Raw genomic sequence first — 144,179 nt, 5'->3', positions numbered from 1 at the left:
TGATATTTTCTTGGGGATAAAAATCAAAGGATTCATCTTTAAGTCTCTGATGGATGCCTAAGGTTCCCAGTTCCAGTGTTATGCGATACACTGATCTTTTATCTCCTTTTCTCTTGAATAGTTTGTGACAGAAGAGAGTGTTATACTCAACTCTAGGAACTGCTCCACAGTGACATTTATATTAGAGAGAATGTTCTTATTCTCAATTTTAAAGGTATTCTCTGAAAGCCTGGAGAAATTAGAGGTACCAGAAAATATGTGGATATGAGTTGCAGCAAAGAAATGTAAGGTTGAGCATCTGCCGTATCTATGCTCCAACATATATAAAAATTATTTTCTTAGGCAAAGTGTTCAGTCTAGGAAATTACCACCACTTGTGACTGCTTCATGGAACCATCATAAAAGGAAAATTAAGTAACGGTTCTGTATAGTGATATGTTTTACTCTGTGGCTTTAGAAGCAATTGCAAAGACTTGCTTAAAAAATTGTTTGAAGTGTTTCACCTTAACAATTCAAATTAGTCTATATAATGAAGTTTTTATATAGTAATGAAACAACTGATACTTTAGTCATTACAAGAAAAGTTTCATCTTACAGTTAAAGTGAAACATAAACAAGAAATTTGGCAGACGCTTGATATGAAATTTTACTTTTCCAAACTTTTCAGTTAGTTTTGAAGTTCTTTGCTGATGTCTTTCTCCAATTAGAACACTTTGAAAAGAGTGGAAATTTAGCAAATTGCATTGAAATTATTTCTCGAGAATTGCATCTGAAGCATCTTCCCACAGATTTGAAGTGGAGAGTAATGTCTAAATAAGTAGTCTAGACTGTTTTTAAAAGTATTAAGTATCCTCTGTAGTCCTTGGAAATTATTTTTAATTATAAGAATTACGGTTATTTGTTAATAATATTTTCTACAGCTGCAATCTCATGTGATTGATACATTACTGAATGATTCCTTTTTTGTCAACATCTTTTTTTTTTTTTTTTTTTTTTTAAAAAGACAAACTTCAAACTAAACTAACAGAAACAAAAGATTATTCATATTTATTCACTTTTGAAGCAATTTAGATTCAGGAAATGGTTTCAGGACATACACTGAATTGAGAATTCAGAGCTTCACTGACAAGTAAAGGTACTAATTTCATTTAAATGAGTTATTTGTTGATACACTGAAATAATATTAATGGCATACTTGTTCAGATATGACATACTATATGAACTGGAATATATTTTTTTCTGTTATGACTGAACTATTATTTAAAAATTTTTATCACATCACTTGATTAAAGAATTAGTAGTCTTTATAATTTTATTTACTGTGAGCGATGTCAAAGATGGTTTGATTTTGTTTCTTTTTTTTTTTTTTTTCATTATTTGTAGGAAAAATAAACTTGAAGAAGAAAGACAAAGAACAAAATGTGTTTAAAGCGGAGCTAATGCTCCATCTCCAAAAGCTGTGTCTTTCTTTAATAACCAAGTATAATGGTATATCTGCATAGAATAAATCACACGGTAGCTCACTTCTGGACAGTAATCTTTCCTGACAGTACAGCATTAATACTTTCAGATAAATAATGGAAGACTTATTTTTAACTTACAAAAGCAAATAGTGTGTTACCCTTTCAAAAGTAACTTTTCCTCATGCAGAAAAAGGAAACAGACAAATTATTCTTCTTCCATGTAAGTATTAAACACCATACCCACACTTTGCATTTTTCCATTTTTTGTTTTAAGACAATGACCTTTCCAAGCTCCTTTTCAGTGAACACAAGTACACTTGCTCAAATCTGGTTGCCAAAGTACCTTCATACTCACTGTTTTTCTTCCTACTGCTCCTCAATGAGTACCAAAGCTTTGTTGATTAAATAATAACTTTTGCATCTATTCAGAAGGTAACATCACAGTATGGCCTAAATCTTAATTGCAGTTCTTGGAAAAAAATAAAAAAAATAAAAAAAAAAAAAAAAAAAAGATGTGATGTATGTATAAAACAAGAAGCGGTTTCTAAGTATTAACTCTTCAATGTACCATAAGTATCCTTTCAATATCCCAGTGGAGTTAGGCTCTCTTTCCATTGTGTTAAAAATTTTAGTACAATTGTTCGCAGTTTTCAGAGAAAATGGAAAACACTCAAAAATTCACTGGTTTGAAGAATCTTATTGTTTCATTTCAAATGGTTGCTCTACTCTTTAAAATGAATTTCCTTTTTTTTTTTTTTTTAAACCATTGCATTTAAAGTAGCTGTGAATATAAATCACAGTATTGGGATAGTATAGGAATTAATCGAGACTAAAGAAGCCCAGAAATTTATTTTCTCATGAATGGTTAATAAATTACTCTTACTTTCATTATTATGTTTGTGCTCAAGATGTATTTTCTGGAGCAAAGCACAGACTCTAGATATTTTGAAGTTAGCTTTGTTTTCTTTAGATTATTTACTTTGTATTCTTAGTAATACTTCAAACAATATGAACAAGATATATTCTGCCTCTTTGTTAATGAATATGTATTTTTTTAATGAGACGAAAAACTAAAAAGCAGTGTGATAAACCACGGATTAGTGGGTTTATCTAAGCTTCACAAGAACAATCTCTTAAAAATACATTTATCTTTAAGAGTCTGCCTATGTTCTGATCCCCTGCTTACACATGATTTTGGAAATAAATCAGTGTGTTTGTCCTAGGTGATAGTTGATATTTTCGTCCACTCATAATTCTTGTTTTGATGACTGGGTTATTCCTTGATCTGTGGAAAATTTTGGAACCTTGGCTAATAGTGAACAACTGCTTGCAGGTAATAAGATGCAACTGTCATTTATGAGATGTTCATTCTTACTGAATTATTATTTAACTTCAGTAAATGTAGATGATGGAGACACACACCATTTTGTCAAATCATCAGTCCTTTATAGAAAAAGGAAACAGGGGACCCTAAAATAATTGAAAACAGTGGCAATGATCTGAGAAGAAACAAATTAATTTACTAAATAAGGTATTGGATTGCAAGATAACACACTATAATACAATATAATTAGAAATGGAGCTAATATTAGAATTGAAGCTAATAAATCAAATATAATGGGAGAGTATCTGAAAACTGTAGACCTTACAGTAATACTGAAGGTGGAACAGGCAGTAGTGAGGAGAAGAGAAGAAGAGCAACAAAGAGACCTTGCCAGGAGTTCTATCTCCTTTCTGACCACAAAACCCCCTGGGGAATGTAGTTTTTCTTCTCTTCTGGGCAGATACCTGGAACTGGAACATTAACACTTTAACTTCCAGTGCACTACATGATCATAGAATCATAGAATTACCCAGGTTGGAAAAGACCTCAAAGATCACCAAGTCCAACCACAGCCTAACCATAGTACCCTAACTCGAACAACCCTCTGCTAAATCATATCTCTGAGCACCACATGCAAACGGCTCTTAAACACATCCAGGGATGGTGACTTGACCACTTCCCTGGGGAGCCTATTCCAGTGCTTAACTACCCTTTCTGTAAAGAAGTGTTATGATGTGGAATGCCAGGAACCAAAAATCATAAAACCAGAACAGTCATTTAAATGGGAAGATAATGCAACGTTAAATCTTACATGAGTCACTACTTTGAAAAAGTGAAAACTGAGAATTTATGGACTGAGATGATCTGTAAATGCTTTTCAACAGACAGAGGTCATGAGAAGTAGCTCTCAGTTTGGTTGTGGCAGTGGCCTTTCAGACTTACTCTACTCTCAGACATCCAAGAAGGACCACTAAAAAATGTTTTTAGCTATTCAAATGCACCTGTTATTCATATAAACTCTGTCAATGATTTATGGGCCATTTCTGTCCAGTTCTTAGGTTAATGGGGTGAGGGGACTCACCAACAAATGCCCTGGGAAATGGGGAGGGGGAAAAGGGGAAAGAGCAGGGAGATGGGAGATAGAGAGGCCTAAAAACAAAACAGCAGCAAACTTCTGAGGAGGAAAGTTAATTTACTAAATATGATAGTGGAATGCAGGATAACACAATATAATACAATATAATTGGACTTGAAGCTAATAAATTAAATAAAATGAGAGAGTGTGTATAAAAGCTGGAGGCCTTGCTCTAATGCTGAATTTGAGACAGCTAGGGAGCGTACTCACTGCAGAGATGTGTAGGAAGGGAAGAAAGGGAGTCTCATGATCTGCAAACAGTTTTATCTTTCCCACTGAACAGAAATTGGAAACAGAACAGTGAGAAGTCCTATGGGATATGTAGTTCTTCTCTTCTGAGACAGGTATACCCAAAACTATCAATGATCCATGGAATTGGAGCATTAGCTCTATAACTCCCAATGCTCGACTTGATGTTATTCCATAATCTGGAAAACTGATAACAAAAATCATAAATCCATGACAAACTTAATTCAGTTCCAAATGAATTAATGCTTTTGTTGTTAGTACATATTGCTACATATGTCAGGACTTGTAATTATAACTCAAAAAGATGAGAACGTTAGCTCCAAATTCAATTCAAACAGCAAATAGAATATTATTGGGACCATGCTTTACTTATTTCATACATTACAGACCACATGAAAAGATACAAAGATACCTTAGGAAGATTTTAAATAAAAGATTTTAATAAAAAGATCTATTTATTTATTTATTTATTGGCAATAATATTATTTATTTATTTATTTATTTTGTTGTTGTTGTTGTTTTTTTTACTTTCCAAGACCATCTATATTCATTTTTCATTAATCACTCATCAGCTATACGGACAATGTAGGACAGACAAACTGATATGCAAACCCATTTTAGTACAAATGACTGTCATTAATATCACCATCTAGAAATGCACTGTGTGATTTCCTTAACAGAAAAACAGGAAAAACAGAACATTTATCCATTCACTGAGCAGAACCGTCCACATGTGACTGAAAGCACACCGTATATGACTAATAGCAAATAACTTAAGCTCAGAAACCATCTCTGAAAAGTATTCATCTTCAGTTTTTAGAGAATTGCCATGAATAATGGATATAATCAAAAACAATCAACCCTGGCTTAAATGGGTTCTATATGATTTGCTAACCAAAGGTAGGGAGCTAAGTTGATAACAAATAGATCAATCACCTCAGAACAGCTCAACTAGTCAAGATATTATCCCTTCTCTCACAAGAGAAAAATCTGTCAAGATTGTCTTCCAGCCCCTTGGCTCTCGACTACAATACTATACTGACTGCTTAAGTAGCATGCATTTCTTTAAGGGAATGGACTCAGCCTACTGAATAGAAAATGTGAAAATGTGAGTTTACAGTCTGCATAAACAGCGTCTTAGTTCATTGACTGAAGTTCAGTTATGTCATTTCTGTTACAATTCCCATTGTACATGTTGATTTTAAATTTGGTAAGAGCATCTACTACAATGCTCCTAGCTATTTTTCAGCTGAATGCCTCAGAAATTTAAATAATTTGTGTTTTAAACAATCCTTGTCTTCCTACTGTTTATAGTTATAGCTTGTAATATAAATATGGCTGCAGTTGGATATGAAATTAGGAAATGTAGATTATTTTTTCTGGATTTATTTCTGTTCTCCTGATATTATTTACTTTTGAAATTTAAAGTTCTGAAATTCAGGTTGTAGAACTTTCAGAAAATTTCCATTTTTCTAGTACAAATGTCTTATTTCTTTGCTTGTATTTGGTAATGATATGTTATCTACACCTTATTTCTTAACTGTTTAATCCCTCTTCTGTTTAGCTGGTTGCAACTCCAGATGTACATGACAAAACTGGCGGCTGTTTAGATACAGATCTGTATTTCATGTATACTAGTGATTGCATAAGGTAGCATTAGAGAACACTAGAATAATGTAATAGTATTCAAAATTGGTCATTTATTTTTCCATGTGTTAATGTATTTTCAAGATATGGACTGAAAATATTTCCATACAAAAAGGCCCTTCAGGTAATAAAATAACAAGTTAACAGTTAGAATAAATCATAATCAATGTGTTGGGACAAGAATTGCAAAATAAATATTAGGTTAGTCAGTCAAGAATAAACCACAGATATTGTCAAGTAATACCTCCTATTGTTCAGCCAGGGATAGACCACAATGCTGGAAAGACAGCCCAATGACATTTATGTGTTTATGTGTTTATGCACTTGTTAATCTGAAAAAAGTTGTTTTTCCACAATGGATAACAGTAGAATTATAAGACAATACTCCATGAATCCATGAAAGTTTAACTTATAAATTAGGTTCCAGTGGTTTAAGAACACTGTGGAAAAATTTTGTGTATATAGTTTCAGGCTGTGGCAAATGAAAAGAAGGTTCCATTTCATATTTTATTTTTGCTGCATTATGCAGTATAATCATGGTTATTTTTTCTTTGATGAGATGTTGTCTGAGTGGTATGGAGTGCCTTAAATCAACATGAGACTATGAACATCACTTTGTGAACAATTTTACATTTGAAAGCATTTCTTTGGAACTGTTTACCTTTGAAAGGTAGTGCTCAGGATTGTTCATTGGCAGAGGACTGGGCCTCTAAGCAAATAACTCCAGCTTGATACACTTGGAGATGATACCATTGTACTATGTGAAGACGGGATACAACCTGGCTGTCTCCTTGGTTCCTCTTATTTACTGACTTAAATTTGTCAGGCCTGGAAAACAAGAACAAAGCGGTGTCTGCTGAGACCCCAAAGCCAGAAGCTGTTACTCCAAAAAGAACGGACTTGACCACTTTGGACTATAAGTAACAGTTTGTACTGTTGTAGAGAACAGTAAGCTGAACAACACAACCTCCTACAACCCATTGCTACTAAGATCAGTATCTGAAACTAAGGCATTGCTAGATCTACAAGAGATGAACTGTTTTTCTTTGCTGTCTCCCCATTTTTTACCTTTTATTTTATTCTTTAACTGTTAGTAGTAACTGCTGCCTAAAACTGTTTTACCTGTAACAGTTATTTTTCGTAATTAGCCAATTAGCCAATTTTATCTCCAAGTACTTATTGTCAGGTGTTAAGAAAGCTCTCAATAAATTAGTGTGTATCATTCCTCTGAATCTTGGATGACTCCATCATGGTAATGAACCCTTGCTGACTGGGGGAGATGCGACTCAGGAGACAGAAAAAGATTCACCTCCCTCAAAACCCACAGAGTGGGATGAGATAGATAAGAGACATGAATAATTTTGTTGAAGTGTGTAAGCAAATAATACTAGATTGAAAAATGTGCTTTCTTGAACTTTATTTAATCTCTGCTATTAAAGAAAGAAAGCTCCATATCTGTTTTTTGTTGTTGTTGTTGTTTTTGTTTGTTTGTTTATTTATTTATTTATTGTTAGGATCATGGACTTATAGAGTGGCTTGAATTGGAAGGAACCACATTGAGATAGATCATATAAACCCCTGACAAATACCTCTCTGACTCCAGGTGTTTTCACTGTTAATGCGGTTAGTTACATGGAGCAGTTATCTTCAATTAGTTACAGCCCAAGGGAAATAAAGTTCAATATGAAGGAACTTCAAAGATCTATAGCTGTAAGAGTGTGATCCATTAATCTAAAAAATGTCTAAGTAGTACACAAGCAAGGATTATGTAAATTAGTGTTGTTGACATAAATGTTTAATATTACCAGTGCACTGCCAGAATGCCTTTACCATTTGATTAGTGTTTGTAATAAGCAAAGAGAATTTTTTTATGTGAAATACATAAACTGGGCAATAATGTCAAGGAGCAGTGCATTACAGGTGGAACAAATTACTGAGCTATTGAATAGATAGTCCATTAAGTCACTAAATGAATTTATAGCATTCTGCTAAGGTCAGTGAAAAGAATCAATACATATAGAAACAAACTAATTAGCAAAACTGATGTAGGTGTCAATGAAATCAGTGAGTATGTAATATATTATAGCTGCAAAGCACTATTGTCTTGCATTATTTTAAAAGACTTCATTCAAGAATGACCACCAGATGGGGAGGAAGACGTTGAGCCTTCATCCAACAACCACCAGAGGAGGCTACATCACATGCACCAGGAAGAGGGACATTATGTAAATGATTTCTCAGAAAAGGACAGAATATGCAAATGAGTCATTGGAAATTTGCTGATTATTTATGAGCTTGGCTTTTAAAAATTGTCATGGTTTTGTAATTTTGTAATTTTGCTATCAGTATTCCACATCATAACATCATATAAAGCATGGATACTTCTATTGAATGTGCAGTCCACAGAAGAAGACTACATATCCCAGAGAACAACACGGGTAGTGATGTCACGGGACCAGGACGCTATATAATCTTGTTCCCAGGCTGGAGGGCCCTCCTTCTTCTCTCGAACTTCTCGGAGAGTGGGAAGCGTTCCAGCCGTGTCGCCTAGAGTTCACAGTAGGCCTCTCGGTTTTCGGGGACTCTCTCTCGTTTCTTTAGATTTATTAGCCTCAATTATATTATATTGTGTTATCTTGTATTTCGATATCATATTTAGTAAAATAAGTTTTTCCTCCTTAGATTGCTGCTGTTTTTATCCCATTCCCCTTTTCCCCCTCTTTTCCAGGCCCTGGGAGGGGGAGGCCCTATGGGTGGCTTCCCCTGTCACGGGCATAGGTAAATCTAAGTAACCCGTGACAAAAATGTAATGCTTCTGTTTGCGGGTGTGCAAAGTAGGAGGAACAATCCTCTTTGCACTTGGTGTCATGCACAACACTGGAATAAACATACCTGATCTAGGTCTCTTGGGCTATAGAGTTTGATTTCTGCAAATCAGCTCCTGCTAACCTTTGATTCTGTGAAAAGAGTCTATTCACCAGTGCCTGTTATTACAAGCTTCCTAAAATCCTGATTTTCTCTTTTAAAAATTTTTCTTATGAATCAATCATCACTGAAAAAGAAGTTGACAACTCTAAGTGCAATCAAATGTAAACACATTTAGAAATTTATGATCCATTCACAACAATCACACTTACTAATCTGTTGGTAGTTTGTGAGGATGAGAAAGACAAGATATTACATATTAATACCATGTATTACTCCCTAGACTCGGATGGAACTACTTGGGTGACAGAATTTTCTAGGGTTTACTGATTAACAGCCTCTTTTGAAGTTAGTAAATAAGGAAAACTAATACTGAAATAAGAATTTAGAATTTAGATTGGAATAGGGAAAAAAAAAAAAACAAAAAACAAAAAACAAGACGTTGTCCAGAAGAAGTAAGTAGAAGTATTTTACATTGAGGTCCTACAGTTCTAAGCATTTATTATAACACGTGATTTTGAATGCTCTGTGATATGTTGGCTATTTCTTCAGAAATTATTTACATCATCTCCTTCTGTTTGTCCCCTTATAGGATACACTTAAAAATCCAGTACATAGCAAGTTCTCCTGTAATGTCAAAGAAATTCACTGCTCTAACAGCATGTCCCTTTCACCATCAGTTGAATGTGCAGAATGCTCGTCATATAATGTAATGAGCCTTGCTACCGCTGAGTCCCATGGAATTTTCTTCTGTCAGCTGTTGATTAAAGCTATTCTGACCGAGTGGAAAATAATAATAATATTAATAATAATAAATAATAATAATAACAATAATAATAATAATAATAATAATAATAATAATAATAATAATAATAATAATAATAATAATAATAATATAACAAGTTGGGTTTTACATTTTATAAAAACTGTATGGAATACTTTCACAATTGTCAGTGATCCTTAATAGAACAGATGGAATTCTCTAGTTCAAGCAGAAGCTGAAAAGAAGTTGCTAAGGTGTATAATTTGTCATTCTTTTCATACCCAGCACAGTAAACTAGAAAAAAATATGAAAAAGGAGGATACTGAGAGGCTCTGACTGTGTTGATGAGGTATTCCTTATATAAAATATGTTATGCTGCTAATTTGATGACTTGGAAACATGAGCAAATAATTGCATTGGGAGTTTTAAATTTCAAGCATTACAATATTAAAGAGGTGGCATGCTGAGACAAAAAATTTTAGGAAAAAAACAATCTAGGAAATCTCCATCTAAATTGCAATCAAATACACTCAAAGGACTAATACCCACAATCATCCAAAGACTAGCTACCTGATTACAGTCACTGGTACAGACCTTAGTAAATGGCTGAAATTGCCTTAACATTAAGGTAAGAATATAATAAAACAAATTATGTCAAACTTAGAAACTTCTGAAAATTCAAATCTCTAAACATTATCCATCACTGAATATAGACCCAGCTTATTGAGGACACTTTTGTCTGTCTTGTTAGATATCTATGAGTGCTGCTCTGTTTTATTACATTGGCCCCTGAAATCACAGGTGGATGATGATGGCATGACAGAAAAGGTTGAAACTTCCCAACCATAATCCATTACATTTATTGCTGAATGACAGCTGGAGATGTGACAAAATGACATCTGACATGGAAGTGTGTATGAAGCAAAAGTGTGAAGCTGAATTCCTCTCTGCAGAAAAAAGTTGCACCGATTGACATTCATCAATACTTGCTGTACATCTGTGGACATCAAATAGTGAATCTGAGCACAGTGAGGTAGTAGGCGATGAGTTTAATTTTTAAATTAAACTCATAAAGCTTTGCTTTATCACAGAATTAAGACACATAGCCTAGAATCCTTAAATGTAAAATAAAATATGTTCAAAAATACCAAATATTTTAAATAAATAAATAAGTAAATCAGACTGTTGATTTTGAGCAGATCCAGGCATAACCTTGTTGCAGATCCAGATCCAGCCCCAGATTCTTTCTTCCTTCCTTCCTTCCTTCCTTCCTTCCTTCCTTCCTTCCTTCCTTCCTTCCTTCCTTCCTTCCTTCCTTCCTTCCTTCCTTCCTTCCTTCCTTCCTTCCTTCCTTCCTTCCTTCCTTCCTTCCTTCCTTCCTTCCTTCCTTCCTTCCTTCCTTCCTTCCTTCCTTCCTTCCTTCCTTCCTTCCTTCCTTCCTTCCTTCCTTCCTTCCTTCCTTCCTTCCTTCCTTCCTTCCTTCCTTCCTTCCTTCCTTCCTTCCTTCCTTCCTCCCTCCTTCCCTCCTTCCCTCCTTCCCTCCTTCCCTCCTTCCCTCCTTCCCTCCCTCTCTCCCTCCCTTCCCTTCCCTTCCCTTCCCTTCCCTTCCCTTCCCTTCCCTTCCCTTCCCTTCCCTTCCCTTCCCTTCCCTTCCCTTCCCTTCCCTTCCCTTCCCTTCCCTTCCCTTCCCTTCCCTTCCCTTCCCTTCCCTTCCCTTCCCTTCCCTTCCCTTCCCTTCCCTTCCCTTCCCTCCCTCGTGTATTGCTGTTTTTCAGCATATCCCCTTTCCGTGGTTCATAGCATAGCAAATAATAGGTCTTGTACCATTAACAGTTAAGAATTGCTAAGTAGAAAGGAGAGTTATTGACAATCAGCTAAGGCCCAGAACCCCTGCTGTAAATTCACAGAAAATACTCTTTGTGTGAGAAAGCAACAAGTAGAAGTTTTCACCTCAGTGCTGCAATTACCTTTCTCCAAGGAGAAAGATACAGTGTCCACGCATCATTGAACATAGATTCAGTGCATTTCTATTACAAGGAACAAGAACTTCATTATTTCTACTGCTATAAATGGATGAGACAAAAAAGCTGAAGTTTTGGAATGAACCCTTTGGTCATTACAAAATAAGAATCTATGTCACTATATCTGCCAATCAGTGTCAATAGACCGTTAAATATAATTGCCTTGTTATTTTTTGTGTTGACATTTATTATTTCTCTCTTGATAAAATAGACTCCTTTCCTCTAGACTAGAGACTGATTGTCCTCCTAGAGTTTACATCAATGCAACATTAGGGCAAATGATAAATATTTCCAGTTTTCTTTACAATAAATATGCTACTAGATGACTCCCTTGAATAAATTTCTTCACACAAACACCTTGAAACTGTGTGTGCATGAAATATTTACCCCTTGAAAACTATATCAGATCTTTAAACAGAATGTTTGGTCTGGTTTTACAATACATTTGTTCAAAAAATGTCTGTATAACACCCACTGAAACATTGATATGATACATCTTTACAGAGAGATGCTTTACAAAACTGCAAAGATGATTTTATTTACTGCAGCCTCATGTCTTCTAAACTGATAACATGAACATACATTAGATGTAGATGAAACAATAAATTTGTTGCTTTCCTTTTTATTTTTCAGTGAATTTGCCTATGTTAATGGAATATCTCATAGTGGACTATTTATGATAGAAATACTTTTCATCCAGAAATGAACTTTAGAAATGAATAAATAAATAAATATTTTTTCTCTGTTTAACATCTTTAAGAAACTCCAACTTTCTAAGAAAAGACTGACAGAACAAAAGGTTGAGATCACTTTCTCAGGCAGAAAACGAGACCAAAGCTTATATATAACAGCAACCATTTGCAAGTGACTCATGAAGGTACCTCCATCCTATTATCTGTCACTTCCAGGACAGCTGTTTGCAGTGTCTGAATGTGTTGGCAGCAAATATCTTTACATTTTCATCTGTAGCTTCCCCTTCAAATTTCTTACCTCTTGCAGGTCAGTCCAGCAAACTCCATCACATCAGACAGTCCATTTATTGTACTAGGGCTGAACGCAACTATGGAAGGGTTCTTATGAACTTTTCCTGTTTCTTTTCTATTGGTATGTATCATCAAACAGCACTGATAAACCTGGTGAAAGACACTGAGCAAGGGATGAATTGGTGATAATTAACAATGCCAGGTGCACACAACAGAAGAAGGAGAAGAAAATGCTTCTGGGAAGAGTGAAGAGGCAGAGCCCTTGAGCTTTTATACAAAAGAAGAATTTATGCTTTCATAATATGCCTGGGATTCTATCTCCATACTACCTGAAGTGTGGGGCCACTCTACTGTTATGCATAAATCTTGGTCTTAATTTCATACAGTAGAAAACTCATGGTAGGTGTTTGGGTTGAATTTTTATCATAGCTTTACTGATACCAGTAGAATGGTAGCAGTTTGTGGAACATGTACTCTGTCTTTCATTTGAACATCTTATGTTTTGAAAGTCCTGGTATATAACCGGTAAGTGCCTTTTCTATGACACTAGTTGTCATATGCTCAGAATTTTGAACTCTTATATCTTTCCTATGTTATTTCTCCACCTCCGTCATCTCATGCAAGAGCAATCCAAGGACAAGGGGCAAGAAAATTACAGTATCTAGTAATTCTTTTCCCCATCAACTCTTATAGAATTTTCATCTCGTCACCTCCAAAAGTGAAGAGCATTAAAACATTGTGGAGACATTCATTCTTATAGCAACATGAAATGAAAAAATATTGAACTTTTGCACTGTATATTATATATTTTACACTGTTATAAATTTCCAGAGTGACAAAATATTTTACTTCTTTTTTTTTTTTTTCCTCCCAAATGTGGTGATTTCACCTACAGACTAGTCAGAAAAGAATTCTCAAGCTTATTATAGATTTTGCTGTTTCAGATAATGAAAGGAAATACTGCAATGATTTGGAGATAAGGATATCACATGGGACAGTATCAAATGTTTTGCACAAGTCAACATAGATGACCAAGTCATCTAGGGCCAGTTCAGTCATTTTAAGCAGAGGCTTTCTCTTTATATTTTTCTGTTTAGGTTTGGAAAGAGAAGAGAAGAGAAGAGAAGAGAAGAGAAGAGAAGAGAAGAGAAGAGAAGAGAAGAGAAGAGAAGAGAAGAGAAGAGAAGAGAAGAGAAGAGAAGAGAAGAGAAGAGAAGAGAAGAGAAGAGAAGAGAAGAGAAGAGAAGAGAAGAGAAGAGAAGAGAAGAGAAGAGAAGAGAAGAGAAGAGAAGAGAAGAGAAGAGAAGAGAAGAAAGGAAAAAGAAAAGAAAAGAAAAGAAAAGAAAAGAAAAGAAAAGAAAAGAAAAGAAAAGAAAAGAAAAGAAAAGAAAAGAAAAGAAAAGAAAAGAAAAGAAAAGAAAAGAAAAGAAAAGAAAAGAAAAGAAAAGAAAAGAAAAGAAAAGAAAAGAAAAGAAAAGAAAAGAAAAGAAAAGAAAAGAAAAGAAAAGAAAAGAAAAGGACTTCTGCCTGCATTTAGTTTTTAAAAGAGAACAAAGAATGTGCTTTGTTAGAGAATGTTGACAGCACCTGAATGTAAGGGTGATGAGTGCATCCCACAATGCTGCTAGAGAGGTGTCAGACAAAGAACTTGGTCTGGGGTCTTCCACAACCCAGAGGAACAACAAAATGTCTACTACTGTCAAGTGATTTAGTTCAGTATTTCCTGGGATGAGCAAACTCCCAGATATGTGATATATTAGACATCATGAGGCCCATAAAAGTGAAATTCAACAAAGTTACACTTGATAGACTTCCTAAGCCTAATTAGACTGATTTATTTGCTGTAGAAATGTGTTTTATAGTATAACAGGGACAATAAACTTAAATTCTGGTTCTGAATGAAAATAGAAACATCGGCACAACAAGGAATTAAACTTAAATCCCTCAGAGAGAAAGATTGCTTGCAGAAGCCATTTGTATGTTGTTTATAAACATTAAAATGTTTACTATTTCATATTTTGTGTTGACAAACTGGTCTGTCAGACATGATCAGTGAGGTGACAAAAACTAATCTTCTTTTATTCCATTGGATACCCTCCCTCAAGCAAGAGTAGCTGAGACAAAAGTTTTCTAATGAGAACTGGGTAGCATTTTCCATCTTGACAGTTATTTTACTCCTTTCTTCTGCAAAGCTGCTTATGATCCCTTCCACCCCTCAACTTTCCATTTTTATTCATATTTCCAGCAACTCAGTTGTTCTTTGAACCAAATCAATTAGCATATAAAGGATAACCTTTTCATTCAAGAGAATTTTAAAAATTAGTGATGCTGGGCTCCCTGGAAACAAGCCTGCTTTTACAGCTTCTTTGCCTCAGAGCTCTTGTAGAGAGCATGTTGTTCTGCTGACGCTTCTGTATCAAGATGAGCTGTTTGTTCTGCACCTTCTTGGGCAAGTGTAATAGCTTGAGTGCAAAGGATACTTCTTTTGTCCTATTAATTTTAATGAGGAGTTCATTAAAAACAAGAGATCAATTGTCTCTGCTAAGGCCACCTAATGTTTTGTTATAGTAATACGTGATTTTCTTCTGCTGTCTGAAACAAGAAGCAGCTGTGAAGCCAGACATAAATTAAACCCAGTTTTTAGCTTTTTCCCCTACTTATTCTGGTTCCTGCTTTGGTTTTCCAAGTTTCATAATGTCTCAATTGGAAAGATATGATAATATATTTTTTAGGCCAAAATAGCCATAAACTGAACTGATTAAAAAATGTAGTCTACTTAGAAGTTTATTATTAGCATTTATTACTAATTCTAATTATTAATTCTGGCATTAATATTATTAATAATGTGCATTGCATCAATTCAGTTCAAATTTCATTTGAAATGTAACTAATTTTCAAACAGATTTAAATGCGTTTGACAAGTCTAGATTTCATTCCCACTTAAAGTGAGCAAATTTAATAAAGTGAACTATGCAGACAAAGAATGCATTAAATGCCTTTGCCTTGTCTATGTCTCTGTTTGTAAGGAGATCACTCTCATCAAGGAACAGATGAATGTTGTCTCTGGTCCTCTATTTGTTGTTAATGTATTTTAACAAAACCTATTCTATTGTTCTGCACAGTACTCACTACTTACTGGAACAAATTTTCTCTATGCAAAGGTGAGTAGCATAACCATAGTCCACTCATGTTGCCTGATCTTGCTTTCAGTGACCATGCACCCCTGGACTTCTGCCCTGCCTGTTGATCTTGATCAAATCATATCATTAAATTGAAAGCTATAAAGTAGAAAATAACAGTTTTAAAATTAAAATGACAGTGTAAAGCAACAGGTTTAATAGGTTTCTAAGTTGTGCAAAAATTTGGCTTACTCTAGTGATGTACATAATTAAATTCATATTTATTATCACTAAATTCTTATTTTCTACCTCAAGTTCTGATAATCCTACTAGTATAAACGCACTGTCCTGGTCTTAGATTCAAAGCTCCTGTTTTAGCTTTATACTTACACATTTTCTCTCATTTCTTATCTAAAACATGCCCTAATTTATCAGTCTTACGTATCCAGAATGTGGTCTTCCTTCATACTACTGAAGTACTACTACTAAACCTTGAGTAGTTCATGCCTTGCCTACTCTTGCTCTCTCTCTCCTTTCAGTATGACCATGGTTTTTCATATTTTGGTTACTCATACTGTCTTTATATCATTTAACAGTCCTTCCTACTACCTTAAATTTCAGTTACTTGTTCTTACTATATATTTTAACTACAAGCAGTAATAATGGTTGTAGTCTGTCTATAATCCTTTGCTAAGTAAATGGACTATTTTGAATAAGAGCTTTCTAAGCATTATTGCATAAGATTTTAGAGAATACTTGTTTGTATACAATAGCATTCTTGAAATACCATATATTTTTTCTTTGCACAGATTCCTCTCATCCTATCTGTAAAACTAATTTAATGCAGATAAATGTGTTCCTTAAAGCAAAATATTGGAATAGCTCAATCGCTTTTAAAATAGTTCAAGAGATTTATTTGTAAGCAATCATGTCTGGACAGTTCATTTCTTATAATGTGGGATTATTCCACTGTTTGTTCAAATGCTGAAGAAAGACTACTTTTCTGATATATTATGGAGTATATAGTTTTATTTTAGGTCGTGTAAATTGTAAAAGTGGGGTTACTGAACTTTATTGAATTTGTATTTATTACATCTTTTGCAGTGGTAGATTCGTAACACTCAGTGGATGTGTTGCTAAAAAGCTATCATAAATTCTGTTTTTTCTAGTTGACTAGGATGATTGTATCTGATAAGCTCCACAGAAATAACATTTTAAATTATAAATTCAGTATAATATTTCTATATCTCTGTTAGACATTGAACAAAAAATTTCTGGGCAGGTCAACCCAATGATAAGGGACTTGTAAATGTGCAGTTCGCATGTTAACTTCCTGTTGTGTGCTAAGAGCCCATGGAAATTATCAGTTGTTCTGATACTAAATTCTATGTATACTGAGGGCCTCTGTAAGATCCCACCTACACAATAAATTGTTTCCTGCTTTCTAGAATATTATATTTTTATAATATTCTCACAAAGTTATATCTGCAGCTCTGTTTTTTTTTGATTATGGATCTTCAAGATCATTTTGAAGGTCTACTCATTCTATTTACACTACAAGCATTTTAAGAGCTCAAGAAGTTTACTTATTGCCTCTAATTCATCAAAAATATCAGATATATTAAAACACTCAGTGATTAAAAAAAGAATTTTCAACTTATAGTTTGAATTCTTCAATATGCTGAAGTGACAGAGCTAGCATTCACACTGCTTTGCAACAAATGTATTCCTTTTTGTTTTCATTTTTGAAACCTGAAATGATGAAATGAAGTAGTACTATTGAAAGTAAGCATATATCTGTGATAGCTTTCAGGCATCTTGCTTTTCTGCAAAATTTGCTATTCTTTAATAAGCCCAAGATGGCTCACCAAATGAATATCCTCATTTTTTGGAAAGAATAGAACTAAGTCCAAAAGAAACAAGCTATTTGGACAAGGACTTCACAACATTTTCATAAGACATCACCACTGAAGTCTTCACTTCTTTCCTGCAAGTGAACTGAGAGGCTTAGCAGAACAAGCACCAAAACTAGCATTTTTTCCTATCCCCCTTCTTCCTTTGTTTATTTCTATTTTATTCCAGCTCTTCTGCCCAGAGATTTCTCTGGCTCCCCTCTCTACTCGCTCATCATGGCACTCCAGGGTAACAGTACACACTAACCATATGCCCATAGACAGGTGCTTTGTGCATTCCTAGGATGCTAACGTTATTAATATTAAGAACAATGGTGCTATGCATCTTTTTGTTGTTGTAAGTTTGGGCTTTTTTTTCTGGAGAGATGTCAGATCTGTCTCAATGATATAACGTTAAGTAGAACAGCAAGTGTAAAACTGTTATTCTGAGTGAAAGTATGGAACATGCAGCATTGCCTGAGACAGCTATTAATGTTCTGTTTACTGGCTCCTGGGAAAAGCAGCATCTCCATTCTTTCTTAAGACAGCTGAATAGTGAACATCTGAAAAATTAACGAGGAAAGACCAGGAAAAGCCTGCAGATGAACACAGAGTGAGAAATGTAATACATTTTATGAAAATTAAATCAACTGGGAGAGAACAAACATAAAAGGAAAAACAAAGGGGACAAAGGAAGACACAATAAACATCAAGAAGTCAGATGTGTTACTACTCATAGATGTATGATATCCAACTGAGCAAGAGTAATACAGTATGGAATTACGTCTATACTTTCCATTCAGAGTGGTTCTCTGAATAAGTACGTACTTTCAACTGTACACTGTGACTAATATGTTCAATGCTTTGTATCTTTTCTTAGCTTCTGCAGCTTCTTTTCCTATTTTTAGTATCTTGAGGTTAATAGCTATTGCTTCCCTTAGCTTTTCTTTTACTGAGGTACTTCACTGTGGGATAGACTTTCCATTAGAAAGAGCTACAAAGCTTCTGTCTTCAGCATGATGGACCACAGAACCACAGAACTCTAGGGGTTAGAAGACCTCTGGAGATCGTCCAGCCCAACTCCCCTGCAAAAAAAGCAGGTTTCCTACAGCACAATGCACAGGAAAGTGTCCAGGCAGGTCTTGCAATACATTCCAGCAATTGTATGTAATCTGTGTCATTTCAGTGCTGACAGCATCAGGCTCCTTTGCTTGGTGTTGCTTGTGACTCTTCGCCGTTTTAATTTTACTTTGTCAGCTTTCATCTTCATGAGCTGATGATCTTAAGTGTTAAAGCTGTAGGTTTGAAAGAGTAATAATTTGTTTCAACAACTTGTGAAGAATTAATATTTTGTATCTGCGATTTTTCTTCACAGGGCAGACAGTGAAGTAAACATCTCAATTCCACCAGAGAATAATGTGGAGGAACATTTTTCCTGGAACACTGTCAGGATCATTCTGGTAAAGTGTCATAATCAATAACGTGTTAATTAATACACAGCAACTAAAGTGAGATTATTTAGTTTATATCTCCATAGACAAGAATTTCCTACTCAACTTACATCCATATATGCAACATCACTTTGTACATCTGCACTTGCACCACACAAATATACACAGGTAGTTCCAAAAGTAATGCTTCCTATTTCTACAACAGATACAAAAAGCACAACAATAGTGCTTGATAGAGTAAATTCTTAGCTACAAAACAGTATTTTGCAACATGGTCATCAGTTTTAGCTGTGCACTTTTGCCAGCAATGAACAAGACCCTACATGCTGTGCTCATAAAAATTGGCACTAGAAGGGGTGAGCCACTGTTTTACACCTGCTGTGTCAGCATCATTGCTAGGTAAAATGTTGCCCATGCAGTCCATCTTACATCAGCCTAAACAAGTGGAAGGTCAGAACATATTCAATCTGGACAGTGCTGGGGGAGCAGTAGGGCTGTTCAGTAATGTTCTCCATGCTTTTCAAACCATTACAGGGCCTTATGTTTACCGTGCTGCAAGTAGAAGGTTGTACTATCCATACATTTCTGTTCCTTACACTTATGCTCATCCCAGCAATTGAAATTAGCTGTTTCTTTTCTATGGCTAAAAGTTCAGCTGAAGCTGAAGTCTAAGTAAGACTTGGGTGTACTAAACTGGTAGTAGATTGTAGCTAGGCAGACAGAAAAATAGGACATAAACATTAGAATAAATATATACAATAAATAAATATATATATTAATAGATGTGTTACATTAAAATTTATTATTTTTCATTTGGACTCATATAGCAATGACTTTGCAGTAACTATATGCATTCAGAAGATAGCAGTAAAACATAATTAAATATTCATATTAATACAGCAATTAATCTATTAAATACTTACTTACATTTAAATTTATCTTGCCCATCTTCTAAATAACAATGAAAAACTCAAAAACTGAACAGAGCACTAAGCAGCAAAAATAAAAGCAGATTTAAGACCCACTATGTAAATAAAAAAAAGTGAAATAAAAGTAATCTTGATTACAGTGAATAGTGGAGCAGATTAATAGTTTAGACTACTTCAGACACTTGGACTATGACAGCAATTAGTCAAGGAATTAGCTATTAAATATCTACTTATTCATTTGAGTTTATTTTACGGAATTAATCAGCAGAAATACTTTTTATATTTAAAGAAAGAGGTCTGTCAGCACCAGTTTTGTGTAACAATTCAAAGGCTTGACCAAGTTAAGAATCCTTTGACTCATGACTCAACTGTCAGCATGCTTTGATTTTTAAGAGACATGTTTTCAGCTGGACCTTTGAAGTATATAGCAGGAACTATGAGAAAGCCCAGTGGAAAGTGTTTGGACACTAACAAGTGAAGCCAAATCAACTTTGTGCAAAAGTTTGTGCTTAAACTTCACTTTTTTCTTTTTTTTTTTTTTTTCTTTTCTCCTCTGTTCTTCCTTTTCTCCAGTGATGGACAAAACAAACACATTCTGTAGGAAAATAAAAGGTTATGAAATCATTAATTTTTATTGTTCTAAAAGAAGATCGTTACCACCACAGTTGCTCTCCAAAAAGAGAGGGTGCTGTGAGTGTCACAGTGCTTACTGTCTTTCTGTGACAGCGCAGCATTTCAGGAGCAGCAACATCATTATCATTGCCCACATTTTTTGTCACTGCTTTATTAGACTGAGAAGTTAGGTGCTGCATTTCCACCAGTGTAGGTAGTGTATTATGTAAGTAGGCTTTGAAATTGCAGTTTCATTTTCAGCAGAAAAAACAGTGACAAATGATCTTTCTGTCATACATACTTCATAGCTGAAAATAAAAAGGAGGATTTTAAAGAAATGTTAATCTAAGCAACAGAAGATGGTGCCTAAAACTAAAGTGCAACCAAGATATGTGAAGTTAAACTAAATCTTATGCTAACCTAATGCTTTGCCTGGTTTGTCTTCTAGCTAACTAATTGCACAGCAGTACTCTAGCTGGGGTACTCGAGCAGAAGCAGACTCTGAAGTATTTTGTATGTGTTGGAAATTGGTACACTGAGAGATCTCAAAAATCTCTGAGATTAGGATATGCTAAAACAAAGTCTTCAACTTCATTCCCTAACCTGTTAGTTACATAAGCACCTAACTGCTGTTTGGCTCCCTGCTGCAAATATACTTTCAAGAACAGTTCAGTGTAAATTCCCTACATAACTTTTATTGCAATACTTTATGTAGCCATAAAACTTAAGACACCGAACAGTACTTATGAACATGATAAGGATTATTTCAATTATTTTCCCTCAACATATAAAACTCTAATTCAACTTTATCTGATAAATTTTCATGATGCACAAAACCCATTGCAGAAAGGTGCGGTAAACATGATACTTTATTTCATGACACTAGTATTTAACAATCTGAGTGAGCAATTCAAAGCCAAAGTCTTTTAAAATGTCAATCTGATAAAAATGGCATACTAAATATAAACAAAAGACTTTTAATCGGAATACTTTGTATTCAAATATCCTAAATACTTGTGTACCAGGATTCTGATTCTAAGACACAGTAATGAGGTCTGACATAAGTAGACAGCTACACTGTAATGAGGAATAATTGGATGTAATATGCACTCATTGCGAACTGCATTTGCACAGAAGGAAATGTGTTTTGCATTCAACAGACTACTAGACAGTGAAAAGTTTGTAATCTGTGAAATGACATGCAGAGCCTCAAGACAACATAAACAACATCAAAAAACTTTGAAATACTCATTAGAAAGAAAGAACTTAAGTTGACAAGAATAAAAATAGTTACTACATTAAACCAGTACATAATACATCTTCTATATGATTTATGACTTCAGCTCTTTTGAGAATATGATCAAAGAAATAAAGGTGGATTATACTCTGAAATAAATTTCACATATATCTTTTAATCTGACAGAAAAAGTGTAAAATTTAGTCAATACTGCAAAGATGTGAATGTCCTTTTTTCCTACACTGGAATAAAATAACAAGAGGTCTCAAGGTCATTTATGGTTTACATCTCTTTTACTGCCTGTTCTATACTGTGTTCAGAAAAAGCTTTTCTGGCTCAAACCCTATTCAGTCATGTCACTGAGGGTGAGATTCATCAGGCCACATCGAGACATCTCTTTGTATAGGTGACTAGTGATTTAAAACTTTATAATCAAAAGGGAGACTGATGTGGCTAGGGTGCAATTCATTTCATTTTGGAGTATCTACTTGATACTGGTTAAAGTAGGTCATATGAATCATGTCCTACAGAATCTATGTCTTTCTATCTTTCTACTAATTGTAAAATGATCATAGAGACAGGAGGCCACAGGTAGGTATCCCTGCAGTAGATAGCTAAATACATGTTAAGTGAAAGGGATGCAAACGTCTACCTGTAGGAAAAAGTGATTATAGTAGATTGCTATTTATTACTTTTTGAAGGGTGATCGTATTTTCAGTGAAGTTTGTCCAGTCTTGACAGCTACTAGAAGCCTTTTGTTGCATTAAGACATATTAAAAATACTCAGAGGCACATGATAGTGGTATAAACATATATAATTTGCTGACAAAAGTACTGTAGAAACAAATAAAGCAACATTACAACAGTATGACCATCTTTGAGTACAAATAACTAATTTATCCTTAGTGTTGACAAATCTGAACAAGGAGCCTCGCTCAGCAGGGCTCATGGCTGTGGAGTGCTGGAGACTGGACCTACCATGGCCTAGCTGGGGCGGGAACTCATGGCCCAGGTACTGAACTGGGGTCCTGGGCCATGGGGGATGACCCAAAGGGTGCTGGACAGGGGCAATCCGGATGGGGGATTCTGTGAGGGCCAACATATCACAGTGATACTTCACATTCACTTTATTAATCTACTGTACTAACCTTTTGTCTAAACACAATTTTTTATTTCTTGTGACTGACGAATCTGTATTGCAGCATGCTAAAAGTTTTTTTCCTATAATTATCTCAAATTAAATTTAATTGACTTTAATAACCTTAATGAAAACAACTCATCATCTTTCATACTTGTCCTGGTTTCACCTGGGACAGAGATGATTTTTTCTTCATAGTGCATGGTAAGATGCCATACTTTACTTTTAGGGGAAAAACGTGTTGATAACACACTGGTGTTCTATTTGTTGCTGAACTGTGCTACACAGAGTCAAGAATGCTTTAGTTTTTTTCAGTTTCTTGTACTGTGCTGTCAACAAAGGGGACTGAGAAGACACAAACTCCTGGGAAGCGAAAGTACCAGGACAAATAATCTAACCTGGCCAAAGGGATATTCTACACCATATGACTGCATGCAAAAAAAAAAGCCTTGAAAATGGTGGGGAATTGGCTAGAGGAACAGCTGCTGCTCAGGAACTAGCTGGGCTTCAGTTGTTGGCTGGCATGCAATTACTTGTTCATTATTTGTTTTATAAATATATATATATTATATTCATAGCTATTATTCTTTTTGCATCTTCTGTTGGCTGTCTAAGTTATCAATTTTCATGTCAATCTCTGAATTCTATTTCCCCCTTCAGAAAATTCCTGAAAAATTAATCATTTTTTCATATATTCTCTATTACACTTAAATAAATGGTAAGAACTGTATTCTAACTATAAATTTAGAATACAACAATCAGGAGGCGTAGTGGAGAGACATAATTGAAAAGTAAAAGTGACCACTAGAAAAACAGCTGGTTAGCAAGTGTAGTTAAATCAACCTCACTGACACTGCTAATTATTTTTATTCCATCTTTCCCATTGTAAAGTGTTCCTTTCTTTTTTAGACCTCAGTATGAAAGTCAATTCTATTATTAGAATTTCCTTATTTCATCAGGAAAATGGAAATTCCCTAAACATGCTGCAGCAGTTATGCCAGCAGAAAGATTTACTTTGGCTAGAAGACAAGTGTAGCATTCCTAATTTAGTCTATTCTAATCCTCTGTGAGTGTTAAGACTGCCATGATACTGCCCCCACTCCGTGCTTTTCTCAGACTCATCGGAAGACAGTAGGTTTCAGTTTTGAGTTATCATGTACTGTACTCTTGTAAAGTCCAGTACTCTTCAGGACACACATTTGTTTGTTTGTTTGTTTTTGTTTTTGTTTTTGTTTTGAGTTTCTGTTCAAATTCATTTTGGAGGCTTTGAATGCAACTGTACGAACCACAGGGATCTAGTGAGATAGAGTTATTTCATAGTCTGAATTCTCTAAACTCTTTTTGAGGCACATCTACATGATCTGACATTCTGTTTCCAAAAAAGCTATAGAGTATAATACACCAAAGACAAAATTTAATAATCAGTCAAGTATCTTCCTAACCTGGTCATACTGAATCACACTTCCCAGGCTCACTTTAGAAATACATTGCTCCAGTGGGGTATTAATTTCAGTCCAAAAAATGTGTTTTGGCTGCCAGGGGAACCCCAGTCAGTTTAGTTTAGTCAATGTGTGTAACTTCTAAATTGCTACAGCCTATGTTAGGTGAGATGAGTTCTTCCAACTGCTTTTGTTTACAAGTTTATATTTCCACAAATTTAGGAAAACTGTTGTTGCTTCTTTGTCAACACACAGTTCAATAGTTCTATGAGATCTATGCGAATTCACAGTCTCACAGTCTCGTGTGGGTTGGAAGGGACCTTAGAGATCATCGAATCCAACCCCAAGAATTCGAGCCTCTGTGTAGCAGAGCGGCACTTTTACCACTTGCGCCACAGGGTGGATCTGAACCCGGGCCTCCAGTGTTGCAAGTGGCATTCCTACCACTGTGCCACCAGCTTTTCTTTCATAAAAGAACTGCTCTCTTTAAGAACAAAAGATGCTGTGGGACAGTCATGTCTTTCTGCTCCTGTTCAAATTACTCCTAATTTCAGTACTAAATATTTCAGTATTCAGTATCATTTCAGTATGAAGATATTCTTACTGTAAGGAAAAACTGAAGGAAAATCTAAGTAAAATTGTAGTTGAGGATCATACATAAGTGGATGGTAGGAACTGTGAGTAAGCTCAGTTTTTTCTACCTTAGTGAGCAACTCTGAACATTTCCGACAAGACTTTGAAGTGAATTCTGGTATACAGTATTACACAAGTATGTCAAATCATGTTTTTAATTTGGTACAGTGTCTTATTAACATCTGAGTATGAATGTTTGATATAATACATGAAAGCAGGGAAATCTCTTCAGTGATATATAAATGTTGTTTTTATACAGAAACAGTATAAATTGTCCATATGAAACAGATTGCATCAGTGAATAGAGAACCTACTTGGTCATACTGACCTTGAGACTCATGAAGGACTACAGCGAAGAGTTTCTTGGTTGACTCTCTATGAAGAATTTCCTTTACCTAAAGATAATCACACAATCCTCATGATTTAAACTGGAAACTAATATAAATATATACACAATTACACATGGATCAGCTGCTTATCCTGCTATGAAGTATTTTATATTTGCAGGAGGTAACAATTTAAACCCTCATGAAAAGACTTAGTGGAAATTTACAGGCTCATATCCTTGGCACATTGGAATAATAATAATAATAATAATAAATAATAATAATAATAATAATAATAATAATAATAATAATAATAATAATGTTGGTCGCATTCCTGTTTACACTGTCTTATAGGAAAGTCCCTTAAATTCTTATAGCACCTCCCCACTCCAATGTCTATTAAATAAATAAATAAATGAGGAAAATGAGAAAGGAAAGGAAATATGAATCAAACTCTTGAAGTTACCTTAGTGGCCCTGTTTTGGAAAGATATGAGAAGCTTTAAAAGGATTTTAAAAGACAACTAGGATTGCTAAAACATTCAGTTTTCGTTAAAATTAACAGTATTTTTGTCTCTACTACAATCATTTCTGAAAATCACAACCATGTGTCCCTTTAGGGCTCATTGCCCAGAACTGGTTATAAGTTGAAGTCTGAATAAGCATTTTTTCTCTTTCTGTCCTCAATTACTACCATAAATATTATTTGCATACCAATCTATTACATGTAAAAGAATCCATTGATTCTCAGCTTTAAAAATTACTTTTACTTATCTTGAGAAATCTTTCTTATTCATAATTTTTCAGAAATATCAAGCATGTTTTTCTATTCACCAGAGGATCAGAGCATGCCACAGAACTCATATAGTCTCTTACATTCCTACTGATCCCTTTTCATTTTACCTTCGCTAGTAATAATGAAATAAATATAAAATTTAATTAACTTTTGTTTTATTTTCTATAATTTCACTTTATTTTTTTTTCTTTTTTCTTTTTCTTTTTTTTTTTTTTTTTTCTTTTATTCTGGGCTGTGCTGTGTTTGCCTTCCTCCACCCTTTTTTCCCCTCTTCAGATCAGTGTAGTGTTTGATTTACATTTTAAAAGCAATTTTTCTTTTGAAACTCTCTATGGAAACAGAAGAAATCATTTTTATTCTTTTATTTATTTATTTACTTATTTCTGAGTTGCATTTTCTTTGCAGGCAGACAAGTGGCAAATATGGAGAAGGTGGAAAGAAAAAGCAATGACTTTGATTTTTATTTTTATTATTTTTTTTCAGCTTCTTCATTTTCTAAAAGGGTTTTGATCTTTCTATTCCAATAAAAGGGTTCAGTGCTTTTCAGTAAACACCTTGGTACCTTATGGGAAGGCATAACATAGCAAAACATTCAGACTAGCCCTTTTCTGAGTGCTCCAGAGTGTTTCATAAAAATGCTGCAAGATTATCAACAACTACCATTTTTGCTATATGTTTACTTATGTTGTCTATCATTTGGTGTACAGAGACAAAACTTTGGAATAGAATGCAAACAAACATCAAACAATCATTAAGGATGCTAGGGACAATGTATTACAATCAGTATTATCCTTTCCTACTCCTCATCTCTCTTCTATCCATTGTCTCACATTGTCTCAAATTGTAAGCTCTTTGGAAAAACAACAGCCTTGTAATGTGAAGGAAAGCAGGAAGTACAGTGGGGTCAGGGTTTATGGTGCTTGCTATCTCAGTCATTAAAAATATCAAAGAAGGCATTCCTGATGAAACTATGGGACTTTAGATTCGTTATTACCAGAGATAAAGCTGGACATATATTTTCCTACAGCTTTTGACACATATCCATCTTTACTTTCTTGTCTGGTGTTCTGGTTTAAGGTATTAGAAGCTTTTCATTTTTTTTAAAAATGTGCCTGATGTGTGTGTGTATATATACATATATATATATATATGTATGTATGTATAAAGAAGCTGTTACATATTGAAATGCGTATACATAAACTTTTTTTCCTCAGTGTTACAATGGTTTGCTGAGATCTTGCAAATGGATCTAGATGCCATTATAATTATTTTTTCTATTTCTACATTTAACTGATTCCAGTATATTTTTATTTAGATGGAAAACTCACACTGTTTATAAACACTTTGAATTTTAGATATTTTAACAACATGAGGCATCTCCTATGCCTTTTCCTAGAAGGGTAAAAATGTTGGCGTTGAATGTGTCCATGAAGATAAAATACTCCAGTCAACATCAACCATGAATATCAACAGGTCCAATTAACATCAGTGACCTCTGAATTAGACTTGAAAATCTGCGTGAATGGTCAAAGTCTTTCCTCACTGCAGTGTATTGGCCTGTAAAACTGGTATACCTCTGGGTCCTGGATGAACTTTACAGTCGTTGTCAAATCCCTGTTTGTGAAGGGCCTCTGTGTTGACAAGGATCACAGAAAACAACAGCAGTTCATTTAGGATAAATATGCAAACCCTGAAACTCTGAACCACTGTATTTCTTTCATATTTGATTCTTGCATTCTGAAAAATCTCTGAATCTGAAGTATTTGTGTCTTTGGGGCTGCTTTGTTTTTATTATCTAATTCCACTGTTGGTAAGCAAGATGTGGAAGGGGCAATAACAGGGGTCATAAGTGTTGTTTCCCTACTAAGCATTACTGAAAAGTCCTTCAAAATTGTGAAGTAGATAGAGCTGTAGAAACAAAACATTTTCAAAGGACAATAGAGTAATTCAGGATGGAAGAGATCTGAGAAAGTTTTCAGCCAGACCTGCTCAAAGCAATGAAATCAAAGCTATGAATTCGGATTAGGCTGCTCAGGTTATTGCCTTGTTTGGCCTTGAAAACCTATAAATGCATACTGTACAGTTTCTTTGAGAAACCTGCCCCACTGTTCGACAGCCCTCATAAGGAGTAAGTTTCACCTTACATTCCATCCTAACCACTTTTTTTCAGCTTTTACCCATGTCACACATCCTTCCATAACACACAGCAGCCTTTGAGAAGAATCTGTTTTTGTCTTTCTGAAGATCTACCTGGATACTGGGAGGCTGCTATAAAAACACCCTAAAGCTGTCTTTCCTCCAGATTAGGTTGTTTAAAAGATACATCCTTAAGTCTTCCACACTGATCCAGGTGGCCCTTCTAATGTCACTCCCACTGGCCTCTCTCTGACCTACAAGCTCTCATTCACCTCGTTTTGAACAAGAAAGAGGTCCATAAGCCTGAGCTTCTCCTCCACATCTCATCCCATCCTTTCTGAAGAGTTTGTATCCATCTATAGTAACACAGCAGTCAAGAGAGATATCCCGTCTTGTTCCAGCTACTGCTCTGTTCACTGCCTCTGCTGAACTAGGAGTACAGTGCTCGCTCCTACTCCTATTGCAACCTTAAGGTGGACAATTCTTAATTCTTAAGCATTTCTTATTGTCTACACCGAATACAGCATATTGATGTAATTAAACTCCTGCCACTGTTTCATTTAGTAGGCAGAGTTTTATAATGTCTATTCATCAATAAGGCTATTAGAGAATGTTCTGTTTCATGGTGCTGTATATCTTGTGGTATGCCAGTAGATTTTTCCAGCTGTCCTATAGTTTGCAGCCCTTCCAGAAAGAATGAGAAAAGATGCCAGTCAGTTTTACAATTTGCGTTATCTACCTCTTAGCTAAAAGAAATGAGAATAATTATTTTTGCCAAGACATTAAAAATTTGTCCTTGCTATTGGTTTACTATTTTTTTTAACGTTTAATAGATAGATAGAACGTTTGAATTTAAAACTAAATGCCTAAAATATAATGCTTTAACATTATAACACGTAAATTTTAATGGAAAGCCATCACCTCATATTAGCAAAGAACATTATACTGAAAAAAAAAATGATAATCAGTTTCTTGTTTGCTTACAATTTTCAAAGCACAAAGAGTATTCTCTGCTCACCTACACTTCTGCATCAGTGAAACTAATTCTTGTACACTCTTCTGTAACTGAGAAGAATGAAACCCTAAATGATCAATAAGCAGTTTTCCACTATCTGATTAAGACATAGCATTAATGCATAGAAGGGCATACCAAAAATGATGCTAACCCTCATTTTTTCTAGGTACCAGATGTTTTAAATAGGCCACCATCTGGACTTTCATATAGTTGTGTGAGAGAGAGATATAGCTGAAGGTAATTCTTTGGACAGGCTGTATGCTGGTGATGATAAACAGAAAAGGTACCTGACTGAGGTCTGGGACATGGCAAGAAACAGCATTGGCTAGAATGCTTTTAAAGAACAGCTGTGATAAATGGATAGTGCATGAGATCACACAGAATCACAGAATTGTAGGGGCCGCGGCCATGGAGGCCCAGGGCAGCTGAGGGGGGCCGAAGGGTGGGGCCGAAGGGTGGGGATGGGGCGTCTGTGACGGCACAGCGCGTCACAATGCGGCGCTGGCATCGAGGCCGGCAGCGGGCAGCGCTGCTCCACTTTGGCCTGGGCCAGCGGTGAGTGCAGCAGCAGGGGGAAGGCTGTGCTGGGCCGGGCGCGACCTGCGGCCCGCGAGGGGTTTGGGAGCCTGCAGTGCCGGCAGCGAGCGCTCAGGGGAGCCTGTGAGCGGCTCTCTGGGCAGCCGGCAGCGGCGCTGGCCTCAGCCCCCGCTGCCTCCCAGCTCCCTCGGCCCCGCTCCTACCTGAGCCCAGGGGCTGTGGCTCCTGGACCCGCTCCCCCAGCCGTGCTCGAGCTCCCACCCAGCCCCACTGACCTCCCCTCTCTCATCTCTTCCAGATCATGGCTTTGGCGTTTTTCTTCGCCTTGTTGGCGCTGACAGTGGCTTTCGTTGGTGATGAGTTGGACGCAGAAACGCTGGAACGCATGCATGAGCGTGAGGTGTTTCTGCAAGAGCAGATGACACTTCAGTGGCAGCACGTAGAGAACCTGGGGCAGAGCTGGATAGGCATTCGAGCCTTGTCCTCTGTGTTGCCTTACCGGAAGGTTTGCAGCCTTCTTGAACGCATGCGTGAGGTGTTTCTGCGAAAGCGGATGGAAAAGCTTCCGCTTCCGCTTCCGCAATTAGAAGAGAGCAACCTGAAGAAGAGCAGGGTGGATATTCAAGCCTTGCTCTTCTCTGTGTTGCCTTACTGGAAGGTTTGCAGTGTTCTTTGCATTCTCTTCCTTTTTCTCTGGTTCATGTGGAAGATCTATAAAAAGTTCCAGAGAAGAGAAAACATCAGTGATGAGGAGAGCTCCATCAGTAAGCAGGAGCAGCAGGAGGAGCAACAGGCTGATGCGCTCTGGCCAGACCAAATTCATCGAGACAACTGTGAGCAGATACTCCTCCTATTTGGTCGCCTCATCAACTTATGCCAGTATCTGGTGTCAGATACTTTCTTTCCGGTGCCAGAGCGCCCCATCGGGGTGGGCAGTGCCTATGAAGGCTGGTGTCCCCCTGAGAAGGAACCCATCTTCTGCCTGCTTGTGCCCCTGTCGGCCCCCCGTGGGCACGTTTTCCACCTTGATCTGGGAGCCGCAGGGGAGCTGCCAGCAAGGAACTCCCGCATCCACGTAGATCTGGAATGCACGTGCGGGAGGGAGCCGGAGATGGGTATGCGGTGCTTCCTCCACACCTCCAAGGAAGAGCTGGGAAATCAGCACCCCAGCCTACTACGTGACTTCTGCAAGGACGCCTACCTAGATGTGGAGAAGACTGTCCAATGGTTCCAGGTGCTGATCACACGTGCCTGGAAATACATGCCTGAGGCAGAGACGTGCAGCATGAATGTGATGCCATCCGGGCGCTCCTGCAGGATTCATCTGACAGACATCCACAAAACAGCCTGCGTTGTTGAGATTGTGTTTGGCGTCCAGCAAGAAAATACGGACATCTTTCTGAGCAGCCAGGAGACAGAGGCTGCTTTTACCCCCAGCACAACCTGGCCACAGAGTTGTGCGGTGGCTGAGGCAAAGTTTTTCCAGCACATAGCCACCCGTGACCAGTGGAACACTTTCAACCTCACATATGTGCAAGTGGGTGCCCACATCCTGGCGGGACAGACTTTTTCTCCCTACCAGCTGAGGACAGTGCTCATGCACCTCCTGACTGCCATCCCTTTGAAAAGCTGGCATGGGAGCTATTTCCTGCAGCGGATGGATGACATCTTGCGTTACCTGTGCTGCTGTGTGGAGGAGAAATGCCTGAACCATTTCCTCATAGGAAATGAGGATGTGCCTGCGGAGATCATCTTGCCGCAGGAATTCCGAGCGTCCCGACCGCTCAACCTCCTCCAGCACCTGGTGCAAGATCCAGACAGTTATGAGCAGGCACTGCAGGAGTTGTGGGAGCTGCAAGATCAGCTCACAGGCCTGCTGTTCTATTGGAAATGAGAGACGCCCACTTGTCCTACAGACGAGCACTCTGGACATGGAGAAGACACCACTCAGCAGGCAGTCGGAATTGCTCCCAAATGTTTTCTCCACAACAAACCAACGGTGCGGTAGCCAGAGTGCTGAACTGAATATGCACAAGGGAGCAGCTGGTGAGAGACTACACTAACCTTCCTTCACCACCCTGAGGACCACCTGGGGAGAGAGAAGATGCTCAGCCTCCTATACAAACTCTCCAGGATATGGAGAAAACTGCAACCTGGTTCCAGGAACTGGTGACAGAAGCCTGGGTAGCTATGCCTCAACTGTCAACAGTGCAGCGCGAGTTGAGGCCCTCCGTCTGCTTCTGCAAGCTCCGGCTGACAACCACCTCTTGCAGAGTCCTCTGGATTGAGCTCAGGCTCAGGGTACAGCAAGAGGACTTGGACACATTCCTGTCCTTTGAGTAGGCAGGGGCTGTTGATAGCAGAAGCACGAGGAGGCCGCAGAGATGCGATGCAGCAGAGACTTCTTTGGGAAACAGCCGCTACCGCAGGCTACATCTGATGGATTTCAAAAGAAGCTGCTTACTTAAGGCAGCGTTTGGAGTACAGCAAGACCATGAAGACATCTATCCGAGCAGCCAGGAGACAGAGACAGCTAGACCCATATCCTGGTAGCCACCGGCATTTCTACATATGCCTTTTAGAAGCCGGGACCACATGGAGTGAAGAAGAATCATCTTTGTCCACACTGAAAATATAGTTAAATACTTAAATATAGTTAATGTAGATCAGAAAACGCATATTATTAAAACATATACATCGATGTTTCATCGATATATATGTTTTAATTAAAATTTAATAAAAAATTAATAAAAATTTAGAAAATTCATAAAAATTTTAAAAAATTATAAAAAATTATAAAAATTTAAAAAAATTTAAAAACCAAACAAAACTAGTGGTGTATGTGCCCTTCTTTTGGTGAAACTAATGCATCAGCTTTGGAACACCGGTGGATGGCAAGCTGAGACTAACAATTGCAGAAGCTAGCTTTAAGCTTGACTGTGTTCATTAGACGTTAATTTGGGGCTTTGTAACTTGGGTTCATGGTGAAGGCATGGCCAGGACCCCCTTTTCTGCAGAGCTGGCACTGACATCGGCAAGGAAGAAAGTAACACAAATACATTAATCTGACTTAAGGCAGGGTAAACCCATGTCATTGCAGCTGACTTTCCTCCCATTCATCCAAAATTCTGTAGCAACTAAGCAAATCCAAAGCAACTAAAAACCGCCAGCTAGGCCAAAGACAGTAAATGTTCCCATGCTTTTAACTGGAGAGAGAAGTAAAAAGTGTTGATCTGTAAGCCAAAGTAACACTCCTGTCTTCCTTCTCTATACAGTCCTTCACATGTGCCACCATTCTGTTGTAGCATAATGAAGGAAGTAATCCAGAAAGTGACATAGGTTCCTGTTAACCACGCTATTTCTTGATCCCAAGAATCATTTAACAGCCATTAAGAGGGAAGAAATTTTGGTTTTCAGATTTTATGTAAGACCACCATACAATTCTTGTCAGCAATATACATCACAGAATCACAGAATTGTAGGGGTTGAAAGGGACCTCTAGAGATCATCGAGTCCAACCCCCCTGCCAAAGCAGGTTCCCTACACCACGTCGCACAGGTAGGCGTCCAGGCGGGTCTTGAATATCTCCAGAGAAGGAGACTCCACCACCTCCCTGGGCAGCCTGTTCCAGTGCTCCGTCACCTGCACTGTAAAGAAGTTCTTCCGCACATTTGTGCGGAACTTCCTATGCTGTGCTTTCATCCCATTACCCATAGCACTATCCCCACGCACTACTGAAAAGAGACCAGCCTCACCACTATGGCTCCCACACCTCAGGTATTTATAAACCTGGATCAAGTCCCCTCTCAGCCTTCTTTTATCAAGGCTAAACGGACCCAGTTCCCTAAGTCTCTCCTCAAAGGGGAGATGCTCCAGGCCCTTCACCATCTTAGTGGCCCTCCGCTGGACTCTTTCTAAGAGATCCCTGTCTTTTTCGTACTGGGGAGCCCAGAACTGGACACAGTATTCCAGATGAGGCCTCACCAGGGCAGAGCAGAGGGGGAGGATCACCTCCTTCGACCTGCCGGACACGCTCTTTTTAATACACCCCAGTATGCCATTGGCTTTTTTGGCTCCAAGGGCACACTGCTGGCTCATGGTCAATCTGTCGTCCACCAGGACGCCCAGGTCCCTCTCTGCAGAGCTCCTCTCCAGCAGGTCTTCCCCCAGCCTGTACTGGTGCATGCAATTATTTCTACCCAGGTGCAAGACTCTACACTTGCTTTTGTTAAACCTCATCCGCTTTCTTACTGCCCAGCTCTCCAGCCTGTCCAGGTCTCGCTGAATGGCAGCACAGCCTTCAGGCGTGTCAGCCAATCCTCCCAACTTCGTGTCATCAGCAAACTTGCTGAGGGTGGTCACTATCCCCTCATCAAGGTCGTTGATGAAGATGTTGAACAAGACCGGACCCAGTACAGACCCCTGGGGGACGCCGCTAGTTACAGGCCTCCAGCCAGACACCGCACCACCACCAACAACCCTCTGCACTCTGCCAGTCAGCCAATTCTCGACCCACTTCACTGTCCACTCATCTATCCCATACTTCCTCAGCTTTGTTATAAGGATGTCATGGGGGACAGTATCAAAAGCCTTACTGAAATCAAGGCAGACTACATCTACCGCCCTCCCCCTGTCCACCCAGCTAGTGACATCTTCATAAAAGGCCACCAGGTTGGTCGAGCACGACCTCCCCTTGGTGAACCCATGCTGAGTACTCCTGATAACCTCCTTATCACCCAGTCGTCTGGAGATGGCATCCAGCACAAGCTGTTCCATCACCTTCCCTGGGACAGAGGTGAGGCTGACTGGCCTATAGTTACCCGGGTCTTCCTTCTTGCCCTTTTTTGAAGACTGGAGTGACATTGGCCGTCCTCCAGCCTTCAGGCACCTCCCCAGTTCTCCAAGACCTCTGACAGATTACAGAGAGAGGCTCAGCAACAACCTCCGCCAGCTCTCTCAGCACCCGCGGATGCACCCCATCAGGTCCCATGGATTTATGGACCTTAATGTTTCCTAGGCACTCACGGACCACCTCTTCCCTGACTAAAGGGGAATCTCCCATTCCCTGGTCTCAGGAACTTGCTTATTAAGATCAGAATTGTTTACTCCAATTAACGCCATTTAAGAAAATTTTAAAACTACATTGAATAAAGATTCACATAAACAAGAGACTACAGTTCTGATTCAGATCCTGGAATATCCAGTCATACTCATTAAGAGTTGCCCATAATGTGTGCTATTTAGTCTGTCGTGATCCCTTAAAGGAGTAAAAGAATTGGTGAAAACTAGTCTAACTGCAGGCAAACCTAAGGGAGGCCGTGGGAACTCTGAAAAACATAGACAAGGCTCAAGATGGACAGGCCCACTTGATTTACTGCTCTGCAGACAGGCAGAAACACACTCGTCTCAGAGATCCCTCTCTTGAGTCAAGAAGTCAAGAGTGGACAAAGATTGAGATTTAAAGTGGACCTGATAATGAAAAGAATATTGCATCAACAAAAACTGAAGAAATTGAAGCAAATGCAACCAAAAAAGTCAGGTTAAGAACAAGACGTGTTTAATCTGTAATCGCCCCTTAGGGTAGCACAACATATGAAGCCAACTGCTTTCTCTGCAGTAAAACCCGAGGGAAACAAAGGAAATCCAGTCCGGCCACGCGCCTCAGAACAGGGCCGATGCCGCGGCCATGGAGGCCCAGGGCAGCTGAGGGGGGCCGAAGGGTGGGGCCGAAGGGTGGGGATGGGGCGTCTGTGACGGCACAGCGCGTCACAATGCGGGGCTGGCATCGAGGCCGGCAGCGGGCAGCGCTGCTGCACTTTGGCCTGGGCCAGCGGTGAGTGCAGCAGCAGGGGGAAGGCTGTGCTGGGCCGGGCGCGACCTGCGGCCCGCGAGGGGTTTGGGAGCCTGCAGTGCCGGCAGCGAGCGCTCAGGGGAGCCTGTGAGCGGCTCTCTGGGCAGCCGGCAGCGGCGCTGGCCTCAGCCCCCGCTGCCTCCCAGCTCCCTCGGCCCCGCTCCTACCTGAGCCCAGGGGCTGTGGCTCCTGGACCCGCTCCCCCAGCCGTGCTCGAGCTCCCACCCAGCCCCACTGACCTCCCCTCTCTCATCTCTTCCAGATCATGGCTTTGGCGTTTTTCTTCGCCTTGTTGGCGCTGACAGTGGCTTTCGTTGGTGATGAGTTGGACGCAGAAACGCTGGAACGCATGCGTGAGCGTGAGGTGTTTCTGCAAGAGCAGATGACACTTCAGTGGCAGCACGTAGAGAACCTGGGGCAGAGCTGGATAGGCATTCGAGCCTTGTCCTCTGTGTTGCCTTACCGGAAGGTTTGCAGCCTTCTTGAACGCATGCGTGAGGTGTTTCTGCGAAAGCGGATGGAAAAGCTTCCGCTTCCGCTTCCGCAATTAGAAGAGAGCAACCTGAAGAAGAGCAGGGTGGATATTCAAGCCTTGCTCTTCTCTGTGTTGCCTTACTGGAAGGTTTGCAGTGTTCTTTGCATTCTCTTCCTTTTTCTCTGGTTCATGTGGAAGATCTATAAAAAGTTCCAGAGAAGAGAAAACATCAGTGATGAGGAGAGCTCCATCAGTAAGCAGGAGCAGCAGGAGGAGCAACAGGCTGATGCGCTCTGGCCAGACCAAATTCATCGAGACAACTGTGAGCAGATACTCCTCCTATTTGGTCGCCTCATCAACTTATGCCAGTATCTGGTGTCAGATACTTTCTTTCCGGTGCCAGAGCGCCCCATCGGGGTGGGCAGTGCCTATGAAGGCTGGTGTCCCCCTGAGAAGGAACCCATCTTCTGCCTGCTTGTGCCCCTGTCGGCCCCCCGTGGGCACGTTTTCCACCTTGATCTGGGAGCCGCAGGGGAGCTGCCAGCAAGGAACTCCCGCATCCACGTAGATCTGGAATGCACGTGCGGGAGGGAGCCGGAGATGGGTATGCGGTGCTTCCTCCACACCTCCAAGGAAGAGCTGGGAAATCAGCACCCCAGCCTACTACGTGACTTCTGCAAGGACGCCTACCTAGATGTGGAGAAGACTGTCCAATGGTTCCAGGTGCTGATCACACGTGCCTGGAAATACATGCCTGAGGCAGAGACGTGCAGCATGAATGTGATGCCATCCGGGCGCTCCTGCAGGATTCATCTGACAGACATCCACAAAACAGCCTGCGTTGTTGAGATTGTGTTTGGCGTCCAGCAAGAAAATACGGACATCTTTCTGAGCAGCCAGGAGACAGAGGCTGCTTTTACCCCCAGCACAACCTGGCCACAGAGTTGTGCGGTGGCTGAGGCAAAGTTTTTCCAGCACATAGCCACCCGTGACCAGTGGAACACTTTCAACCTCACATATGTGCAAGTGGGTGCCCACATCCTGGCGGGACAGACTTTTTCTCCCTACCAGCTGAGGACAGTGCTCATGCACCTCCTGACTGCCATCCCTTTGAAAAGCTGGCATGGGAGCTATTTCCTGCAGCGGATGGATGACATCTTGCGTTACCTGTGCTGCTGTGTGGAGGAGAAATGCCTGAACCATTTCCTCATAGGAAATGAGGATGTGCCTGCGGAGATCATCTTGCCGCAGGAATTCCGAGCGTCCCGACCGCTCAACCTCCTCCAGCACCTGGTGCAAGATCCAGACAGTTATGAGCAGGCACTGCAGGAGTTGTGGGAGCTGCAAGATCAGCTCACAGGCCTGCTGTTCTATTGGAAATGAGAGACGCCCACTTGTCCTACAGACGAGCACTCTGGACATGGAGAAGACACCACTCAGCAGGCAGTCGGAATTGCTCCCAAATGTTTTCTCCACAACAAACCAACGGTGCGGTAGCCAGAGTGCTGAACTGAATATGCACAAGGGAGCAGCTGGTGAGAGACTACACTGTCCTTCCTTCACCACCCTGAGGACCACCTGGGGAGAGAGAAGATGCTCAGCCTCCTATACAAACTCTCCAGGATATGGAGAAAACTGCAACCTGGTTCCAGGAACTGGTGACAGAAGCCTGGGTAGCTATGCCTCAACTGTCAACAGTGCAGCGCGAGTTGAGGCCCTCCGTCTGCTTCTGCAAGCTCCGGCTGACAACCACCTCTTGCAGAGTCCTCTGGATTGAGCTCAGGCTCAGGGTACAGCAAGAGGACTTGGACACATTCCTGTCCTTTGAGTAGGCAGGGGCTGTTGATAGCAGAAGCACGAGGAGGCCGCAGAGATGCGATGCAGCAGAGACTTCTTTGGGAAACAGCCGCTACCGCAGGCTACATCTGATGGATTTCAAAAGAAGCTGCTTACTTAAGGCAGCGTTTGGAGTACAGCAAGACCATGAAGACATCTATCCGAGCAGCCAGGAGACAGAGACAGCTAGACCCATATCCTGGTAGCCACCGGCATTTCTACATATGCCTTTTAGAAGCCGGGACCACATGGAGTGAAGAAGAATCATCTTTGTCCACACTGAAAATATAGTTAAATACTTAAATATAGTTAATGTAGATCAGAAAACGCATATTATTAAAACATATACATCGATGTTTCATCGATATATATGTTTTAATTAAAATTTAATAAAAAATTAATAAAAATTTAGAAAATTCATAAAAATTTTAAAAAATTATAAAAAATTATAAAAATTAAAAAAAATTTAAAAACCAAACAAAACTAGTGGTGTATGTGCCCTTCTTTTGGTGAAACTAATGCATCAGCTTTGGAACACCGGTGGATGGCAAGCTGAGACTAACAATTGCAGAAGCTAGCTTTAAGCTTGACTGTGTTCATTAGACGTTAATTTGGGGCTTTGTAACTTGGGTTCATGGTGAAGGCATGGCCAGGACCCCCTTTTCTGCAGAGCTGGCACTGACATCGGCAAGGAAGAAAAGTAACACAAATACATTAATCTGACTTAAGGCAGGGTAAACCCATGTCATTGCAGCTGACTTTCCTCCCATTCATCCAAAATTCTGTAGCAACTAAGCAAATCCAAAGCAACTAAAAACCGCCAGCTAGGCCAAAGACAGTAAATGTTCCCATGCTTTTAACTGGAGAGAGAAGTAAAAAGTGTTGATCTGTAAGCCAAAGTAACACTCCTGTCTTCCTTCTCTATACAGTCCTTCACATGTGCCACCATTCTGTTGTAGCATAATGAAGGAAGTAATCCAGAAAGTGACATAGGTTCCTGTTAACCACGCTATTTCTTGATCCCAAGAATCATTTAACAGCCATTAAGAGGGAAGAAATTTTGGTTTTCAGATTTTATGTAAGACCACCATACAATTCTTGTCAGCAATATACATCACAGAATCACAGAATTGTAGGGGTTGAAAGGGACCTCTAGAGATCATCGAGTCCAACCCCCCTGCCAAAGCAGGTTCCCTACACCACGTCGCACAGGTAGGCGTCCAGGCGGGTCTTGAATATCTCCAGAGAAGGAGACTCCACCACCTCCCTGGGCAGCCTGTTCCAGTGCTCCGTCACCTGCACTGTAAAGAAGTTCTTCCGCACATTTGTGCGGAACTTCCTATGCTGTGCTTTCATCCCATTACCCATAGCACTATCCCCACGCACTACTGAAAAGAGACCAGCCTCACCACTATGGCTCCCACACCTCAGGTATTTATAAACCTGGATCAAGTCCCCTCTCAGCCTTCTTTTATCAAGGCTAAACGGACCCAGTTCCCTAAGTCTCTCCTCAAAGGGGAGATGCTCCAGGCCCTTCACCATCTTAGTGGCCCTCCGCTGGACTCTTTCTAAGAGATCCCTGTCTTTTTCGTACTGGGGAGCCCAGAACTGGACACAGTATTCCAGATGAGGCCTCACCAGGGCAGAGCAGAGGGGGAGGATCACCTCCTTCGACCTGCCGGACACGCTCTTTTTAATACACCCCAGTATGCCATTGGCTTTTTTGGCTCCAAGGGCACACTGCTGGCTCATGGTCAATCTGTCGTCCACCAGGACGCCCAGGTCCCTCTCTGCAGAGCTCCTCTCCAGCAGGTCTTCCCCCAGCCTGTACTGGTGCATGCAATTATTTCTACCCAGGTGCAAGACTCTACACTTGCTTTTGTTAAACCTCATCCGCTTTCTTACTGCCCAGCTCTCCAGCCTGTCCAGGTCTCGCTGAATGGCAGCACAGCCTTCAGGCGTGTCAGCCAATCCTCCCAACTTCGTGTCATCAGCAAACTTGCTGAGGGTGGTCACTATCCCCTCATCAAGGTCGTTGATGAAGATGTTGAACAAGACCGGACCCAGTACAGACCCCTGGGGGACGCCGCTAGTTACAGGCCTCCAGCCAGACACCGCACCACCACCAACAACCCTCTGCACTCTGCCAGTCAGCCAATTCTCGACCCACTTCACTGTCCACTCATCTATCCCATACTTCCTCAGCTTTGTTATAAGGATGTCATGGGGGACAGTATCAAAAGCCTTACTGAAATCAAGGCAGACTACATCTACCGCCCTCCCCCTGTCCACCCAGCTAGTGACATCTTCATAAAAGGCCACCAGGTTGGTCGAGCACGACCTCCCCTTGGTGAACCCATGCTGAGTACTCCTGATAACCTCCTTATCACCCAGTCGTCTGGAGATGGCATCCAGCACAAGCTGTTCCATCACCTTCCCTGGGACAGAGGTGAGGCTGACTGGCCTATAGTTACCCGGGTCTTCCTTCTTGCCCTTTTTTGAAGACTGGAGTGACATTGGCCGTCCTCCAGCCTTCAGGCACCTCCCCAGTTCTCCAAGACCTCTGACAGATTACAGAGAGAGGCTCAGCAACAACCTCCGCCAGCTCTCTCAGCACCCGCGGATGCACCCCATCAGGTCCCATGGATTTATGGACCTTAATGTTTCCTAGGCACTCACGGACCACCTCTTCCCTGACTAAAGGGGAATCTCCCATTCCCTGGTCTCAGGAACTTGCTTATTAAGATCAGAATTGTTTACTCCAATTAACGCCATTTAAGAAAATTTTAAAACTACATTGAATAAAGATTCACATAAACAAGAGACTACAGTTCTGATTCAGATCCTGGAATATCCAGTCATACTCATTAAGAGTTGCCCATAATGTGTGCTATTTAGTCTGTCGTGATCCCTTAAAGGAGTAAAAGAATTGGTGAAAACTAGTCTAACTGCAGGCAAACCTAAGGGAGGCTGTGGGAACTCTGAAAAACATAGACAAGGCTCAAGATGGACAGGCCCACTTGATTTACTGCTCTGCAGACAGGCAGAAACACACTCGTCTCAGAGATCCCTCTCTTGAGTCAAGAAGTCAAGAGTGGACAAAGATTGAGATTTAAAGTGGACCTGATAATGAAAAGAATATTGCATCAACAAAAACTGAAGAAATTGAAGCAAATGCAACCAAAAAAGTCAGGTTAAGAACAAGACGTGTTTAATCTGTAATCGCCCCTTAGGGTAGCACAACATATGAAGCCAACTGCTTTCTCTGCAGTAAAACCCGAGGGAAACAAAGGAAATCCAGTCCGGCCACGCGCCTCAGAACAGGGCCGATGCCGCGGCCATGGAGGCCCAGGGCAGCTGAGGGGGGCCGAAGGGTGGGGCCGAAGGGTGGGGATGGGGCGTCTGTGACGGCACAGCGCGTCACAATGCGGGGCTGGCATCGAGGCCGGCAGCGGGCAGCGCTGCTGCACTTTGGCCTGGGCCAGCGGTGAGTGCAGCAGCAGGGGGAAGGCTGTGCTGGGCCGGGCGCGACCTGCGGCCCGCGAGGGGTTTGGGAGCCTGCAGTGCCGGCAGCGAGCGCTCAGGGGAGCCTGTGAGCGGCTCTCTGGGCAGCCGGCAGCGGCGCTGGCCTCAGCCCCCGCTGCCTCCCAGCTCCCTCGGCCCCGCTCCTACCTGAGCCCAGGGGCTGTGGCTCCTGGACCCGCTCCCCCAGCCGTGCTCGAGCTCCCACCCAGCCCCACTGACCTCCCCTCTCTCATCTCTTCCAGATCATGGCTTTGGCGTTTTTCTTCGCCTTGTTGGCGCTGACAGTGGCTTTCGTTGGTGATGAGTTGGACGCAGAAACGCTGGAACGCATGCGTGAGCGTGAGGTGTTTCTGCAAGAGCAGATGACACTTCAGTGGCAGCACGTAGAGAACCTGGGGCAGAGCTGGATAGGCATTCGAGCCTTGTCCTCTGTGTTGCCTTACCGGAAGGTTTGCAGCCTTCTTGAACGCATGCGTGAGGTGTTTCTGCGAAAGCGGATGGAAAAGCTTCCGCTTCCGCTTCCGCAATTAGAAGAGAGCAACCTGAAGAAGAGCAGGGTGGATATTCAAGCCTTGCTCTTCTCTGTGTTGCCTTACTGGAAGGTTTGCAGTGTTCTTTGCATTCTCTTCCTTTTTCTCTGGTTCATGTGGAAGATCTATAAAAAGTTCCAGAGAAGAGAAAACATCAGTGATGAGGAGAGCTCCATCAGTAAGCAGGAGCAGCAGGAGGAGCAACAGGCTGATGCGCTCTGGCCAGACCAAATTCATCGAGACAACTGTGAGCAGATACTCCTCCTATTTGGTCGCCTCATCAACTTATGCCAGTATCTGGTGTCAGATACTTTCTTTCCGGTGCCAGAGCGCCCCATCGGGGTGGGCAGTGCCTATGAAGGCTGGTGTCCCCCTGAGAAGGAACCCATCTTCTGCCTGCTTGTGCCCCTGTCGGCCCCCCGTGGGCACGTTTTCCACCTTGATCTGGGAGCCGCAGGGGAGCTGCCAGCAAGGAACTCCCGCATCCACGTAGATCTGGAATGCACGTGCGGGAGGGAGCCGGAGATGGGTATGCGGTGCTTCCTCCACACCTCCAAGGAAGAGCTGGGAAATCAGCACCCCAGCCTACTACGTGACTTCTGCAAGGACGCCTACCTAGATGTGGAGAAGACTGTCCAATGGTTCCAGGTGCTGATCACACGTGCCTGGAAATACATGCCTGAGGCAGAGACGTGCAGCATGAATGTGATGCCATCCGGGCGCTCCTGCAGGATTCATCTGACAGACATCCACAAAACAGCCTGCGTTGTTGAGATTGTGTTTGGCGTCCAGCAAGAAAATACGGACATCTTTCTGAGCAGCCAGGAGACAGAGGCTGCTTTTACCCCCAGCACAACCTGGCCACAGAGTTGTGCGGTGGCTGAGGCAAAGTTTTTCCAGCACATAGCCACCCGTGACCAGTGGAACACTTTCAACCTCACATATGTGCAAGTGGGTGCCCACATCCTGGTGGGACAGACTTTTTCTCCCTACCAGCTGAGGACAGTGCTCATGCACCTCCTGACTGCCATCCCTTTGAAAAGCTGGCATGGGAGCTATTTCCTGCAGCGGATGGATGACATCTTGCGTTACCTGTGCTGCTGTGTGGAGGAGAAATGCCTGAACCATTTCCTCATAGGAAATGAGGATGTGCCTGCGGAGATCATCTTGCCGCAGGAATTCCGAGCGTCCCGACCGCTCAACCTCCTCCAGCACCTGGTGCAAGATCCAGACAGTTATGAGCAGGCACTGCAGGAGTTGTGGGAGCTGCAAGATCAGCTCACAGGCCTGCTGTTCTATTGGAAATGAGAGACGCCCACTTGTCCTACAGACGAGCACTCTGGACATGGAGAAGACACCACTCAGCAGGCAGTCGGAATTGCTCCCAAATGTTTTCTCCACAACAAACCAACGGTGCGGTAGCCAGAGTGCTGAACTGAATATGCACAAGGGAGCAGCTGGTGAGAGACTACACTGTCCTTCCTTCACCACCCTGAGGACCACCTGGGGAGAGAGAAGATGCTCAGCCTCCTATACAAACTCTCCAGGATATGGAGAAAACTGCAACCTGGTTCCAGGAACTGGTGACAGAAGCCTGGGTAGCTATGCCTCAACTGTCAACAGTGCAGCGCGAGTTGAGGCCCTCCGTCTGCTTCTGCAAGCTCCGGCTGACAACCACCTCTTGCAGAGTCCTCTGGATTGAGCTCAGGCTCAGGGTACAGCAAGAGGACTTGGACACATTCCTGTCCTTTGAGTAGGCAGGGGCTGTTGATAGCAGAAGCACGAGGAGGCCGCAGAGATGCGATGCAGCAGAGACTTCTTTGGGAAACAGCCGCTACCGCAGGCTACATCTGATGGATTTCAAAAGAAGCTGCTTACTTAAGGCAGCGTTTGGAGTACAGCAAGACCATGAAGACATCTATCCGAGCAGCCAGGAGACAGAGACAGCTAGACCCATATCCTGGTAGCCACCGGCATTTCTACATATGCCTTTTAGAAGCCGGGACCACATGGAGTGAAGAAGAATCATCTTTGTCCACACTGAAAATATAGTTAAATACTTAAATATAGTTAATGTAGATCAAAAAACGCATATTATTAAAACATATACATCGATGTTTCATCGATATATATGTTTTAATTAAAATTTAATAAAAAATTAATAAAAATTTAGAAAATTCATAAAAATTTTAAAAAATTATAAAAAATTATAAAAATTAAAAAAAATTTAAAAACCAAACAAAACTAGTGGTGTATGTGCCCTTCTTTTGGTGAAACTAATGCATCAGCTTTGGAACACCGGTGGATGGCAAGCTGAGACTAACAATTGCAGAAGCTAGCTTTAAGCTTGACTGTGTTCATTAGACGTTAATTTGGGGCTTTGTAACTTGGGTTCATGGTGAAGGCATGGCCAGGACCCCCTTTTCTGCAGAGCTGGCACTGACATCGGCAAGGAAGAAAAGTAACACAAATACATTAATCTGACTTAAGGCAGGGTAAACCCATGTCATTGCAGCTGACTTTCCTCCCATTCATCCAAAATTCTGTAGCAACTAAGCAAATCCAAAGCAACTAAAAACCGCCAGCTAGGCCAAAGACAGTAAATGTTCCCATGCTTTTAACTGGAGAGAGAAGTAAAAAGTGTTGATCTGTAAGCCAAAGTAACACTCCTGTCTTCCTTCTCTATACAGTCCTTCACATGTGCCACCATTCTGTTGTAGCATAATGAAGGAAGTAATCCAGAAAGTGACATAGGTTCCTGTTAACCACGCTATTTCTTGATCCCAAGAATCATTTAACAGCCATTAAGAGGGAAGAAATTTTGGTTTTCAGATTTTATGTAAGACCACCATACAATTCTTGTCAGCAATATACATCACAGAATCACAGAATTGTAGGGGTTGAAAGGGACCTCTAGAGATCATCGAGTCCAACCCCCCTGCCAAAGCAGGTTCCCTACACCACGTCGCACAGGTAGGCGTCCAGGCGGGTCTTGAATATCTCCAGAGAAGGAGACTCCACCACCTCCCTGGGCAGCCTGTTCCAGTGCTCCGTCACCCGCACTGTAAAGAAGTTCTTCCGCACATTTGTGCGGAACTTCCTATGCTGTGCTTTCATCCCATTACCCATAGCACTATCCCCACGCACTACTGAAAAGAGACCAGCCTCACCACTATGGCTCCCACACCTCAGGTATTTATAAACCTGGATCAAGTCCCCTCTCAGCCTTCTTTTATCAAGGCTAAACGGACCCAGTTCCCTAAGTCTCTCCTCAAAGGGGAGATGCTCCAGGCCCTTCACCATCTTAGTGGCCCTCCGCTGGACTCTTTCTAAGAGATCCCTGTCTTTTTCGTACTGGGGAGCCCAGAACTGGACACAGTATTCCAGATGAGGCCTCACCAGGGCAGAGCAGAGGGGGAGGATCACCTCCTTCGACCTGCCGGACACGCTCTTTTTAATACACCCCAGTATGCCATTGGCTTTTTTGGCTCCAAGGGCACACTGCTGGCTCATGGTCAATCTGTCGTCCACCAGGACGCCCAGGTCCCTCTCTGCAGAGCTCCTCTCCAGCAGGTCTTCCCCCAGCCTGTACTGGTGCATGCAATTATTTCTACCCAGGTGCAAGACTCTACACTTGCTTTTGTTAAACCTCATCCGCTTTCTTACTGCCCAGCTCTCCAGCCTGTCCAGGTCTCGCTGAATGGCAGCACAGCCTTCAGGCGTGTCAGCCAATCCTCCCAACTTCGTGTCATCAGCAAACTTGCTGAGGGTGGTCACTATCCCCTCATCAAGGTCGTTGATGAAGATGTTGAACAAGACCGGACCCAGTACAGACCCCTGGGGGACGCCGCTAGTTACAGGCCTCCAGCCAGACACCGCACCACCACCAACAACCCTCTGCACTCTGCCAGTCAGCCAATTCTCGACCCACTTCACTGTCCACTCATCTATCCCATACTTCCTCAGCTTTGTTATAAGGATGTCATGGGGGACAGTATCAAAAGCCTTACTGAAATCAAGGCAGACTACATCTACCGCCCTCCCCCTGTCCACCCAGCTAGTGACATCTTCATAAAAGGCCACCAGGTTGGTCGAGCACGACCTCCCCTTGGTGAACCCATGCTGAGTACTCCTGATAACCTCCTTATCACCCAGTCGTCTGGAGATGGCATCCAGCACAAGCTGTTCCATCACCTTCCCTGGGACAGAGGTGAGGCTGACTGGCCTATAGTTACCCGGGTCTTCCTTCTTGCCCTTTTTTGAAGACTGGAGTGACATTGGCCGTCCTCCAGCCTTCAGGCACCTCCCCAGTTCTCCAAGACCTCTGACAGATTACAGAGAGAGGCTCAGCAACAACCTCCGCCAGCTCTCTCAGCACCCGCGGATGCACCCCATCAGGTCCCATGGATTTATGGACCTTAATGTTTCCTAGGCACTCACGGACCACCTCTTCCCTGACTAAAGGGGAATCTCCCATTCCCTGGTCTCAGGAACTTGCTTATTAAGATCAGAATTGTTTACTCCAATTAACGCCATTTAAGAAAATTTTAAAACTACATTGAATAAAGATTCACATAAACAAGAGACTACAGTTCTGATTCAGATCCTGGAATATCCAGTCATACTCATTAAGAGTTGCCCATAATGTGTGCTATTTAGTCTGTCGTGATCCCTTAAAGGAGTAAAAGAATTGGTGAAAACTAGTCTAACTGCAGGCAAACCTAAGGGAGGCCGTGGGAACTCTGAAAAACATAGACAAGGCTCAAGATGGACAGGCCCACTTGATTTACTGCTCTGCAGACAGGCAGAAACACACTCGTCTCAGAGATCCCTCTCTTGAGTCAAGAAGTCAAGAGTGGACAAAGATTGAGATTTAAAGTGGACCTGATAATGAAAAGAATATTGCATCAACAAAAACTGAAGAAATTGAAGCAAATGCAACCAAAAAAGTCAGGTTAAGAACAAGACGTGTTTAATCTGTAATCGCCCCTTAGGGTAGCACAACATATGAAGCCAACTGCTTTCTCTGCAGTAAAACCCGAGGGAAACAAAGGAAATCCAGTCCGGCCACGCGCCTCAGAACAGGGCCGATGCCGCGGCCATGGAGGCCCAGGGCAGCTGAGGGGGGCCGAAGGGTGGGGCCGAAGGGTGGGGATGGGGCGTCTGTGACGGCACAGCGCGTCACAATGCGGGGCTGGCATCGAGGCCGGCAGCGGGCAGCGCTGCTGCACTTTGGCCTGGGCCAGCGGTGAGTGCAGCAGCAGGGGGAAGGCTGTGCTGGGCCGGGCGCGACCTGCGGCCCGCGAGGGGTTTGGGAGCCTGCAGTGCCGGCAGCGAGCGCTCAGGGGAGCCTGTGAGCGGCTCTCTGGGCAGCCGGCAGCGGCGCTGGCCTCAGCCCCCGCTGCCTCCCAGCTCCCTCGGCCCCGCTCCTACCTGAGCCCAGGGGCTGTGGCTCCTGGACCCGCTCCCCCAGCCGTGCTCGAGCTCCCACCCAGCCCCACTGACCTCCCCTCTCTCATCTCTTCCAGATCATGGCTTTGGCGTTTTTCTTCGCCTTGTTGGCGCTGACAGTGGCTTTCGTTGGTGATGAGTTGGACGCAGAAACGCTGGAACGCATGCGTGAGCGTGAGGTGTTTCTGCAAGAGCAGATGACACTTCAGTGGCAGCACGTAGAGAACCTGGGGCAGAGCTGGATAGGCATTCGAGCCTTGTCCTCTGTGTTGCCTTACCGGAAGGTTTGCAGCCTTCTTGAACGCATGCGTGAGGTGTTTCTGCGAAAGCGGATGGAAAAGCTTCCGCTTCCGCTTCCGCAATTAGAAGAGAGCAACCTGAAGAAGAGCAGGGTGGATATTCAAGCCTTGCTCTTCTCTGTGTTGCCTTACTGGAAGGTTTGCAGTGTTCTTTGCATTCTCTTCCTTTTTCTCTGGTTCATGTGGAAGATCTATAAAAAGTTCCAGAGAAGAGAAAACATCAGTGATGAGGAGAGCTCCATCAGTAAGCAGGAGCAGCAGGAGGAGCAACAGGCTGATGCGCTCTGGCCAGACCAAATTCATCGAGACAACTGTGAGCAGATACTCCTCCTATTTGGTCGCCTCATCAACTTATGCCAGTATCTGGTGTCAGATACTTTCTTTCCGGTGCCAGAGCGCCCCATCGGGGTGGGCAGTGCCTATGAAGGCTGGTGTCCCCCTGAGAAGGAACCCATCTTCTGCCTGCTTGTGCCCCTGTCGGCCCCCCGTGGGCACGTTTTCCACCTTGATCTGGGAGCCGCAGGGGAGCTGCCAGCAAGGAACTCCCGCATCCACGTAGATCTGGAATGCACGTGCGGGAGGGAGCCGGAGATGGGTATGCGGTGCTTCCTCCACACCTCCAAGGAAGAGCTGGGAAATCAGCACCCCAGCCTACTACGTGACTTCTGCAAGGACGCCTACCTAGATGTGGAGAAGACTGTCCAATGGTTCCAGGTGCTGATCACACGTGCCTGGAAATACATGCCTGAGGCAGAGACGTGCAGCATGAATGTGATGCCGTCCGGGCGCTCCTGCAGGATTCATCTGACAGACATCCACAAAACAGCCTGCGTTGTTGAGATTGTGTTTGGCGTCCAGCAAGAAAATACGGACATCTTTCTGAGCAGCCAGGAGACAGAGGCTGCTTTTACCCCCAGCACAACCTGGCCACAGAGTTGTGCGGTGGCTGAGGCAAAGTTTTTCCAGCACATAGCCACCCGTGACCAGTGGAACACTTTCAACCTCACATATGTGCAAGTGGGTGCCCACATCCTGGCGGGACAGACTTTTTCTCCCTACCAGCTGAGGACAGTGCTCATGCACCTCCTGACTGCCATCCCTTTGAAAAGCTGGCATGGGAGCTATTTCCTGCAGCGGATGGATGACATCTTGCGTTACCTGTGCTGCTGTGTGGAGGAGAAATGCCTGAACCATTTCCTCATAGGAAATGAGGATGTGCCTGCGGAGATCATCTTGCCGCAGGAATTCCGAGCGTCCCGACCGCTCAACCTCCTCCAGCACCTGGTGCAAGATCCAGACAGTTATGAGCAGGCACTGCAGGAGTTGTGGGAGCTGCAAGATCAGCTCACAGGCCTGCTGTTCTATTGGAAATGAGAGACGCCCACTTGTCCTACAGACGAGCACTCTGGACATGGAGAAGACACCACTCAGCAGGCAGTCGGAATTGCTCCCAAATGTTTTCTCCACAACAAACCAACGGTGCGGTAGCCAGAGTGCTGAACTGAATATGCACAAGGGAGCAGCTGGTGAGAGACTACACTGTCCTTCCTTCACCACCCTGAGGACCACCTGGGGAGAGAGAAGATGCTCAGCCTCCTATACAAACTCTCCAGGATATGGAGAAAACTGCAACCTGGTTCCAGGAACTGGTGACAGAAGCCTGGGTAGCTATGCCTCAACTGTCAACAGTGCAGCGCGAGTTGAGGCCCTCCGTCTGCTTCTGCAAGCTCCGGCTGACAACCACCTCTTGCAGAGTCCTCTGGATTGAGCTCAGGCTCAGGGTACAGCAAGAGGACTTGGACACATTCCTGTCCTTTGAGTAGGCAGGGGCTGTTGATAGCAGAAGCACGAGGAAGCCGCAGAGATGCGATGCAGCAAAGACTTCTTTGGGAAACAGCCGCTACCGCAGGCTACATCTGATGGATTTCAAAAGAAGCTGCTTACTTAAGGCAGCGTTTGGAGTACAGCAAGACCATGAAGACATCTATCCGAGCAGCCAGGAGACAGAGACAGCTAGACCCATATCCTGGTAGCCACCGGCATTTCTACATATGCCTTTTAGAAGCCGGGACCACATGGAGTGAAGAAGAATCATCTTTGTCCACACTGAAAATATAGTTAAATACTTAAATATAGTTAATGTAGATCAGAAAACGCATATTATTAAAACATATACATCGATGTTCCATCGATGTATATGTTTTAATTAAAATTTAATAATAAATTAATAAAAATTTAGAAAATTCATAAAAATTTTAAAAATTATAAAAAATTATAAAAATTAAAAAAAAATTAAAAACCAAACAAAACTAGTGGTGTATGTGCCCTTCTTTTGGTGAAACTAATGCATCAGCTTTGGAACACCGGTGGATGGCAAGCTGAGACTAACAATTGCAGAAGCTAGCTTTAAGCTTGACTGTGTTCATTAGACGTTAATTTGGGGCTTTGTAACTTGGGTTCATGGTGAAGGCATGGCCAGGACCCCCTTTTCTGCAGAGCTGGCACTGACATCGGCAAGGAAGAAAAGTAACACAAATACATTAATCTGACTTAAGGCAGGGTAAACCCATGTAATTGCAGCTGACTTTCCTCCCATTCATCCAAAATTCTGTAGCAACTAAGCAAATCCAAAGCAACTAAAAACCGCCAGCTAGGCCAAAGACAGTAAATGTTCCCATGCTTTTAACTGGAGAGAGAAGTAAAAAGTGTTGATCTGTAAGCCAAAGTAACACTCCTGTCTTCCTTCTCTATACAGTCCTTCACATGTGCCACCATTCTGTTGTAGCATAATGAAGGAAGTAATCCAGAAAGTGACATAGGTTCCTGTTAACCACGCTATTTCTTGATCCCAAGAATCATTTAACAGCCATTAAGAGGGAAGAAATTTTGGTTTTCAGATTTTATGTAAGACCACCATACAATTCTTGTCAGCAATATACATCACAGAATCACAGAATTGTAGGGGTTGAAAGGGACCTCTAGAGATCATCGAGTCCAACCCCCCTGCCAAAGCAGGTTCCCTACACCACGTCGCACAGGTAGGCGTCCAGGCGGGTCTTGAATATCTCCAGAGAAGGAGACTCCACCACCTCCCTGGGCAGCCTGTTCCAGTGCTCCGTCACCCGCACTGTAAAGAAGTTCTTCCGCACATTTGTGCGGAACTTCCTATGCTGTGCTTTCATCCCATTACCCATAGCACTATCCCCACGCACTACTGAAAAGAGACCAGCCTCACCACTATGGCTCCCACACCTCAGGTATTTATAAACCTGGATCAAGTCCCCTCTCAGCCTTCTTTTATCAAGGCTAAACGGACCCAGTTCCCTAAGTCTCTCCTCAAAGGGGAGATGCTCCAGGCCCTTCACCATCTTAGTGGCCCTCCGCTGGACTCTTTCTAAGAGATCCCTGTCTTTTTCGTACTGGGGAGCCCAGAACTGGACACAGTATTCCAGATGAGGCCTCACCAGGGCAGAGCAGAGGGGGAGGATCACCTCCTTCGACCTGCCGGACACGCTCTTTTTAATACACCCCAGTATGCCATTGGCTTTTTTGGCTCCAAGGGCACACTGCTGGCTCATGGTCAATCTGTCGTCCACCAGGACGCCCAGGTCCCTCTCTGCAGAGCTCCTCTCCAGCAGGTCTTCCCCCAGCCTGTACTGGTGCATGCAATTATTTCTACCCAGGTGCAAGACTCTACACTTGCTTTTGTTAAACCTCATCTGCTTTCTTACTGCCCAGCTCTCCAGCCTGTCCAGGTCTCGCTGAATGGCAGCACAGCCTTCAGGCGTGTCAGCCAATCCTCCCAACTTCGTGTCATCAGCAAACTTGCTGAGGGTGGTCACTATCCCCTCATCAAGGTCGTTGATGAAGATGTTGAACAAGACCGGACCCAGTACAGACCCCTGGGGGACGCCGCTAGTTACAGGCCTCCAGCCAGACACCGCACCACCACCAACAACCCTCTGCACTCTGCCAGTCAGCCAATTCTCGACCCACTTCACTGTCCACTCATCTATCCCATACTTCCTCAGCTTTGTTATAAGGATGTCATGGGGGACAGTATCAAAAGCCTTACTGAAATCAAGGCAGACTACATCTACCGCCCTCCCCCTGTCCACCCAGCTAGTGACATCTTCATAAAAGGCCACCAGGTTGGTCGAGCACGACCTCCCCTTGGTGAACCCATGCTGAGTACTCCTGATAACCTCCTTATCACCCAGTCGTCTGGAGATGGCATCCAGCACAAGCTGTTCCATCACCTTCCCTGGGACAGAGGTGAGGCTGACTGGCCTATAGTTACCCGGGTCTTCCTTCTTGCCCTTTTTTGAAGACTGGAGTGACATTGGCCGTCCTCCAGCCTTCAGGCACCTCCCCAGTTCTCCAAGACCTCTGACAGATTACAGAGAGAGGCTCAGCAACAACCTCCGCCAGCTCTCTCAGCACCCGCGGATGCACCCCATCAGGTCCCATGGATTTATGGACCTTAATGTTTCCTAGGCACTCACGGACCACCTCTTCCCTGACTAAAGGGGAATCTCCCATTCCCTGGTCTCAGGAACTTGCTTATTAAGATCAGAATTGTTTACTCCAATTAACGCCATTTAAGAAAATTTTAAAACTACATTGAATAAAGATTCACATAAACAAGAGACTACAGTTCTGATTCAGATCCTGGAATATCCAGTCATACTCATTAAGAGTTGCCCATAATGTGTGCTATTTAGTCTGTCGTGATCCCTTAAAGGAGTAAAAGAATTGGTGAAAACTAGTCTAACTGCAGGCAAACCTAAGGGAGGCCGTGGGAACTCTGAAAAACATAGACAAGGCTCAAGATGGACAGGCCCACTTGATTTACTGCTCTGCAGACAGGCAGAAACACACTCGTCTCAGAGATCCCTCTCTTGAGTCAAGAAGTCAAGAGTGGACAAAGATTGAGATTTAAAGTGGACCTGATAATGAAAAGAATATTGCATCAACAAAAACTGAAGAAATTGAAGCAAATGCAACCAAAAAAGTCAGGTTAAGAACAAGACGTGTTTAATCTGTAATCGCCCCTTAGGGTAGCACAACATATGAAGCCAACTGCTTTCTCTGCAGTAAAACCCGAGGGAAACAAAGGAAATCCAGTCCGGCCACGCGCCTCAGAACAGGGCCGATGCCGCGGCCATGGAGGCCCAGGGCAGCTGAGGGGGGCCGAAGGGTGGGGCCGAAGGGTGGGGATGGGGCGTCTGTGACGGCACAGCGCGTCACAATGCGGGGCTGGCATCGAGGCCGGCAGCGGGCAGCGCTGCTGCACTTTGGCCTGGGCCAGCGGTGAGTGCAGCAGCAGGGGGAAGGCTGTGCTGGGCCGGGCGCGACCTGCGGCCCGCGAGGGGTTTGGGAGCCTGCAGTGCCGGCAGCGAGCGCTCAGGGGAGCCTGTGAGCGGCTCTCTGGGCAGCCGGCAGCGGCGCTGGCCTCAGCCCCCGCTGCCTCCCAGCTCCCTCGGCCCCGCTCCTACCTGAGCCCAGGGGCTGTGGCTCCTGGACCCGCTCCCCCAGCCGTGCTCGAGCTCCCACCCAGCCCCACTGACCTCCCCTCTCTCATCTCTTCCAGATCATGGCTTTGGCGTTTTTCTTCGCCTTGTTGGCGCTGACAGTGGCTTTCGTTGGTGATGAGTTGGACGCAGAAACGCTGGAACGCATGCGTGAGCGTGAGGTGTTTCTGCAAGAGCAGATGACACTTCAGTGGCAGCACGTAGAGAACCTGGGGCAGAGCTGGATAGGCATTCGAGCCTTGTCCTCTGTGTTGCCTTACCGGAAGGTTTGCAGCCTTCTTGAACGCATGCGTGAGGTGTTTCTGCGAAAGCGGATGGAAAAGCTTCCGCTTCCGCTTCCGCAATTAGAAGAGAGCAACCTGAAGAAGAGCAGGGTGGATATTCAAGCCTTGCTCTTCTCTGTGTTGCCTTACTGGAAGGTTTGCAGTGTTCTTTGCATTCTCTTCCTTTTTCTCTGGTTCATGTGGAAGATCTATAAAAAGTTCCAGAGAAGAGAAAACATCAGTGATGAGGAGAGCTCCATCAGTAAGCAGGAGCAGCAGGAGGAGCAACAGGCTGATGCGCTCTGGCCAGACCAAATTCATCGAGACAACTGTGAGCAGATACTCCTCCTATTTGGTCGCCTCATCAACTTGTGCCAGTATCTGGTGTCAGATACTTTCTTTCCGGTGCCAGAGCGCCCCATCGGGGTGGGCAGTGCCTATGAAGGCTGGTGTCCCCCTGAGAAGGAACCCATCTTCTGCCTGCTTGTGCCCCTGTCGGCCCCCCGTGGGCACGTTTTCCACCTTGATCTGGGAGCCGCAGGGGAGCTGCCAGCAAGGAACTCCCGCATCCACGTAGATCTGGAATGCACGTGCGGGAGGGAGCCGGAGATGGGTATGCGGTGCTTCCTCCACACCTCCAAGGAAGAGCTGGGAAATCAGCACCCCAGCCTACTACGTGACTTCTGCAAGGACGCCTACCTAGATGTGGAGAAGACTGTCCAATGGTTCCAGGTGCTGATCACACGTGCCTGGAAATACATGCCTGAGGCAGAGACGTGCAGCATGAATGTGATGCCGTCCGGGCGCTCCTGCAGGATTCATCTGACAGACATCCACAAAACAGCCTGCGTTGTTGAGATTGTGTTTGGCGTCCAGCAAGAAAATACGGACATCTTTCTGAGCAGCCAGGAGACAGAGGCTGCTTTTACCCCCAGCACAACCTGGCCACAGAGTTGTGCGGTGGCTGAGGCAAAGTTTTTCCAGCACATAGCCACCCGTGACCAGTGGAACACTTTCAACCTCACATATGTGCAAGTGGGTGCCCACATCCTGGCGGGACAGACTTTTTCTCCCTACCAGCTGAGGACAGTGCTCATGCACCTCCTGACTGCCATCCCTTTGAAAAGCTGGCATGGGAGCTATTTCCTGCAGCGGATGGATGACATCTTGCGTTACCTGTGCTGCTGTGTGGAGGAGAAATGCCTGAACCATTTCCTCATAGGAAATGAGGATGTGCCTGCGGAGATCATCTTGCCGCAGGAATTCCGAGCGTCCCGACCGCTCAACCTCCTCCAGCACCTGGTGCAAGATCCAGACAGTTATGAGCAGGCACTGCAGGAGTTGTGGGAGCTGCAAGATCAGCTCACAGGCCTGCTGTTCTATTGGAAATGAGAGACGCCCACTTGTCCTACAGACGAGCACTCTGGACATGGAGAAGACACCACTCAGCAGGCAGTCGGAATTGCTCCCAAATGTTTTCTCCACAACAAACCAACGGTGCGGTAGCCAGAGTGCTGAACTGAATATGCACAAGGGAGCAGCTGGTGAGAGACTACACTGTCCTTCCTTCACCACCCTGAGGACCACCTGGGGAGAGAGAAGATGCTCAGCCTCCTATACAAACTCTCCAGGATATGGAGAAAACTGCAACCTGGTTCCAGGAACTGGTGACAGAAGCCTGGGTAGCTATGCCTCAACTGTCAACAGTGCAGCGCGAGTTGAGGCCCTCCGTCTGCTTCTGCAAGCTCCGGCTGACAACCACCTCTTGCAGAGTCCTCTGGATTGAGCTCAGGCTCAGGGTACAGCAAGAGGACTTGGACACATTCCTGTCCTTTGAGTAGGCAGGGGCTGTTGATAGCAGAAGCACGAGGAGGCCGCAGAGATGCGATGCAGCAGAGACTTCTTTGGGAAACAGCCGCTACCGCAGGCTACATCTGATGGATTTCAAAAGAAGCTGCTTACTTAAGGCAGCGTTTGGAGTACAGCAAGACCATGAAGACATCTATCCGAGCAGCCAGGAGACAGAGACAGCTAGACCCATATCCTGGTAGCCACCGGCATTTCTACATATGCCTTTTAGAAGCCGGGACCACATGGAGTGAAGAAGAATCATCTTTGTCCACACTGAAAATATAGTTAAATACTTAAATATAGTTAATGTAGATCAGAAAACGCATATTATTAAAACATATACATCGATGTTCCATCGATGTATATGTTTTAATTAAAATTTAATAATAAATTAATAAAAATTTAGAAAATTCATAAAAATTTTAAAAAATTATAAAAAATTATAAAAATTAAAAAAAAATTAAAAACCAAACAAAACTAGTGGTGTATGTGCCCTTCTTTTGGTGAAACTAATGCATCAGCTTTGGAACACCGGTGGATGGCAAGCTGAGACTAACAATTGCAGAAGCTAGCTTTAAGCTTGACTGTGTTCATTAGACGTTAATTTGGGGCTTTGTAACTTGGGTTCATGGTGAAGGCATGGCCAGGACCCCCTTTTCTGCAGAGCTGGCACTGACATCGGCAAGGAAGAAAAGTAACACAAATACATTAATCTGACTTAAGGCAGGGTAAACCCATGTCATTGCAGCTGACTTTCCTCCCATTCATCCAAAATTCTGTAGCAACTAAGCAAATCCAAAGCAACTAAAAACCGCCAGCTAGGCCAAAGACAGTAAATGTTCCCATGCTTTTAACTGGAGAGAGAAGTAAAAAGTGTTGATCTGTAAGCCAAAGTAACACTCCTGTCTTCCTTCTCTATACAGTCCTTCACATGTGCCACCATTCTGTTGTAGCATAATGAAGGAAGTAATCCAGAAAGTGACATAGGTTCCTGTTAACCACGCTATTTCTTGATCCCAAGAATCATTTAACAGCCATTAAGAGGGAAGAAATTTTGGTTTTCAGATTTTATGTAAGACCACCATACAATTCTTGTCAGCAATATACATCACAGAATCACAGAATTGTAGGGGTTGAAAGGGACCTCTAGAGATCATCGAGTCCAACCCCCCTGCCAAAGCAGGTTCCCTACACCACGTCGCACAGGTAGGCGTCCAGGCGGGTCTTGAATATCTCCAGAGAAGGAGACTCCACCACCTCCCTGGGCAGCCTGTTCCAGTGCTCCGTCACCCGCACTGTAAAGAAGTTCTTCCGCACATTTGTGCGGAACTTCCTATGCTGTGCTTTCATCCCATTACCCATAGCACTATCCCCACGCACTACTGAAAAGAGACCAGCCTCACCACTATGGCTCCCACACCTCAGGTATTTATAAACCTGGATCAAGTCCCCTCTCAGCCTTCTTTTATCAAGGCTAAACGGACCCAGTTCCCTAAGTCTCTCCTCAAAGGGGAGATGCTCCAGGCCCTTCACCATCTTAGTGGCCCTCCGCTGGACTCTTTCTAAGAGATCCCTGTCTTTTTCGTACTGGGGAGCCCAGAACTGGACACAGTATTCCAGATGAGGCCTCACCAGGGCAGAGCAGAGGGGGAGGATCACCTCCTTCGACCTGCCGGACACGCTCTTTTTAATACACCCCAGTATGCCATTGGCTTTTTTGGCTCCAAGGGCACACTGCTGGCTCATGGTCAATCTGTCGTCCACCAGGACGCCCAGGTCCCTCTCTGCAGAGCTCCTCTCCAGCAGGTCTTCCCCCAGCCTGTACTGGTGCATGCAATTATTTCTACCCAGGTGCAAGACTCTACACTTGCTTTTGTTAAACCTCATCCGCTTTCTTACTGCCCAGCTCTCCAGCCTGTCCAGGTCTCGCTGAATGGCAGCACAGCCTTCAGGCGTGTCAGCCAATCCTCCCAACTTCGTGTCATCAGCAAACTTGCTGAGGGTGGTCACTATCCCCTCATCAAGGTCGTTGATGAAGATGTTGAACAAGACCGGACCCAGTACAGACCCCTGGGGGACGCCGCTAGTTACAGGCCTCCAGCCAGACACCGCACCACCACCAACAACCCTCTGCACTCTGCCAGTCAGCCAATTCTCGACCCACTTCACTGTCCACTCATCTATCCCATACTTCCTCAGCTTTGTTATAAGGATGTCATGGGGGACAGTATCAAAAGCCTTACTGAAATCAAGGCAGACTACATCTACCGCCCTCCCCCTGTCCACCCGGCTAGTGACATCTTCATAAAAGGCCACCAGGTTGGTCGAGCACGACCTCCCCTTGGTGAACCCATGCTGAGTACTCCTGATAACCTCCTTATCACCCAGTCGTCTGGAGATGGCATCCAGCACAAGCTGTTCCATCACCTTCCCTGGGACAGAGGTGAGGCTGACTGGCCTATAGTTACCCGGGTCTTCCTTCTTGCCCTTTTTTGAAGACTGGAGTGACATTGGCCGTCCTCCAGCCTTCAGGCACCTCCCCAGTTCTCCAAGACCTCTGACAGATTACAGAGAGAGGCTCAGCAACAACCTCCGCCAGCTCTCTCAGCACCCGCGGATGCACCCCATCAGGTCCCATGGATTTATGGACCTTAATGTTTCCTAGGCACTCACGGACCACCTCTTCCCTGACTAAAGGGGAATCTCCCATTCCCTGGTCTCAGGAACTTGCTTATTAAGATCAGAATTGTTTACTCCAATTAACGCCATTTAAGAAAATTTTAAAACTACATTGAATAAAGATTCACATAAACAAGAGACTACAGTTCTGATTCAGATCCTGGAATATCCAGTCATACTCATTAAGAGTTGCCCATAATGTGTGCTATTTAGTCTGTCGTGATCCCTTAAAGGAGTAAAAGAATTGGTGAAAACTAGTCTAACTGCAGGCAAACCTAAGGGAGGCCGTGGGAACTCTGAAAAACATAGACAAGGCTCAAGATGGACAGGCCCACTTGATTTACTGCTCTGCAGACAGGCAGAAACACACTCGTCTCAGAGATCCCTCTCTTGAGTCAAGAAGTCAAGAGTGGACAAAGATTGAGATTTAAAGTGGACCTGATAATGAAAAGAATATTGCATCAACAAAAACTGAAGAAATTGAAGCAAATGCAACCAAAAAAGTCAGGTTAAGAACAAGACGTGTTTAATCTGTAATCGCCCCTTAGGGTAGCACAACATATGAAGCCAACTGCTTTCTCTGCAGTAAAACCCGAGGGAAACAAAGGAAATCCAGTCCGGCCACGCGCCTCAGAACAGGGCCGATGCCGCGGCCATGGAGGCCCAGGGCAGCTGAGGGGGGCCGAAGGGTGGGGCCGAAGGGTGGGGATGGGGCGTCTGTGACGGCACAGCGCGTCACAATGCGGGGCTGGCATCGAGGCCGGCAGCGGGCAGCGCTGCTGCACTTTGGCCTGGGCCAGCGGTGAGTGCAGCAGCAGGGGGAAGGCTGTGCTGGGCCGGGCGCGACCTGCGGCCCGCGAGGGGTTTGGGAGCCTGCAGTGCCGGCAGCGAGCGCTCAGGGGAGCCTGTGAGCGGCTCTCTGGGCAGCCGGCAGCGGCGCTGGCCTCAGCCCCCGCTGCCTCCCAGCTCCCTCGGCCCCGCTCCTACCTGAGCCCAGGGGCTGTGGCTCCTGGACCCGCTCCCCCAGCCGTGCTCGAGCTCCCACCCAGCCCCACTGACCTCCCCTCTCTCATCTCTTCCAGATCATGGCTTTGGCGTTTTTCTTCGCCTTGTTGGCGCTGACAGTGGCTTTCGTTGGTGATGAGTTGGACGCAGAAACGCTGGAACGCATGCGTGAGCGTGAGGTGTTTCTGCAAGAGCAGATGACACTTCAGTGGCAGCACGTAGAGAACCTGGGGCAGAGCTGGATAGGCATTCGAGCCTTGTCCTCTGTGTTGCCTTACCGGAAGGTTTGCAGCCTTCTTGAACGCATGCGTGAGGTGTTTCTGCGAAAGCGGATGGAAAAGCTTCCGCTTCCGCTTCCGCAATTAGAAGAGAGCAACCTGAAGAAGAGCAGGGTGGATATTCAAGCCTTGCTCTTCTCTGTGTTGCCTTACTGGAAGGTTTGCAGTGTTCTTTGCATTCTCTTCCTTTTTCTCTGGTTCATGTGGAAGATCTATAAAAAGTTCCAGAGAAGAGAAAACATCAGTGATGAGGAGAGCTCCATCAGTAAGCAGGAGCAGCAGGAGGAGCAACAGGCTGATGCGCTCTGGCCAGACCAAATTCATCGAGACAACTGTGAGCAGATACTCCTCCTATTTGGTCGCCTCATCAACTTATGCCAGTATCTGGTGTCAGATACTTTCTTTCCGGTGCCAGAGCGCCCCATCGGGGTGGGCAGTGCCTATGAAGGCTGGTGTCCCCCTGAGAAGGAACCCATCTTCTGCCTGCTTGTGCCCCTGTCGGCCCCCCGTGGGCACGTTTTCCACCTTGATCTGGGAGCCGCAGGGGAGCTGCCAGCAAGGAACTCCCGCATCCACGTAGATCTGGAATGCACGTGCGGGAGGGAGCCGGAGATGGGTATGCGGTGCTTCCTCCACACCTCCAAGGAAGAGCTGGGAAATCAGCACCCCAGCCTACTACGTGACTTCTGCAAGGACGCCTACCTAGATGTGGAGAAGACTGTCCAATGGTTCCAGGTGCTGATCACACGTGCCTGGAAATACATGCCTGAGGCAGAGACGTGCAGCATGAATGTGATGCCGTCCGGGCGCTCCTGCAGGATTCATCTGACAGACATCCACAAAACAGCCTGCGTTGTTGAGATTGTGTTTGGCGTCCAGCAAGAAAATACGGACATCTTTCTGAGCAGCCAGGAGACAGAGGCTGCTTTTACCCCCAGCACAACCTGGCCACAGAGTTGTGCGGTGGCTGAGGCAAAGTTTTTCCAGCACATAGCCACCCGTGACCAGTGGAACACTTTCAACCTCACATATGTGCAAGTGGGTGCCCACATCCTGGCGGGACAGACTTTTTCTCCCTACCAGCTGAGGACAGTGCTCATGCACCTCCTGACTGCCATCCCTTTGAAAAGCTGGCATGGGAGCTATTTCCTGCAGCGGATGGATGACATCTTGCGTTACCTGTGCTGCTGTGTGGAGGAGAAATGCCTGAACCATTTCCTCATAGGAAATGAGGATGTGCCTGCGGAGATCATCTTGCCGCAGGAATTCCGAGCGTCCCGACCGCTCAACCTCCTCCAGCACCTGGTGCAAGATCCAGACAGTTATGAGCAGGCACTGCAGGAGTTGTGGGAGCTGCAAGATCAGCTCACAGGCCTGCTGTTCTATTGGAAATGAGAGACGCCCACTTGTCCTACAGACGAGCACTCTGGACATGGAGAAGACACCACTCAGCAGGCAGTCGGAATTGCTCCCAAATGTTTTCTCCACAACAAACCAACGGTGCGGTAGCCAGAGTGCTGAACTGAATATGCACAAGGGAGCAGCTGGTGAGAGACTACACTGTCCTTCCTTCACCACCCTGAGGACCACCTGGGGAGAGAGAAGATGCTCAGCCTCCTATACAAACTCTCCAGGATATGGAGAAAACTGCAACCTGGTTCCAGGAACTGGTGACAGAAGCCTGGGTAGCTATGCCTCAACTGTCAACAGTGCAGCGCGAGTTGAGGCCCTCCGTCTGCTTCTGCAAGCTCCGGCTGACAACCACCTCTTGCAGAGTCCTCTGGATTGAGCTCAGGCTCAGGGTACAGCAAGAGGACTTGGACACATTCCTGTCCTTTGAGTAGGCAGGGGCTGTTGATAGCAGAAGCACGAGGAGGCCGCAGAGATGCGATGCAGCAGAGACTTCTTTGGGAAACAGCCGCTACCGCAGGCTACATCTGATGGATTTCAAAAGAAGCTGCTTACTTAAGGCAGCGTTTGGAGTACAGCAAGACCATGAAGACATCTATCCGAGCAGCCAGGAGACAGAGACAGCTAGACCCATATCCTGGTAGCCACCGGCATTTCTACATATGCCTTTTAGAAGCCGGGACCACATGGAGTGAAGAAGAATCATCTTTGTCCACACTGAAAATATAGTTAAATACTTAAATATAGTTAATGTAGATCAGAAAACGCATATTATTAAAACATATACATCGATGTTCCATCGATGTATATGTTTTAATTAAAATTTAATAATAAATTAATAAAAATTTAGAAAATTCATAAAAATTTTAAAAAATTATAAAAAATTATAAAAATTAAAAAAAAATTAAAAACCAAACAAAACTAGTGGTGTATGTGCCCTTCTTTTGGTGAAACTAATGCATCAGCTTTGGAACACCGGTGGATGGCAAGCTGAGACTAACAATTGCAGAAGCTAGCTTTAAGCTTGACTGTGTTCATTAGACGTTAATTTGGGGCTTTGTAACTTGGGTTCTTGGTGAAGGCATGGCCAGGACCCCCTTTTCTGCAGAGCTGGCACTGACATCGGCAAGGAAGAAAAGTAACACAAATACATTAATCTGACTTAAGGCAGGGTAAACCCATGTAATTGCAGCTGACTTTCCTCCCATTCATCCAAAATTCTGTAGCAACTAAGCAAATCCAAAGCAACTAAAAACCGCCAGCTAGGCCAAAGACAGTAAATGTTCCCATGCTTTTAACTGGAGAGAGAAGTAAAAAGTGTTGATCTGTAAGCCAAAGTAACACTCCTGTCTTCCTTCTCTATACAGTCCTTCACATGTGCCACCATTCTGTTGTAGCATAATGAAGGAAGTAATCCAGAAAGTGACATAGGTTCCTGTTAACCACGCTATTTCTTGATCCCAAGAATCATTTAACAGCCATTAAGAGGGAAGAAATTTTGGTTTTCAGATTTTATGTAAGACCACCATACAATTCTTGTCAGCAATATACATCACAGAATCACAGAATTGTAGGGGTTGAAAGGGACCTCTAGAGATCATCGAGTCCAACCCCCCTGCCAAAGCAGGTTCCCTACACCACGTCGCACAGGTAGGCGTCCAGGCGGGTCTTGAATATCTCCAGAGAAGGAGACTCCACCACCTCCCTGGGCAGCCTGTTCCAGTGCTCCGTCACCCGCACTGTAAAGAAGTTCTTCCGCACATTTGTGCGGAACTTCCTATGCTGTGCTTTCATCCCATTACCCATAGCACTATCCCCACGCACTACTGAAAAGAGACCAGCCTCACCACTATGGCTCCCACACCTCAGGTATTTATAAACCTGGATCAAGTCCCCTCTCAGCCTTCTTTTATCAAGGCTAAACGGACCCAGTTCCCTAAGTCTCTCCTCAAAGGGGAGATGCTCCAGGCCCTTCACCATCTTAGTGGCCCTCCGCTGGACTCTTTCTAAGAGATCCCTGTCTTTTTCGTACTGGGGAGCCCAGAACTGGACACAGTATTCCAGATGAGGCCTCACCAGGGCAGAGCAGAGGGGGAGGATCACCTCCTTCGACCTGCCGGACACGCTCTTTTTAATACACCCCAGTATGCCATTGGCTTTTTTGGCTCCAAGGGCACACTGCTGGCTCATGGTCAATCTGTCGTCCACCAGGACGCCCAGGTCCCTCTCTGCAGAGCTCCTCTCCAGCAGGTCTTCCCCCAGCCTGTACTGGTGCATGCAATTATTTCTACCCAGGTGCAAGACTCTACACTTGCTTTTGTTAAACCTCATCCGCTTTCTTACTGCCCAGCTCTCCAGCCTGTCCAGGTCTCGCTGAATGGCAGCACAGCCTTCAGGCGTGTCAGCCAATCCTCCCAACTTCGTGTCATCAGCAAACTTGCTGAGGGTGGTCACTATCCCCTCATCAAGGTCGTTGATGAAGATGTTGAACAAGACCGGACCCAGTACAGACCCCTGGGGGACGCCGCTAGTTACAGGCCTCCAGCCAGACACCGCACCACCACCAACAACCCTCTGCACTCTGCCAGTCAGCCAATTCTCGACCCACTTCACTGTCCACTCATCTATCCCATACTTCCTCAGCTTTGTTATAAGGATGTCATGGGGGACAGTATCAAAAGCCTTACTGAAATCAAGGCAGACTACATCTACCGCCCTCCCCCTGTCCACCCAGCTAGTGACATCTTCATAAAAGGCCACCAGGTTGGTCGAGCACGACCTCCCCTTGGTGAACCCATGCTGAGTACTCCTGATAACCTCCTTATCACCCAGTCGTCTGGAGATGGCATCCAGCACAAGCTGTTCCATCACCTTCCCTGGGACAGAGGTGAGGCTGACTGGCCTATAGTTACCCGGGTCTTCCTTCTTGCCCTTTTTTGAAGACTGGAGTGACATTGGCCGTCCTCCAGCCTTCAGGCACCTCCCCAGTTCTCCAAGACCTCTGACAGATTACAGAGAGAGGCTCAGCAACAACCTCCGCCAGCTCTCTCAGCACCCGTGGATGCACCCCATCAGGTCCCATGGATTTATGGACCTTAATGTTTCCTAGGCACTCACGGACCACCTCTTCCCTGACTAAAGGGGAATCTCCCATTCCCTGGTCTCAGGAACTTGCTTATTAAGATCAGAATTGTTTACTCCAATTAACGCCATTTAAGAAAATTTTAAAACTACATTGAATAAAGATTCACATAAACAAGAGACTACAGTTCTGATTCAGATCCTGGAATATCCAGTCATACTCATTAAGAGTTGCCCATAATGTGTGCTATTTAGTCTGTCGTGATCCCTTAAAGGAGTAAAAGAATTGGTGAAAACTAGTCTAACTGCAGGCAAACCTAAGGGAGGCCGTGGGAACTCTGAAAAACATAGACAAGGCTCAAGATGGACAGGCCCACTTGATTTACTGCTCTGCAGACAGGCAGAAACACACTCGTCTCAGAGATCCCTCTCTTGAGTCAAGAAGTCAAGAGTGGACAAAGATTGAGATTTAAAGTGGACCTGATAATGAAAAGAATATTGCATCAACAAAAACTGAAGAAATTGAAGCAAATGCAACCAAAAAAGTCAGGTTAAGAACAAGACGTGTTTAATCTGTAATCGCCCCTTAGGGTAGCACAACATATGAAGCCAACTGCTTTCTCTGCAGTAAAACCCGAGGGAAACAAAGGAAATCCAGTCCGGCCACGCGCCTCAGAACAGGGCCGATGCCGCGGCCATGGAGGCCCAGGGCAGCTGAGGGGGGCCGAAGGGTGGGGCCGAAGGGTGGGGATGGGGCGTCTGTGACGGCACAGCGCGTCACAATGCGGGGCTGGCATCGAGGCCGGCAGCGGGCAGCGCTGCTGCACTTTGGCCTGGGCCAGCGGTGAGTGCAGCAGCAGGGGGAAGGCTGTGCTGGGCCGGGCGCGACCTGCGGCCCGCGAGGGGTTTGGGAGCCTGCAGTGCCGGCAGCGAGCGCTCAGGGGAGCCTGTGAGCGGCTCTCTGGGCAGCCGGCAGCGGCGCTGGCCTCAGCCCCCGCTGCCTCCCAGCTCCCTCGGCCCCGCTCCTACCTGAGCCCAGGGGCTGTGGCTCCTGGACCCGCTCCCCCAGCCGTGCTCGAGCTCCCACCCAGCCCCACTGACCTCCCCTCTCTCATCTCTTCCAGATCATGGCTTTGGCGTTTTTCTTCGCCTTGTTGGCGCTGACAGTGGCTTTCGTTGGTGATGAGTTGGACGCAGAAACGCTGGAACGCATGCGTGAGCGTGAGGTGTTTCTGCAAGAGCAGATGACACTTCAGTGGCAGCACGTAGAGAACCTGGGGCAGAGCTGGATAGGCATTCGAGCCTTGTCCTCTGTGTTGCCTTACCGGAAGGTTTGCAGCCTTCTTGAACGCATGCGTGAGGTGTTTCTGCGAAAGCGGATGGAAAAGCTTCCGCTTCCGCTTCCGCAATTAGAAGAGAGCAACCTGAAGAAGAGCAGGGTGGATATTCAAGCCTTGCTCTTCTCTGTGTTGCCTTACTGGAAGGTTTGCAGTGTTCTTTGCATTCTCTTCCTTTTTCTCTGGTTCATGTGGAAGATCTATAAAAAGTTCCAGAGAAGAGAAAACATCAGTGATGAGGAGAGCTCCATCAGTAAGCAGGAGCAGCAGGAGGAGCAACAGGCTGATGCGCTCTGGCCAGACCAAATTCATCGAGACAACTGTGAGCAGATACTCCTCCTATTTGGTCGCCTCATCAACTTATGCCAGTATCTGGTGTCAGATACTTTCTTTCCGGTGCCAGAGCGCCCCATCGGGGTGGGCAGTGCCTATGAAGGCTGGTGTCCCCCTGAGAAGGAACCCATCTTCTGCCTGCTTGTGCCCCTGTCGGCCCCCCGTGGGCACGTTTTCCACCTTGATCTGGGAGCCGCAGGGGAGCTGCCAGCAAGGAACTCCCGCATCCACGTAGATCTGGAATGCACGTGCGGGAGGGAGCCGGAGATGGGTATGCGGTGCTTCCTCCACACCTCCAAGGAAGAGCTGGGAAATCAGCACCCCAGCCTACTACGTGACTTCTGCAAGGACGCCTACCTAGATGTGGAGAAGACTGTCCAATGGTTCCAGGTGCTGATCACACGTGCCTGGAAATACATGCCTGAGGCAGAGACGTGCAGCATGAATGTGATGCCGTCCGGGCGCTCCTGCAGGATTCATCTGACAGACATCCACAAAACAGCCTGCGTTGTTGAGATTGTGTTTGGCGTCCAGCAAGAAAATACGGACATCTTTCTGAGCAGCCAGGAGACAGAGGCTGCTTTTACCCCCAGCACAACCTGGCCACAGAGTTGTGCGGTGGCTGAGGCAAAGTTTTTCCAGCACATAGCCACCCGTGACCAGTGGAACACTTTCAACCTCACATATGTGCAAGTGGGTGCCCACATCCTGGCGGGACAGACTTTTTCTCCCTACCAGCTGAGGACAGTGCTCATGCACCTCCTGACTGCCATCCCTTTGAAAAGCTGGCATGGGAGCTATTTCCTGCAGCGGATGGATGACATCTTGCGTTACCTGTGCTGCTGTGTGGAGGAGAAATGCCTGAACCATTTCCTCATAGGAAATGAGGATGTGCCTGCGGAGATCATCTTGCCGCAGGAATTCCGAGCGTCCCGACCGCTCAACCTCCTCCAGCACCTGGTGCAAGATCCAGACAGTTATGAGCAGGCACTGCAGGAGTTGTGGGAGCTGCAAGATCAGCTCACAGGCCTGCTGTTCTATTGGAAATGAGAGACGCCCACTTGTCCTACAGACGAGCACTCTGGACATGGAGAAGACACCACTCAGCAGGCAGTCGGAATTGCTCCCAAATGTTTTCTCCACAACAAACCAACGGTGCGGTAGCCAGAGTGCTGAACTGAATATGCACAAGGGAGCAGCTGGTGAGAGACTACACTGTCCTTCCTTCACCACCCTGAGGACCACCTGGGGAGAGAGAAGATGCTCAGCCTCCTATACAAACTCTCCAGGATATGGAGAAAACTGCAACCTGGTTCCAGGAACTGGTGACAGAAGCCTGGGTAGCTATGCCTCAACTGTCAACAGTGCAGCGCGAGTTGAGGCCCTCCGTCTGCTTCTGCAAGCTCCGGCTGACAACCACCTCTTGCAGAGTCCTCTGGATTGAGCTCAGGCTCAGGGTACAGCAAGAGGACTTGGACACATTCCTGTCCTTTGAGTAGGCAGGGGCTGTTGATAGCAGAAGCACGAGGAGGCCGCAGAGATGCGATGCAGCAGAGACTTCTTTGGGAAACAGCCGCTACCGCAGGCTACATCTGATGGATTTCAAAAGAAGCTGCTTACTTAAGGCAGCGTTTGGAGTACAGCAAGACCATGAAGACATCTATCCGAGCAGCCAGGAGACAGAGACAGCTAGACCCATATCCTGGTAGCCACCGGCATTTCTACATATGCCTTTTAGAAGCCGGGACCACATGGAGTGAAGAAGAATCATCTTTGTCCACACTGAAAATATAGTTAAATACTTAAATATAGTTAATGTAGATCAGAAAACGCATATTATTAAAACATATACATCGATGTTCCATCGATGTATATGTTTTAATTAAAATTTAATAATAAATTAATAAAAATTTAGAAAATTCATAAAAATTTTAAAAAATTATAAAAAATTATAAAAATTAAAAAAAAATTAAAAACCAAACAAAACTAGTGGTGTATGTGCCCTTCTTTTGGTGAAACTAATGCATCAGCTTTGGAACACCGGTGGATGGCAAGCTGAGACTAACAATTGCAGAAGCTAGCTTTAAGCTTGACTGTGTTCATTAGACGTTAATTTGGGGCTTTGTAACTTGGGTTCATGGTGAAGGCATGGCCAGGACCCCCTTTTCTGCAGAGCTGGCACTGACATCGGCAAGGAAGAAAAGTAACACAAATACATTAATCTGACTTAAGGCAGGGTAAACCCATGTCATTGCAGCTGACTTTCCTCCCATTCATCCAAAATTCTGTAGCAACTAAGCAAATCCAAAGCAACTAAAAACCGCCAGCTAGGCCAAAGACAGTAAATGTTCCCATGCTTTTAACTGGAGAGAGAAGTAAAAAGTGTTGATCTGTAAGCCAAAGTAACACTCCTGTCTTCCTTCTCTATACAGTCCTTCACATGTGCCACCATTCTGTTGTAGCATAATGAAGGAAGTAATCCAGAAAGTGACATAGGTTCCTGTTAACCACGCTATTTCTTGATCCCAAGAATCATTTAACAGCCATTAAGAGGGAAGAAATTTTGGTTTTCAGATTTTATGTAAGACCACCATACAATTCTTGTCAGCAATATACATCACAGAATCACAGAATTGTAGGGGTTGAAAGGGACCTCTAGAGATCATCGAGTCCAACCCCCCTGCCAAAGCAGGTTCCCTACACCACGTCGCACAGGTAGGCGTCCAGGCGGGTCTTGAATATCTCCAGAGAAGGAGACTCCACCACCTCCCTGGGCAGCCTGTTCCAGTGCTCCGTCACCCGCACTGTAAAGAAGTTCTTCCGCACATTTGTGCGGAACTTCCTATGCTGTGCTTTCATCCCATTACCCATAGCACTATCCCCACGCACTACTGAAAAGAGACCAGCCTCACCACTATGGCTCCCACACCTCAGGTATTTATAAACCTGGATCAAGTCCCCTCTCAGCCTTCTTTTATCAAGGCTAAACGGACCCAGTTCCCTAAGTCTCTCCTCAAAGGGGAGATGCTCCAGGCCCTTCACCATCTTAGTGGCCCTCCGCTGGACTCTTTCTAAGAGATCCCTGTCTTTTTCGTACTGGGGAGCCCAGAACTGGACACAGTATTCCAGATGAGGCCTCACCAGGGCAGAGCAGAGGGGGAGGATCACCTCCTTCGACCTGCCGGACACGCTCTTTTTAATACACCCCAGTATGCCATTGGCTTTTTTGGCTCCAAGGGCACACTGCTGGCTCATGGTCAATCTGTCGTCCACCAGGACGCCCAGGTCCCTCTCTGCAGAGCTCCTCTCCAGCAGGTCTTCCCCCAGCCTGTACTGGTGCATGCAATTATTTCTACCCAGGTGCAAGACTCTACACTTGCTTTTGTTAAACCTCATCCGCTTTCTTACTGCCCAGCTCTCCAGCCTGTCCAGGTCTCGCTGAATGGCAGCACAGCCTTCAGGCGTGTCAGCCAATCCTCCCAACTTCGTGTCATCAGCAAACTTGCTGAGGGTGGTCACTATCCCCTCATCAAGGTCGTTGATGAAGATGTTGAACAAGACCGGACCCAGTACAGACCCCTGGGGGACGCCGCTAGTTACAGGCCTCCAGCCAGACACCGCACCACCACCACCAACCCTCTGCACTCTGCCAGTCAGCCAATTCTCGACCCACTTCACTGTCCACTCATCTATCCCATACTTCCTCAGCTTTGTTATAAGGATGTCATGGGGGACAGTATCAAAAGCCTTACTGAAATCAAGGCAGACTACATCTACCGCCCTCCCCCTGTCCACCCAGCTAGTGACATCTTCATAAAAGGCCACCAGGTTGGTCGAGCACGACCTCCCCTTGGTGAACCCATGCTGAGTACTCCTGATAACCTCCTTATCACCCAGTCGTCTGGAGATGGCATCCAGCACAAGCTGTTCCATCACCTTCCCTGGGACAGAGGTGAGGCTGACTGGCCTATAGTTACCCGGGTCTTCCTTCTTGCCCTTTTTTGAAGACTGGAGTGACATTGGCCGTCCTCCAGCCTTCAGGCACCTCCCCAGTTCTCCAAGACCTCTGACAGATTACAGAGAGAGGCTCAGCAACAACCTCCGCCAGCTCTCTCAGCACCCGTGGATGCACCCCATCAGGTCCCATGGATTTATGGACCTTAATGTTTCCTAGGCACTCACGGACCACCTCTTCCCTGACTAAAGGGGAATCTCCCATTCCCTGGTCTCAGGAACTTGCTTATTAAGATCAGAATTGTTTACTCCAATTAACGCCATTTAAGAAAATTTTAAAACTACATTGAATAAAGATTCACATAAACAAGAGACTACAGTTCTGATTCAGATCCTGGAATATCCAGTCATACTCATTAAGAGTTGCCCATAATGTGTGCTATTTAGTCTGTCGTGATCCCTTAAAGGAGTAAAAGAATTGGTGAAAACTAGTCTAACTGCAGGCAAACCTAAGGGAGGCCGTGGGAACTCTGAAAAACATAGACAAGGCTCAAGATGGACAGGCCCACTTGATTTACTGCTCTGCAGACAGGCAGAAACACACTCGTCTCAGAGATCCCTCTCTTGAGTCAAGAAGTCAAGAGTGGACAAAGATTGAGATTTAAAGTGGACCTGATAATGAAAAGAATATTGCATCAACAAAAACTGAAGAAATTGAAGCAAATGCAACCAAAAAAGTCAGGTTAAGAACAAGACGTGTTTAATCTGTAATCGCCCCTTAGGGTAGCACAACATATGAAGCCAACTGCTTTCTCTGCAGTAAAACCCGAGGGAAACAAAGGAAATCCAGTCCGGCCACGCGCCTCAGAACAGGGCCGATGCCGCGGCCATGGAGGCCCAGGGCAGCTGAGGGGGGCCGAAGGGTGGGGCCGAAGGGTGGGGATGGGGCGTCTGTGACGGCACAGCGCGTCACAATGCGGGGCTGGCATCGAGGCCGGCAGCGGGCAGCGCTGCTGCACTTTGGCCTGGGCCAGCGGTGAGTGCAGCAGCAGGGGGAAGGCTGTGCTGGGCCGGGCGCGACCTGCGGCCCGCGAGGGGTTTGGGAGCCTGCAGTGCCGGCAGCGAGCGCTCAGGGGAGCCTGTGAGCGGCTCTCTGGGCAGCCGGCAGCGGCGCTGGCCTCAGCCCCCGCTGCCTCCCAGCTCCCTCGGCCCCGCTCCTACCTGAGCCCAGGGGCTGTGGCTCCTGGACCCGCTCCCCCAGCCGTGCTCGAGCTCCCACCCAGCCCCACTGACCTCCCCTCTCTCATCTCTTCCAGATCATGGCTTTGGCGTTTTTCTTCGCCTTGTTGGCGCTGACAGTGGCTTTCGTTGGTGATGAGTTGGACGCAGAAACGCTGGAACGCATGCGTGAGCGTGAGGTGTTTCTGCAAGAGCAGATGACACTTCAGTGGCAGCACGTAGAGAACCTGGGGCAGAGCTGGATAGGCATTCGAGCCTTGTCCTCTGTGTTGCCTTACCGGAAGGTTTGCAGCCTTCTTGAACGCATGCGTGAGGTGTTTCTGCGAAAGCGGATGGAAAAGCTTCCGCTTCCGCTTCCGCAATTAGAAGAGAGCAACCTGAAGAAGAGCAGGGTGGATATTCAAGCCTTGCTCTTCTCTGTGTTGCCTTACTGGAAGGTTTGCAGTGTTCTTTGCATTCTCTTCCTTTTTCTCTGGTTCATGTGGAAGATCTATAAAAAGTTCCAGAGAAGAGAAAACATCAGTGATGAGGAGAGCTCCATCAGTAAGCAGGAGCAGCAGGAGGAGCAACAGGCTGATGCGCTCTGGCCAGACCAAATTCATCGAGACAACTGTGAGCAGATACTCCTCCTATTTGGTCGCCTCATCAACTTATGCCAGTATCTGGTGTCAGATACTTTCTTTCCGGTGCCAGAGCGCCCCATCGGGGTGGGCAGTGCCTATGAAGGCTGGTGTCCCCCTGAGAAGGAACCCATCTTCTGCCTGCTTGTGCCCCTGTCGGCCCCCCGTGGGCACGTTTTCCACCTTGATCTGGGAGCCGCAGGGGAGCTGCCAGCAAGGAACTCCCGCATCCACGTAGATCTGGAATGCACGTGCGGGAGGGAGCCGGAGATGGGTATGCGGTGCTTCCTCCACACCTCCAAGGAAGAGCTGGGAAATCAGCACCCCAGCCTACTACGTGACTTCTGCAAGGACGCCTACCTAGATGTGGAGAAGACTGTCCAATGGTTCCAGGTGCTGATCACACGTGCCTGGAAATACATGCCTGAGGCAGAGACGTGCAGCATGAATGTGATGCCGTCCGGGCGCTCCTGCAGGATTCATCTGACAGACATCCACAAAACAGCCTGCGTTGTTGAGATTGTGTTTGGCGTCCAGCAAGAAAATACGGACATCTTTCTGAGCAGCCAGGAGACAGAGGCTGCTTTTACCCCCAGCACAACCTGGCCACAGAGTTGTGCGGTGGCTGAGGCAAAGTTTTTCCAGCACATAGCCACCCGTGACCAGTGGAACACTTTCAACCTCACATATGTGCAAGTGGGTGCCCACATCCTGGCGGGACAGACTTTTTCTCCCTACCAGCTGAGGACAGTGCTCATGCACCTCCTGACTGCCATCCCTTTGAAAAGCTGGCATGGGAGCTATTTCCTGCAGCGGATGGATGACATCTTGCGTTACCTGTGCTGCTGTGTGGAGGAGAAATGCCTGAACCATTTCCTCATAGGAAATGAGGATGTGCCTGCGGAGATCATCTTGCCGCAGGAATTCCGAGCGTCCCGACCGCTCAACCTCCTCCAGCACCTGGTGCAAGATCCAGACAGTTATGAGCAGGCACTGCAGGAGTTGTGGGAGCTGCAAGATCAGCTCACAGGCCTGCTGTTCTATTGGAAATGAGAGACGCCCACTTGTCCTACAGACGAGCACTCTGGACATGGAGAAGACACCACTCAGCAGGCAGTCGGAATTGCTCCCAAATGTTTTCTCCACAACAAACCAACGGTGCGGTAGCCAGAGTGCTGAACTGAATATGCACAAGGGAGCAGCTGGTGAGAGACTACACTGTCCTTCCTTCACCACCCTGAGGACCACCTGGGGAGAGAGAAGATGCTCAGCCTCCTATACAAACTCTCCAGGATATGGAGAAAACTGCAACCTGGTTCCAGGAACTGGTGACAGAAGCCTGGGTAGCTATGCCTCAACTGTCAACAGTGCAGCGCGAGTTGAGGCCCTCCGTCTGCTTCTGCAAGCTCCGGCTGACAACCACCTCTTGCAGAGTCCTCTGGATTGAGCTCAGGCTCAGGGTACAGCAAGAGGACTTGGACACATTCCTGTCCTTTGAGTAGGCAGGGGCTGTTGATAGCAGAAGCACGAGGAGGCCGCAGAGATGCGATGCAGCAGAGACTTCTTTGGGAAACAGCCGCTACCGCAGGCTACATCTGATGGATTTCAAAAGAAGCTGCTTACTTAAGGCAGCGTTTGGAGTACAGCAAGACCATGAAGACATCTATCCGAGCAGCCAGGAGACAGAGACAGCTAGACCCATATCCTGGTAGCCACCGGCATTTCTACATATGCCTTTTAGAAGCCGGGACCACATGGAGTGAAGAAGAATCATCTTTGTCCACACTGAAAATATAGTTAAATACTTAAATATAGTTAATGTAGATCAGAAAACGCATATTATTAAAACATATACATCGATGTTCCATCGATGTATATGTTTTAATTAAAATTTAATAATAAATTAATAAAAATTTAGAAAATTCATAAAAATTTTAAAAAATTATAAAAAATTATAAAAATTAAAAAAAAATTAAAAACCAAACAAAACTAGTGGTGTATGTGCCCTTCTTTTGGTGAAACTAATGCATCAGCTTTGGAACACCGGTGGATGGCAAGCTGAGACTAACAATTGCAGAAGCTAGCTTTAAGCTTGACTGTGTTCATTAGACGTTAATTTGGGGCTTTGTAACTTGGGTTCATGGTGAAGGCATGGCCAGGACCCCCTTTTCTGCAGAGCTGGCACTGACATCGGCAAGGAAGAAAAGTAACACAAATACATTAATCTGACTTAAGGCAGGGTAAACCCATGTCATTGCAGCTGACTTTCCTCCCATTCATCCAAAATTCTGTAGCAACTAAGCAAATCCAAAGCAACTAAAAACCGCCAGCTAGGCCAAAGACAGTAAATGTTCCCATGCTTTTAACTGGAGAGAGAAGTAAAAAGTGTTGATCTGTAAGCCAAAGTAACACTCCTGTCTTCCTTCTCTATACAGTCCTTCACATGTGCCACCATTCTGTTGTAGCATAATGAAGGAAGTAATCCAGAAAGTGACATAGGTTCCTGTTAACCACGCTATTTCTTGATCCCAAGAATCATTTAACAGCCATTAAGAGGGAAGAAATTTTGGTTTTCAGATTTTATGTAAGACCACCATACAATTCTTGTCAGCAATATACATCACAGAATCACAGAATTGTAGGGGTTGAAAGGGACCTCTAGAGATCATCGAGTCCAACCCCCCTGCCAAAGCAGGTTCCCTACACCACGTCGCACAGGTAGGCGTCCAGGCGGGTCTTGAATATCTCCAGAGAAGGAGACTCCACCACCTCCCTGGGCAGCCTGTTCCAGTGCTCCGTCACCCGCACTGTAAAGAAGTTCTTCCGCACATTTGTGCGGAACTTCCTATGCTGTGCTTTCATCCCATTACCCATAGCACTATCCCCACGCACTACTGAAAAGAGACCAGCCTCACCACTATGGCTCCCACACCTCAGGTATTTATAAACCTGGATCAAGTCCCCTCTCAGCCTTCTTTTATCAAGGCTAAACGGACCCAGTTCCCTAAGTCTCTCCTCAAAGGGGAGATGCTCCAGGCCCTTCACCATCTTAGTGGCCCTCCGCTGGACTCTTTCTAAGAGATCCCTGTCTTTTTCGTACTGGGGAGCCCAGAACTGGACACAGTATTCCAGATGAGGCCTCACCAGGGCAGAGCAGAGGGGGAGGATCACCTCCTTCGACCTGCCGGACACGCTCTTTTTAATACACCCCAGTATGCCATTGGCTTTTTTGGCTCCAAGGGCACACTGCTGGCTCATGGTCAATCTGTCGTCCACCAGGACGCCCAGGTCCCTCTCTGCAGAGCTCCTCTCCAGCAGGTCTTCCCCCAGCCTGTACTGGTGCATGCAATTATTTCTACCCAGGTGCAAGACTCTACACTTGCTTTTGTTAAACCTCATCCGCTTTCTTACTGCCCAGCTCTCCAGCCTGTCCAGGTCTCGCTGAATGGCAGCACAGCCTTCAGGCGTGTCAGCCAATCCTCCCAACTTCGTGTCATCAGCAAACTTGCTGAGGGTGGTCACTATCCCCTCATCAAGGTCGTTGATGAAGATGTTGAACAAGACCGGACCCAGTACAGACCCCTGGGGGACGCCGCTAGTTACAGGCCTCCAGCCAGACACCGCACCACCACCAACAACCCTCTGCACTCTGCCAGTCAGCCAATTCTCGACCCACTTCACTGTCCACTCATCTATCCCATACTTCCTCAGCTTTGTTATAAGGATGTCATGGGGGACAGTATCAAAAGCCTTACTGAAATCAAGGCAGACTACATCTACCGCCCTCCCCCTGTCCACCCGGCTAGTGACATCTTCATAAAAGGCCACCAGGTTGGTCGAGCACGACCTCCCCTTGGTGAACCCATGCTGAGTACTCCTGATAACCTCCTTATCACCCAGTCGTCTGGAGATGGCATCCAGCACAAGCTGTTCCATCACCTTCCCTGGGACAGAGGTGAGGCTGACTGGCCTATAGTTACCCGGGTCTTCCTTCTTGCCCTTTTTTGAAGACTGGAGTGACATTGGCCGTCCTCCAGCCTTCAGGCACCTCCCCAGTTCTCCAAGACCTCTGACAGATTACAGAGAGAGGCTCAGCAACAACCTCCGCCAGCTCTCTCAGCACCCGCGGATGCACCCCATCAGGTCCCATGGATTTATGGACCTTAATGTTTCCTAGGCACTCACGGACCACCTCTTCCCTGACTAAAGGGGAATCTCCCATTCCCTGGTCTCAGGAACTTGCTTATTAAGATCAGAATTGTTTACTCCAATTAACGCCATTTAAGAAAATTTTAAAACTACATTGAATAAAGATTCACATAAACAAGAGACTACAGTTCTGATTCAGATCCTGGAATATCCAGTCATACTCATTAAGAGTTGCCCATAATGTGTGCTATTTAGTCTGTCGTGATCCCTTAAAGGAGTAAAAGAATTGGTGAAAACTAGTCTAACTGCAGGCAAACCTAAGGGAGGCCGTGGGAACTCTGAAAAACATAGACAAGGCTCAAGATGGACAGGCCCACTTGATTTACTGCTCTGCAGACAGGCAGAAACACACTCGTCTCAGAGATCCCTCTCTTGAGTCAAGAAGTCAAGAGTGGACAAAGATTGAGATTTAAAGTGGACCTGATAATGAAAAGAATATTGCATCAACAAAAACTGAAGAAATTGAAGCAAATGCAACCAAAAAAGTCAGGTTAAGAACAAGACGTGTTTAATCTGTAATCGCCCCTTAGGGTAGCACAACATATGAAGCCAACTGCTTTCTCTGCAGTAAAACCCGAGGGAAACAAAGGAAATCCAGTCCGGCCACGCGCCTCAGAACAGGGCCGATGCCGCGGCCATGGAGGCCCAGGGCAGCTGAGGGGGGCCGAAGGGTGGGGCCGAAGGGTGGGGATGGGGCGTCTGTGACGGCACAGCGCGTCACAATGCGGGGCTGGCATCGAGGCCGGCAGCGGGCAGCGCTGCTGCACTTTGGCCTGGGCCAGCGGTGAGTGCAGCAGCAGGGGGAAGGCTGTGCTGGGCCGGGCGCGACCTGCGGCCCGCGAGGGGTTTGGGAGCCTGCAGTGCCGGCAGCGAGCGCTCAGGGGAGCCTGTGAGCGGCTCTCTGGGCAGCCGGCAGCGGCGCTGGCCTCAGCCCCCGCTGCCTCCCAGCTCCCTCGGCCCCGCTCCTACCTGAGCCCAGGGGCTGTGGCTCCTGGACCCGCTCCCCCAGCCGTGCTCGAGCTCCCACCCAGCCCCACTGACCTCCCCTCTCTCATCTCTTCCAGATCATGGCTTTGGCGTTTTTCTTCGCCTTGTTGGCGCTGACAGTGGCTTTCGTTGGTGATGAGTTGGACGCAGAAACGCTGGAACGCATGCGTGAGCGTGAGGTGTTTCTGCAAGAGCAGATGACACTTCAGTGGCAGCACGTAGAGAACCTGGGGCAGAGCTGGATAGGCATTCGAGCCTTGTCCTCTGTGTTGCCTTACCGGAAGGTTTGCAGCCTTCTTGAACGCATGCGTGAGGTGTTTCTGCGAAAGCGGATGGAAAAGCTTCCGCTTCCGCTTCCGCAATTAGAAGAGAGCAACCTGAAGAAGAGCAGGGTGGATATTCAAGCCTTGCTCTTCTCTGTGTTGCCTTACTGGAAGGTTTGCAGTGTTCTTTGCATTCTCTTCCTTTTTCTCTGGTTCATGTGGAAGATCTATAAAAAGTTCCAGAGAAGAGAAAACATCAGTGATGAGGAGAGCTCCATCAGTAAGCAGGAGCAGCAGGAGGAGCAACAGGCTGATGCGCTCTGGCCAGACCAAATTCATCGAGACAACTGTGAGCAGATACTCCTCCTATTTGGTCGCCTCATCAACTTATGCCAGTATCTGGTGTCAGATACTTTCTTTCCGGTGCCAGAGCGCCCCATCGGGGTGGGCAGTGCCTATGAAGGCTGGTGTCCCCCTGAGAAGGAACCCATCTTCTGCCTGCTTGTGCCCCTGTCGGCCCCCCGTGGGCACGTTTTCCACCTTGATCTGGGAGCCGCAGGGGAGCTGCCAGCAAGGAACTCCCGCATCCACGTAGATCTGGAATGCACGTGCGGGAGGGAGCCGGAGATGGGTATGCGGTGCTTCCTCCACACCTCCAAGGAAGAGCTGGGAAATCAGCACCCCAGCCTACTACGTGACTTCTGCAAGGACGCCTACCTAGATGTGGAGAAGACTGTCCAATGGTTCCAGGTGCTGATCACACGTGCCTGGAAATACATGCCTGAGGCAGAGACGTGCAGCATGAATGTGATGCCGTCCGGGCGCTCCTGCAGGATTCATCTGACAGACATCCACAAAACAGCCTGCGTTGTTGAGATTGTGTTTGGCGTCCAGCAAGAAAATACGGACATCTTTCTGAGCAGCCAGGAGACAGAGGCTGCTTTTACCCCCAGCACAACCTGGCCACAGAGTTGTGCGGTGGCTGAGGCAAAGTTTTTCCAGCACATAGCCACCCGTGACCAGTGGAACACTTTCAACCTCACATATGTGCAAGTGGGTGCCCACATCCTGGCGGGACAGACTTTTTCTCCCTACCAGCTGAGGACAGTGCTCATGCACCTCCTGACTGCCATCCCTTTGAAAAGCTGGCATGGGAGCTATTTCCTGCAGCGGATGGATGACATCTTGCGTTACCTGTGCTGCTGTGTGGAGGAGAAATGCCTGAACCATTTCCTCATAGGAAATGAGGATGTGCCTGCGGAGATCATCTTGCCGCAGGAATTCCGAGCGTCCCGACCGCTCAACCTCCTCCAGCACCTGGTGCAAGATCCAGACAGTTATGAGCAGGCACTGCAGGAGTTGTGGGAGCTGCAAGATCAGCTCACAGGCCTGCTGTTCTATTGGAAATGAGAGACGCCCACTTGTCCTACAGACGAGCACTCTGGACATGGAGAAGACACCACTCAGCAGGCAGTCGGAATTGCTCCCAAATGTTTTCTCCACAACAAACCAACGGTGCGGTAGCCAGAGTGCTGAACTGAATATGCACAAGGGAGCAGCTGGTGAGAGACTACACTGTCCTTCCTTCACCACCCTGAGGACCACCTGGGGAGAGAGAAGATGCTCAGCCTCCTATACAAACTCTCCAGGATATGGAGAAAACTGCAACCTGGTTCCAGGAACTGGTGACAGAAGCCTGGGTAGCTATGCCTCAACTGTCAACAGTGCAGCGCGAGTTGAGGCCCTCCGTCTGCTTCTGCAAGCTCCGGCTGACAACCACCTCTTGCAGAGTCCTCTGGATTGAGCTCAGGCTCAGGGTACAGCAAGAGGACTTGGACACATTCCTGTCCTTTGAGTAGGCAGGGGCTGTTGATAGCAGAAGCACGAGGAGGCCGCAGAGATGCGATGCAGCAGAGACTTCTTTGGGAAACAGCCGCTACCGCAGGCTACATCTGATGGATTTCAAAAGAAGCTGCTTACTTAAGGCAGCGTTTGGAGTACAGCAAGACCATGAAGACATCTATCCGAGCAGCCAGGAGACAGAGACAGCTAGACCCATATCCTGGTAGCCACCGGCATTTCTACATATGCCTTTTAGAAGCCGGGACCACATGGAGTGAAGAAGAATCATCTTTGTCCACACTGAAAATATAGTTAAATACTTAAATATAGTTAATGTAGATCAGAAAACGCATATTATTAAAACATATACATCGATGTTCCATCGATGTATATGTTTTAATTAAAATTTAATAATAAATTAATAAAAATTTAGAAAATTCATAAAAATTTTAAAAAATTATAAAAAATTATAAAAATTAAAAAAAAATTAAAAACCAAACAAAACTAGTGGTGTATGTGCCCTTCTTTTGGTGAAACTAATGCATCAGCTTTGGAACACCGGTGGATGGCAAGCTGAGACTAACAATTGCAGAAGCTAGCTTTAAGCTTGACTGTGTTCATTAGACGTTAATTTGGGGCTTTGTAACTTGGGTTCTTGGTGAAGGCATGGCCAGGACCCCCTTTTCTGCAGAGCTGGCACTGACATCGGCAAGGAAGAAAAGTAACACAAATACATTAATCTGACTTAAGGCAGGGTAAACCCATGTAATTGCAGCTGACTTTCCTCCCATTCATCCAAAATTCTGTAGCAACTAAGCAAATCCAAAGCAACTAAAAACCGCCAGCTAGGCCAAAGACAGTAAATGTTCCCATGCTTTTAACTGGAGAGAGAAGTAAAAAGTGTTGATCTGTAAGCCAAAGTAACACTCCTGTCTTCCTTCTCTATACAGTCCTTCACATGTGCCACCATTCTGTTGTAGCATAATGAAGGAAGTAATCCAGAAAGTGACATAGGTTCCTGTTAACCACGCTATTTCTTGATCCCAAGAATCATTTAACAGCCATTAAGAGGGAAGAAATTTTGGTTTTCAGATTTTATGTAAGACCACCATACAATTCTTGTCAGCAATATACATCACAGAATCACAGAATTGTAGGGGTTGAAAGGGACCTCTAGAGATCATCGAGTCCAACCCCCCTGCCAAAGCAGGTTCCCTACACCACGTCGCACAGGTAGGCGTCCAGGCGGGTCTTGAATATCTCCAGAGAAGGAGACTCCACCACCTCCCTGGGCAGCCTGTTCCAGTGCTCCGTCACCCGCACTGTAAAGAAGTTCTTCCGCACATTTGTGCGGAACTTCCTATGCTGTGCTTTCATCCCATTACCCATAGCACTATCCCCACGCACTACTGAAAAGAGACCAGCCTCACCACTATGGCTCCCACACCTCAGGTATTTATAAACCTGGATCAAGTCCCCTCTCAGCCTTCTTTTATCAAGGCTAAACGGACCCAGTTCCCTAAGTCTCTCCTCAAAGGGGAGATGCTCCAGGCCCTTCACCATCTTAGTGGCCCTCCGCTGGACTCTTTCTAAGAGATCCCTGTCTTTTTCGTACTGGGGAGCCCAGAACTGGACACAGTATTCCAGATGAGGCCTCACCAGGGCAGAGCAGAGGGGGAGGATCACCTCCTTCGACCTGCCGGACACGCTCTTTTTAATACACCCCAGTATGCCATTGGCTTTTTTGGCTCCAAGGGCACACTGCTGGCTCATGGTCAATCTGTCGTCCACCAGGACGCCCAGGTCCCTCTCTGCAGAGCTCCTCTCCAGCAGGTCTTCCCCCAGCCTGTACTGGTGCATGCAATTATTTCTACCCAGGTGCAAGACTCTACACTTGCTTTTGTTAAACCTCATCCGCTTTCTTACTGCCCAGCTCTCCAGCCTGTCCAGGTCTCGCTGAATGGCAGCACAGCCTTCAGGCGTGTCAGCCAATCCTCCCAACTTCGTGTCATCAGCAAACTTGCTGAGGGTGGTCACTATCCCCTCATCAAGGTCGTTGATGAAGATGTTGAACAAGACCGGACCCAGTACAGACCCCTGGGGGACGCCGCTAGTTACAGGCCTCCAGCCAGACACCGCACCACCACCAACAACCCTCTGCACTCTGCCAGTCAGCCAATTCTCGACCCACTTCACTGTCCACTCATCTATCCCATACTTCCTCAGCTTTGTTATAAGGATGTCATGGGGGACAGTATCAAAAGCCTTACTGAAATCAAGGCAGACTACATCTACCGCCCTCCCCCTGTCCACCCAGCTAGTGACATCTTCATAAAAGGCCACCAGGTTGGTCGAGCACGACCTCCCCTTGGTGAACCCATGCTGAGTACTCCTGATAACCTCCTTATCACCCAGTCGTCTGGAGATGGCATCCAGCACAAGCTGTTCCATCACCTTCCCTGGGACAGAGGTGAGGCTGACTGGCCTATAGTTACCCGGGTCTTCCTTCTTGCCCTTTTTTGAAGACTGGAGTGACATTGGCCGTCCTCCAGCCTTCAGGCACCTCCCCAGTTCTCCAAGACCTCTGACAGATTACAGAGAGAGGCTCAGCAACAACCTCCGCCAGCTCTCTCAGCACCCGTGGATGCACCCCATCAGGTCCCATGGATTTATGGACCTTAATGTTTCCTAGGCACTCACGGACCACCTCTTCCCTGACTAAAGGGGAATCTCCCATTCCCTGGTCTCAGGAACTTGCTTATTAAGATCAGAATTGTTTACTCCAATTAACGCCATTTAAGAAAATTTTAAAACTACATTGAATAAAGATTCACATAAACAAGAGACTACAGTTCTGATTCAGATCCTGGAATATCCAGTCATACTCATTAAGAGTTGCCCATAATGTGTGCTATTTAGTCTGTCGTGATCCCTTAAAGGAGTAAAAGAATTGGTGAAAACTAGTCTAACTGCAGGCAAACCTAAGGGAGGCCGTGGGAACTCTGAAAAACATAGACAAGGCTCAAGATGGACAGGCCCACTTGATTTACTGCTCTGCAGACAGGCAGAAACACACTCGTCTCAGAGATCCCTCTCTTGAGTCAAGAAGTCAAGAGTGGACAAAGATTGAGATTTAAAGTGGACCTGATAATGAAAAGAATATTGCATCAACAAAAACTGAAGAAATTGAAGCAAATGCAACCAAAAAAGTCAGGTTAAGAACAAGACGTGTTTAATCTGTAATCGCCCCTTAGGGTAGCACAACATATGAAGCCAACTGCTTTCTCTGCAGTAAAACCCGAGGGAAACAAAGGAAATCCAGTCCGGCCACGCGCCTCAGAACAGGGCCGATGCCGCGGCCATGGAGGCCCAGGGCAGCTGAGGGGGGCCGAAGGGTGGGGCCGAAGGGTGGGGATGGGGCGTCTGTGACGGCACAGCGCGTCACAATGCGGGGCTGGCATCGAGGCCGGCAGCGGGCAGCGCTGCTGCACTTTGGCCTGGGCCAGCGGTGAGTGCAGCAGCAGGGGGAAGGCTGTGCTGGGCCGGGCGCGACCTGCGGCCCGCGAGGGGTTTGGGAGCCTGCAGTGCCGGCAGCGAGCGCTCAGGGGAGCCTGTGAGCGGCTCTCTGGGCAGCCGGCAGCGGCGCTGGCCTCAGCCCCCGCTGCCTCCCAGCTCCCTCGGCCCCGCTCCTACCTGAGCCCAGGGGCTGTGGCTCCTGGACCCGCTCCCCCAGCCGTGCTCGAGCTCCCACCCAGCCCCACTGACCTCCCCTCTCTCATCTCTTCCAGATCATGGCTTTGGCGTTTTTCTTCGCCTTGTTGGCGCTGACAGTGGCTTTCGTTGGTGATGAGTTGGACGCAGAAACGCTGGAACGCATGCGTGAGCGTGAGGTGTTTCTGCAAGAGCAGATGACACTTCAGTGGCAGCACGTAGAGAACCTGGGGCAGAGCTGGATAGGCATTCGAGCCTTGTCCTCTGTGTTGCCTTACCGGAAGGTTTGCAGCCTTCTTGAACGCATGCGTGAGGTGTTTCTGCGAAAGCGGATGGAAAAGCTTCCGCTTCCGCTTCCGCAATTAGAAGAGAGCAACCTGAAGAAGAGCAGGGTGGATATTCAAGCCTTGCTCTTCTCTGTGTTGCCTTACTGGAAGGTTTGCAGTGTTCTTTGCATTCTCTTCCTTTTTCTCTGGTTCATGTGGAAGATCTATAAAAAGTTCCAGAGAAGAGAAAACATCAGTGATGAGGAGAGCTCCATCAGTAAGCAGGAGCAGCAGGAGGAGCAACAGGCTGATGCGCTCTGGCCAGACCAAATTCATCGAGACAACTGTGAGCAGATACTCCTCCTATTTGGTCGCCTCATCAACTTATGCCAGTATCTGGTGTCAGATACTTTCTTTCCGGTGCCAGAGCGCCCCATCGGGGTGGGCAGTGCCTATGAAGGCTGGTGTCCCCCTGAGAAGGAACCCATCTTCTGCCTGCTTGTGCCCCTGTCGGCCCCCCGTGGGCACGTTTTCCACCTTGATCTGGGAGCCGCAGGGGAGCTGCCAGCAAGGAACTCCCGCATCCACGTAGATCTGGAATGCACGTGCGGGAGGGAGCCGGAGATGGGTATGCGGTGCTTCCTCCACACCTCCAAGGAAGAGCTGGGAAATCAGCACCCCAGCCTACTACGTGACTTCTGCAAGGACGCCTACCTAGATGTGGAGAAGACTGTCCAATGGTTCCAGGTGCTGATCACACGTGCCTGGAAATACATGCCTGAGGCAGAGACGTGCAGCATGAATGTGATGCCGTCCGGGCGCTCCTGCAGGATTCATCTGACAGACATCCACAAAACAGCCTGCGTTGTTGAGATTGTGTTTGGCGTCCAGCAAGAAAATACGGACATCTTTCTGAGCAGCCAGGAGACAGAGGCTGCTTTTACCCCCAGCACAACCTGGCCACAGAGTTGTGCGGTGGCTGAGGCAAAGTTTTTCCAGCACATAGCCACCCGTGACCAGTGGAACACTTTCAACCTCACATATGTGCAAGTGGGTGCCCACATCCTGGCGGGACAGACTTTTTCTCCCTACCAGCTGAGGACAGTGCTCATGCACCTCCTGACTGCCATCCCTTTGAAAAGCTGGCATGGGAGCTATTTCCTGCAGCGGATGGATGACATCTTGCGTTACCTGTGCTGCTGTGTGGAGGAGAAATGCCTGAACCATTTCCTCATAGGAAATGAGGATGTGCCTGCGGAGATCATCTTGCCGCAGGAATTCCGAGCGTCCCGACCGCTCAACCTCCTCCAGCACCTGGTGCAAGATCCAGACAGTTATGAGCAGGCACTGCAGGAGTTGTGGGAGCTGCAAGATCAGCTCACAGGCCTGCTGTTCTATTGGAAATGAGAGACGCCCACTTGTCCTACAGACGAGCACTCTGGACATGGAGAAGACACCACTCAGCAGGCAGTCGGAATTGCTCCCAAATGTTTTCTCCACAACAAACCAACGGTGCGGTAGCCAGAGTGCTGAACTGAATATGCACAAGGGAGCAGCTGGTGAGAGACTACACTGTCCTTCCTTCACCACCCTGAGGACCACCTGGGGAGAGAGAAGATGCTCAGCCTCCTATACAAACTCTCCAGGATATGGAGAAAACTGCAACCTGGTTCCAGGAACTGGTGACAGAAGCCTGGGTAGCTATGCCTCAACTGTCAACAGTGCAGCGCGAGTTGAGGCCCTCCGTCTGCTTCTGCAAGCTCCGGCTGACAACCACCTCTTGCAGAGTCCTCTGGATTGAGCTCAGGCTCAGGGTACAGCAAGAGGACTTGGACACATTCCTGTCCTTTGAGTAGGCAGGGGCTGTTGATAGCAGAAGCACGAGGAGGCCGCAGAGATGCGATGCAGCAGAGACTTCTTTGGGAAACAGCCGCTACCGCAGGCTACATCTGATGGATTTCAAAAGAAGCTGCTTACTTAAGGCAGCGTTTGGAGTACAGCAAGACCATGAAGACATCTATCCGAGCAGCCAGGAGACAGAGACAGCTAGACCCATATCCTGGTAGCCACCGGCATTTCTACATATGCCTTTTAGAAGCCGGGACCACATGGAGTGAAGAAGAATCATCTTTGTCCACACTGAAAATATAGTTAAATACTTAAATATAGTTAATGTAGATCAGAAAACGCATATTATTAAAACATATACATCGATGTTCCATCGATGTATATGTTTTAATTAAAATTTAATAATAAATTAATAAAAATTTAGAAAATTCATAAAAATTTTAAAAAATTATAAAAAATTATAAAAATTAAAAAAAAATTAAAAACCAAACAAAACTAGTGGTGTATGTGCCCTTCTTTTGGTGAAACTAATGCATCAGCTTTGGAACACCGGTGGATGGCAAGCTGAGACTAACAATTGCAGAAGCTAGCTTTAAGCTTGACTGTGTTCATTAGACGTTAATTTGGGGCTTTGTAACTTGGGTTCTTGGTGAAGGCATGGCCAGGACCCCCTTTTCTGCAGAGCTGGCACTGACATCGGCAAGGAAGAAAAGTAACACAAATACATTAATCTGACTTAAGGCAGGGTAAACCCATGTCATTGCAGCTGACTTTCCTCCCATTCATCCAAAATTCTGTAGCAACTAAGCAAATCCAAAGCAACTAAAAACCGCCAGCTAGGCCAAAGACAGTAAATGTTCCCATGCTTTTAACTGGAGAGAGAAGTAAAAAGTGTTGATCTGTAAGCCAAAGTAACACTCCTGTCTTCCTTCTCTATACAGTCCTTCACATGTGCCACCATTCTGTTGTAGCATAATGAAGGAAGTAATCCAGAAAGTGACATAGGTTCCTGTTAACCACGCTATTTCTTGATCCCAAGAATCATTTAACAGCCATTAAGAGGGAAGAAATTTTGGTTTTCAGATTTTATGTAAGACCACCATACAATTCTTGTCAGCAATATACATCACAGAATCACAGAATTGTAGGGGTTGAAAGGGACCTCTAGAGATCATCGAGTCCAACCCCCCTGCCAAAGCAGGTTCCCTACACCACGTCGCACAGGTAGGCGTCCAGGCGGGTCTTGAATATCTCCAGAGAAGGAGACTCCACCACCTCCCTGGGCAGCCTGTTCCAGTGCTCCGTCACCCGCACTGTAAAGAAGTTCTTCCGCACATTTGTGCGGAACTTCCTATGCTGTGCTTTCATCCCATTACCCATAGCACTATCCCCACGCACTACTGAAAAGAGACCAGCCTCACCACTATGGCTCCCACACCTCAGGTATTTATAAACCTGGATCAAGTCCCCTCTCAGCCTTCTTTTATCAAGGCTAAACGGACCCAGTTCCCTAAGTCTCTCCTCAAAGGGGAGATGCTCCAGGCCCTTCACCATCTTAGTGGCCCTCCGCTGGACTCTTTCTAAGAGATCCCTGTCTTTTTCGTACTGGGGAGCCCAGAACTGGACACAGTATTCCAGATGAGGCCTCACCAGGGCAGAGCAGAGGGGGAGGATCACCTCCTTCGACCTGCCGGACACGCTCTTTTTAATACACCCCAGTATGCCATTGGCTTTTTTGGCTCCAAGGGCACACTGCTGGCTCATGGTCAATCTGTCGTCCACCAGGACGCCCAGGTCCCTCTCTGCAGAGCTCCTCTCCAGCAGGTCTTCCCCCAGCCTGTACTGGTGCATGCAATTATTTCTACCCAGGTGCAAGACTCTACACTTGCTTTTGTTAAACCTCATCCGCTTTCTTACTGCCCAGCTCTCCAGCCTGTCCAGGTCTCGCTGAATGGCAGCACAGCCTTCAGGCGTGTCAGCCAATCCTCCCAACTTCGTGTCATCAGCAAACTTGCTGAGGGTGGTCACTATCCCCTCATCAAGGTCGTTGATGAAGATGTTGAACAAGACCGGACCCAGTACAGACCCCTGGGGGACGCCGCTAGTTACAGGCCTCCAGCCAGACACCGCACCACCACCAACAACCCTCTGCACTCTGCCAGTCAGCCAATTCTCGACCCACTTCACTGTCCACTCATCTATCCCATACTTCCTCAGCTTTGTTATAAGGATGTCATGGGGGACAGTATCAAAAGCCTTACTGAAATCAAGGCAGACTACATCTACCGCCCTCCCCCTGTCCACCCAGCTAGTGACATCTTCATAAAAGGCCACCAGGTTGGTCGAGCACGACCTCCCCTTGGTGAACCCATGCTGAGTACTCCTGATAACCTCCTTATCACCCAGTCGTCTGGAGATGGCATCCAGCACAAGCTGTTCCATCACCTTCCCTGGGACAGAGGTGAGGCTGACTGGCCTATAGTTACCCGGGTCTTCCTTCTTGCCCTTTTTTGAAGACTGGAGTGACATTGGCCGTCCTCCAGCCTTCAGGCACCTCCCCAGTTCTCCAAGACCTCTGACAGATTACAGAGAGAGGCTCAGCAACAACCTCCGCCAGCTCTCTCAGCACCCGTGGATGCACCCCATCAGGTCCCATGGATTTATGGACCTTAATGTTTCCTAGGCACTCACGGACCACCTCTTCCCTGACTAAAGGGGAATCTCCCATTCCCTGGTCTCAGGAACTTGCTTATTAAGATCAGAATTGTTTACTCCAATTAACGCCATTTAAGAAAATTTTAAAACTACATTGAATAAAGATTCACATAAACAAGAGACTACAGTTCTGATTCAGATCCTGGAATATCCAGTCATACTCATTAAGAGTTGCCCATAATGTGTGCTATTTAGTCTGTCGTGATCCCTTAAAGGAGTAAAAGAATTGGTGAAAACTAGTCTAACTGCAGGCAAACCTAAGGGAGGCCGTGGGAACTCTGAAAAACATAGACAAGGCTCAAGATGGACAGGCCCACTTGATTTACTGCTCTGCAGACAGGCAGAAACACACTCGTCTCAGAGATCCCTCTCTTGAGTCAAGAAGTCAAGAGTGGACAAAGATTGAGATTTAAAGTGGACCTGATAATGAAAAGAATATTGCATCAACAAAAACTGAAGAAATTGAAGCAAATGCAACCAAAAAAGTCAGGTTAAGAACAAGACGTGTTTAATCTGTAATCGCCCCTTAGGGTAGCACAACATATGAAGCCAACTGCTTTCTCTGCAGTAAAACCCGAGGGAAACAAAGGAAATCCAGTCCGGCCACGCGCCTCAGAACAGGGCCGATGCCGCGGCCATGGAGGCCCAGGGCAGCTGAGGGGGGCCGAAGGGTGGGGCCGAAGGGTGGGGATGGGGCGTCTGTGACGGCACAGCGCGTCACAATGCGGGGCTGGCATCGAGGCCGGCAGCGGGCAGCGCTGCTGCACTTTGGCCTGGGCCAGCGGTGAGTGCAGCAGCAGGGGGAAGGCTGTGCTGGGCCGGGCGCGACCTGCGGCCCGCGAGGGGTTTGGGAGCCTGCAGTGCCGGCAGCGAGCGCTCAGGGGAGCCTGTGAGCGGCTCTCTGGGCAGCCGGCAGCGGCGCTGGCCTCAGCCCCCGCTGCCTCCCAGCTCCCTCGGCCCCGCTCCTACCTGAGCCCAGGGGCTGTGGCTCCTGGACCCGCTCCCCCAGCCGTGCTCGAGCTCCCACCCAGCCCCACTGACCTCCCCTCTCTCATCTCTTCCAGATCATGGCTTTGGCGTTTTTCTTCGCCTTGTTGGCGCTGACAGTGGCTTTCGTTGGTGATGAGTTGGACGCAGAAACGCTGGAACGCATGCGTGAGCGTGAGGTGTTTCTGCAAGAGCAGATGACACTTCAGTGGCAGCACGTAGAGAACCTGGGGCAGAGCTGGATAGGCATTCGAGCCTTGTCCTCTGTGTTGCCTTACCGGAAGGTTTGCAGCCTTCTTGAACGCATGCGTGAGGTGTTTCTGCGAAAGCGGATGGAAAAGCTTCCGCTTCCGCTTCCGCAATTAGAAGAGAGCAACCTGAAGAAGAGCAGGGTGGATATTCAAGCCTTGCTCTTCTCTGTGTTGCCTTACTGGAAGGTTTGCAGTGTTCTTTGCATTCTCTTCCTTTTTCTCTGGTTCATGTGGAAGATCTATAAAAAGTTCCAGAGAAGAGAAAACATCAGTGATGAGGAGAGCTCCATCAGTAAGCAGGAGCAGCAGGAGGAGCAACAGGCTGATGCGCTCTGGCCAGACCAAATTCATCGAGACAACTGTGAGCAGATACTCCTCCTATTTGGTCGCCTCATCAACTTATGCCAGTATCTGGTGTCAGATACTTTCTTTCCGGTGCCAGAGCGCCCCATCGGGGTGGGCAGTGCCTATGAAGGCTGGTGTCCCCCTGAGAAGGAACCCATCTTCTGCCTGCTTGTGCCCCTGTCGGCCCCCCGTGGGCACGTTTTCCACCTTGATCTGGGAGCCGCAGGGGAGCTGCCAGCAAGGAACTCCCGCATCCACGTAGATCTGGAATGCACGTGCGGGAGGGAGCCGGAGATGGGTATGCGGTGCTTCCTCCACACCTCCAAGGAAGAGCTGGGAAATCAGCACCCCAGCCTACTACGTGACTTCTGCAAGGACGCCTACCTAGATGTGGAGAAGACTGTCCAATGGTTCCAGGTGCTGATCACACGTGCCTGGAAATACATGCCTGAGGCAGAGACGTGCAGCATGAATGTGATGCCGTCCGGGCGCTCCTGCAGGATTCATCTGACAGACATCCACAAAACAGCCTGCGTTGTTGAGATTGTGTTTGGCGTCCAGCAAGAAAATACGGACATCTTTCTGAGCAGCCAGGAGACAGAGGCTGCTTTTACCCCCAGCACAACCTGGCCACAGAGTTGTGCGGTGGCTGAGGCAAAGTTTTTCCAGCACATAGCCACCCGTGACCAGTGGAACACTTTCAACCTCACATATGTGCAAGTGGGTGCCCACATCCTGGCGGGACAGACTTTTTCTCCCTACCAGCTGAGGACAGTGCTCATGCACCTCCTGACTGCCATCCCTTTGAAAAGCTGGCATGGGAGCTATTTCCTGCAGCGGATGGATGACATCTTGCGTTACCTGTGCTGCTGTGTGGAGGAGAAATGCCTGAACCATTTCCTCATAGGAAATGAGGATGTGCCTGCGGAGATCATCTTGCCGCAGGAATTCCGAGCGTCCCGACCGCTCAACCTCCTCCAGCACCTGGTGCAAGATCCAGACAGTTATGAGCAGGCACTGCAGGAGTTGTGGGAGCTGCAAGATCAGCTCACAGGCCTGCTGTTCTATTGGAAATGAGAGACGCCCACTTGTCCTACAGACGAGCACTCTGGACATGGAGAAGACACCACTCAGCAGGCAGTCGGAATTGCTCCCAAATGTTTTCTCCACAACAAACCAACGGTGCGGTAGCCAGAGTGCTGAACTGAATATGCACAAGGGAGCAGCTGGTGAGAGACTACACTGTCCTTCCTTCACCACCCTGAGGACCACCTGGGGAGAGAGAAGATGCTCAGCCTCCTATACAAACTCTCCAGGATATGGAGAAAACTGCAACCTGGTTCCAGGAACTGGTGACAGAAGCCTGGGTAGCTATGCCTCAACTGTCAACAGTGCAGCGCGAGTTGAGGCCCTCCGTCTGCTTCTGCAAGCTCCGGCTGACAACCACCTCTTGCAGAGTCCTCTGGATTGAGCTCAGGCTCAGGGTACAGCAAGAGGACTTGGACACATTCCTGTCCTTTGAGTAGGCAGGGGCTGTTGATAGCAGAAGCACGAGGAGGCCGCAGAGATGCGATGCAGCAGAGACTTCTTTGGGAAACAGCCGCTACCGCAGGCTACATCTGATGGATTTCAAAAGAAGCTGCTTACTTAAGGCAGCGTTTGGAGTACAGCAAGACCATGAAGACATCTATCCGAGCAGCCAGGAGACAGAGACAGCTAGACCCATATCCTGGTAGCCACCGGCATTTCTACATATGCCTTTTAGAAGCCGGGACCACATGGAGTGAAGAAGAATCATCTTTGTCCACACTGAAAATATAGTTAAATACTTAAATATAGTTAATGTAGATCAGAAAACGCATATTATTAAAACATATACATCGATGTTCCATCGATGTATATGTTTTAATTAAAATTTAATAATAAATTAATAAAAATTTAGAAAATTCATAAAAATTTTAAAAAATTATAAAAAATTATAAAAATTAAAAAAAAATTAAAAACCAAACAAAACTAGTGGTGTATGTGCCCTTCTTTTGGTGAAACTAATGCATCAGCTTTGGAACACCGGTGGATGGCAAGCTGAGACTAACAATTGCAGAAGCTAGCTTTAAGCTTGACTGTGTTCATTAGACGTTAATTTGGGGCTTTGTAACTTGGGTTCATGGTGAAGGCATGGCCAGGACCCCCTTTTCTGCAGAGCTGGCACTGACATCGGCAAGGAAGAAAAGTAACACAAATACATTAATCTGACTTAAGGCAGGGTAAACCCATGTCATTGCAGCTGACTTTCCTCCCATTCATCCAAAATTCTGTAGCAACTAAGCAAATCCAAAGCAACTAAAAACCGCCAGCTAGGCCAAAGACAGTAAATGTTCCCATGCTTTTAACTGGAGAGAGAAGTAAAAAGTGTTGATCTGTAAGCCAAAGTAACACTCCTGTCTTCCTTCTCTATACAGTCCTTCACATGTGCCACCATTCTGTTGTAGCATAATGAAGGAAGTAATCCAGAAAGTGACATAGGTTCCTGTTAACCACGCTATTTCTTGATCCCAAGAATCATTTAACAGCCATTAAGAGGGAAGAAATTTTGGTTTTCAGATTTTATGTAAGACCACCATACAATTCTTGTCAGCAATATACATCACAGAATCACAGAATTGTAGGGGTTGAAAGGGACCTCTAGAGATCATCGAGTCCAACCCCCCTGCCAAAGCAGGTTCCCTACACCACGTCGCACAGGTAGGCGTCCAGGCGGGTCTTGAATATCTCCAGAGAAGGAGACTCCACCACCTCCCTGGGCAGCCTGTTCCAGTGCTCCGTCACCCGCACTGTAAAGAAGTTCTTCCGCACATTTGTGCGGAACTTCCTATGCTGTGCTTTCATCCCATTACCCATAGCACTATCCCCACGCACTACTGAAAAGAGACCAGCCTCACCACTATGGCTCCCACACCTCAGGTATTTATAAACCTGGATCAAGTCCCCTCTCAGCCTTCTTTTATCAAGGCTAAACGGACCCAGTTCCCTAAGTCTCTCCTCAAAGGGGAGATGCTCCAGGCCCTTCACCATCTTAGTGGCCCTCCGCTGGACTCTTTCTAAGAGATCCCTGTCTTTTTCGTACTGGGGAGCCCAGAACTGGACACAGTATTCCAGATGAGGCCTCACCAGGGCAGAGCAGAGGGGGAGGATCACCTCCTTCGACCTGCCGGACACGCTCTTTTTAATACACCCCAGTATGCCATTGGCTTTTTTGGCTCCAAGGGCACACTGCTGGCTCATGGTCAATCTGTCGTCCACCAGGACGCCCAGGTCCCTCTCTGCAGAGCTCCTCTCCAGCAGGTCTTCCCCCAGCCTGTACTGGTGCATGCAATTATTTCTACCCAGGTGCAAGACTCTACACTTGCTTTTGTTAAACCTCATCCGCTTTCTTACTGCCCAGCTCTCCAGCCTGTCCAGGTCTCGCTGAATGGCAGCACAGCCTTCAGGCGTGTCAGCCAATCCTCCCAACTTCGTGTCATCAGCAAACTTGCTGAGGGTGGTCACTATCCCCTCATCAAGGTCGTTGATGAAGATGTTGAACAAGACCGGACCCAGTACAGACCCCTGGGGGACGCCGCTAGTTACAGGCCTCCAGCCAGACACCGCACCACCACCACCAACCCTCTGCACTCTGCCAGTCAGCCAATTCTCGACCCACTTCACTGTCCACTCATCTATCCCATACTTCCTCAGCTTTGTTATAAGGATGTCATGGGGGACAGTATCAAAAGCCTTACTGAAATCAAGGCAGACTACATCTACCGCCCTCCCCCTGTCCACCCAGCTAGTGACATCTTCATAAAAGGCCACCAGGTTGGTCGAGCACGACCTCCCCTTGGTGAACCCATGCTGAGTACTCCTGATAACCTCCTTATCACCCAGTCGTCTGGAGATGGCATCCAGCACAAGCTGTTCCATCACCTTCCCTGGGACAGAGGTGAGGCTGACTGGCCTATAGTTACCCGGGTCTTCCTTCTTGCCCTTTTTTGAAGACTGGAGTGACATTGGCCGTCCTCCAGCCTTCAGGCACCTCCCCAGTTCTCCAAGACCTCTGACAGATTACAGAGAGAGGCTCAGCAACAACCTCCGCCAGCTCTCTCAGCACCCGTGGATGCACCCCATCAGGTCCCATGGATTTATGGACCTTAATGTTTCCTAGGCACTCACGGACCACCTCTTCCCTGACTAAAGGGGAATCTCCCATTCCCTGGTCTCAGGAACTTGCTTATTAAGATCAGAATTGTTTACTCCAATTAACGCCATTTAAGAAAATTTTAAAACTACATTGAATAAAGATTCACATAAACAAGAGACTACAGTTCTGATTCAGATCCTGGAATATCCAGTCATACTCATTAAGAGTTGCCCATAATGTGTGCTATTTAGTCTGTCGTGATCCCTTAAAGGAGTAAAAGAATTGGTGAAAACTAGTCTAACTGCAGGCAAACCTAAGGGAGGCCGTGGGAACTCTGAAAAACATAGACAAGGCTCAAGATGGACAGGCCCACTTGATTTACTGCTCTGCAGACAGGCAGAAACACACTCGTCTCAGAGATCCCTCTCTTGAGTCAAGAAGTCAAGAGTGGACAAAGATTGAGATTTAAAGTGGACCTGATAATGAAAAGAATATTGCATCAACAAAAACTGAAGAAATTGAAGCAAATGCAACCAAAAAAGTCAGGTTAAGAACAAGACGTGTTTAATCTGTAATCGCCCCTTAGGGTAGCACAACATATGAAGCCAACTGCTTTCTCTGCAGTAAAACCCGAGGGAAACAAAGGAAATCCAGTCCGGCCACGCGCCTCAGAACAGGGCCGATGCCGCGGCCATGGAGGCCCAGGGCAGCTGAGGGGGGCCGAAGGGTGGGGCCGAAGGGTGGGGATGGGGCGTCTGTGACGGCACAGCGCGTCACAATGCGGGGCTGGCATCGAGGCCGGCAGCGGGCAGCGCTGCTGCACTTTGGCCTGGGCCAGCGGTGAGTGCAGCAGCAGGGGGAAGGCTGTGCTGGGCCGGGCGCGACCTGCGGCCCGCGAGGGGTTTGGGAGCCTGCAGTGCCGGCAGCGAGCGCTCAGGGGAGCCTGTGAGCGGCTCTCTGGGCAGCCGGCAGCGGCGCTGGCCTCAGCCCCCGCTGCCTCCCAGCTCCCTCGGCCCCGCTCCTACCTGAGCCCAGGGGCTGTGGCTCCTGGACCCGCTCCCCCAGCCGTGCTCGAGCTCCCACCCAGCCCCACTGACCTCCCCTCTCTCATCTCTTCCAGATCATGGCTTTGGCGTTTTTCTTCGCCTTGTTGGCGCTGACAGTGGCTTTCGTTGGTGATGAGTTGGACGCAGAAACGCTGGAACGCATGCGTGAGCGTGAGGTGTTTCTGCAAGAGCAGATGACACTTCAGTGGCAGCACGTAGAGAACCTGGGGCAGAGCTGGATAGGCATTCGAGCCTTGTCCTCTGTGTTGCCTTACCGGAAGGTTTGCAGCCTTCTTGAACGCATGCGTGAGGTGTTTCTGCGAAAGCGGATGGAAAAGCTTCCGCTTCCGCTTCCGCAATTAGAAGAGAGCAACCTGAAGAAGAGCAGGGTGGATATTCAAGCCTTGCTCTTCTCTGTGTTGCCTTACTGGAAGGTTTGCAGTGTTCTTTGCATTCTCTTCCTTTTTCTCTGGTTCATGTGGAAGATCTATAAAAAGTTCCAGAGAAGAGAAAACATCAGTGATGAGGAGAGCTCCATCAGTAAGCAGGAGCAGCAGGAGGAGCAACAGGCTGATGCGCTCTGGCCAGACCAAATTCATCGAGACAACTGTGAGCAGATACTCCTCCTATTTGGTCGCCTCATCAACTTATGCCAGTATCTGGTGTCAGATACTTTCTTTCCGGTGCCAGAGCGCCCCATCGGGGTGGGCAGTGCCTATGAAGGCTGGTGTCCCCCTGAGAAGGAACCCATCTTCTGCCTGCTTGTGCCCCTGTCGGCCCCCCGTGGGCACGTTTTCCACCTTGATCTGGGAGCCGCAGGGGAGCTGCCAGCAAGGAACTCCCGCATCCACGTAGATCTGGAATGCACGTGCGGGAGGGAGCCGGAGATGGGTATGCGGTGCTTCCTCCACACCTCCAAGGAAGAGCTGGGAAATCAGCACCCCAGCCTACTACGTGACTTCTGCAAGGACGCCTACCTAGATGTGGAGAAGACTGTCCAATGGTTCCAGGTGCTGATCACACGTGCCTGGAAATACATGCCTGAGGCAGAGACGTGCAGCATGAATGTGATGCCGTCCGGGCGCTCCTGCAGGATTCATCTGACAGACATCCACAAAACAGCCTGCGTTGTTGAGATTGTGTTTGGCGTCCAGCAAGAAAATACGGACATCTTTCTGAGCAGCCAGGAGACAGAGGCTGCTTTTACCCCCAGCACAACCTGGCCACAGAGTTGTGCGGTGGCTGAGGCAAAGTTTTTCCAGCACATAGCCACCCGTGACCAGTGGAACACTTTCAACCTCACATATGTGCAAGTGGGTGCCCACATCCTGGCGGGACAGACTTTTTCTCCCTACCAGCTGAGGACAGTGCTCATGCACCTCCTGACTGCCATCCCTTTGAAAAGCTGGCATGGGAGCTATTTCCTGCAGCGGATGGATGACATCTTGCGTTACCTGTGCTGCTGTGTGGAGGAGAAATGCCTGAACCATTTCCTCATAGGAAATGAGGATGTGCCTGCGGAGATCATCTTGCCGCAGGAATTCCGAGCGTCCCGACCGCTCAACCTCCTCCAGCACCTGGTGCAAGATCCAGACAGTTATGAGCAGGCACTGCAGGAGTTGTGGGAGCTGCAAGATCAGCTCACAGGCCTGCTGTTCTATTGGAAATGAGAGACGCCCACTTGTCCTACAGACGAGCACTCTGGACATGGAGAAGACACCACTCAGCAGGCAGTCGGAATTGCTCCCAAATGTTTTCTCCACAACAAACCAACGGTGCGGTAGCCAGAGTGCTGAACTGAATATGCACAAGGGAGCAGCTGGTGAGAGACTACACTGTCCTTCCTTCACCACCCTGAGGACCACCTGGGGAGAGAGAAGATGCTCAGCCTCCTATACAAACTCTCCAGGATATGGAGAAAACTGCAACCTGGTTCCAGGAACTGGTGACAGAAGCCTGGGTAGCTATGCCTCAACTGTCAACAGTGCAGCGCGAGTTGAGGCCCTCCGTCTGCTTCTGCAAGCTCCGGCTGACAACCACCTCTTGCAGAGTCCTCTGGATTGAGCTCAGGCTCAGGGTACAGCAAGAGGACTTGGACACATTCCTGTCCTTTGAGTAGGCAGGGGCTGTTGATAGCAGAAGCACGAGGAGGCCGCAGAGATGCGATGCAGCAGAGACTTCTTTGGGAAACAGCCGCTACCGCAGGCTACATCTGATGGATTTCAAAAGAAGCTGCTTACTTAAGGCAGCGTTTGGAGTACAGCAAGACCATGAAGACATCTATCCGAGCAGCCAGGAGACAGAGACAGCTAGACCCATATCCTGGTAGCCACCGGCATTTCTACATATGCCTTTTAGAAGCCGGGACCACATGGAGTGAAGAAGAATCATCTTTGTCCACACTGAAAATATAGTTAAATACTTAAATATAGTTAATGTAGATCAGAAAACGCATATTATTAAAACATATACATCGATGTTTCATCGATATATATGTTTTAATTAAAATTTAATAAAAAATTAATAAAAATTTAGAAAATTCATAAAAATTTTAAAAAATTATAAAAAATTATAAAAATTTAAAAAAATTTAAAAACCAAACAAAACTAGTGGTGTATGTGCCCTTCTTTTGGTGAAACTAATGCATCAGCTTTGGAACACCGGTGGATGGCAAGCTGAGACTAACAATTGCAGAAGCTAGCTTTAAGCTTGACTGTGTTCATTAGACGTTAATTTGGGGCTTTGTAACTTGGGTTCATGGTGAAGGCATGGCCAGGACCCCCTTTTCTGCAGAGCTGGCACTGACATCGGCAAGGAAGAAAAGTAACACAAATACATTAATCTGACTTAAGGCAGGGTAAACCCATGTAATTGCAGCTGACTTTCCTCCCATTCATCCAAAATTCTGTAGCAACTAAGCAAATCCAAAGCAACTAAAAACCGCCAGCTAGGCCAAAGACAGTAAATGTTCCCATGCTTTTAACTGGAGAGAGAAGTAAAAAGTGTTGATCTGTAAGCCAAAGTAACACTCCTGTCTTCCTTCTCTATACAGTCCTTCACATGTGCCACCATTCTGTTGTAGCATAATGAAGGAAGTAATCCAGAAAGTGACATAGGTTCCTGTTAACCACGCTATTTCTTGATCCCAAGAATCATTTAACAGCCATTAAGAGGGAAGAAATTTTGGTTTTCAGATTTTATGTAAGACCACCATACAATTCTTGTCAGCAATATACATCACAGAATCACAGAATTGTAGGGGTTGAAAGGGACCTCTAGAGATCATCGAGTCCAACCCCCCTGCCAAAGCAGGTTCCCTACACCACGTCGCACAGGTAGGCGTCCAGGCGGGTCTTGAATATCTCCAGAGAAGGAGACTCCACCACCTCCCTGGGCAGCCTGTTCCAGTGCTCCGTCACCCGCACTGTAAAGAAGTTCTTCCGCACATTTGTGCGGAACTTCCTATGCTGTGCTTTCATCCCATTACCCATAGCACTATCCCCACGCACTACTGAAAAGAGACCAGCCTCACCACTATGGCTCCCACACCTCAGGTATTTATAAACCTGGATCAAGTCCCCTCTCAGCCTTCTTTTATCAAGGCTAAACGGACCCAGTTCCCTAAGTCTCTCCTCAAAGGGGAGATGCTCCAGGCCCTTCACCATCTTAGTGGCCCTCCGCTGGACTCTTTCTAAGAGATCCCTGTCTTTTTCGTACTGGGGAGCCCAGAACTGGACACAGTATTCCAGATGAGGCCTCACCAGGGCAGAGCAGAGGGGGAGGATCACCTCCTTCGACCTGCCGGACACGCTCTTTTTAATACACCCCAGTATGCCATTGGCTTTTTTGGCTCCAAGGGCACACTGCTGGCTCATGGTCAATCTGTCGTCCACCAGGACGCCCAGGTCCCTCTCTGCAGAGCTCCTCTCCAGCAGGTCTTCCCCCAGCCTGTACTGGTGCATGCAATTATTTCTACCCAGGTGCAAGACTCTACACTTGCTTTTGTTAAACCTCATCCGCTTTCTTACTGCCCAGCTCTCCAGCCTGTCCAGGTCTCGCTGAATGGCAGCACAGCCTTCAGGCGTGTCAGCCAATCCTCCCAACTTCGTGTCATCAGCAAACTTGCTGAGGGTGGTCACTATCCCCTCATCAAGGTCGTTGATGAAGATGTTGAACAAGACCGGACCCAGTACAGACCCCTGGGGGACGCCGCTAGTTACAGGCCTCCAGCCAGACACCGCACCACCACCAACAACCCTCTGCACTCTGCCAGTCAGCCAATTCTCGACCCACTTCACTGTCCACTCATCTATCCCATACTTCCTCAGCTTTGTTATAAGGATGTCATGGGGGACAGTATCAAAAGCCTTACTGAAATCAAGGCAGACTACATCTACCGCCCTCCCCCTGTCCACCCAGCTAGTGACATCTTCATAAAAGGCCACCAGGTTGGTCGAGCACGACCTCCCCTTGGTGAACCCATGCTGAGTACTCCTGATAACCTCCTTATCACCCAGTCGTCTGGAGATGGCATCCAGCACAAGCTGTTCCATCACCTTCCCTGGGACAGAGGTGAGGCTGACTGGCCTATAGTTACCCGGGTCTTCCTTCTTGCCCTTTTTTGAAGACTGGAGTGACATTGGCCGTCCTCCAGCCTTCAGGCACCTCCCCAGTTCTCCAAGACCTCTGACAGATTACAGAGAGAGGCTCAGCAACAACCTCCGCCAGCTCTCTCAGCACCCGCGGATGCACCCCATCAGGTCCCATGGATTTATGGACCTTAATGTTTCCTAGGCACTCACGGACCACCTCTTCCCTGACTAAAGGGGAATCTCCCATTCCCTGGTCTCAGGAACTTGCTTATTAAGATCAGAATTGTTTACTCCAATTAACGCCATTTAAGAAAATTTTAAAACTACATTGAATAAAGATTCACATAAACAAGAGACTACAGTTCTGATTCAGATCCTGGAATATCCAGTCATACTCATTAAGAGTTGCCCATAATGTGTGCTATTTAGTCTGTCGTGATCCCTTAAAGGAGTAAAAGAATTGGTGAAAACTAGTCTAACTGCAGGCAAACCTAAGGGAGGCCGTGGGAACTCTGAAAAACATAGACAAGGCTCAAGATGGACAGGCCCACTTGATTTACTGCTCTGCAGACAGGCAGAAACACACTCGTCTCAGAGATCCCTCTCTTGAGTCAAGAAGTCAAGAGTGGACAAAGATTGAGATTTAAAGTGGACCTGATAATGAAAAGAATATTGCATCAACAAAAACTGAAGAAATTGAAGCAAATGCAACCAAAAAAGTCAGGTTAAGAACAAGACGTGTTTAATCTGTAATCGCCCCTTAGGGTAGCACAACATATGAAGCCAACTGCTTTCTCTGCAGTAAAACCCGAGGGAAACAAAGGAAATCCAGTCCGGCCACGCGCCTCAGAACAGGGCCGATGCCGCGGCCATGGAGGCCCAGGGCAGCTGAGGGGGGCCGAAGGGTGGGGCCGAAGGGTGGGGATGGGGCGTCTGTGACGGCACAGCGCGTCACAATGCGGGGCTGGCATCGAGGCCGGCAGCGGGCAGCGCTGCTGCACTTTGGCCTGGGCCAGCGGTGAGTGCAGCAGCAGGGGGAAGGCTGTGCTGGGCCGGGCGCGACCTGCGGCCCGCGAGGGGTTTGGGAGCCTGCAGTGCCGGCAGCGAGCGCTCAGGGGAGCCTGTGAGCGGCTCTCTGGGCAGCCGGCAGCGGCGCTGGCCTCAGCCCCCGCTGCCTCCCAGCTCCCTCGGCCCCGCTCCTACCTGAGCCCAGGGGCTGTGGCTCCTGGACCCGCTCCCCCAGCCGTGCTCGAGCTCCCACCCAGCCCCACTGACCTCCCCTCTCTCATCTCTTCCAGATCATGGCTTTGGCGTTTTTCTTCGCCTTGTTGGCGCTGACAGTGGCTTTCGTTGGTGATGAGTTGGACGCAGAAACGCTGGAACGCATGCGTGAGCGTGAGGTGTTTCTGCAAGAGCAGATGACACTTCAGTGGCAGCACGTAGAGAACCTGGGGCAGAGCTGGATAGGCATTCGAGCCTTGTCCTCTGTGTTGCCTTACCGGAAGGTTTGCAGCCTTCTTGAACGCATGCGTGAGGTGTTTCTGCGAAAGCGGATGGAAAAGCTTCCGCTTCCGCTTCCGCAATTAGAAGAGAGCAACCTGAAGAAGAGCAGGGTGGATATTCAAGCCTTGCTCTTCTCTGTGTTGCCTTACTGGAAGGTTTGCAGTGTTCTTTGCATTCTCTTCCTTTTTCTCTGGTTCATGTGGAAGATCTATAAAAAGTTCCAGAGAAGAGAAAACATCAGTGATGAGGAGAGCTCCATCAGTAAGCAGGAGCAGCAGGAGGAGCAACAGGCTGATGCGCTCTGGCCAGACCAAATTCATCGAGACAACTGTGAGCAGATACTCCTCCTATTTGGTCGCCTCATCAACTTATGCCAGTATCTGGTGTCAGATACTTTCTTTCCGGTGCCAGAGCGCCCCATCGGGGTGGGCAGTGCCTATGAAGGCTGGTGTCCCCCTGAGAAGGAACCCATCTTCTGCCTGCTTGTGCCCCTGTCGGCCCCCCGTGGGCACGTTTTCCACCTTGATCTGGGAGCCACAGGGGAGCTGCCAGCAAGGAACTCCCGCATCCACGTAGATCTGGAATGCACGTGCGGGAGGGAGCCGGAGATGGGTATGCGGTGCTTCCTCCACACCTCCAAGGAAGAGCTGGGAAATCAGCACCCCAGCCTACTACGTGACTTCTGCAAGGACGCCTACCTAGATGTGGAGAAGACTGTCCAATGGTTCCAGGTGCTGATCACACGTGCCTGGAAATACATGCCTGAGGCAGAGACGTGCAGCATGAATGTGATGCCGTCCGGGCGCTCCTGCAGGATTCATCTGACAGACATCCACAAAACAGCCTGCGTTGTTGAGATTGTGTTTGGCGTCCAGCAAGAAAATACGGACATCTTTCTGAGCAGCCAGGAGACAGAGGCTGCTTTTACCCCCAGCACAACCTGGCCACAGAGTTGTGCAGTGGCTGAGGCAAAGTTTTTCCAGCACATAGCCACCCGTGACCAGTGGAACACTTTCAACCTCACATATGTGCAAGTGGGTGCCCACATCCTGGCGGGACAGACTTTTTCTCCCTACCAGCTGAGGACAGTGCTCATGCACCTCCTGACTGCCATCCCTTTGAAAAGCTGGCATGGGAGCTATTTCCTGCAGCGGATGGATGACATCTTGCGTTACCTGTGCTGCTGTGTGGAGGAGAAATGCCTGAACCATTTCCTCATAGGAAATGAGGATGTGCCTGCGGAGATCATCTTGCCGCAGGAATTCCGAGCGTCCCGACCGCTCAACCTCCTCCAGCACCTGGTGCAAGATCCAGACAGTTATGAGCAGGCACTGCAGGAGTTGTGGGAGCTGCAAGATCAGCTCACAGGCCTGCTGTTCTATTGGAAATGAGAGACGCCCACTTGTCCTACAGACGAGCACTCTGGACATGGAGAAGACACCACTCAGCAGGCAGTCGGAATTGCTCCCAAATGTTTTCTCCACAACAAACCAACGGTGCGGTAGCCAGAGTGCTGAACTGAATATGCACAAGGGAGCAGCTGGTGAGAGACTACACTGTCCTTCCTTCACCACCCTGAGGACCACCTGGGGAGAGAGAAGATGCTCAGCCTCCTATACAAACTCTCCAGGATATGGAGAAAACTGCAACCTGGTTCCAGGAACTGGTGACAGAAGCCTGGGTAGCTATGCCTCAACTGTCAACAGTGCAGCGCGAGTTGAGGCCCTCCGTCTGCTTCTGCAAGCTCCGGCTGACAACCACCTCTTGCAGAGTCCTCTGGATTGAGCTCAGGCTCAGGGTACAGCAAGAGGACTTGGACACATTCCTGTCCTTTGAGTAGGCAGGGGCTGTTGATAGCAGAAGCACGAGGAGGCCGCAGAGATGCGATGCAGCAGAGACTTCTTTGGGAAACAGCCGCTACCGCAGGCTACATCTGATGGATTTCAAAAGAAGCTGCTTACTTAAGGCAGCGTTTGGAGTACAGCAAGACCATGAAGACATCTATCCGAGCAGCCAGGAGACAGAGACAGCTAGACCCATATCCTGGTAGCCACCGGCATTTCTACATATGCCTTTTAGAAGCCGGGACCACATGGAGTGAAGAAGAATCATCTTTGTCCACACTGAAAATATAGTTAAATACTTAAATATAGTTAATGTAGATCAGAAAACGCATATTATTAAAACATATACATCGATGTTTCATCGATATATATGTTTTAATTAAAATTTAATAAAAAATTAATAAAAATTTAGAAAATTCATAAAAATTTTAAAAAATTATAAAAAATTATAAAAATTTAAAAAAATTTAAAAACCAAACAAAACTAGTGGTGTATGTGCCCTTCTTTTGGTGAAACTAATGCATCAGCTTTGGAACACCGGTGGATGGCAAGCTGAGACTAACAATTGCAGAAGCTAGCTTTAAGCTTGACTGTGTTCATTAGACGTTAATTTGGGGCTTTGTAACTTGGGTTCATGGTGAAGGCATGGCCAGGACCCCCTTTTCTGCAGAGCTGGCACTGACATCGGCAAGGAAGAAAAGTAACACAAATACATTAATCTGACTTAAGGCAGGGTAAACCCATGTAATTGCAGCTGACTTTCCTCCCATTCATCCAAAATTCTGTAGCAACTAAGCAAATCCAAAGCAACTAAAAACCGCCAGCTAGGCCAAAGACAGTAAATGTTCCCATGCTTTTAACTGGAGAGAGAAGTAAAAAGTGTTGATCTGTAAGCCAAAGTAACACTCCTGTCTTCCTTCTCTATACAGTCCTTCACATGTGCCACCATTCTGTTGTAGCATAATGAAGGAAGTAATCCAGAAAGTGACATAGGTTCCTGTTAACCACGCTATTTCTTGATCCCAAGAATCATTTAACAGCCATTAAGAGGGAAGAAATTTTGGTTTTCAGATTTTATGTAAGACCACCATACAATTCTTGTCAGCAATATACATCACAGAATCACAGAATTGTAGGGGTTGAAAGGGACCTCTAGAGATCATCGAGTCCAACCCCCCTGCCAAAGCAGGTTCCCTACACCACGTCGCACAGGTAGGCGTCCAGGCGGGTCTTGAATATCTCCAGAGAAGGAGACTCCACCACCTCCCTGGGCAGCCTGTTCCAGTGCTCCGTCACCCGCACTGTAAAGAAGTTCTTCCGCACATTTGTGCGGAACTTCCTATGCTGTGCTTTCATCCCATTACCCATAGCACTATCCCCACGCACTACTGAAAAGAGACCAGCCTCACCACTATGGCTCCCACACCTCAGGTATTTATAAACCTGGATCAAGTCCCCTCTCAGCCTTCTTTTATCAAGGCTAAACGGACCCAGTTCCCTAAGTCTCTCCTCAAAGGGGAGATGCTCCAGGCCCTTCACCATCTTAGTGGCCCTCCGCTGGACTCTTTCTAAGAGATCCCTGTCTTTTTCGTACTGGGGAGCCCAGAACTGGACACAGTATTCCAGATGAGGCCTCACCAGGGCAGAGCAGAGGGGGAGGATCACCTCCTTCGACCTGCCGGACACGCTCTTTTTAATACACCCCAGTATGCCATTGGCTTTTTTGGCTCCAAGGGCACACTGCTGGCTCATGGTCAATCTGTCGTCCACCAGGACGCCCAGGTCCCTCTCTGCAGAGCTCCTCTCCAGCAGGTCTTCCCCCAGCCTGTACTGGTGCATGCAATTATTTCTACCCAGGTGCAAGACTCTACACTTGCTTTTGTTAAACCTCATCCGCTTTCTTACTGCCCAGCTCTCCAGCCTGTCCAGGTCTCGCTGAATGGCAGCACAGCCTTCAGGCGTGTCAGCCAATCCTCCCAACTTCGTGTCATCAGCAAACTTGCTGAGGGTGGTCACTATCCCCTCATCAAGGTCGTTGATGAAGATGTTGAACAAGACCGGACCCAGTACAGACCCCTGGGGGACGCCGCTAGTTACAGGCCTCCAGCCAGACACCGCACCACCACCAACAACCCTCTGCACTCTGCCAGTCAGCCAATTCTCGACCCACTTCACTGTCCACTCATCTATCCCATACTTCCTCAGCTTTGTTATAAGGATGTCATGGGGGACAGTATCAAAAGCCTTACTGAAATCAAGGCAGACTACATCTACCGCCCTCCCCCTGTCCACCCAGCTAGTGACATCTTCATAAAAGGCCACCAGGTTGGTCGAGCACGACCTCCCCTTGGTGAACCCATGCTGAGTACTCCTGATAACCTCCTTATCACCCAGTCGTCTGGAGATGGCATCCAGCACAAGCTGTTCCATCACCTTCCCTGGGACAGAGGTGAGGCTGACTGGCCTATAGTTACCCGGGTCTTCCTTCTTGCCCTTTTTTGAAGACTGGAGTGACATTGGCCGTCCTCCAGCCTTCAGGCACCTCCCCAGTTCTCCAAGACCTCTGACAGATTACAGAGAGAGGCTCAGCAACAACCTCCGCCAGCTCTCTCAGCACCCGCGGATGCACCCCATCAGGTCCCATGGATTTATGGACCTTAATGTTTCCTAGGCACTCACGGACCACCTCTTCCCTGACTAAAGGGGAATCTCCCATTCCCTGGTCTCAGGAACTTGCTTATTAAGATCAGAATTGTTTACTCCAATTAACGCCATTTAAGAAAATTTTAAAACTACATTGAATAAAGATTCACATAAACAAGAGACTACAGTTCTGATTCAGATCCTGGAATATCCAGTCATACTCATTAAGAGTTGCCCATAATGTGTGCTATTTAGTCTGTCGTGATCCCTTAAAGGAGTAAAAGAATTGGTGAAAACTAGTCTAACTGCAGGCAAACCTAAGGGAGGCCGTGGGAACTCTGAAAAACATAGACAAGGCTCAAGATGGACAGGCCCACTTGATTTACTGCTCTGCAGACAGGCAGAAACACACTCGTCTCAGAGATCCCTCTCTTGAGTCAAGAAGTCAAGAGTGGACAAAGATTGAGATTTAAAGTGGACCTGATAATGAAAAGAATATTGCATCAACAAAAACTGAAGAAATTGAAGCAAATGCAACCAAAAAAGTCAGGTTAAGAACAAGACGTGTTTAATCTGTAATCGCCCCTTAGGGTAGCACAACATATGAAGCCAACTGCTTTCTCTGCAGTAAAACCCGAGGGAAACAAAGGAAATCCAGTCCGGCCACGCGCCTCAGAACAGGGCCGATGCCGCGGCCATGGAGGCCCAGGGCAGCTGAGGGGGGCCGAAGGGTGGGGCCGAAGGGTGGGGATGGGGCGTCTGTGACGGCACAGCGCGTCACAATGCGGGGCTGGCATCGAGGCCAGCAGCGGGCAGCGCTGCTGCACTTTGGCCTGGGCCAGCGGTGAGTGCAGCAGCAGGGGGAAGGCTGTGCTGGGCCGGGCGCGACCTGCGGCCCGCGAGGGGTTTGGGAGCCTGCAGTGCCGGCAGCGAGCGCTCAGGGGAGCCTGTGAGCGGCTCTCTGGGCAGCCGGCAGCGGCGCTGGCCTCAGCCCCCGCTGCCTCCCAGCTCCCTCGGCCCCGCTCCTACCTGAGCCCAGGGGCTGTGGCTCCTGGACCCGCTCCCCCAGCCGTGCTCGAGCTCCCACCCAGCCCCACTGACCTCCCCTCTCTCATCTCTTCCAGATCATGGCTTTGGCGTTTTTCTTCGCCTTGTTGGCGCTGACAGTGGCTTTCGTTGGTGATGAGTTGGACGCAGAAACGCTGGAACGCATGCGTGAGCGTGAGGTGTTTCTGCAAGAGCAGATGACACTTCAGTGGCAGCACGTAGAGAACCTGGGGCAGAGCTGGATAGGCATTCGAGCCTTGTCCTCTGTGTTGCCTTACCGGAAGGTTTGCAGCCTTCTTGAACGCATGCGTGAGGTGTTTCTGCGAAAGCGGATGGAAAAGCTTCCGCTTCCGCTTCCGCAATTAGAAGAGAGCAACCTGAAGAAGAGCAGGGTGGATATTCAAGCCTTGCTCTTCTCTGTGTTGCCTTACTGGAAGGTTTGCAGTGTTCTTTGCATTCTCTTCCTTTTTCTCTGGTTCATGTGGAAGATCTATAAAAAGTTCCAGAGAAGAGAAAACATCAGTGATGAGGAGAGCTCCATCAGTAAGCAGGAGCAGCAGGAGGAGCAACAGGCTGATGCGCTCTGGCCAGACCAAATTCATCGAGACAACTGTGAGCAGATACTCCTCCTATTTGGTCGCCTCATCAACTTATGCCAGTATCTGGTGTCAGATACTTTCTTTCCGGTGCCAGAGCGCCCCATCGGGGTGGGCAGTGCCTATGAAGGCTGGTGTCCCCCTGAGAAGGAACCCATCTTCTGCCTGCTTGTGCCCCTGTCGGCCCCCCGTGGGCACGTTTTCCACCTTGATCTGGGAGCCGCAGGGGAGCTGCCAGCAAGGAACTCCCGCATCCACGTAGATCTGGAATGCACGTGCGGGAGGGAGCCGGAGATGGGTATGCGGTGCTTCCTCCACACCTCCAAGGAAGAGCTGGGAAATCAGCACCCCAGCCTACTACGTGACTTCTGCAAGGACGCCTACCTAGATGTGGAGAAGACTGTCCAATGGTTCCAGGTGCTGATCACACGTGCCTGGAAATACATGCCTGAGGCAGAGACGTGCAGCATGAATGTGATGCCGTCCGGGCGCTCCTGCAGGATTCATCTGACAGACATCCACAAAACAGCCTGCGTTGTTGAGATTGTGTTTGGCGTCCAGCAAGAAAATACGGACATCTTTCTGAGCAGCCAGGAGACAGAGGCTGCTTTTACCCCCAGCACAACCTGGCCACAGAGTTGTGCGGTGGCTGAGGCAAAGTTTTTCCAGCACATAGCCACCCGTGACCAGTGGAACACTTTCAACCTCACATATGTGCAAGTGGGTGCCCACATCCTGGCGGGACAGACTTTTTCTCCCTACCAGCTGAGGACAGTGCTCATGCACCTCCTGACTGCCATCCCTTTGAAAAGCTGGCATGGGAGCTATTTCCTGCAGCGGATGGATGACATCTTGCGTTACCTGTGCTGCTGTGTGGAGGAGAAATGCCTGAACCATTTCCTCATAGGAAATGAGGATGTGCCTGCGGAGATCATCTTGCCGCAGGAATTCCGAGCGTCCCGACCGCTCAACCTCCTCCAGCACCTGGTGCAAGATCCAGACAGTTATGAGCAGGCACTGCAGGAGTTGTGGGAGCTGCAAGATCAGCTCACAGGCCTGCTGTTCTATTGGAAATGAGAGACGCCCACTTGTCCTACAGACGAGCACTCTGGACATGGAGAAGACACCACTCAGCAGGCAGTCGGAATTGCTCCCAAATGTTTTCTCCACAACAAACCAACGGTGCGGTAGCCAGAGTGCTGAACTGAATATGCACAAGGGAGCAGCTGGTGAGAGACTACACTGTCCTTCCTTCACCACCCTGAGGACCACCTGGGGAGAGAGAAGATGCTCAGCCTCCTATACAAACTCTCCAGGATATGGAGAAAACTGCAACCTGGTTCCAGGAACTGGTGACAGAAGCCTGGGTAGCTATGCCTCAACTGTCAACAGTGCAGCGCGAGTTGAGGCCCTCCGTCTGCTTCTGCAAGCTCCGGCTGACAACCACCTCTTGCAGAGTCCTCTGGATTGAGCTCAGGCTCAGGGTACAGCAAGAGGACTTGGACACATTCCTGTCCTTTGAGTAGGCAGGGGCTGTTGATAGCAGAAGCACGAGGAGGCCGCAGAGATGCGATGCAGCAGAGACTTCTTTGGGAAACAGCCGCTACCGCAGGCTACATCTGATGGATTTCAAAAGAAGCTGCTTACTTAAGGCAGCGTTTGGAGTACAGCAAGACCATGAAGACATCTATCCGAGCAGCCAGGAGACAGAGACAGCTAGACCCATATCCTGGTAGCCACCGGCATTTCTACATATGCCTTTTAGAAGCCGGGACCACATGGAGTGAAGAAGAATCATCTTTGTCCACACTGAAAATATAGTTAAATACTTAAATATAGTTAATGTAGATCAGAAAACGCATATTATTAAAACATATACATCGATGTTTCATCGATATATATGTTTTAATTAAAATTTAATAAAAAATTAATAAAAATTTAGAAAATTCATAAAAATTTTAAAAAATTATAAAAAATTATAAAAATTTAAAAAAATTTAAAAACCAAACAAAACTAGTGGTGTATGTGCCCTTCTTTTGGTGAAACTAATGCATCAGCTTTGGAACACCGGTGGATGGCAAGCTGAGACTAACAATTGCAGAAGCTAGCTTTAAGCTTGACTGTGTTCATTAGACGTTAATTTGGGGCTTTGTAACTTGGGTTCATGGTGAAGGCATGGCCAGGACCCCCTTTTCTGCAGAGCTGGCACTGACATCGGCAAGGAAGAAAAGTAACACAAATACATTAATCTGACTTAAGGCAGGGTAAACCCATGTAATTGCAGCTGACTTTCCTCCCATTCATCCAAAATTCTGTAGCAACTAAGCAAATCCAAAGCAACTAAAAACCGCCAGCTAGGCCAAAGACAGTAAATGTTCCCATGCTTTTAACTGGAGAGAGAAGTAAAAAGTGTTGATCTGTAAGCCAAAGTAACACTCCTGTCTTCCTTCTCTATACAGTCCTTCACATGTGCCACCATTCTGTTGTAGCATAATGAAGGAAGTAATCCAGAAAGTGACATAGGTTCCTGTTAACCACGCTATTTCTTGATCCCAAGAATCATTTAACAGCCATTAAGAGGGAAGAAATTTTGGTTTTCAGATTTTATGTAAGACCACCATACAATTCTTGTCAGCAATATACATCACAGAATCACAGAATTGTAGGGGTTGAAAGGGACCTCTAGAGATCATCGAGTCCAACCCCCCTGCCAAAGCAGGTTCCCTACACCACGTCGCACAGGTAGGCGTCCAGGCGGGTCTTGAATATCTCCAGAGAAGGAGACTCCACCACCTCCCTGGGCAGCCTGTTCCAGTGCTCCGTCACCCGCACTGTAAAGAAGTTCTTCCGCACATTTGTGCGGAACTTCCTATGCTGTGCTTTCATCCCATTACCCATAGCACTATCCCCACGCACTACTGAAAAGAGACCAGCCTCACCACTATGGCTCCCACACCTCAGGTATTTATAAACCTGGATCAAGTCCCCTCTCAGCCTTCTTTTATCAAGGCTAAACGGACCCAGTTCCCTAAGTCTCTCCTCAAAGGGGAGATGCTCCAGGCCCTTCACCATCTTAGTGGCCCTCCGCTGGACTCTTTCTAAGAGATCCCTGTCTTTTTCGTACTGGGGAGCCCAGAACTGGACACAGTATTCCAGATGAGGCCTCACCAGGGCAGAGCAGAGGGGGAGGATCACCTCCTTCGACCTGCCGGACACGCTCTTTTTAATACACCCCAGTATGCCATTGGCTTTTTTGGCTCCAAGGGCACACTGCTGGCTCATGGTCAATCTGTCGTCCACCAGGACGCCCAGGTCCCTCTCTGCAGAGCTCCTCTCCAGCAGGTCTTCCCCCAGCCTGTACTGGTGCATGCAATTATTTCTACCCAGGTGCAAGACTCTACACTTGCTTTTGTTAAACCTCATCCGCTTTCTTACTGCCCAGCTCTCCAGCCTGTCCAGGTCTCGCTGAATGGCAGCACAGCCTTCAGGCGTGTCAGCCAATCCTCCCAACTTCGTGTCATCAGCAAACTTGCTGAGGGTGGTCACTATCCCCTCATCAAGGTCGTTGATGAAGATGTTGAACAAGACCGGACCCAGTACAGACCCCTGGGGGACGCCGCTAGTTACAGGCCTCCAGCCAGACACCGCACCACCACCAACAACCCTCTGCACTCTGCCAGTCAGCCAATTCTCGACCCACTTCACTGTCCACTCATCTATCCCATACTTCCTCAGCTTTGTTATAAGGATGTCATGGGGGACAGTATCAAAAGCCTTACTGAAATCAAGGCAGACTACATCTACCGCCCTCCCCCTGTCCACCCAGCTAGTGACATCTTCATAAAAGGCCACCAGGTTGGTCGAGCACGACCTCCCCTTGGTGAACCCATGCTGAGTACTCCTGATAACCTCCTTATCACCCAGTCGTCTGGAGATGGCATCCAGCACAAGCTGTTCCATCACCTTCCCTGGGACAGAGGTGAGGCTGACTGGCCTATAGTTACCCGGGTCTTCCTTCTTGCCCTTTTTTGAAGACTGGAGTGACATTGGCCGTCCTCCAGCCTTCAGGCACCTCCCCAGTTCTCCAAGACCTCTGACAGATTACAGAGAGAGGCTCAGCAACAACCTCCGCCAGCTCTCTCAGCACCCGCGGATGCACCCCATCAGGTCCCATGGATTTATGGACCTTAATGTTTCCTAGGCACTCACGGACCACCTCTTCCCTGACTAAAGGGGAATCTCCCATTCCCTGGTCTCAGGAACTTGCTTATTAAGATCAGAATTGTTTACTCCAATTAACGCCATTTAAGAAAATTTTAAAACTACATTGAATAAAGATTCACATAAACAAGAGACTACAGTTCTGATTCAGATCCTGGAATATCCAGTCATACTCATTAAGAGTTGCCCATAATGTGTGCTATTTAGTCTGTCGTGATCCCTTAAAGGAGTAAAAGAATTGGTGAAAACTAGTCTAACTGCAGGCAAACCTAAGGGAGGCCGTGGGAACTCTGAAAAACATAGACAAGGCTCAAGATGGACAGGCCCACTTGATTTACTGCTCTGCAGACAGGCAGAAACACACTCGTCTCAGAGATCCCTCTCTTGAGTCAAGAAGTCAAGAGTGGACAAAGATTGAGATTTAAAGTGGACCTGATAATGAAAAGAATATTGCATCAACAAAAACTGAAGAAATTGAAGCAAATGCAACCAAAAAAGTCAGGTTAAGAACAAGACGTGTTTAATCTGTAATCGCCCCTTAGGGTAGCACAACATATGAAGCCAACTGCTTTCTCTGCAGTAAAACCCGAGGGAAACAAAGGAAATCCAGTCCGGCCACGCGCCTCAGAACAGGGCCGATGCCGCGGCCATGGAGGCCCAGGGCAGCTGAGGGGGGCCGAAGGGTGGGGCCGAAGGGTGGGGATGGGGCGTCTGTGACGGCACAGCGCGTCACAATGCGGGGCTGGCATCGAGGCCGGCAGCGGGCAGCGCTGCTGCACTTTGGCCTGGGCCAGCGGTGAGTGCAGCAGCAGGGGGAAGGCTGTGCTGGGCCGGGCGCGACCTGCGGCCCGCGAGGGGTTTGGGAGCCTGCAGTGCCGGCAGCGAGCGCTCAGGGGAGCCTGTGAGCGGCTCTCTGGGCAGCCGGCAGCGGCGCTGGCCTCAGCCCCCGCTGCCTCCCAGCTCCCTCGGCCCCGCTCCTACCTGAGCCCAGGGGCTGTGGCTCCTGGACCCGCTCCCCCAGCCGTGCTCGAGCTCCCACCCAGCCCCACTGACCTCCCCTCTCTCATCTCTTCCAGATCATGGCTTTGGCGTTTTTCTTCGCCTTGTTGGCGCTGACAGTGGCTTTCGTTGGTGATGAGTTGGACGCAGAAACGCTGGAACGCATGCGTGAGCGTGAGGTGTTTCTGCAAGAGCAGATGACACTTCAGTGGCAGCACGTAGAGAACCTGGGGCAGAGCTGGATAGGCATTCGAGCCTTGTCCTCTGTGTTGCCTTACCGGAAGGTTTGCAGCCTTCTTGAACGCATGCGTGAGGTGTTTCTGCGAAAGCGGATGGAAAAGCTTCCGCTTCCGCTTCCGCAATTAGAAGAGAGCAACCTGAAGAAGAGCAGGGTGGATATTCAAGCCTTGCTCTTCTCTGTGTTGCCTTACTGGAAGGTTTGCAGTGTTCTTTGCATTCTCTTCCTTTTTCTCTGGTTCATGTGGAAGATCTATAAAAAGTTCCAGAGAAGAGAAAACATCAGTGATGAGGAGAGCTCCATCAGTAAGCAGGAGCAGCAGGAGGAGCAACAGGCTGATGCGCTCTGGCCAGACCAAATTCATCGAGACAACTGTGAGCAGATACTCCTCCTATTTGGTCGCCTCATCAACTTATGCCAGTATCTGGTGTCAGATACTTTCTTTCCGGTGCCAGAGCGCCCCATCGGGGTGGGCAGTGCCTATGAAGGCTGGTGTCCCCCTGAGAAGGAACCCATCTTCTGCCTGCTTGTGCCCCTGTCGGCCCCCCGTGGGCACGTTTTCCACCTTGATCTGGGAGCCGCAGGGGAGCTGCCAGCAAGGAACTCCCGCATCCACGTAGATCTGGAATGCACGTGCGGGAGGGAGCCGGAGATGGGTATGCGGTGCTTCCTCCACACCTCCAAGGAAGAGCTGGGAAATCAGCACCCCAGCCTACTACGTGACTTCTGCAAGGACGCCTACCTAGATGTGGAGAAGACTGTCCAATGGTTCCAGGTGCTGATCACACGTGCCTGGAAATACATGCCTGAGGCAGAGACGTGCAGCATGAATGTGATGCCGTCCGGGCGCTCCTGCAGGATTCATCTGACAGACATCCACAAAACAGCCTGCGTTGTTGAGATTGTGTTTGGCGTCCAGCAAGAAAATACGGACATCTTTCTGAGCAGCCAGGAGACAGAGGCTGCTTTTACCCCCAGCACAACCTGGCCACAGAGTTGTGCGGTGGCTGAGGCAAAGTTTTTCCAGCACATAGCCACCCGTGACCAGTGGAACACTTTCAACCTCACATATGTGCAAGTGGGTGCCCACATCCTGGCGGGACAGACTTTTTCTCCCTACCAGCTGAGGACAGTGCTCATGCACCTCCTGACTGCCATCCCTTTGAAAAGCTGGCATGGGAGCTATTTCCTGCAGCGGATGGATGACATCTTGCGTTACCTGTGCTGCTGTGTGGAGGAGAAATGCCTGAACCATTTCCTCATAGGAAATGAGGATGTGCCTGCGGAGATCATCTTGCCGCAGGAATTCCGAGCGTCCCGACCGCTCAACCTCCTCCAGCACCTGGTGCAAGATCCAGACAGTTATGAGCAGGCACTGCAGGAGTTGTGGGAGCTGCAAGATCAGCTCACAGGCCTGCTGTTCTATTGGAAATGAGAGACGCCCACTTGTCCTACAGACGAGCACTCTGGACATGGAGAAGACACCACTCAGCAGGCAGTCGGAATTGCTCCCAAATGTTTTCTCCACAACAAACCAACGGTGCGGTAGCCAGAGTGCTGAACTGAATATGCACAAGGGAGCAGCTGGTGAGAGACTACACTGTCCTTCCTTCACCACCCTGAGGACCACCTGGGGAGAGAGAAGATGCTCAGCCTCCTATACAAACTCTCCAGGATATGGAGAAAACTGCAACCTGGTTCCAGGAACTGGTGACAGAAGCCTGGGTAGCTATGCCTCAACTGTCAACAGTGCAGCGCGAGTTGAGGCCCTCCGTCTGCTTCTGCAAGCTCCGGCTGACAACCACCTCTTGCAGAGTCCTCTGGATTGAGCTCAGGCTCAGGGTACAGCAAGAGGACTTGGACACATTCCTGTCCTTTGAGTAGGCAGGGGCTGTTGATAGCAGAAGCACGAGGAGGCCGCAGAGATGCGATGCAGCAGAGACTTCTTTGGGAAACAGCCGCTACCGCAGGCTACATCTGATGGATTTCAAAAGAAGCTGCTTACTTAAGGCAGCGTTTGGAGTACAGCAAGACCATGAAGACATCTATCCGAGCAGCCAGGAGACAGAGACAGCTAGACCCATATCCTGGTAGCCACCGGCATTTCTACATATGCCTTTTAGAAGCCGGGACCACATGGAGTGAAGAAGAATCATCTTTGTCCACACTGAAAATATAGTTAAATACTTAAATATAGTTAATGTAGATCAGAAAACGCATATTATTAAAACATATACATCGATGTTTCATCGATATATATGTTTTAATTAAAATTTAATAAAAAATTAATAAAAATTTAGAAAATTCATAAAAATTTTAAAAAATTATAAAAAATTATAAAAATTTAAAAAAATTTAAAAACCAAACAAAACTAGTGGTGTATGTGCCCTTCTTTTGGTGAAACTAATGCATCAGCTTTGGAACACCGGTGGATGGCAAGCTGAGACTAACAATTGCAGAAGCTAGCTTTAAGCTTGACTGTGTTCATTAGACGTTAATTTGGGGCTTTGTAACTTGGGTTCATGGTGAAGGCATGGCCAGGACCCCCTTTTCTGCAGAGCTGGCACTGACATCGGCAAGGAAGAAAAGTAACACAAATACATTAATCTGACTTAAGGCAGGGTAAACCCATGTAATTGCAGCTGACTTTCCTCCCATTCATCCAAAATTCTGTAGCAACTAAGCAAATCCAAAGCAACTAAAAACCGCCAGCTAGGCCAAAGACAGTAAATGTTCCCATGCTTTTAACTGGAGAGAGAAGTAAAAAGTGTTGATCTGTAAGCCAAAGTAACACTCCTGTCTTCCTTCTCTATACAGTCCTTCACATGTGCCACCATTCTGTTGTAGCATAATGAAGGAAGTAATCCAGAAAGTGACATAGGTTCCTGTTAACCACGCTATTTCTTGATCCCAAGAATCATTTAACAGCCATTAAGAGGGAAGAAATTTTGGTTTTCAGATTTTATGTAAGACCACCATACAATTCTTGTCAGCAATATACATCACAGAATCACAGAATTGTAGGGGTTGAAAGGGACCTCTAGAGATCATCGAGTCCAACCCCCCTGCCAAAGCAGGTTCCCTACACCACGTCGCACAGGTAGGCGTCCAGGCGGGTCTTGAATATCTCCAGAGAAGGAGACTCCACCACCTCCCTGGGCAGCCTGTTCCAGTGCTCCGTCACCCGCACTGTAAAGAAGTTCTTCCGCACATTTGTGCGGAACTTCCTATGCTGTGCTTTCATCCCATTACCCATAGCACTATCCCCACGCACTACTGAAAAGAGACCAGCCTCACCACTATGGCTCCCACACCTCAGGTATTTATAAACCTGGATCAAGTCCCCTCTCAGCCTTCTTTTATCAAGGCTAAACGGACCCAGTTCCCTAAGTCTCTCCTCAAAGGGGAGATGCTCCAGGCCCTTCACCATCTTAGTGGCCCTCCGCTGGACTCTTTCTAAGAGATCCCTGTCTTTTTCGTACTGGGGAGCCCAGAACTGGACACAGTATTCCAGATGAGGCCTCACCAGGGCAGAGCAGAGGGGGAGGATCACCTCCTTCGACCTGCCGGACACGCTCTTTTTAATACACCCCAGTATGCCATTGGCTTTTTTGGCTCCAAGGGCACACTGCTGGCTCATGGTCAATCTGTCGTCCACCAGGACGCCCAGGTCCCTCTCTGCAGAGCTCCTCTCCAGCAGGTCTTCCCCCAGCCTGTACTGGTGCATGCAATTATTTCTACCCAGGTGCAAGACTCTACACTTGCTTTTGTTAAACCTCATCCGCTTTCTTACTGCCCAGCTCTCCAGCCTGTCCAGGTCTCGCTGAATGGCAGCACAGCCTTCAGGCGTGTCAGCCAATCCTCCCAACTTCGTGTCATCAGCAAACTTGCTGAGGGTGGTCACTATCCCCTCATCAAGGTCGTTGATGAAGATGTTGAACAAGACCGGACCCAGTACAGACCCCTGGGGGACGCCGCTAGTTACAGGCCTCCAGCCAGACACCGCACCACCACCAACAACCCTCTGCACTCTGCCAGTCAGCCAATTCTCGACCCACTTCACTGTCCACTCATCTATCCCATACTTCCTCAGCTTTGTTATAAGGATGTCATGGGGGACAGTATCAAAAGCCTTACTGAAATCAAGGCAGACTACATCTACCGCCCTCCCCCTGTCCACCCAGCTAGTGACATCTTCATAAAAGGCCACCAGGTTGGTCGAGCACGACCTCCCCTTGGTGAACCCATGCTGAGTACTCCTGATAACCTCCTTATCACCCAGTCGTCTGGAGATGGCATCCAGCACAAGCTGTTCCATCACCTTCCCTGGGACAGAGGTGAGGCTGACTGGCCTATAGTTACCCGGGTCTTCCTTCTTGCCCTTTTTTGAAGACTGGAGTGACATTGGCCGTCCTCCAGCCTTCAGGCACCTCCCCAGTTCTCCAAGACCTCTGACAGATTACAGAGAGAGGCTCAGCAACAACCTCCGCCAGCTCTCTCAGCACCCGCGGATGCACCCCATCAGGTCCCATGGATTTATGGACCTTAATGTTTCCTAGGCACTCACGGACCACCTCTTCCCTGACTAAAGGGGAATCTCCCATTCCCTGGTCTCAGGAACTTGCTTATTAAGATCAGAATTGTTTACTCCAATTAACGCCATTTAAGAAAATTTTAAAACTACATTGAATAAAGATTCACATAAACAAGAGACTACAGTTCTGATTCAGATCCTGGAATATCCAGTCATACTCATTAAGAGTTGCCCATAATGTGTGCTATTTAGTCTGTCGTGATCCCTTAAAGGAGTAAAAGAATTGGTGAAAACTAGTCTAACTGCAGGCAAACCTAAGGGAGGCCGTGGGAACTCTGAAAAACATAGACAAGGCTCAAGATGGACAGGCCCACTTGATTTACTGCTCTGCAGACAGGCAGAAACACACTCGTCTCAGAGATCCCTCTCTTGAGTCAAGAAGTCAAGAGTGGACAAAGATTGAGATTTAAAGTGGACCTGATAATGAAAAGAATATTGCATCAACAAAAACTGAAGAAATTGAAGCAAATGCAACCAAAAAAGTCAGGTTAAGAACAAGACGTGTTTAATCTGTAATCGCCCCTTAGGGTAGCACAACATATGAAGCCAACTGCTTTCTCTGCAGTAAAACCCGAGGGAAACAAAGGAAATCCAGTCCGGCCACGCGCCTCAGAACAGGGCCGATGCCGCGGCCATGGAGGCCCAGGGCAGCTGAGGGGGGCCGAAGGGTGGGGCCGAAGGGTGGGGATGGGGCGTCTGTGACGGCACAGCGCGTCACAATGCGGGGCTGGCATCGAGGCCGGCAGCGGGCAGCGCTGCTGCACTTTGGCCTGGGCCAGCGGTGAGTGCAGCAGCAGGGGGAAGGCTGTGCTGGGCCGGGCGCGACCTGCGGCCCGCGAGGGGTTTGGGAGCCTGCAGTGCCGGCAGCGAGCGCTCAGGGGAGCCTGTGAGCGGCTCTCTGGGCAGCCGGCAGCGGCGCTGGCCTCAGCCCCCGCTGCCTCCCAGCTCCCTCGGCCCCGCTCCTACCTGAGCCCAGGGGCTGTGGCTCCTGGACCCGCTCCCCCAGCCGTGCTCGAGCTCCCACCCAGCCCCACTGACCTCCCCTCTCTCATCTCTTCCAGATCATGGCTTTGGCGTTTTTCTTCGCCTTGTTGGCGCTGACAGTGGCTTTCGTTGGTGATGAGTTGGACGCAGAAACGCTGGAACGCATGCGTGAGCGTGAGGTGTTTCTGCAAGAGCAGATGACACTTCAGTGGCAGCACGTAGAGAACCTGGGGCAGAGCTGGATAGGCATTCGAGCCTTGTCCTCTGTGTTGCCTTACCGGAAGGTTTGCAGCCTTCTTGAACGCATGCGTGAGGTGTTTCTGCGAAAGCGGATGGAAAAGCTTCCGCTTCCGCTTCCGCAATTAGAAGAGAGCAACCTGAAGAAGAGCAGGGTGGATATTCAAGCCTTGCTCTTCTCTGTGTTGCCTTACTGGAAGGTTTGCAGTGTTCTTTGCATTCTCTTCCTTTTTCTCTGGTTCATGTGGAAGATCTATAAAAAGTTCCAGAGAAGAGAAAACATCAGTGATGAGGAGAGCTCCATCAGTAAGCAGGAGCAGCAGGAGGAGCAACAGGCTGATGCGCTCTGGCCAGACCAAATTCATCGAGACAACTGTGAGCAGATACTCCTCCTATTTGGTCGCCTCATCAACTTATGCCAGTATCTGGTGTCAGATACTTTCTTTCCGGTGCCAGAGCGCCCCATCGGGGTGGGCAGTGCCTATGAAGGCTGGTGTCCCCCTGAGAAGGAACCCATCTTCTGCCTGCTTGTGCCCCTGTCGGCCCCCCGTGGGCACGTTTTCCACCTTGATCTGGGAGCCGCAGGGGAGCTGCCAGCAAGGAACTCCCGCATCCACGTAGATCTGGAATGCACGTGCGGGAGGGAGCCGGAGATGGGTATGCGGTGCTTCCTCCACACCTCCAAGGAAGAGCTGGGAAATCAGCACCCCAGCCTACTACGTGACTTCTGCAAGGACGCCTACCTAGATGTGGAGAAGACTGTCCAATGGTTCCAGGTGCTGATCACACGTGCCTGGAAATACATGCCTGAGGCAGAGACGTGCAGCATGAATGTGATGCCGTCCGGGCGCTCCTGCAGGATTCATCTGACAGACATCCACAAAACAGCCTGCGTTGTTGAGATTGTGTTTGGCGTCCAGCAAGAAAATACGGACATCTTTCTGAGCAGCCAGGAGACAGAGGCTGCTTTTACCCCCAGCACAACCTGGCCACAGAGTTGTGCGGTGGCTGAGGCAAAGTTTTTCCAGCACATAGCCACCCGTGACCAGTGGAACACTTTCAACCTCACATATGTGCAAGTGGGTGCCCACATCCTGGCGGGACAGACTTTTTCTCCCTACCAGCTGAGGACAGTGCTCATGCACCTCCTGACTGCCATCCCTTTGAAAAGCTGGCATGGGAGCTATTTCCTGCAGCGGATGGATGACATCTTGCGTTACCTGTGCTGCTGTGTGGAGGAGAAATGCCTGAACCATTTCCTCATAGGAAATGAGGATGTGCCTGCGGAGATCATCTTGCCGCAGGAATTCCGAGCGTCCCGACCGCTCAACCTCCTCCAGCACCTGGTGCAAGATCCAGACAGTTATGAGCAGGCACTGCAGGAGTTGTGGGAGCTGCAAGATCAGCTCACAGGCCTGCTGTTCTATTGGAAATGAGAGACGCCCACTTGTCCTACAGACGAGCACTCTGGACATGGAGAAGACACCACTCAGCAGGCAGTCGGAATTGCTCCCAAATGTTTTCTCCACAACAAACCAACGGTGCGGTAGCCAGAGTGCTGAACTGAATATGCACAAGGGAGCAGCTGGTGAGAGACTACACTGTCCTTCCTTCACCACCCTGAGGACCACCTGGGGAGAGAGAAGATGCTCAGCCTCCTATACAAACTCTCCAGGATATGGAGAAAACTGCAACCTGGTTCCAGGAACTGGTGACAGAAGCCTGGGTAGCTATGCCTCAACTGTCAACAGTGCAGCGCGAGTTGAGGCCCTCCGTCTGCTTCTGCAAGCTCCGGCTGACAACCACCTCTTGCAGAGTCCTCTGGATTGAGCTCAGGCTCAGGGTACAGCAAGAGGACTTGGACACATTCCTGTCCTTTGAGTAGGCAGGGGCTGTTGATAGCAGAAGCACGAGGAGGCCGCAGAGATGCGATGCAGCAGAGACTTCTTTGGGAAACAGCCGCTACCGCAGGCTACATCTGATGGATTTCAAAAGAAGCTGCTTACTTAAGGCAGCGTTTGGAGTACAGCAAGACCATGAAGACATCTATCCGAGCAGCCAGGAGACAGAGACAGCTAGACCCATATCCTGGTAGCCACCGGCATTTCTACATATGCCTTTTAGAAGCCGGGACCACATGGAGTGAAGAAGAATCATCTTTGTCCACACTGAAAATATAGTTAAATACTTAAATATAGTTAATGTAGATCAGAAAACGCATATTATTAAAACATATACATCGATGTTTCATCGATATATATGTTTTAATTAAAATTTAATAAAAAATTAATAAAAATTTAGAAAATTCATAAAAATTTTAAAAAATTATAAAAAATTATAAAAATTTAAAAAAATTTAAAAACCAAACAAAACTAGTGGTGTATGTGCCCTTCTTTTGGTGAAACTAATGCATCAGCTTTGGAACACCGGTGGATGGCAAGCTGAGACTAACAATTGCAGAAGCTAGCTTTAAGCTTGACTGTGTTCATTAGACGTTAATTTGGGGCTTTGTAACTTGGGTTCATGGTGAAGGCATGGCCAGGACCCCCTTTTCTGCAGAGCTGGCACTGACATCGGCAAGGAAGAAAAGTAACACAAATACATTAATCTGACTTAAGGCAGGGTAAACCCATGTAATTGCAGCTGACTTTCCTCCCATTCATCCAAAATTCTGTAGCAACTAAGCAAATCCAAAGCAACTAAAAACCGCCAGCTAGGCCAAAGACAGTAAATGTTCCCATGCTTTTAACTGGAGAGAGAAGTAAAAAGTGTTGATCTGTAAGCCAAAGTAACACTCCTGTCTTCCTTCTCTATACAGTCCTTCACATGTGCCACCATTCTGTTGTAGCATAATGAAGGAAGTAATCCAGAAAGTGACATAGGTTCCTGTTAACCACGCTATTTCTTGATCCCAAGAATCATTTAACAGCCATTAAGAGGGAAGAAATTTTGGTTTTCAGATTTTATGTAAGACCACCATACAATTCTTGTCAGCAATATACATCACAGAATCACAGAATTGTAGGGGTTGAAAGGGACCTCTAGAGATCATCGAGTCCAACCCCCCTGCCAAAGCAGGTTCCCTACACCACGTCGCACAGGTAGGCGTCCAGGCGGGTCTTGAATATCTCCAGAGAAGGAGACTCCACCACCTCCCTGGGCAGCCTGTTCCAGTGCTCCGTCACCCGCACTGTAAAGAAGTTCTTCCGCACATTTGTGCGGAACTTCCTATGCTGTGCTTTCATCCCATTACCCATAGCACTATCCCCACGCACTACTGAAAAGAGACCAGCCTCACCACTATGGCTCCCACACCTCAGGTATTTATAAACCTGGATCAAGTCCCCTCTCAGCCTTCTTTTATCAAGGCTAAACGGACCCAGTTCCCTAAGTCTCTCCTCAAAGGGGAGATGCTCCAGGCCCTTCACCATCTTAGTGGCCCTCCGCTGGACTCTTTCTAAGAGATCCCTGTCTTTTTCGTACTGGGGAGCCCAGAACTGGACACAGTATTCCAGATGAGGCCTCACCAGGGCAGAGCAGAGGGGGAGGATCACCTCCTTCGACCTGCCGGACACGCTCTTTTTAATACACCCCAGTATGCCATTGGCTTTTTTGGCTCCAAGGGCACACTGCTGGCTCATGGTCAATCTGTCGTCCACCAGGACGCCCAGGTCCCTCTCTGCAGAGCTCCTCTCCAGCAGGTCTTCCCCCAGCCTGTACTGGTGCATGCAATTATTTCTACCCAGGTGCAAGACTCTACACTTGCTTTTGTTAAACCTCATCCGCTTTCTTACTGCCCAGCTCTCCAGCCTGTCCAGGTCTCGCTGAATGGCAGCACAGCCTTCAGGCGTGTCAGCCAATCCTCCCAACTTCGTGTCATCAGCAAACTTGCTGAGGGTGGTCACTATCCCCTCATCAAGGTCGTTGATGAAGATGTTGAACAAGACCGGACCCAGTACAGACCCCTGGGGGACGCCGCTAGTTACAGGCCTCCAGCCAGACACCGCACCACCACCAACAACCCTCTGCACTCTGCCAGTCAGCCAATTCTCGACCCACTTCACTGTCCACTCATCTATCCCATACTTCCTCAGCTTTGTTATAAGGATGTCATGGGGGACAGTATCAAAAGCCTTACTGAAATCAAGGCAGACTACATCTACCGCCCTCCCCCTGTCCACCCAGCTAGTGACATCTTCATAAAAGGCCACCAGGTTGGTCGAGCACGACCTCCCCTTGGTGAACCCATGCTGAGTACTCCTGATAACCTCCTTATCACCCAGTCGTCTGGAGATGGCATCCAGCACAAGCTGTTCCATCACCTTCCCTGGGACAGAGGTGAGGCTGACTGGCCTATAGTTACCCGGGTCTTCCTTCTTGCCCTTTTTTGAAGACTGGAGTGACATTGGCCGTCCTCCAGCCTTCAGGCACCTCCCCAGTTCTCCAAGACCTCTGACAGATTACAGAGAGAGGCTCAGCAACAACCTCCGCCAGCTCTCTCAGCACCCGCGGATGCACCCCATCAGGTCCCATGGATTTATGGACCTTAATGTTTCCTAGGCACTCACGGACCACCTCTTCCCTGACTAAAGGGGAATCTCCCATTCCCTGGTCTCAGGAACTTGCTTATTAAGATCAGAATTGTTTACTCCAATTAACGCCATTTAAGAAAATTTTAAAACTACATTGAATAAAGATTCACATAAACAAGAGACTACAGTTCTGATTCAGATCCTGGAATATCCAGTCATACTCATTAAGAGTTGCCCATAATGTGTGCTATTTAGTCTGTCGTGATCCCTTAAAGGAGTAAAAGAATTGGTGAAAACTAGTCTAACTGCAGGCAAACCTAAGGGAGGCCGTGGGAACTCTGAAAAACATAGACAAGGCTCAAGATGGACAGGCCCACTTGATTTACTGCTCTGCAGACAGGCAGAAACACACTCGTCTCAGAGATCCCTCTCTTGAGTCAAGAAGTCAAGAGTGGACAAAGATTGAGATTTAAAGTGGACCTGATAATGAAAAGAATATTGCATCAACAAAAACTGAAGAAATTGAAGCAAATGCAACCAAAAAAGTCAGGTTAAGAACAAGACGTGTTTAATCTGTAATCGCCCCTTAGGGTAGCACAACATATGAAGCCAACTGCTTTCTCTGCAGTAAAACCCGAGGGAAACAAAGGAAATCCAGTCCGGCCACGCGCCTCAGAACAGGGCCGATGCCGCGGCCATGGAGGCCCAGGGCAGCTGAGGGGGGCCGAAGGGTGGGGCCGAAGGGTGGGGATGGGGCGTCTGTGACGGCACAGCGCGTCACAATGCGGGGCTGGCATCGAGGCCGGCAGCGGGCAGCGCTGCTGCACTTTGGCCTGGGCCAGCGGTGAGTGCAGCAGCAGGGGGAAGGCTGTGCTGGGCCGGGCGCGACCTGCGGCCCGCGAGGGGTTTGGGAGCCTGCAGTGCCGGCAGCGAGCGCTCAGGGGAGCCTGTGAGCGGCTCTCTGGGCAGCCGGCAGCGGCGCTGGCCTCAGCCCCCGCTGCCTCCCAGCTCCCTCGGCCCCGCTCCTACCTGAGCCCAGGGGCTGTGGCTCCTGGACCCGCTCCCCCAGCCGTGCTCGAGCTCCCACCCAGCCCCACTGACCTCCCCTCTCTCATCTCTTCCAGATCATGGCTTTGGCGTTTTTCTTCGCCTTGTTGGCGCTGACAGTGGCTTTCGTTGGTGATGAGTTGGACGCAGAAACGCTGGAACGCATGCGTGAGCGTGAGGTGTTTCTGCAAGAGCAGATGACACTTCAGTGGCAGCACGTAGAGAACCTGGGGCAGAGCTGGATAGGCATTCGAGCCTTGTCCTCTGTGTTGCCTTACCGGAAGGTTTGCAGCCTTCTTGAACGCATGCGTGAGGTGTTTCTGCGAAAGCGGATGGAAAAGCTTCCGCTTCCGCTTCCGCAATTAGAAGAGAGCAACCTGAAGAAGAGCAGGGTGGATATTCAAGCCTTGCTCTTCTCTGTGTTGCCTTACTGGAAGGTTTGCAGTGTTCTTTGCATTCTCTTCCTTTTTCTCTGGTTCATGTGGAAGATCTATAAAAAGTTCCAGAGAAGAGAAAACATCAGTGATGAGGAGAGCTCCATCAGTAAGCAGGAGCAGCAGGAGGAGCAACAGGCTGATGCGCTCTGGCCAGACCAAATTCATCGAGACAACTGTGAGCAGATACTCCTCCTATTTGGTCGCCTCATCAACTTATGCCAGTATCTGGTGTCAGATACTTTCTTTCCGGTGCCAGAGCGCCCCATCGGGGTGGGCAGTGCCTATGAAGGCTGGTGTCCCCCTGAGAAGGAACCCATCTTCTGCCTGCTTGTGCCCCTGTCGGCCCCCCGTGGGCACGTTTTCCACCTTGATCTGGGAGCCGCAGGGGAGCTGCCAGCAAGGAACTCCCGCATCCACGTAGATCTGGAATGCACGTGCGGGAGGGAGCCGGAGATGGGTATGCGGTGCTTCCTCCACACCTCCAAGGAAGAGCTGGGAAATCAGCACCCCAGCCTACTACGTGACTTCTGCAAGGACGCCTACCTAGATGTGGAGAAGACTGTCCAATGGTTCCAGGTGCTGATCACACGTGCCTGGAAATACATGCCTGAGGCAGAGACGTGCAGCATGAATGTGATGCCGTCCGGGCGCTCCTGCAGGATTCATCTGACAGACATCCACAAAACAGCCTGCGTTGTTGAGATTGTGTTTGGCGTCCAGCAAGAAAATACGGACATCTTTCTGAGCAGCCAGGAGACAGAGGCTGCTTTTACCCCCAGCACAACCTGGCCACAGAGTTGTGCGGTGGCTGAGGCAAAGTTTTTCCAGCACATAGCCACCCGTGACCAGTGGAACACTTTCAACCTCACATATGTGCAAGTGGGTGCCCACATCCTGGCGGGACAGACTTTTTCTCCCTACCAGCTGAGGACAGTGCTCATGCACCTCCTGACTGCCATCCCTTTGAAAAGCTGGCATGGGAGCTATTTCCTGCAGCGGATGGATGACATCTTGCGTTACCTGTGCTGCTGTGTGGAGGAGAAATGCCTGAACCATTTCCTCATAGGAAATGAGGATGTGCCTGCGGAGATCATCTTGCCGCAGGAATTCCGAGCGTCCCGACCGCTCAACCTCCTCCAGCACCTGGTGCAAGATCCAGACAGTTATGAGCAGGCACTGCAGGAGTTGTGGGAGCTGCAAGATCAGCTCACAGGCCTGCTGTTCTATTGGAAATGAGAGACGCCCACTTGTCCTACAGACGAGCACTCTGGACATGGAGAAGACACCACTCAGCAGGCAGTCGGAATTGCTCCCAAATGTTTTCTCCACAACAAACCAACGGTGCGGTAGCCAGAGTGCTGAACTGAATATGCACAAGGGAGCAGCTGGTGAGAGACTACACTGTCCTTCCTTCACCACCCTGAGGACCACCTGGGGAGAGAGAAGATGCTCAGCCTCCTATACAAACTCTCCAGGATATGGAGAAAACTGCAACCTGGTTCCAGGAACTGGTGACAGAAGCCTGGGTAGCTATGCCTCAACTGTCAACAGTGCAGCGCGAGTTGAGGCCCTCCGTCTGCTTCTGCAAGCTCCGGCTGACAACCACCTCTTGCAGAGTCCTCTGGATTGAGCTCAGGCTCAGGGTACAGCAAGAGGACTTGGACACATTCCTGTCCTTTGAGTAGGCAGGGGCTGTTGATAGCAGAAGCACGAGGAGGCCGCAGAGATGCGATGCAGCAGAGACTTCTTTGGGAAACAGCCGCTACCGCAGGCTACATCTGATGGATTTCAAAAGAAGCTGCTTACTTAAGGCAGCGTTTGGAGTACAGCAAGACCATGAAGACATCTATCTGAGCAGCCAGGAGACAGAGACAGCTAGACCCATATCCTGGTAGCCACCGGCATTTCTACATATGCCTTTTAGAAGCCGGGACCACATGGAGTGAAGAAGAATCATCTTTGTCCACACTGAAAATATAGTTAAATACTTAAATATAGTTAATGTAGATCAGAAAACGCATATTATTAAAACATATACATCGATGTTTCATCGATGTATATGTTTTAATTTAAATTTAATAAAAATTAATAAAAAATTAATAAAAATTTAGAAAATTCATAAAAATTTTAAAAAATTATAAAAAATTATAAAAATTAAAAAAAAATTAAAAACCAAACAAAACTAGTGGTGTATGTGCCCTTCTTTTGGTGAAACTAATGCATCAGCTTTGGAACACCGGTGGATGGCAAGCTGAGACTAACAATTGCAGAAGCTAGCTTTAAGCTTGACTGTGTTCATTAGACATTAATTTGGGGCTTTGTAACTTGGGTTCATGGTGAAGGCATGGCCAGGACCCTCTTTTCTGCAGAGCTGGCACTGACATCGGCAAGGAAGAAAAGTAACACAAATACATTAATCTGACTTAAGGCAGGGTAAACCCATGTCATTGCAGCTGACTTTCCTCCCATTCATCCAAAATTCTGTAGCAACTAAGCAAATCCAAAGCAACTAAAAACCGCCAGCTAGGCCAAAGACAGTAAATGTTCCCATGCTTTTAACTGGAGAGAGAAGTAAAAAGTGTTGATCTGTAAGCCAAAGTAACACTCCTGTCTTCCTTCTCTATACAGTCCTTCACATGTGCCACCATTCTGTTGTAGCATAATGAAGGAAGTAATCCAGAAAGTGACATAGGTTCCTGTTAACCACGCTATTTCTTGATCCCAAGAATCATTTAACAGCCATTAAGAGGGAAGAAATTTTGGTTTTCAGATTTTATGTAAGACCACCATACAATTCTTGTCAGCAATATACATCACAGAATCACAGAAATGTAGGGGTTGGAAGGGACCTCTAGAGATCATCGAGTCCAACCCCCCTGCCAAAGCAGGCTCCCTACACCACGTCGCACAGGTAGGCGTCCAGGCGGGTCTTAAATATCTCCAGAGAAGGAGACTCCACCACCTCCCTGGGCAGCCTGTTCCAGTGCTCCGTCACCCGCACTGTAAAGAAGTTCTTCCGCACATTCGTGCGGAACTTCCTATGCTGTACTTTCATCCCGTTATCCCTAGTCCTATCCCCACGCACTACTGAAAAGAGACCAGCCTCACCACTATGGCTCCCACACCTCAGGTATTTATAAACCTGGATCAAGTCCCCTCTCAGCCTTCTTTTTTCAGGGCTAAACAGACCCAGTTCCCTAAGTCTCTCATCATTTGGGAGATGCTCCAGGCCCTTCACCATCATCTTGTTTTTGCTTAGGATCGAGTTAATTTTCTATGGAGTAGATGGTACAGTACCATGATTTGGATTTAAGCTGCGAATAAAGTTGATAACAAACCAATGTTTTGAATTTCCATGCAAACTTTTAGTTCCCACAAACTAGCAAGATTGTGGATGTCCCCTCCCTGGAAGCATTCCAGGCCAGAGTAGATGGGGCTGCAATCAGCCTGGTCTAGAGGAAGGTATCCCTGCCTATAGCAGGGGGTTTGGAACTAAATGATCTTGAAGGTCCCTTCCAACCCAAACCATTCTGTGATTCTAAGGTACCAATCTATTAATTGTAAGTTCCATTTTGGGTGGGAGATAGAACAAATGCTAACTTGAATACTTAATATCATACAGCTTTTGAATCCTAATAGAAATGAAAGCAACCTGCACAGGGAGAACAGATGACAATGCATAAATGTCTCAGCATAGGTACGTCAGCTGAAGCCACACCTTCCTTCATCTTCATGGTGATGGTAGGTTTTCAGCTTTCTTCTCAAATTTCCTCAAAAAACATCTCTAAACCAAAGAAGAAATTAAATGTTTGGGAATATTTTCTCACATTTGGTCTGGCAAATTCTTTAGTTTCAGATTATGATATTTGTCTGCACAGCAATTCAAGCTAAACAAGAGAAAGGGAAGCATCAAAACAGTGTTTGTGGGTACACTTATTTCAAGTAGTAAAATGCTTATTGTTCACTATAGGGTCTTAAACTTGTTGCACAGAGATATAAAAGGGATTTTCCAAAAGTAATACCTCCTGTTTTATCATGTTGGCTGTACACGAAGAATAGAGGTACAGAGTTGCCTCTGGCCAGTTTTCTGATAACTCAAGAAAAATATTGATCATAAGCCGATAATAAAAACAAACAAACAAACAAAAAAAAAAACTTACCTTGTCAGGAAGATAAGGGCTTGCAGGAAAACTCCCAAAAAGAAGTGATCTCCAAGTATTCCTTTTGGCTGCCAGCCCTTAAATGAAGTTAGGGTGAATCCTGAGTCCACCCCTTCCAGTTGCACAGATGAACTGCTTGCACTTCTAGGGCTGGCCTCCCCTCTATACAAGATGCTTAATCAGTGGTTCAGGCTGTAATCTGAGTTCTCATACTATGATGTCAGAGGTAGGTATTGGTAGTATGGCCATAGAACTGTCTCACAGGTATTCTGTTATATTTTGTTTCCTGGTGTCAGAAAGCAGAAGAGAGGCAGTCTGACAAAATGGCATCTGACATGGAAGAAGAGGTGTGTCACTGAATTCCTCCATGCAAAAAAAAAAAAAGTGCTCATTGATATTAATCAGCACTTGCTGAATTAGACCAAACAGTGAATGTGAACACAGTAAACACCACTGTGGGGGCGGTACATTTCAATAGTGATGACACTGATGTGAAGGACAGACAAGCCACATTCCAGTTGGCTATGCAGATATTTACGAGTGTGGCATACAAGATCTTGTACATCTCTGTTGAAAATGTGTAGCTGTCAGTGGTGACATTATTGAAAAATAGTGTTCTGTAGCTGAGAATTTGCTCAAACATTTTATTGTGTACCTTGTATCTGTTGTAGTTTACATGAAAGAAAATAAAAGGCATTACTTTCAGAGCAATTCATGCAGCAGCAGGAAGTTTCAATTAACATTAAGGAAATAACTTTAGACATGCTAAAAACATTAATGTAGAGCTACATTTAAGAAAAAAGTTTCTTAGGTGATTATTTAAGGTATGAGGTTGAACATGGACCTACTACAGGGATGCAGCTTGAAGGAAAATTGATCTTTTATTAATATAGTATCATAAAATACTTTAGTATGAATACAATTGTTTCTGTACTATTTTAGAATACTTTATGATTCTGAAAATATTTTTATTTGTATTCTCACACTGAACTCTGATGTTTTACATTTCATATTAAGTAAACAAAAATGAGATTAAATCAGGCCTTCCTACTCATTTTACTTGACATAAAAATATTTAAATAAAGAAATATTTTAAATTCATTTTTGTTTTTACAATCATTTTAGTTCATCTTTGTCTGATAATTATTCAGTTTCTGATTTGTGCCATGGTTTGTAAAATTTTTCATATACATGAAATAAAATTATGCTGAGTTTTTTGTCAAATCAAGGCTGTAGAACTGACTACCTATAAATACACAGGGATTTATCAGAATCTCTTTCACTTGAATTATGTGCTATTCTTCAGTTCATCAGTGAAAGGAGACTTTCTGTCACAGAGGAATGCCTCTTTATTTTAGTATTTCATAACAAAAAGGAGCTTAGAGCAAAACAGTTGTGTCTTATTACTTTGAGTAACATTAAGCTATTTTATAGTGAAATCAGGCTAGTATAGTGTTACTTTTAAATTGTTATATTATTTAATATAACATCCACTTTGATTAAGATTTTGCATGGAAATGCTTAATATCTTCCCTGATGTTTTCTGTGGTAGACAAAGACATCAGCCAAAACAACCTTCTGTTCTTAGAAGGGTATTTTCTTACTGATATGATCTGGAAACATTATTAGATTTCTAGTAGAAAGTTTGTCATGTTTCTGTTGCTGACATAGTCTTGCAAGAAAAATAGCCCAGTTTTCAACTTCCTAATGTAGAACTCATTATGGACTCTTTAATCCCTTGGATCAAGTACATAAGTTGTACACTGAAGCTGAAGAACTTGTATGAAAACAACTGCTGATCAGTAGAAGCAATCAGTTTTCTACCTTGCAGGTTTTAGAGATTCAAAGCTTTTAGTTATCATATGTTTCTATTGATTGAAGTAAGAAGAGTAGATAAGCTCCTAGAAATGGTAACAAAATATGTTTAGGAGGTTTTGAAAAGATAGAAAAAAAATTCAAGAATGAAACTTCAGTTTTTAAAGTTCTCTCTGTGTAAAGTGTGGTTGTGTGTCCCTAGCTCATCTGTGCAGAAAATCATTAGTGCTACTGTTATAAATTTCATACAGAGGTTCTTACTAATACCTCATTCACTATAAGAAAGTGCCTTAGATATAAGAGAACTAGAGAGCTAAAGGGCTCTCAGAAGATTCTGTCTGGTGCCTAATTCTGCTTTAGTCATTACAGTGTCAACAAGACATTGAGAGATCCTTAAGATTGATATAGACATCATTTCCAGTGTTTCAACATAAGCCACCTATTGAAGTGAAATTCCAAAATAATCTGGAAAAAATAAAAGGGATCCGTGTTAAGAACATGGAGCTTATTCTGATCTTAAATGTATTGCATCAAATTCAATTATCAAAAACTTGTCTTTATGCCGGGTGGATTAGAGGGCATGATAGAATTTCAGCATAGATAAAACATTTGTGTCATGCCATCATACCATCTGGATTTGATTTACAAATCACACTTAGCATTTCAATGTCTCCAATCTCTTTGAACAGTACATATGATACATTTTGGTGAAACTTCTTTACTGATCCTGTCAAATTGACATCAGCAGGAGATGGATTATTCATCTGAGTGAATTTGCCTGTGAATTTCTATGTAATTCATGAGAAGACTTGGGTACTATTGCATCATTTTAAGGAAGCTCTGAGCCCTCTACAGCATGAGATTCCATCTTCTCCTACATTTATTCAAAATGACGTCAAAATTCATCCTCTTCCATTTCTTTCTGAGGCTAGATGCATGCTGAAGGATGTCTAGGATAAACCTTTGCTGTGCATCAGCAAAATTTCCCCCAACAATGGTAAAATAATTATAAAATTAGTTTTGAAATTCTCTTCCCTGAGATCTGATATTTTTCCTAAATTTATTTCCTGTTCAGAATAGAATATTTTATTAGATCCACTATGAAAATGCATACACTATTTCTTTCAGATCATGATTGGATAAAGAATAAAAGACAAACTCTGCTGTAAACTGGAGAATGAGAAATGCTCTTTAAGGATAATTGTTGTTTTGCAAATATTTTTAATACTCTTTTTATTTTTAATTTTTTTCCCCTATGTCCAGTGCAATTACATAACAATTCACATTTTTAGGATACGTTCCCAGAATCACAAAAGTTCTCTCTCATTTTTGGATGGAAATTCCAGTGATCAGATTTGTGCCCATTGCCCCTTGCCTTGTTGTTGAGCACCACAGAGAAAAAGAGCCTGGCCCCATCCTTCTGACAACCACTAATGCCCATTTATAAAGTAAGAAACCACATATTTATAACTTCTGATTAGAAGCCACTCTCCTTAGAGCTGCAGAATTTAAAAATATATATATATGATAAATGTGAGTACAAGGGTATGCAATATTTTGTCAGTTTCGTTCCTGAGTCCACGTGGAGAAATCTACCTGCAAAAAATGTGCTGTGACTCAAGAGAAGGTGAGTATTGAAGTATCTTTGAGCAAAGCTTGAGGTAACAGAGATGGGGTAAAGGCTTCCAGCTTAGCAGGAGGAGGGCTTTCACAGCTCTCATCAGGAGCTGGAAACCAGAAAAGAATGAATTTTGAAGAGTCTATTTGACTCTGTATGAGTCCATGACTCTTGCTGAGTTTTGAACTGTCGTAGTCTCTCTCTGAGCTCTTGCAGTTCCTGAGGAATTCAGAAAGGTGAGAAATGCTGTGTGGTAGCCATTTTCTGTGAAATGGAAAGTGGCCAAACCTGCCACATTCTTTCATGGACAGATTCTGCACAGTTTCCTCCATTCCAGAACAGTCAAGGAGTGAATGCCCATCTTTTAAAAACATCAGGGGGAAGGAAGTAGGCCAGAAATAGTATTTCTTTTCAGACCTCTCAACTAGGAATGTCTACAGTAATGACTTTTAAGTCCTCACAGACAGAACTTTAGGACAGGGAGAATTAATGCGCAGACTGCAGATTAGTATGGGCTGTCTTGCTGCGTAACTCAGTTTCCAGCAATTTTTAAAAAAGAGGAAAAATCATCCTAACACACCCTACCCTAATCTTTAAGACCCCAGTAAGTCTGTGCCTTGGACAAGTAGGCATTTTGATTACTATTATTTTTTAAATAAATTTATTTTCATTTATCTTGAACATTTAAGAAAGGTTTAAAAGTGAATCAAAATATATCACTTCTAATATGGAATGGAAGCACCTAAAATGTGTTATATATATCTTCAGTCTAAAAATGTTTTAAAATCAAAGCATTTGAATTCACACAAAGTCATACTCGTATTAAAAGGTGGGATTACTCTATACCTGTTCCTGCCAGTAGTGTTCTCTAATTTGTCATAACTTCAGGAGGTAAGAGGATAGACAGATGTACCTGTGGTCAGCCTCTGGCTGATGGCTCTTGCGTACATTTCTTAAACGAAAGTATAGCAGTACTCTACCACAACTCCTTTAACATAAAATGGCATATCTATCATAGCAGTTGCTATTGTGATTGTCTCAGGGCAAACATTCCCTGCTCATGTAATGTATTCTTGCTTTTGAGCATTCTGCTTTTTGCCCATAATCTTCTCTTATTACTCTGATGACAGTGTGGTGGAATTTAACTTGGCAAAGGTCATTTAAAAGAAAAGTAAGCTTCTTAGGCAGAGTATGTGTTTGATGCAATGTCATTATTTGGTCAATAGAGTCCAATGCTCTTTAGACATAGGGTTGTAAGACTTCCTGAAGAAGTCTTCCAAGGACACAGAGCTCTGGAATTTATTCAATTTATGTGAAAAACAGTAGAAGACCAACATGATAGCTGTTTTTCATTTGGTTGGTTGGTTGGTTGGTTTTATTTTGTTGTTGTTGCTGTTGTTGTTTAGTTCATCAGAAATAAACATTTGTCATGTGCATTCTCACAAAATTCATTGTATGAGGGCCCAGATCACACTCTAGTAAAGTCACTGGAAGAAAAAATGACCTTTTATTATGTTGGTGCATAACATCAGAAACAGATGGTGGTGGTACGGCAGTAGAGGTTGAATCATTCTGACAGTTCTCCATCACATTTATTTATTTATTTATTTTTTGCTGTGTGACTGATGGCAGCAGAGGGGCAGTCTGACAGAATTGTGTCTGACATGGAAGTGAGTATGAAGCAAAGGTGTGCAATTGAATTTCTTCACGTTCAAAAAATGGCATCAGGTCCATGTCAATTCATTGACATTTGCTGGATGTTATGGAAACCAAACAGCAAAGTGGTGGGTGGTGTGTTTCAGCAGTGATGAAAGCAATGAGATAGACAAACCACATTTCACACAGCCATGCAGATTTTTATGAGCATGGCATGCAGACTTTTGTTCGGTTGGTGAAAATGCAGAGATAATGGTCATGACTAAATTGAAAAAAGTGTCTTGTAGCTGAGAATTTACTCTGTCAGTGTTTTTGTGCTCTTTATATTGCTGTTGTTTCCATAGAAATAAATAGAAGCCATTACTTCTGGAGCAAGAACTCAGTAAAAGTTATTTTAAGCCTCATTTTTTACAATTGATAAGAAAACATGGCGTATAATATCTATAGTTTTATTCAAGTCCTGTAATTTTAACTAGAAACACGACAGTCTCACCATATCTGGAGAAACACAAAAACTTGAAGAGTTTAACATCCAAATCTAATTTTGTTTTTTGTTACTTATTCTATTAGATGAACACTTAAATGGTAATCCTTCAAAATATGAACATACATTTTTCCACCTCCACACAACCACTAACCTTAAAAATATGTATTTACTGAAGTATACAGTGAAAGGAAAAGATGAATGTTATTATTATGATGGTTTTCATTTTCACAGGGTCACTGTAAAATTGAAGAGAGACTCTGAGGAAGGACAATGATTTATAGAATATTTCAATGTAAAAGCTCAAAAGCCTTTCCGGTTGAAGTACATTAACATATGCTAACATCTGATTATAATAGCATGATGTCTATACAATTTAATTTGTGATGTTAATCCATTACTGACTGGCCAAGATAGTATAAATATCATTTTCTGTCGGTAACATTATGTGGAAGATCTTCATTCTCAGAAAACTGACTCAATTTATAGTGAAAAATTCTGACTTTTCTCAGATATCTCATAGATAACCCTTTGAAATCAAATGTATGGTGGGTTGTAAAGACGTTGCTTCTCCAAATCACTTCTCTTGCTATTCTCCACTGTGGACAGAAAACAACTTTACCATATAGATCCAGGTAATTCACAGAAAACAATACACATTTTAGGGGGGAGGAAGTTATTTTTTACTTTTATTTTCTACGTTGAAAAATTGAATAGGAAATCCATATACATACAGAATTTTTAAAATGGCTTATTTATATTTCCTGAGAGAATTTTCGTCATTCAATTTAGCCTCCAGATGCATATCCACTGCATTTCCCATCTCCACATTTGTACTTTCAATTGTCTCTATGGTTCAATACTTCAAAAATGCTTTTCTCTTTTTAATAACCTTTGTAATACTTTATTTAATTTTATTTTTTCCCCAGGAAATATATACATATTATACTCTATGCAAAATTTTCTGTAATTAATTTATGAGAAAGTGATGAAAACCAGGATGAAAATATAGAAATAAAAGATGCTGCCATGTCAGTGTGTACTTATTTTGTTAAGATTACATACTTTTTATACACATATTGTTACAAATATTTAGTTTACATATGTATATTTTTAGGTTTTTAATTCAAAGTAATTATTCCTGTAGAACCTTAATTCTGATGAGAAAAGGAGCTGCAAGAGTGTACTATTGTCACAAGATTTATTTATAGGCAACTCAGATTTTGCAGTGAGTGGCAATTATATCTATTGGACAGAATAAGTGTGCACAAAGTTATTGACTCTCAGATGACTTCAGAGTCACTGTAACGCATTTAGCTTGCCAAAGTCCTATAGCTCAATAATTTTTCTGCACTAATGTTTAAATAGAAATTTAACCATAGACAATTTGAACGTCAAAGTACATTTAAAACTATCACATATTCTATTAGAAAACCTGGGATCTTTTTTTTTTTTTTTTTTTGTCAGAACAAACTTCTACTTTAAACACTAGTTCCAGTGAATTCAGTGAATGGAAGTGATTTAAAAACATAATACAACATTCTGTTTATGCCATTTCTTTTTAACATGGAAAAATTAGCTTTATAATTAAAGAAATTTAACTCAGAAACTTAGGGGAAAAAACAACAATCAGATAAACATCCATGTTGATCCATTTAAATAAAATATGTCTAACTATATGTAAGGAAGAGTAATATTCAGAGAAAGAGATGATGAGGGGTTAGGTGTTAAAGTAATAGAGCTGAGGTAAGGCAAACAAAGCTACTGATAAGGGAAAAGTAATGAAATGTGATGTCAAAATGAAAGGCTATTTCATATCTGAAAAAAACTTCTGATAGAGAACACCTCACCTCTGTCAGTCTACTCATGCCAAAAAATAAAAATGAAGGTGCAGTAGATGGTGCTCTCAAAAAAGACAGCAGGCCAACAATTACATTTGATTATGAAAGCAAGTGTTTCAAAATCGTATTAAAAATATTAAAGTAAGTCAGTTCAGTGATGAAGATTGAAACAGTTCTGTGCACATCTCAAGGTTCAGAATCTCTGAGAGAAAGTAACTTAAATAAGTGGATGAATTTCCAGAACTGCCCTGAGGTATTTATTTGTCATATAAATGTCAGCTTCATGTGTTCATTCAAGGCAGTGGATAAAATATTTGCTTGTTTGTTTTACTTTTCAATATTGGTGAGTCAAACACACATAATTTCATACTTTGGTAGACATTATTTCTTGATAGAAATCATTCAAATATCAGTTTGTGGCAAAAGACCTCTTGAAAATCCAATGTATTTCAATTTTCCATTTGTTTTCCTGTTGCAAAAACTAGGTAATAAGTACTGTTAGGGCTGCAGGCAGGTGACTAAGACATTGACTAATCTTTGGTCTGAAGTTAAACCAACTGAAAAGGGCAGAAGAGATGATGGGTAATGACATGAAAAATTGCCAGGCATCACAGACAGCAACAAAAGAGGTGAACAGAAGTTAGAGTTAGTGTATTGAAAGGTAGGTGGATTTCAAAGTTGGTTTCAGGGGAATTATTGGAGAAACAGGTTTGTTTTGCATGCAGTTGTGAATACTGGGGACCTACAGGAAAATCAAGGCTAGTACTACTTAAATAAAAGAATAAAAATATATGCATATGAAATTAAGAATATTTATACACTGATATAAAAAATAATAATTTTGCTATACATGTAGGAAATATGACACCAAAAGAGAAGAATTATTTAGGTGATAGATTTTTTAATTTAGGAGGGGGCTGTTTTGGAAAGGAAGGTAGAAGTGTGCTGAAAAGAAGAATGAAGAAATAGGAAATGCCCCAGTAATGTAATAGAGTGAGGTGGTTACCTGTCTAAAGGGGAGCTCCTGCATGGCCTGTATCCTACTGCCACTGAAGCAGTGCCTGTTCCAGTCTTTAAACTGGTGTCTACTGTGGTTTAAGAATGAGTTGACAGCATGGGGACTAGATGGGCTCACCTACCAATATCCAGATCCCATTATGGGGAGATGCTCACTGCAGGAAACAAGTCAGCACAGTGTTTCCTCACACAACCTCCTTGCATCATGGCAGGTGGAAAGGGCAGCTCAGAAGGGCACTAGTAGAGTCAGTGCTACAGTTGTGGCCCACAGGCAGGGCTGTAGCATCCTGGGCTTTTGTCACCAGCCCTTGGGCACTAAAGCTGCTTCCTACTGGGGCTGTGGCTGGTTCCCCCAGTAACCTCAACCTCATCACTTATGAGACTGGGCAAAGAAAGCCTGAAATTCCTGAGGTGTCTGGAAATTTGCTTTTGCCATCAGGCATGCCCAGCTAGCTCTGTAGCAACTCTGCTGCCTTTAATAGTGTAGGTATTGTTGGCCATTGAGGTGAAATTATGTGCGACTCACACCAGCCTTACATCAAACAGCTATAATATCTCCCCAGCCACTTCTGAATTTATCTTGTCACTGAGTCTGACTTGCAGCCTATTGTCATGTGTGATTCCACACAAGGTCTTAAAATGGGGCACAACTACAGAATTACAAGTATTCCCTATTTCTTCCAAGGCTATTTGGTTGACAAAGGAGCTTAGCTAATGGGACCTCTTACTTGTTCATTCATGTATAGTAAAATCATAAGTGCAATGCATTCATTTTGCAAATGCATCTTAGGAGCTGGTAGCTCTGCATTTGCAGATGGGTGTCTGTAAAGCTTATGGAGAGAATTCTTGGTCCTCCCTCTCTGCTTGTCCCTCTGAAGGACATAATTTCACAAAAGATTACTTACAGCCGGTCACAGTTATTTGCAAGATCTGTGAGATCTTAAAAGAAACCATGGCTGTATGGGGACAGAAAAACCTCCTTTCTTCAGTGTGCGTGGTGTTAGGGAGCCTGGATTGTGATGTGGTGGTGGCAGAGAAGGTCTGTGTTCTGCTTCAGTAGTTTTGCCATGCCCTGACATACAGTGTGGTTCAACATAGTAGCATTACATCAAGAAGTGACCCTACTTTTATCTGCATCTTTCTGGAAAATGTGTCCCTGAGCACTTAATTTTGGCCTCTCCAGGAAAGATTTTGCATGATGGTGATGACGTTAGCATTTATCAGTAGCAATTTTATTTTAGGAAAATTTTCCTTAACGCTGCCCAGCTAGCTTGAACTCCTCTCCTTGCTGGAAGCAGTTAGAGAGCAGGAAGATTAATCCTCTTTTTAGTTTTCTCAACTGGTTCTAATAACAATGAAAAGAGGCGTCATTTTCTTTTCTCTGCCTTTTTGTCTGTCTCTCTATTTTGATAAGGGTTCCATTTTATTTCTTTATAGAATTTGGAATTTAATTTAAATGTCTCACTCCTGGAATCATATAATGATGGCATAATCTCAGCTCTGACTTAAAAATATTAAGATAAAACAGATATCCTGTTCCTTTGTGGCTGTGCAGAGAATCTTGAAGAGCTCAGGATATCCTCATGTGCCATATCACAAAAGAGAATGTTTGGTTTAAAATAAGCGTAATATCTACTATTTTCAGGAATGACTTCTGATTTTCAAATGCTCAGTGTTGCCAATACTGTAAATATCTGATTATACAAGCTAAAATAGCATTTTTAGGACATTTTATGAGCTGTTAGTCCCCAGAACAAATATTCTTTGATTGAATATATTAGTTCAGACTATTAGCTGCAGAAGCAGGCATGTCACCGTGTGTCTCAGGTCATGCCTGCAGGGTAGTCTTACAGCTTCTTTTCTTTGTGTGTGTGCATATATTCAAAGTAGATACTACAACAGCAAGAATCAGCAAGAATAAATGTTTCCCAGCTGAAGTGTACCTGATCCATTCCTTTACAAGACATCTGAGTGCTCTTGAATTGACAGAAAGAGCGTCGTTTTGACAAGAAGTGAGACATGCCTACTTTGATATCTGAGCTATAGAAGAGTGCCTTATAAATATCATGTGTTATAAACAACAAATAGCTTAAACTCTTGTTACTAGTCAGAGCTAGCTTAGCTCAGTCTGGCAAAGCTGAAAAAAAAAAACCCACCAACAAAACAAACCAGGTGAGACATTTTAGTTTTGATTTTGTTCTCATCAGAAATTCTAGCAAGGACAGAAAAGACACAAAAGATATCCTTGAGGAATGAAAAAGGGCACAGGTTTCTCATTTAAAAAATATAAAAATAGTATAAAAACCATAGTCATGGTTTTGTTTTTTTGTTTTTTTGGGTTTTTTTGTAAATTTTAGCCCATTTTCCATTCATAATGCTGAACTTATTTAATTCTTCAGAGTACTTCCTGAAAACACAAATGTTAGTCAGTGCATAGTTTTCTGTGAGACAGATATACCACATAAATATTAATAAAATATTGACTTCTGCATCAGCTTGTCAAATTAAAATCCCTAAATAACTTTTCCAAAGTGGCCTAAGACGTATCTGTTAGTATGGCACTCAGGTAGTATACCTAAATTCTTACTACTTTTTCAAACATAATAATATATACCTAATAAGTTCCAGCTGCCACAATCCATATGAATGTAGGTATGTGAAAGATACTGTATAACTTTTTGTTTGTTTGTTTGTTTGTTTTCTAATATTGTTGAAGCAGTGCACCATACTGCTGTTGTGGTCTGAAGTAAATAGACTTTTCCTTAATCTTACTGAACTTTTCGTTGTTTACTGTTTTCATTCCAAATACATCATACATAGATAGATAGCTTATTAAAATGGCTAGGAATACATGAGTATTATCATGTATCCTCTTGACAGCTACTTACAAATAGAAAATGTTTAAAAAAATACTGCTGCTTTTCAGAAAGCCCATCTCTCCCTCTGCAAATCTGTAACCACAGTTTTCAATTAAAATTTCTAATAAAAACCTGAATTTCTTCCATATCTTTAGCAGCCTCCAATTTTCTGCTTTTGCTTATATGCAGATGTGTATTATATTTTTATGTTCTATGTCTTGAATAAACTCAGAATCTCACAGATATCTGCAAAGATTGGATCCACTGCTCTGCTACAGCAAGGGAAATACTGGTTTCTATGCCAGTATTAAGCTAGATGGCTTTTTCACTGATGAAAAGATCAGCCAAGCAGTACGGAATTCTTCAAATCAAAAAGGCAATTTTTATTATCACTCACCTCATTGAGTCAATACATAGACGAGACAGAAGAATCCTCTTTTTTCAGCACTTTGACAAACCAAAAGGGGCATTTCAGACCTCGGTTACACAATTACCAACTGCTGTAATATAAGTTAAAGAATATGATTATAAGTGTACTAAAGAACATTAAAAAAAATGCATTAGTAAAGTTAAAAGAAAAAAAAAGCTAAAAAGTGTATCTTTTATTAGTCTTTAGTTTTCAACTCCTTATTTTTTTTTTTCATACCATGACAGGAAGAAATAAATACACAGAATACACATGAATAAATAAGAGAGTTTGAATTTTATCATCTGAAGTTGTAACCAGCCTTTTTTTGTTTTTTTCTTTTTATTTATTTATTTATTTAAAATTCATATTTTGGTAAGATAGAATTTCTTTTCTGGTTGGAAGTAATTCAAAAAATGTGGTTCAGTACTGATGTGAAATTTGATTGATTATATTTTAATTGGTACCATAAGAATTTTGTTTGCAGTTTGGATGAAGAGAAAGCCAAACTCCAGTAACAATGTAGTACAGAAAATAGTTATGTTATAGTTGCTTTTTAAGGTGCCCAGTTGCTGCTATTGTAGTGGCTTGATGCATAGATTTAATGATGACGCTCAAGAAAAAATGGGAGATTTTCAGGAAATAAGATATTTGATCCAAAATTATTTTGGATCAAACAATCATAGAATCATAGACTATCCTGAGTTGGAAGGGAACCATAAAGATCATCAGGTCTGGATGTGTGCATACGTAAACATCCTCAAACTTCTGAAAATACACCTTGAGTTCTGTAATTTATTTAACGTTTTAGATATTAAACTTTAAAAACCCTGCTATAGAAACCTGCCATTCAATAAAGCTAGTAAAGTACTGAGGAGTAATCGAGGACTTTTATCCAGTTAAGATTCTATGGATAAGCTTAACTGTGTACAAACAATACTAGTGAAAAATACCTAAGTATTCATTTGTCAGTGTTTTGAAGACTACATACTAAATCACCATACAGTAGTGAAATGCAACTTTATTAGCATCTGACAAAATTTTACATAATTTTTAAAATGTTTGAGTGCAACTAATTAAAGATAATCTTTGTGAAATATCACCAAGAATCAGAATCCTGGTTTCAGCAATAACTGAGTTGATTTTCTTCATAATGCCTGGAATAATGCTATATTTGGGCTTTAGGAGGAAAACAGCTTGCGGACTATAAAAAATGTGTAGTCAATGAGTGGACATGTGACTGAGAAAGCAAATGTGTTATAGGATCAAAGCTTTAACTACTGGCAAAATAGTTGCTCCTCAAAATGGAAGCATCTAAAAAAGCGTCTCAAACAAGGGTCATCAAAGAATTTCAAGCACCTGATAAAAATAATGACATGAACTCATTTGGTAATGTAATACCACACCTTCAAACTGTATTTTGAAATTCAAACTTTCATCACACTCTGTCTACTGTACATTATGTTGGTATTTTTCATGTTTATGGGAAATTAATTGGTATAGTCTTAAAAACAATGCAGAGAATAAAATATCTTGTTTCTGAAAAATGTCGTTTGTTTTATTTTTTCTTATATTAAGATTTTGTTGGCTTGTTTAATTGAATGCATATAATTATGAAAAAGTCCTGTGGGAAATTTAGATATTTTTTTCTTCATTTTTCATGGAAATTAGAATATATTAAATAAATACTTGTATTTCTGATTATTTCTCTCCATTCTTACTAGGTATGTATTTAAGCAGTACTTTTTTCTTTGCTACAGAAATGACATTTAACCTTGTTAATTACCAGGGTAAAGAGGCTTTGATATGTAGTTTGACTCTTTTGAAATCTTTTTTTTCAGTCAGTGATTACATGGTCTGTGGACAGTGAAGTGAACAGAACTGCTTTTAATTACGAGCAGGAATGCTATTAAACCATTATCTGTTTTGAATTGGCTCTTTCCTTTCCTGGTATTTAATAGTCTTTATTACAGGTTCCTTTGTATAGAAAGGTTTGTGCTACATTACAGGAACACAGCAAGTGGTTTCAAATGTGATTCTATCAAATGTATTATTTATTTTTGCAAAACTAGTAATTTTCTTGGTGATATGCCCTATTATGACTTCTACATATTCATTAGAAAAGAACTACCTATACTTCTTTTCAGCTTTTAAGAAAGTGACTTAGAATCAATTATTTCTTGATATGAGATTTAATATCAAATTCGGTTCTAGAAAAATAATGTGTAGAAGTCATGTTATACTCTTCTTTATACACAACTGATAATTACAGTTGAGTAAGAATGTCTGAAACATAAAAATATCCACCAGCAAGTGCTGTGCAAATGCAAGTGCTGTGCAAATGCAAGTGCTGTGCAAATTAATTTTGAAATAATTCTTTACATCAAGAATACATTTTTGTAAAGGAATAAATTTGCTTTAAAAACTTCAAAGAGCATAGGAGAGCTTGTTGTATTTGATAAAAACTTCACACAGTAGAAGTAATGCTTTTCTATGCCATACGGTGACATCTTTTGAAGAATTTAGATGTCTTTGAGTCATCACACTGTTTGCCTTATTTGGTTCTCAGAACTTCAAAATACTGAAAGCAACTATTTCATAAAACCTTGTGTGAAATTATGACTGCCAGGGGCTAGTAATGCCGTGCTGTAGAGAAATACAGGGGGGATTCTATGCATCTTATCTTCCATTAATGCAGACTCAGAAGATAAAGCTTATAAACTTCATTTATTAAAAACAAAACTCAGACACCAGTTTTTGTCCTCATTTTTTTCAGAAAGCGTAAGGAATAGTTACGTGTTGGCAATGCTTCTGTTTTGCTTAGCATGCTACAGCTTCATCCTCCCATGAAGTCAGTGGTGCTCTAGGCAGAAGTAGGTTTCCACCCACATGGAGATCACAGAATTATCATTGTGAGTGCTGCAGTAATTCAGGATTACCTCCATGAATATATTGTCACCTGGAGAGAAATTCTACACTGAGGAGGCCACGAGAAAAAGTAAAAGGAGAGAAAGAATTTCAAGGCAGCTTTGGAAATGTCTATGGAAGTCAAATAAACAAATAAAAACAAGCAAACAAACAAAAACTAGTTTTAGAATTGTTTTTACAGGCTTTACCCATCTTCACCATTTCATTTTATTAGCATGAATGTCACTTTTGCAGTCAGAATTAGATTACACTAGACAGAAAGAAAGCTAAAACCTCAGAGGTTTGGCTACCCAAAATCAACACTTAGGATCTCCTTCTCTTACAGTAAGACCAGTTTTGTAGGAAAATGCCAAAAGCTGAAAACAAAACAGCAAGAACAAAAATCTAGTCCCCAGATTCCAGACTAGAGAAGCCTATTTTATCTAATTATCTGTTTATTTTGTCTGCTTATTTTAGTTGGTGGACTGAAAAACAGGAGATATTTATAAAACAAGCATGTCTTCCTCACTGTGCTTTTCATATGCCAAAGCTATTAAGAACTGCTCCAGGCATCTACAAATCCAAAGATGTCAGTGTGAAGCTGAACAGATGTTCTCCTTATCTTCATTGCTTTTGGTGCACAGCAGTCCAGCCCTGGTCCAAATCCATATTTGTCCTCTTTTTAGTGGTGAATGCTTTAAGAAGTATTGCTGCCAAAGGTTTTGATATTATGAAAACAGTCCTTTTCCATGTCTAAACCCTATTGACTGAAATATTATGGAATTTTTCTTCGTAAAGTGTTGCAGTCTATTACTTTTATGAACAGTCGTCATGAGGTAAAGTTTTTTTGGGGGGATCAAGATAAAAGTCTGTCAAACCAGTGGCTAATACTACTTACTTTCACTGAATACCCTTTAAGAACACCTTATTTTTCACTGGGTAAAAAACTGGCCCAAAGAGGTGAATCCAGCTGGTAACTGGTCACAACTGGTGTTCATCAGAGTCAGTACTGTGGCTGACCCTATCTAATATCTTTATTGATGATCTGGACCAGGGAATTGAATGCACTCAGTAAGTTTGCAGATGACACCAAGCTGGGAGGAATTTGCTATTTTCTTACTAGCTTCTTTTAAAAGTGTTTTTGTGCCACAGTTCTAGGAAAGTGACAGACTCCTTCCAAGTAGAGGATTGATAATATCTTCCCACCTGGACAGGAATCACAAAATGTAGTGCCCCATGCAATTTACACCTCCGGCATTTATTTATTTTACAATGATAGAGTAATAACACTGATTATTAGCAACTGGATGTGCTCTTCAACACTGCTAGTGAATGGGAGACTGTCAGTCTCTTCCCAGTTCCCAATTTGCATTTGTTGTATTAAGTAATATTTTCTATTCATCTTCCTCCCTGGATAATTTCTATCCATCTACTCCTACTGTTCAGTGGAGTGAATGGACTGTGAAATGTCAACTGAAAAGATACATTTTTGAATGATCCTTCTATGTCTATTTTAAATTGTAAAATTATAAATATTATTTACTCTCAATATGCCCGTAGTGTGTATATTCTTTTATTACAAGACCATGTGGCACTTGCATGGATGTGTTTATGTGAATTGTTTAATACTTGTCAGTTCCCCAAGAAGAAGATTAAGGAGCAATTTATGGATAATAATTCATCATGTCAATGATTCCCCTCTCATTCACCTCCTGTTCTGCAACTATGAAAACATAAAAACAGACATTAAAGATCTTTTCTTAGTAGTGTTGGACTTCAACAGTTCTTTATTAAAGAGTGCAGGTGAACCAGAGGATGGTTAGTGGCAGGAAGAGAGGGATATGCCATAGTTTCAAGGTACATCAATTTATGTAAAATTTATGTAAAATTAAATAATTTCAACAATTTTCTAATTTAGAATAACTATGCTTGATGT

The sequence above is a fragment of the Coturnix japonica genome, chromosome 3, assembly GCF_054131305.1.
Source record: "Coturnix japonica strain WE chromosome 3, WE-NBRP24, whole genome shotgun sequence".
NCBI lineage: Eukaryota > Metazoa > Chordata > Aves > Galliformes > Phasianidae > Coturnix > Coturnix japonica.
Note: the sequence above shows the minus strand (reverse complement) of the source record.